The 143,301-nt window shown below is 35.8% G+C and overlaps 10 protein-coding genes across 18 annotated transcripts; 7 read left to right on the top strand and 3 right to left on the bottom strand.

The window, feature by feature from the left end:
* The first annotated feature begins 9,025 nt into the window (after positions 1-9,025).
* LOC107613064 (oligouridylate-binding protein 1) lies at positions 9,026-16,371 on the top strand. 2 transcript variants are annotated; one of them, XM_016314911.3, is made up of 13 exons: positions 9,026-9,223; positions 9,393-9,584; positions 10,379-10,443; positions 10,548-10,650; positions 11,222-11,298; positions 11,561-11,622; positions 11,757-11,844; positions 12,081-12,156; positions 13,457-13,487; positions 13,599-13,721; positions 14,298-14,383; positions 15,170-15,343; positions 15,742-16,371. In XM_016314911.3, exons 2-13 carry the CDS (start codon positions 9,471-9,473, stop codon positions 16,054-16,056), a joined length of 1,314 nt encoding a protein of 437 aa, XP_016170397.1. In that variant the 5' UTR covers positions 9,026-9,223; positions 9,393-9,470; the 3' UTR covers positions 16,057-16,371. The 2 variants fall into 2 exon arrangements, with proteins under 2 accessions (XP_016170397.1, XP_016170398.1); XM_016314912.3 differs by having other exon boundaries at positions 9,038-9,223; positions 10,382-10,443.
* Positions 16,372-23,012: 6,641 nt separating this feature from the next.
* LOC107613708 (SUN domain-containing protein 3) lies at positions 23,013-27,458 on the top strand. Its single transcript, XM_016315817.3, has 5 exons — positions 23,013-23,438; positions 23,554-23,789; positions 24,711-25,966; positions 26,070-26,155; positions 27,177-27,458. The coding sequence occupies exons 2-5, from the start codon at positions 23,603-23,605 to the stop codon at positions 27,421-27,423; spliced, it is 1,776 nt and encodes a 591-aa protein (XP_016171303.1). The 5' UTR covers positions 23,013-23,438; positions 23,554-23,602; the 3' UTR covers positions 27,424-27,458.
* Positions 27,459-30,782: 3,324 nt separating this feature from the next.
* On the bottom strand, positions 30,783-42,053 carry LOC107612766 (dynamin-2B). Its single transcript, XM_016314497.3, has 22 exons — positions 41,503-42,053; positions 41,334-41,384; positions 41,114-41,234; positions 40,881-40,973; positions 40,395-40,456; positions 40,184-40,301; positions 39,695-40,037; positions 38,938-39,085; positions 38,375-38,476; positions 38,165-38,284; positions 36,866-36,949; positions 36,583-36,710; positions 36,179-36,266; positions 35,917-36,070; positions 34,665-34,741; positions 33,843-33,899; positions 33,460-33,604; positions 33,217-33,368; positions 32,529-32,642; positions 32,368-32,435; positions 31,831-32,000; positions 30,783-31,477 (listed from the first exon to the last, which is right to left on the bottom strand). The coding sequence occupies exons 1-22, from the start codon at positions 41,641-41,643 to the stop codon at positions 31,248-31,250; spliced, it is 2,766 nt and encodes a 921-aa protein (XP_016169983.1). The 5' UTR covers positions 41,644-42,053; the 3' UTR covers positions 30,783-31,247.
* Positions 42,054-63,681: 21,628 nt separating this feature from the next.
* On the top strand, positions 63,682-76,847 carry LOC148549918 (uncharacterized). Its single transcript, XM_088495851.1, has 5 exons — positions 63,682-64,231; positions 64,317-65,312; positions 75,492-75,913; positions 76,065-76,442; positions 76,788-76,847. Exons 1-5 carry the CDS (start codon positions 63,682-63,684, stop codon positions 76,845-76,847), a joined length of 2,406 nt encoding a protein of 801 aa, XP_088351977.1.
* A 3,607-nt stretch (positions 76,848-80,454) lies between these two features.
* LOC148549917 (uncharacterized) lies at positions 80,455-82,207 on the bottom strand. Its single transcript, XM_088496426.1, has 3 exons — positions 81,451-82,207; positions 80,977-81,374; positions 80,455-80,904 (listed from the first exon to the last, which is right to left on the bottom strand). The coding sequence occupies exons 1-3, from the start codon at positions 82,205-82,207 to the stop codon at positions 80,455-80,457; spliced, it is 1,605 nt and encodes a 534-aa protein (XP_088352552.1).
* Positions 82,208-84,568: 2,361 nt separating this feature from the next.
* Positions 84,569-85,601, bottom strand: LOC107611915 (TOM1-like protein 4). The gene is made up of 3 exons (XM_016313785.3): positions 85,398-85,601; positions 84,874-84,952; positions 84,569-84,634 (listed from the first exon to the last, which is right to left on the bottom strand). The coding sequence occupies exons 1-3, from the start codon at positions 85,505-85,507 to the stop codon at positions 84,569-84,571; spliced, it is 255 nt and encodes an 84-aa protein (XP_016169271.1). The 5' UTR covers positions 85,508-85,601.
* An 877-nt stretch (positions 85,602-86,478) lies between these two features.
* On the top strand, positions 86,479-93,337 carry LOC107613079 (eukaryotic translation initiation factor SUI1 family protein). Of its 2 annotated transcripts, none has more exons than XM_016314928.3 (8): positions 86,479-86,823; positions 87,153-87,264; positions 88,671-88,861; positions 88,960-89,054; positions 89,175-89,597; positions 89,704-89,812; positions 90,631-91,276; positions 93,070-93,337. In XM_016314928.3, the coding sequence occupies exons 1-8, from the start codon at positions 86,689-86,691 to the stop codon at positions 93,189-93,191; spliced, it is 1,833 nt and encodes a 610-aa protein (XP_016170414.1). In that variant the 5' UTR covers positions 86,479-86,688; the 3' UTR covers positions 93,192-93,337. The 2 variants fall into 2 exon arrangements, with proteins under 2 accessions (XP_016170414.1, XP_088352190.1); XM_088496064.1 differs by having other exon boundaries at positions 86,541-86,823; positions 88,960-89,058; positions 89,179-89,597.
* A 4,084-nt stretch (positions 93,338-97,421) lies between these two features.
* Positions 97,422-103,074, top strand: LOC107613513 (NagB/RpiA/CoA transferase-like superfamily protein). The gene is made up of 9 exons (XM_016315551.3): positions 97,422-97,726; positions 98,827-98,882; positions 99,220-99,378; positions 99,656-99,755; positions 99,857-99,996; positions 101,082-101,187; positions 102,154-102,292; positions 102,399-102,667; positions 102,760-103,074. Exons 1-9 carry the CDS (start codon positions 97,637-97,639, stop codon positions 102,826-102,828), a joined length of 1,128 nt encoding a protein of 375 aa, XP_016171037.1. The 5' UTR covers positions 97,422-97,636; the 3' UTR covers positions 102,829-103,074.
* A 2,335-nt stretch (positions 103,075-105,409) lies between these two features.
* On the top strand, positions 105,410-112,989 carry ABCI10 (ABC transporter family protein). Of its 7 annotated transcripts, none has more exons than XM_016316120.3 (9): positions 105,466-105,828; positions 107,856-107,970; positions 109,590-109,699; positions 109,819-109,996; positions 110,065-110,151; positions 110,524-110,649; positions 110,738-110,860; positions 111,284-111,497; positions 112,680-112,989. In XM_016316120.3, the coding sequence occupies exons 3-8, from the start codon at positions 109,623-109,625 to the stop codon at positions 111,488-111,490; spliced, it is 798 nt and encodes a 265-aa protein (XP_016171606.1). In that variant the 5' UTR covers positions 105,466-105,828; positions 107,856-107,970; positions 109,590-109,622; the 3' UTR covers positions 111,491-111,497; positions 112,680-112,989. The 7 variants fall into 7 exon arrangements, with proteins under 7 accessions (XP_016171610.1, XP_016171604.1, XP_016171606.1 ...); XM_088496062.1 differs by having other exon boundaries at positions 105,490-105,828; positions 111,284-111,490; XM_088496063.1 differs by having other exon boundaries at positions 105,499-105,828; positions 107,853-107,970; positions 111,284-111,490.
* Positions 112,990-138,056: 25,067 nt separating this feature from the next.
* Positions 138,057-139,048, top strand: LOC107611478 (uncharacterized). The gene is made up of 2 exons (XM_016313397.2): positions 138,057-138,362; positions 138,608-139,048. Exons 1-2 carry the CDS (start codon positions 138,057-138,059, stop codon positions 139,046-139,048), a joined length of 747 nt encoding a protein of 248 aa, XP_016168883.2.
* Positions 139,049-143,301: the final 4,253 nt, after the last annotated feature.

Genomic DNA, 143,301 nt, shown 5'->3' with positions numbered 1-143,301 from the left:
TGGAATTAAACGATAATAAAACCAGATATTATATTTTGGATTTTAGATAATTATCTTTTGGATTTTAGTATATTATCTTTTAGACTTTAGATACTATTTTATTTGGGTTTCAGGGTTTAATGGGAGCCATGCTCAAATATAAATAGTGCCTTCAGGGTTTCGGTCCCCAATATACCAAAGCCGCCTAAGCAACTCTTTCCCCATTAGAGAAGTTGCAATTCAGCCGCCTAGGGATACAGAAGGTTTTGGTTGAGGAAGATCGAAAGAATCACAAGATTCAAACTCTTCCCATCATGATTCTTGTTTATGAATTCAGGTACACTTTCACATTCAAGTATTTTATTTCTTAATAATTTAACATGGATAATCTTCGGGCTAAGAAATTCTGAGAAAATTTTCAACAAGTGGTATCAGATTCGTCTATTATTAAATCATTACTCTCGTTACGGGTATCTATAGTTAATTCATGAAAAGTCCCAAGTATTGGATGTTTTCAAGTATTTCAAAGTTGAAGTTGAACTTCAACTTAGGAAGAAAATTAAAGCTGTCAAATCTGATCATGGTGGTAAATACTACGAAAGATATGACGGTTTAGGTGAGCAACGTCCCAGGCCTTTTGCTCTTTTTCTAGAGGAGTGTGGTATTGTTCCGCAATATATCATGTCAGGAAAACCTAACATGAATAGTGTTGCAGAGTGAAGGAATCAAACTCTTAAGGACATTGTGAGAAGTATGATTAGTCATTATTCCTTGCCTGAATTACTATAGGAGAAGTCTTAAAGACCGCAGTGTACATCCCTAATAGGGTGCCAAGCAAAGCAGTTAACAAAACCCCTTATGAAATTTGGACTGGAAAAAGGACCAATATAAAGCATTTGCACATTTGGGGATGTCCAACTGAGGCGCGACCTTATAGGCTACATGAAAGAAAATTTGACTCAAGAACAATTAGTTGCTACTTTGTTGGTTACGCTGAGTGTTCACGGGGGTACAAGTTTCACAATCTTGCATCAAGGTCTATTTTGAAATGGAAAATGTGAGATTTCTTGAGGATGTTAAGTTTGGAAGGGAAGGAAATATCAGGAATGTTGCTTTTGATGAGGATTCTATAACTGATAATGATCAGGTCTTTATACCTATTATTGTTCAAGACACAGTTATAGTACAAGAGCACAATGAGAATCCTACTGTAGATCCAGTTAAAGTACAAGAGAATAATGAGAATATCATTGTTACTCAAGATACTGCTACAGCACAGGAAAAATAATGAGAATCCTCCTCAATCCTAATCCATATAGCAAGCTCAATAATCTCAAGAAATGTCATTAAGGAGATCCAACAGAGAAAAGAGAAAATTTATCTATGATCTCAAACAAGTTTTTCGTCAATGCTATCACAAATTTAATCAAGTCATTACCTCATTTGGTTTTGAGATAAATATTATAGATGAATGTGTATACCGCAAGTTCAGTGGGAGGAAATACTTTTTTTTGTCTTATATGTTGATGACGTTCTACTTGCTAGTAACGATATAGGCTTGTTGCATGAAACTAAGAAATTTCTACCGAACAAATTCGAAATAAAAGATCTTGGTGATGCCTCTTTTATATTAGGAATCGAGATACTAAGAGATCGCTCGCAAGGTATTCTTGGATTATCACAAAAGAACTATATTGAAAAGATTTTAAGTAGATATGACATGGAAGGTTGTAGACCAATGGACACACCCGTAGCTAAAGGAGACAAGTTTAGTTTCAAGCAATGCCCTAAAAATGATCTTGAAAGAAAAACAATGCATGATTAAACCTTATGCATCAGCACTAGGAAGCTTAATGTATGCTCAAGTCTGCACACGTCCCGATATATCATTTATAGTGGGAGTGTTTGGTAGATACTTGAACAATCCGGGCATGGATCTTGGATAGCTGTTAAATGCGTAATGCATTATCTAAAAAAGAGAACAAAGGATTACATGCTTACTTGTCGGATATCAGAAAATTTGGAGATCATTGAGTACTCTGATTTCGATTTCTTGGCATACTGTTACGAAACTTTGTCACTTAACTTCGTATAGTAGATGACATTGAAAGGCCATTGAAAATATTTTGTGACAGTAAGTCAATAGTACTATACTCCAACAAATAATAAGAACTTGACAAAATCGAAGCATATAGACAATCAAGTTCTTAGTTGTCAAGGAGAAAGTTCAAGAAAAAAATAGATTTCCATAGAACATATAGAAACAGAGTATATGCTAGCAGACCTATTAACTAAGGAATTGATCCCTAAATCTTTCATGGGCACACGGCTCGGATGGGTGTCAATATTTATGATACTTTGGTTTAGTGGAAGTTTATTTTATGCTATATGTCCTATGAGAGATATTGAATTATTTTTCTGCAGAATTAAGTTGATGGTTTATTTCATGTTACATGAAATGTTCATTTTACAATATTTGTTTTGTATTTTATCTCAATAAAATTTTAAAATTGGACCAACTGGAAATAAACATGCATGAGATCACTTGGCATGTAATTTCCATATTACTCATCCAAATTTAATCTATGTCGTTAAATATATTAGTATAGTGATCATCATGATTTAGTCATGACACTAATGTGATAAAAGCTGCGGTAATTCCATATCTAATATATGAGACGGACAAGATTGTTAAAGTAACAAGAGAAATAGCATTCAGATGCACGTATAAAGTTTATAAGATGTGATTATGTCAAGAACGAATATATATATAGCTCAAGTGGGAGATTGTTATGAAATTATTTAATTTTCTAATTTGTTTGTGGGCAATACATATATTAATTATAATCACAAATTATGCTATTTCCAATTAAATGACTTATATAATGGTGATATCAATTATTGTTATAAATGCTAAATTGAATAAGTCATAATTACTTTTGATTTGGAACTAAATGAGAATAAAACTAGATATTATCTTTTGGACTTTAGATAATTATCTTTTAGATTTTAGATATATTATCTTTTGGACTTTAAATACTATTTTATTTGAGCTTTAATGTTTAATGGGTGGCATGCTCAAATATAAATAGTGCCTTCAGGGTTTCGGTCCCAATATACCAAAGCCCCCTCAACAACTCTTTCCTCATCAGAGAAGTTGCAATTCAACTGCCTGGAGATACAGAAGGATTTGGTTGAGGAAAATCGAAAGAACCACAAGATCCAAACTCTTCCCATCATGATTCATGTTTATGAATTCAGGTATGTTTCTGCATTTAAATATTTTATTTCTTAATGATTTAATATGGATAATCTTTGGGCTAAGAATTTCTGAGAAAATTTTCAACATCCAGCGTGTGAGCTTTCAAGTTATTTATAATTCTTTTTAGTCATATTAGTCCTTGACAGATAAAACATAAGTTAAATTAGTCCTTTCGTTAGTTAGATGATGACATATCACGTTAAGTGCCTCGTGGCATGACGACGTAGTAGGTTAATGCCACTTGTCACAAGATGATTGGTTGACATGTTAGGTCAGTGACACCTAACACGCCACGTGTCACTTGACATGCGAAAGAGTTATTTATAATCAAAATAGTTCCTAAAAGTCCAGACGTAAATTATTTTCATCCCTAAAATTTTAAAAATTAATCAAATTAGTCCTTATATAATTTTTTTATTTTTTCTTCATAATATTAAATTTGAAATATTTTTGGATAGTAGTAATTTTAATATTATTTTTTAGATAGTAATAAACTAAATTCTCTTTACATAAAATAATAAAAATAATTAAATTATTATAAAGTTATTTTGTCATTTGTATTTTAAAATTTTACATTTACAAATTGTAATTTTTTATAGTAAAATTTTTTTATTTAAACAAGTTTATCAAATTATTATTGATTATATATTTAAAAATTTAATATTTGAAATCTCATTAAATAATATAGTAGTTATTTTAAAATTTAAAACTTTTAAATTTTTTAAAATTATCATTTTTATTATTATTTAATTTATTTGGTAGAATTCAATAATTAAAAAATCGATTTGTGGGATCACTTGTTGAATCTTTATATTTTAATATAATTTTTTTAAATAACTACTATATTTATTTAGTGAGATCAAAAAGATTAAAATATTTAAAATAACTAATATATTTATTTAGTGAAATCCAAAACATTAAAATTTTTAGTATATAACTAGTTTTAATATTTTGAATTTTACTAAATGAATATAGTAGTTATTTTAAATATTTTAATATTTTAGATCTCACTAAATAAATATAGTAGTTATTTTAAAAAAACTATATTAAAATATTAAGATTCAACAAATGATCCCATAAATCAATTTTTCAATTTTTGAGTTCTATCGTATAAATTAAACAATAATAAAATTATCATTTAAAAATATTTAAATTTTAAAATAAATATTATATTATTTAGTGAGATTTAAAATATTAATTTTTAAATATATAATCAACAATAATTTAATAAATTCGTTTAAATAAAAAAATTATTATTAAAAAAATTATAATTTAAAATTATAAAATTTTAAAATACAAATGACAAAATTTTATAATAATTTAATTGTTTTTATTATTTTATGTAAAGAAAATTTTGTTTATTAAGGTCTGAAAAATAATATTAAAATTAGTACTATAAAAAAATTTTCAAAATTAATATTATGAAAAAAATAAAAAATATATATAAAGACTAATTTGATCATTTTTTAAAATTTTTGGGATGAAAATGACTTGCGTCTGAAATTTTATAGACTATTTTGATTATAAATAACTTTTTGACATGTCAAGTGACACGTGGCATGCTAGGCGTCACTGACCTGGCACGTCAACCAATGATCTTGTGACACGTGACATTAACCTATCACGTCATCATGTCACGTGGCACTTAACGTGACACTGTTGGGAATAAATAATATGATCCTAATCCAATCAATCATTTGTCAAATAATTTGTTATTGTTATTATATTAAAATATTAATATAATAAGGTCCTTGGTTAAATTTAGAGATTTATCATTGTGATAATAATTATAATATTGAGAGATAAATCTTTTATAATTTAATTTAAATTGTTCTTGGTCATAGGATTATTAAAAAGGACATTAATAATCTGGAAATATCAATATATATATAATGGTCTTCATTGGATGAAAATTAATAAATCTCATTTATTAAATTATATATATAGATGGTACACATAGAGACATGACCATTGAACTCATTCAATTTGAGAATTCTTAATGGTTATAATTTATGTATATTTGTCAATAGGATATTTTTCAAGATGAACATAGTAATAAAGCTTCCTTTGACTTGCGACTGTCATAGTAATTAACAATGTATTTATTATATTTTGATTCCATATACCTAATACTATCCTATGATGCTAGTTGAATAGATATTGGGTATGATTGAAATACTTATAGAATTAATGATTAGTAAAAAAGGAATCTGTCAACTATCGGTAAAGAGTTTGAGCTCTATGATTATAATGATTGAAATGAATAAAACATTGGCCAAGAAAATTGAATGAATGAAGAAATGAGTTTCTGAAGTCGTTCACAGTTCATTATAATAATAGTAATAAATTAGAGTTTGGCAATTAAACTATATTCTAAAGATTAACCAAGAGCTGAAAGATGGAAGGAATTATACTTTATTCTTCTCAAGTTCTTAGTAAAATTATATTCATACTATCATGTCGTTGAGGAGTGTTGTTAGACGCCAACATTGATTAGTAAATTTAGTATGCCTAATTTACTACCTACTTAGTATTGAACCGATGAGGTCACACATTAACGAGCGTTCTAATCTTTGCTGTAGAATTATTTAATTATTATTTTAATTTGATCAAATAAATAATTATATTAATTCAAATAAAATATTATTATATTTTTTGTTAGTACCAAGAATATAATAATAGTATGATAATTGAGAATACTAGATGAGATTTGAGAATAACATTCTATTTCTAAATTTGAATTCTAAATTTAGATGAGATCCTAATTGATTATGTTTCAAATAGAGTTATGATATGATTCATAAATTTGAAAGATTCAAATTTAAAATTAGTAACAAATCTCATACTATATATATCTATGCCAAGAGTAAAGAAAAAAGACGAAAACCAAAATAAGAGTTTTATTTCTTTATTTCTACACATATAAACGTATGTGTGTCTAATTCTTGGAGAAGAATTTTATGGTGTGCAAAGAGTTACAAAGAGATTTCTCAATTTAAATCAGATATCCATTGGTGAATGAGCTGATAGCGAAGGTTGGTCTCGGTATGGATACACATAGAATCTTCGTACAATCGAAAAATAAATTTTTTACTAAAGCGTCCAAAGTATTTAGATATGATCTATATATATTATTTGAATGAGGTAAATACCAAATCGGTACCCAAAAGATTCTGACGCTGACAAAATAGTACCTGACTTTTACTATTGACAAAATAGTCCCTAAAAAATTTTAAAATTTGACAAGCGTGTCCTCGAACTCGCCAAAGCAAATCTCCGGCAAGCACAATGCTAACGTAGCCGCCGTGACTTGGCAAACCACCCCAAACCCTAATCCCTCCTCCCCATCGCAGCCCCCTTTCCCTCTCCCTCCCCAATGCACACTCCCCCTTCCCTCTCCATCGCAACCCCCTACCCAATGCACACTCCCTCCCCATCGCAGCCCCTTTCCCTCTCCCTCCCCATTACAGCCCCTTCTCTAACGCACACTACCTCCTTCCCTCTCTCTTCCTAATTGCAGCAGCAGAAGCCTCAATAACAGCAAAAACAACACCATCAGAACTCAGAACATAACCAATAGAAGAACCTGCACATTCAAAACCTAACCTTGCTTGTTCCTCCTTCTCTCTTTTCCCTCATTCCTTCCTTCTCTTATCGGAGGACCATAATAATAACAATATCCATTCACACACACAGACATTTTACACAAACACATAACCTGCATATATAAATATAAAGAGAGAAAGAGAGAAAGGCTGAGGGACTGAGGAGATGCAGCAATTCCAGGCCTTGTTGTCGCTCCGATGGTGGTGGTAATGGTCCTTGATAGTGCTCTTGCTGTTGAAGTTGCTATTGCTGTTGAGATTGTTGCTGCGATAGGAAAGAGAGAAAAATGTGTATTGGGGTTGCTGCTGTTATTGTTGCTTGTTGTTGTTGTTGCTGTTGATGTTGAGGTGGTTGTTGCTGCGAGTGGTAGTGGAGGGAGGGAGGGGAGAATGTGCATTGGGGAGGGGGTGCGATGGGGGGGGGGAGAGGGAAGGGGGCTGCGATGGGGAGGGAGTGTGCATTGGGTAGGGGGAGGGTTGCGATGGAGAGGGAGAGGGAGGGGGGAGTGTGCGTTGGGCAGGGAGAGGGGAGGGGGTTGCGATGGGAGGGAGAGGGAGGGGGAGTATGCGCTGGGGAGGGAGGGATTAGGGTTTGGGGGTGGTTTGCCAGGTTACGGTGGTCACTTTAGCATTCTGCTTGACGGAGATTTGCTCCGGCGAGTTTGGGGACACGCTTGTCAAATTTTAAAATCTTTTAGGGACTATTTTGTCAATAACAAAAGTCAGGTACCATTTTGTCAGCGTCAGAATCTTTCGAGTACCGATTTGGTAGTTACCTCTTATTTGAATAAAGTTTAAGCATAAAATAAATCTTTTTAAAATTATTTTTTCTTCTGCTGCGTGTTATAAACACATGGTAATCTTTCAGACATGTCATCATCTAACTAATGGAAGGACCAATTTGACTTACGTTTTATCTTTCAAGGACTAATATGACTAAAAAAATCATTTGAGAACTAATTTAAAAAATGAATGTTCTTTTAGCTATGATGTATGGACACTGATACGGACACGGGACACGACACAATAGGGAACACATGAACACACGAATTTTAAAATCTTATAAGACACGAGAACACCGTATATATATAAAATATAAAGTATTTTTTAGATAAGTTACAATAAATTTTTCATATTTTATTAGTATTAAAATATAAAATAATTTTTTAACTGTTTTTAATATCTTCTTTTAACTAAATAAAAGTATTTAAAATATTTTTTGTTTTAATAAAAAATAATATATATTATTTTTAAACTCATTCATGAATGCATGTTAAGAATAAGGGTGAATATGCTGATACGTAATGATATTTAGGTGTGTCTAAGTGTGTCTAAAAAAGAATTTTTTATTTTTTATTAAGACACGGTTGGACACAGCATACATGTATGTTGGACGAATGTCCATAAATATCGTATCTAAAATGTGTCCAACATACAAATATACTATGCTTCATAGTCTTTTAAAAATGAATTTGACTATTAATCCTTATTATTCTATTGACCACAGCTAAGTGTCACCCGAGTTGAAGCCCATTTTGGTCTCTGAAATTTTCGACCGGCCTCAATTTCGACCCTCAAATTTATAGTTACCCAATTAACACTCTCAAATATTAGATTGTGATCCACATTTGCCCCTGTAGATATTTCCATTAACAGAGATATGATATGGCACGTTAAGTTGACATAATGTGTATCCACGTGGCACCCAACTTGCTAGAATGGATGTGTGATGAGTGAATGACGTGGCAAAATTTGAATGAACTCAATTTGCGATCCTCTTTTTCCAATATGTTCGAGACTTTACTGGAAAAATTGAGTTCATTCAACTTTTGCCACATCATTCACTCATCACACATCAATTCTAGCAAGTTGGGTGCCACGTAGATACACATTATGTCAACTTAACGTGTCATATCAGATCTCCGTTAACGAAAATAGCTATAGAGACAAGCGTGAGACACAATCTAATATTTGAGAGTGTTAATTGGATAACTATAAATTTGAGGGTCGAAATTGAGGCCGGTCCACAAAATGGTTTCAACTCCACCTATTTCATTTCTTTGTCCTAAGCCTTAACCCTCGGGTTTTGGCCCAGAAAAACAAAGAAAAGGAAAAAAAATAGGCGGATAGGGTAAAACTAAACGGGTTTAGGCCCGACCCTACCAAAGGTCCGAATCCCGTGGTTTGAGTTACAGTGGTAGTAAGTGGATGGAAGGAAGAGAGAGAGAGAGAGAAAGTAGAGAGAGAGAAAATGAGAAGAAACAAAGAGTGTGCAAATTCCAAAAAGAAAGAGTAGCCACACGCAATTGGGAACCATCTTTCGCAACCCTCACACCCACCCCCACCCACATCGCCCTCTTCCTCTCTCACATTCACGGTAAGCACTCAGAACCGAAAACTTCAAATTGAAAACAGAAAAACCCTTATTTTTCCCCCAATCACAGATTCCAATCACCGATTGGCGTTTCATCTCGTCACTATTTAGATTATCGACTTCGAATCTTGGTTTCTTAATCACACCATTTCGTTCTACCTCTTTTTCTCAGGAATCAATCGGGAGAAGAAATAACGAGAGAAGTTGCGATTGATTTCTCGGTGTGTGTTTTGGGGTTATTGTGTGGAATATGCAACATAGGCTGAAGTTGCAGCAACAACAACAACAAGCCCTAATGCAACAAGCCTTGCTTCAACAACAGCAGATGTACCACCCTGGCATGCTTGCTGCTGCAATGTCTCAGGTTCTTTCACTTTCTTTTTCGGGATTTTATGTTCTTATTTTAATTTTTTTTAAAAATATATATGTTTAATTTGTAAGTAATAGATATTTGTATGTTGTTCAACTAGTGTATTCAGTGCTGCGTTTTACTCTTTCTGCTATGGATTCAATTGCATATGCGTTGGTCTGAAGAATAAAATTAGGGTAAATGGATAAATAGTGAAGTTACTAATTTAGGGTCTTAATGTTACTACTACCTCTGTGACTTGCCTTTTCTTTTTCCAAAAAAAAAAAAAAAAAAAACAAAATAAATAAATAAATAAATAAATCTCCACTGCTTTAATTGACCATGGTTTCTATGGTTTTGTATTGAGCTTCTTCTTCCACTTTCACAGCGTTTTAAAATTTATACGAAGAGTCTACCTTTGGTTTTGTTTTTCCCCAATTTCATTTCATTAAGTATATATGATAAGTGCCTTTCAACTTCATTTAGTGGCTATTCAACTATTCGTAAGGTTTCATAGTAAGGCGGCACATGATAAAAATTGCTGGACAATTGACAATACTACTGCACGAATCTATAAAAATATTTATCAATTATGGATGCCTGAAGCATTCAGAGAATTGTCTACCCCAATGGGTTGAGTACTGAACAATATTTTTTTTTTACAATTGGTGAAATGGCCTGAATTGTTTCGTATAACTTATTGGTTGGTTTGTCTTCTTTTTCTCCCTTTGGTTCTATACGGGAGTCTTCATGTAGTTGCTTGGACATTTCCCTTTTCCTTGTTTATTCATTCTAGTTTTGAAATTTAGCAGATGGAGCCAGTTCCAGGTGGAAATCTACCCCCTGGGTTTGACACTTCTTCATGCCGTAGTGTGTAAGTGCTGGATTTCTTTCTGCCTTTACGTTTTCAATGTACCAGAAGTAGTATACAGCTTTTGTATGGTGCCACCTAAATAATCTGAGGCTCTGTCCTTTCAGTTATGTAGGAAATATTCATGTAAATGTCACGGATAAACTTCTTGCAGAAGTTTTTCAGAGTGCTGGTCCTCTGGCTGGGTGCAAGCTCATAAGAAAAGAAAAGGTTTGATTCCGTATTAAACTAGATGTTCTCAGTTGATGCTCTTCATTTATAGTTTTCGTCGTCTTCCTCTTTTAACAAGCATCGCCTTAAAAACAAAATAGAATTGTGTTATTTTCCTATGCTATATTACTAATATGAATTATGAAAAATGAATATGGATATGGTAAGTGGGGGCTTTAGCTAACTGAAAATGTTTGATGAGACCAACTTTCAATATCAAAAGAGTTTTCTTTCACTAACTTCATTCTTTATAATCCTCTCTTGATCTGATGAATGGGGGGTGTTAGTACCTTCTCATTGCCATAAAAAATTATGATCACTTGTCTATCATGATGTTTAGGCAGTGAAAATGGGCTTCTCTACTTGGAATAGCCTATGCTGAAAGCTTAGAGCTTGATAGAAAATGCTGCAGCTAAGGTCATAGACTGCGTTAAATCATGTTATGTTATATGCGAATTGCTGTCATCAGTCCTGCTGTGGGAAGCAGAATTAACTTATCCCTTGCATCTGTTCTCTAGTTTCTGGTTTCTGTTGATTAGTGTCACTTTTCTGATTCACATCGCTTTTTCAGTCCTCTTATGGTTTTGTGGACTATCATGATCGAGCATCTGCAGCCCTTGCAATAATGACATTGCATGGAAGGCAACTGTAAGCATCATGTTTTACACTTGGTTATTTTGAATCTCCCATATTTGCATTGGTATGTGAACTGTGTGGAGGCTTGCCGTGTATAGCGATTCTTACTGATACACCTATCGTATGGTTGCCAATATACATGTATTGTAATGTCTTAGTGGATGTCATTTTAATTATTCAATCTTGATAAGTTTGTTAGACTTTTCCTTAATGTGCTGCAACACTTGATTAATTAATTTGTTTATTTTTTAATTTTTTTAATTCCTACCTACAGATATGGTCAAGCACTTAAGGTGAATTGGGCATATGCCAATAGCAGTAGAGAGGATACTTCAGGTTACTCTTAAGCACACTCCATTTGTATTTCTTTGACTTATGATGATTTTCTTTTGTTCCTTTTTGGGGGTGTTATTTTTCTTTTTTATTTTTAGTTGTTTATTTTTTTTTTCATTTTATTTTAAAATCATCAGGGCACTACAATATATTTGTTGGTGATTTGAGTCCAGAGGTTACTGATGCGACTTTATTTGCATGCTTCTCAGTCTATCCTAGTTGTTCGTGAGTTCCTCATTGCTTTTTTTCCCCCTCTTCATTTCATTTTTTTCGTTCACTAGAGCAAGGTTTATTCTTTGAGATGGACTGATGGTGACTGTACTCTAGTCATTATTGTTAGTGACAGTTGAAGGCTGATAATTGGTGTGGACAGTTAACTCTTAAACAGGTTACTGTACTGCAAGTTTCAGTATACTCTGGCCTTGGAACTTACTTTTCATTCTCTATTGTATTTATTGCAGGGATGCAAGGGTTATGTGGGATCACAAAACTGGGCGCTCAAAAGGATATGGTTTTGTTTCTTTCCGTGATCATCAGGTAATGCTTATTTTGTGTACTGGAATGTGCTAGAGTGATGAACCGAAAAACCCTCCTAAAAGGTTGAAAATAGTTTTTAATTTTTTTAAGGTAAAACCAAGTATACTTTTTCTCCCCTAGCTTTTTGGTTTGGTTTCAAATTTACCTCATTTTTTCCCCTCAATTTGGTACCAACATTTCAAAACGTCTTCAGACCAACCCCCCATCCCAAGTCAACCACCCACCCCCAAACACACCAAAAAGGAGATCCAATTTTTTTTTTTGCAGACTTCTATTGCATAGGAGCATATTTTCTATGAAAAAGGCTCTTGATTATGGATAATCTATGTTAGTCAATGGGGGTACAAGCCTTAGGTGAAGATTGATAGCTTGATTTTTAAGCTAGTAGGAAATTCAAGAGTTGAAGAAATTAACAATGGAGAGAAGGTCCTAAGTGTATATTTCTAGGGTATTGAAATTCCCATATGGGTGCTTTTCTTTTCTCTTGGGGTCTCATCTGAGAGGGAGGTGATAATTCTCAATTGATTTTGACGATGGTGCTGCTAGGCTTGAAAATATTCTTTTTACATTCTTCTGTGATGCTGATGAGAAATATGGGGGCTTTCATAAAGATATTAATACAATCAATTACATGGAGAGGAATATAAAGGTATCCAGTTTCCACCCCTGAACCTGTTGATGATTGCTTGAAGAGAAAGGTACACTTGCATCTATGGCAAGGAGGGTGGTGGGAGAGAGAAGGTGGTGGCAGTGGTGGTGGAGGTGATAGTAGTTGGGTTGGAGGAGAGGAATGAAGGAAGATGATGGGAAAAGAAAGAGAAGAAAAAGGGGGGGGGGCATCAAATGAATGGAAGGGTGAAATTGAGGATGTTATACAACTTTAGATAGAAAATTGGAACAAAGAACATTCTAGGAAGATTTGATACCAGAACCCATCATTAAGGACAAAAGTATAATCTATCCTATAGTCTCTTTTAGCCCATGGTCTCTTTCCTCCCTTAAGTTGTATTATGATTATACTCACAATGATAGACATGGTGATGGCTATCATTCAAGATTTCAAGTGTTTTCCAAATTAGACTAGATCAGAATACTCAATGTCGCTTGGAGCACAAAACCACTTTACATAAGCTGTACTATATTACATTGTTTTCTGCTTTATTTATGTATGTATAAAGATCAATTTGAAGTTCTGAACTCTGAATGGCATTTTCCAAGTTAAACTCTGCAAAGTTAGTTTGGTTTAGTGTAGCTATGTTAGTTTTCTATTTAATTATGTCTCTATGCAATGTATATGCAGGATGCACAAAGTGCTATAAATGATATGACAGGTTAGTGATTTAATCATCTGTTCCTTTTTAGTTTTTTTAAAAATTATTTCTGATTTCTCATGCCATTTACTTTTGTTTCTACCAACTTGTGCTATTTCCTGCTTCTTATAGGTAAATGGCTGGGAAATAGGCAGATACGATGCAATTGGGCAACTAAGGGTGCCAGTACTAGCTCCAATGAAGAGAAGAGCACTGACAACCAAAATGCTGTTGTTCTTACAAATGGGTCTTCAGGTATTGTGTACCTTGCTAAAAATGAGTGATTGATTCTATTTGCATAACTGTGAAAATGTATAATAGACCACAGCTATTCTGGTAGCATGCATACTTTGGTAGTATACATTGCTTCATCCAAAGCTTGTCTTGTAGGGAGATGTTCCTAAAATTCTAATTGCTAGTTTTTTCTTAGATCGGATTTGATACATGCTTGGTTTATATATATGGGCTTTTGAGATTTTCTGCTTGCACTCTATCTATGTTTTTAGATGAAGTGGATAGAGATATCTAGCAGACACAAATAGTAAAGTTAATTTTGTTTAAGCTAGTGTTTCGTAAGCCTTTTTGTTTACTTTTTTAGTACATTAATATTATTTGGCAACATGTATTATCCTTACATATTCAGAATGCTGTTTCTGGATCAGTTTATGTATGGAAATTAAATGATTACAATAATTGATACTACTTTGGCGTTTGGATTTTGGACCATACTTGTGTTCTATTACTTTATTTGCTTGTGTTTCATTTGCACATTTGGGATCTTCAGCAGGATTGTTGACGTACTCTCTTTTTTTAACCCTGGGTATTCTACAGATGGAGGTCAAGATAACAGCAATGAGGATGCCCCTGAAAACAATCCTGCATACACCACTGTTTATGTTGGCAACCTTCCCCATGATGTATGTATAGTATTTGAAGAATGAAATGCTATCATTATGTTTCCACATACATTTGTGCACAACTTAAATTTCATTCCTTTGTTCAAAAAATATTGAAAAGCATGTAATTATATGGTTTGGTGTGTGAATCGTCTAAGTATAATATTCGATGAATTTTTACAGCATGCATATTTTTAAATGATATGTATGTAAAAACCCTTGTATTTTCTGTTTTCTGTATCACGATCCAGTAATCAGTTTGACATTTGATAAAACCAATATACCAAAAGAATTTGATAGTGTTTGCAATAGTATCTTGCTCCAATCTTTCCAACTGCACAAGTGCCTTGCTGCATGTGATTAGTGATATAGACATGCCTAGGCCTGCAAAATTATGACTGACTTGACCTTGAACTAGTGTAGTTAAAATTCAAGTTTGTTCTTGGTCTTGAACTTGACTGATAGCGTAGCCTAGTCTAATAACAGGTTTGGTTTTCCTGTTTGGAACCTTCCCAAACTCATTGCAATGTCTCTGCAATTTGAAGTCATGGTTGAGATTTAAGTTAATTGTAATATTTGCATCTACTTATTGATGAATACAATAACAATAAGAAAACCTTGTACTGTGTTCTAGATAAATCATATTTATAATTATCGATGAATATCTCTGTCAAGACTGGCAGTAATGGTCTAAATGTTGGTCTGTCTTGCAAAGTTGCAATTTCTTGAGCACTTTGAATTGTTCTGTCCACATATTTCTTGATAACTGATTCATCTTATCTCTACAAATGTGGTATTTTATTACAGGTAACACAAGCTGAACTCCACTGTCAATTTCATGCACTGGGGGCTGGAGTTATTGAGGAGGTTCGAGTTCAGAGGGATAAAGGTTTTGGATTTGTCAGATACAACACTCATGAGGAAGCAGCATTGGCCATTCAGATGGCTAATGGAAGAATAGTTCGTGGGAAGTCTATGAAGGTGAGAAATCTGCCACTTGCTTGCTGCTCATCTATCTATTTAAGTTCTCGAGTGAGTGAGGATGCAATCCTTCTTTCTTATTTGCCAGTAGATGATCATGTTTCTTACATGTTTAGACTTTAGACCCATACATGCACCCATCCGTGCCAATGACCTGACCTCATCCGTAAAAAAGACGTCACATGTAGGAGGGTTTGGGATTTTGATTCAGATGACAAGTCTATACATATAGCATTCATGTCAATATGTCATGGAATGATAGACTCATTTTATTATTTTGTTTGAATTGAAAATGAAAATGAATGAGTTTAATGAAATTCCATGGTTGCGAAGCACACCAAAATTCGGCATGTTTCCGCGTTTGTGTGAATAAAATGTAATTTCATTGGTTTGTGCAGTGTTCATGGGGCAGCAAGCCAACTCCTCCTGGAACAGCTTCAAATCCTCTGCCTCCTCCTGCTCAACCATATCAAATACTTCCTACTGCAGGGATGAACCAAGGCTATTCTCCTGCTGAGTTGTTGGCGTATCAGCGCCAGCTGGCCTTGAGTCAAGCTGCTGTATCCGGCCTTTCAGGTCAAGCTCTTCTGCAGATGTCTGGACAACATGGCCTAGCTCCTGCATCAATGGGTATAAACTCCGGGGGATCCCAAGCCATGTATGACGGATATGCTGGTAATTCATCAAGACAGCAGCTCATGTACTATCGCTAAACATGCCGGTGCACATTCAGAGTGTCCTTGTTGCATCTCATTTCTCTTGCTTCTCCACATCATGTCATTTTCCAAACTCGGCTTTTTCTTTTTAAATTGAGGTATTGTGGTTTGATATTTACTTTGAATTTTATCTCTTGTTGTAATTTGTATTGTTTGATCTTAAGTGGGTTTTATGACTAAGATAAAGGGAGATATCTATATGGGTTTTGCTAGAAAGGGTATTGAGTTTTTATGTTTGGGTAGTTTTCTTTAATGGTATTGTATATTATGACTATTAACTAAATTTTATGTTGATAAATTTTATGCTTCTTATTTTCCTTTCTTGTTGCCCGCAAAAGGCGGAATATGTGCTCCTTCATGGATCAAATAATGGTAATGCTGCGGTAGTACTTTGTATCAGCAAGAATACCCATTAGGAATTTAGGATACGTAAGCTTTCATTATTATGATGCATCACTTTAGATGTCTCTCATAACTGAACAATTTATGACAAGGATCACGGTTATGTTTTTTCTACTCACGATTTTAATTAGTATCGTGAACAAAATAGTTGTAGCTTTTGGATCTGGTTGGTTGTATATTTACTCAAATTAGCCTTTAGATTACTCGTTCTTTTAAGTTTGTCCTTGAAAATTTTTTTTAATCAAATTGCCTTTTCAAAGATTTACAAATTAATTATTTTCGTCTTTCAAAAATTTATAAATTAATCATTTTTGTCTTAGTTATTTGTTAACTCACATTATATATGACATTTAGTATATTTAATTAGACGCTGAACAAATATATTTATAAAGATTTATCAATTTAGTGTTATCAGCTTATATTAGGATTATAGTTTATATAATTTAGAAAATGGATTAGATTTTCATAAATATAGTCAATTAAACATGTTATGTATTATGTATGCTATCAATTAATATTTTATATCATCAATCATTGACGGGAAGTATTAATTGAGTGGCGGAACAACAAAAATGATTAATTTATAATCTTTAAAGGACTAATTTAATTGATAAAATTTTCAAAGACGATTTTAGAGAATAACTCCTCTTTTAAAACTAATTTGACCATTAATCCTATTTTTTATAGAAAAGTGTAGCACCATTGATATTTAACCATTTCGGATTATATGGGTTATTTTGTTTTTGTGGCACTATTTGAATTTATGGATATCTATTTCGTTCTTACTTGCTCGAGGTGCGGAGAGGGGTTTTGGACGGAATGGAATTTTGTGTAGGTCTCTTACCCCATATATATATATATATGAGGTAATGACTAAATCAGTATCCGAAAGATTTAAACGTTGACATTTTGGTACCTGATTATTGTTATTGACAAAATGGTACCTGAATGTTTTAAAAATTTGCCAAGCGTATCCTCGTGCTTGCCGGACCATGGCTCCGGCGAGTAAGATGCTTACGTGTTCACCGGTTTTTGCCGACAAGAGAAGTTTATTTTGAGTTGGAATTTGTAATTAAAAATATTATTTCAAACCCTAATTCCTCCCCCTCCCTCATCGTAGCCCCTTTTCCCTTTCCCTTTCTCTCCTCATCGCAGCCCCCTTCCTTCTCCCTCCCTCTCATATCATCTCATCTCATCTCATCTCATTTCTGCAATAAAAAAGAGCAACAATCTAATATCTCAAAATTCCATCCTTTCAAAGTAACTACAAATCAAAACTTTTGATTCTCTCTCTCAGATCAGAGAAGAACAGAACGAGAAGGAATAATGGATCTAGCACTAGAGGAGCTATAATTCCTGAACATCTTAGAAATCTATTACCTTTTCTTTCTCTTCACCTTCTCTCTCCTCTCCATCGCCGTCTTTACCGTCGCGTCCCTCTACACCAACAAAGCTGTCTCCTTTTCCTCTATCGTCTCTGCAATCCCCAAAATCTTCAAGCGTTTGTTCATCACTTACCTCTGGGTCACGCTTTTGGGTGTGTTGGTCATTGTGAATTTGGTGGGATTGTTGGTGCAGAACGTTTTTTACTGTTTGCAAGAGTTACCATCACCAAGGGATTGATAAGAGTGCTGTGCATGATCATCTTAGTAAGAAATTTGGGGGGTTTGTAGGTGAATTTTTTCGTTTTCTTCTTTTTTAATGTAATTGATGGAATAGTGTAATACATTTGGAAAGAAACACAAATGGTATTGGTTGATTGTAATTTAAATTGTGATATTATGTTTTGTTGTGCATGCTTCTATCTGTGCCTTTATATGATCTACGATGGGAGGGAGAGGGAAGGGGGCAGCGATGGAAAGGGAAAGGGAAAGGGAAGGGGGCTGCGATGGGGAGAGAAAGAGAAGGGGGGGAGTGTGTTGGGGGCTGCCACGGGAATGGAAGGGGGCTGCGTTGGGTAGGGGAGGGCTACGATGGGAAGGGAGATGGAGGGGAAATCTGCGTTGGGGAAGGAAGGCTTAGAGCACCTATAATGGTGAATTCCTCTTTTACTTTTTTGTGACACATAAGAACTCTAACCATTGGAGCAGAGAATGAATGAGTTCCCGCACAGGTCTCAAAGTGAGGGAGTTCCTCTAAATAGGGACTCAAGTTAACCAATAATAATTTGCCATTTGGCAAGTTATTTTAAAAAAATAATAATATAAAATCTGAAATAATTAAATAATTATATTAAATAATGAAATAATAATTAAATTAGTAATAATTATAATAAAAATTATATTAAATAATTATATTTTTATTTAATTAATAATTTATATTAATTATTTAAAAAATAATTAATTAAATTAAATAATTAAATTTTTATTTAATTAATGATTTATATTATTATATTAAATTATAATTAGTTAAATTTACTTACATTAAAAAATAAATTTAATTTTTACACCTTACAAAATAATTCTTAGTTGAGTTAGTTATTTTTATTTTTAAAATTTAAAATGCTAACGATATTATTAAAATTAGCAATTGTAAACACAAAACTATAAATTAGTGTAATCTCGAATTATATATTGTGTATTATTATTATATATGAATTTATTTAATATTAAAATCTTTTAATAGTGAATTATTTTTAAATTTATAAATTTAAATAACATTATTAAAAAAATTAATTACATTAATTTTAAGTATTTTAATTAATTAATTAAGTGGGACCACAACAGGGACTAAAGTTAGTTCCTCCTAATGGAGAAGAGAGAGATGCTTTGAGTTCCTATTTACCGTTTATAACGCAAGAGCTGATGTGGAGTTACTTTTTATGACAGGTGGGCCATAAATAGGGACTGTGATGAGTTTCCTACTAGAGATGGTCTTAGGGTTTGGGGGGTGATTTGCCATGTCACCAAAATACGGTGGCCATGTCAGCATTGTGTTTGCTGGAGATTTGCTCCGGCGAGTTCGAGGACACGCTTGGCAAATTTTTAAAACATTCAGATACCATTTTGTCAATAATAATAGTCAGATGCCAAAATATCAGCGTTTAAATCTTTCGGGTACTGATTTGGTCATTACCTCATATATATATATATATAGAATAATTAGAAAAATAATTAATAATATTATATTATTTTTATTTATATTTATACGGTGATAATTATATAAATTTTAAAATATAATTTTATTTGTTAAATTTTAATAATTAAAAAATATTTATTATAAAAAATATTAGAATTTTATATAATTATTGAATAATAATCGAATTAATCGATTCAACCAATAATCTAGTAATTAAATGTTTAAATTAGTAATCCAATAATTCAGTAAACAATTGGTTCAATTTTAATGACTATGATTGGGACTACAAGTATACTAGTTGACCACTAGATTAGTAAATGAATTATTCAATTATATGCACATCATGTAGTATATATACTAAGTTTTAAAATTTTTTGGGGGGTCATGGTGTACACTTGCCCGTTGCCCCCCTTAAAACCCCGCTCTGTTCATAGATGTAACACCCTTGCCTGACCTATAATTTTTTTTAGGGGTGTGCAAAAAAACTGGTTTTACTGAACTGAATTAAAACTGAACTGAAACTGTTTTAAATAAACCAATTTTTTTAAATAAAAAACTGAACTGAAACCATAGTTTGTATGAAAAACCAGTTTATTAAAAATCAGTTTTTATGATTCAGTTTAGTTTTAAACCAAATTAAAACTGGTTTTATTTAAACTCCAAAATTAATTTTACATACTCTTTTTTTCTTTCTCCCTTCACTCTTTCTCTCTCTCTCCTCTTTCTCTCTCTCCTCTCTCCCTTCTCTCTCTCTCTCTCTCTCCATCTCTCTTCCCATCACTCTCTCTCCTTTCTCCCTTTCCCTCTCCCTCTCCCTTCCTTCCCCTCTCTCTTCCTGTCTCTCTCCTCTCCCTCCTCTCTTTCTCCCCCTCCCCTCTTTCCTCTCTCTCTCCCCCTTCCTCTCTCTCCCTCTCCCTCCTTTTCCTCTCTCTCCCCCCTCTCCCTCTCCTTCCCCTTTCCTTCTTCTCTCTCCTCCCCTCTCTCTCCCTTTTTTTCTCTCTCTTCTCTCCCTCTCATTTTTCTTCCTCTCTCTCTTCTTCTCCTCTTTCTCCCCCTTCTATCTCCCTTCTCTCTCTCTTTTCCCTTTCTTCCTTCTCTACCTTCTCTCTCTCTCTCTCTCTCTCCCCCTCCTCTTTGCCTCCCTCCTCCTCTCCTTCTCTCTCTCCTCCTCTCCAAAAGATGCCTCATTGTTAGCCAAGGCCTTCCGAAACCACTCTTCAAGAGCAGTACCAGCCGTCGAGTCCAGGATACTAGGATCTAACATATGCCAAATTGCCTTTGATCGTTCACAGTCTCTAAGACAATGCTCCATAGTCTCGTGTGCCTTGTTACATCTCTTACACATATCTGAAGAAGCTAAATGCCGCTTGAATCGAAAGGTCTCAGTTGGTAGAGCATCATGTAAACCAAGCCATATAGTAAATTTGAACTTCTCCGAAATGTTTGTATTTCACAACCAGTTCTAACTACTATTGGCATTCCAATTTAATGTTTTCTCTAATAACCATCTATAACCCTCCCTTGCACTATACTTTTTTGTTACTGCAGGCCACCACTCCTACTGTGGCTCCAACTCAATCTAACTAGGATATCTCCCACCACAAATAAACTGCTTAATCTCATGCGGAATAGGCGTGGTAAGACTATCAACCTCCCAAGATACCCCTTTCCACAAGTCAACCACTATGAAATCTGATTCAGAAATATGCACATAAGGAACAAGGTTGCAGAGCTTACCAAAAGGAGTCCACTCATTGTACCAAACTGATTTGTGGACATCCCCAATATTCCAATAAAACCTTTCCTTGAGATGCTCATAGGCATTAACAATGTTCTTCCAGGTAGTCGATGAAGAATTTCTACTGTTTTCGTTCATACTAGATTGATTCCTGAGATATTTATGCTTCAGAACCTGCATCCACAACTTCTCACTATTATTTAGACAATCCCATACTAACTTTCCTAGAAGCGCCATGTTAGCACTGGAAGTATCCCTAATACCCAATCCTCCTGCCCTTTTAGGAGTTATGGCGACCTCCCACCTGACCAGAGGCAGCCCTTTGCTGGTCGCTTGGCCTTTCCACAAGAACTGTCTCATCAAGTAATCAATTTTATTACATGCATACTTCAGGAGAAGAGAAATTTTCATTTCATGAATCGAGATAGGGGCATAACCGATTTAACAAGACAAAGCCTCCCTGCCTTATTCAGCAGACATCCTTTCCAACTGGAGAGCTTCCTCGAAATTTTTTCAATAACCTCCTGAGCTGTCTTCCTGAAATTTCTGGCATGACCAATGTTAATTTCTAGGTATTTACCCAAATCATTACAAAATCGGATGTTAGAGATCCCTGAGAGAACCTCTTTTCTCCTCTCCGACACCCTCTTGAATCACTGGGCCTTTGACTTATAAAGATTTACCTTCAAACCTGACGCTCTAGAAAACAAGTCCAGGCAATGCATAACCTCTATTACTTGAGCTTTCGATACCTTACAGAAAGCAAAAGATCATCTGCAAACATCAAATGAGAGAGTCGTGGTCCATTTCTAGAAACCGCTACCGGGTTCCACAAACCTTGGAAAACTCTATGAGAGATAAAGCAGGCAAGCATTTTCATACACAGTACAAATAGATAAGGAGATATGGGATCTCCTTGCCTCACCCCTCTTTTTGGATTGAAATTTTGGAGTCTGTTCCCATTCCACAAAACTGCTAACGAAGAGGAAGTCACACAATTTAATATAAGATTAATGGTAGCCTTTGAAAATTCAAACCGGACCAAAATAGTTTTCAAAAAACGCTAGTCTACCATGTCATAAGCTTTTTTCAAATAATAATAATAAATAAATAAATAAATAAGTTCTTAATTTTTTAATTTAAGAATATATAAATTTTTAACTAATTAATAATATAAAAATATTTTTGATTTTTTAAAATATAAATATTTAAATGTGAGTATTTAAAATATATAAAAATAAATTAATTCTTAAAAAAATTTAAATATTTTATATTTTAAAAATTAAGAAATATTTTTATATTTATAAATTAATCAAAAGCTTTTTTTTTGGTTTCTCATCAAAAGCTTATTTAGTGCTTGTTTAGACGTTATTATTTTGATTAAAAAAAGATCTTTTTTTATTTTTTAGCGTGTTTGGCAAATTTCTAATAGTAAAAGTAAAAGCACTAAAAAAATAATTTTTTTTTGAAAAGCTGTAATTTACATCTTTTTTTAAAAGATATTTTTCTCTTAAAAAAAAGATGTTTTTTATGTAATAAATAAACAAAAAAAGTACTTTTATATTATTATATCTAAACATAATTGATAGATAAAAAAATCTTTTTACATGAGATATTCAAATATAAAATTACTTTTACTTTCCATAAAATTTTTTAACAAAGGATAACTCAGAAAAAAAAAAAACTTTTGTTAGAAGCTCCCAAACAAGCTCTATTATCCTCCAAATAAGAAGTCATCTATTTCTCGTTTACTCTAATAATAAGGTACTTAGAAGGTCATGTAAATTGTAAGGTAGAAGGCGAAGGAAGGGTGATGCTTACACGCGCGCTTGCTTTTGCGTGACTTAACTCGCAATCATTCTCCATCTGCTTCTCAAGCAACACACAGCAGAGCCAAAATCACAGATCCTCCAATCCTTCAACGCCAAAATCCTTCGTTTTTTTTATGAAACTTGAAACCAACCCTAACCCAATCCCATATACTCCTTCACTTAGGTCACAACACAATTGCATAATCCCCTTTCTCGATCCAATTTTCACATATCATATTATGTTATCCTTCTAATGTGATCGTTTCAGCTTCTTCTCTCTCAGATCCAACTTCTCCCTTTTCAGCTTCCTTCTCTTCTTAATCCGTTTCCTGTGGCAAACTAATTAACAGGTGTTTTATTTATTTATTTATTTTGTTGATTGATAAGTTAAATTAATTAGTTTGGTTCTGTATCTATTTATTTATTTATTTTTTGTTGTTGTTGTTGTTGTTGTTGTTGTTGCAGGGGTTTAATTTAGTTGTTTTATTGGGTACTGAGTTTGGATTGATGTACAATGCAGAGAACTCGTAAAGCTCTTCTGTTGGAAAGAGGAGCTTTTGATTTAGAAAAGCCTAATAAGAATAACACAGATGGGAGCAAACAACAACAGTTGTATAAGGTTTCAATCTCATTGGTATTTGTTCTCTGGGGCTTAATCTTACTCTTCAGCTTGTGGATTAGTGGCGGCCATGGTTACTCCGGTATCTATCTATCTATCTATCTATCTATCTATCTATCTATCTGTGTTTTGCTCTGTGCTTGCCCCATTTTGCATTTGATGTGAATCACTGTACATTGTATTGTAGGATGGAAATGTTGGTTTTGGTTTATATGGCAATGTGACATTTTTGGTATTCCTTGTGATTGAACTGAAAAGAAGTTGCTAGCAGGAGGGTGGGAATTATATAAGGGGATGGGGGATATCTTGGAATAGGAAGGAACCAGGTTTATGACTTAGGAGAGTGTTGAGTCTCTCGAATACTCAACAATAGGAGAAATTTGGCCTCTCGAATTGCGAACACATTCTACTGCTTCTTGCAATTTCAGTGTTACAATTTCATTTTTATAAATTCAGAGAGCATTTTCTTGTGCAATTATCCCCTATGAATACCAGGTTTGTTACAAAACATTCTCGTTGTTCTTTATTAACAAGCATGGGAAAATTACCTGTTGAGAGCCAACTTCTCCATTTTGGAGTGAAATACCTTTTCCTGGTATAATCCTGTGTCAACAAGCCTGTAAGTGACCCCAATCATAAAAGGTTCAATTTATAATAGTTACTCTTTACTGGCCACCAAAGCAGCTTCCAAGTTTTCTTCCTGCAATAAAAGCACTGTGATTCTGAGATACTGCCCCTCAACTGTTTTAAGTGTTTAGCCAATTTTTTCTGTTTCAGGATAAAGAATCTGATCAAATGCTGACTTTAGTTTATTAGTATATGTTATTAACTGCATTTTGGGTGTAAAAAAAATAAAATAATGTTTATATACCCTGTTCATCATTCATTCTCATGCATCCCTTTATTTTATTTTATTTTTTTTTCCTTCCCTTTCTCTTATAGGCTATGATAACTATGTTGACATGAAATTCTGATAAATTTATAAATGGTATTGATTTTGAAGAACATCCACTTGGTGTATCAAACTGGAATGAAGATAAGCATGGACAGTGTAAAATATCTCATTCTGCTTTTGATTTTTTTATCAAAGCAAATGATGCTTACATTTCTTCTGAGGCTATACATGGTGTTGAGTCACTCCCCAATGAAGAGAGCCGAGATTTTGCTGTAACTGATCCTATTAACAAGGAAACTTCTCATTCTCCTGCTAGAGAGGAACCTGTATTGGAGAGTCATCAATCTGCTGCCAAACTTGAAGAAAATTTAACTTGGGATGTGCCTCTTGGTCTCGATGAATTCAAAAGCAGAGCAATTAGTTCAAAAACTAAATCTGGCGGTAGTCCATCTGTAAGTGTAATACATAGAGTGGAGCCTGGTGGTGCTGAATACAATTATGCTTCAGCAGCTAAGGGTGCAAAAGTGTTAGCTTCTAACAAAGAAGCCAAAGGTGCCTCTAATATCTTAAGCCGAGACAAAGATAAATATCTTCGAAATCCATGTTCTGCTGAAGAGAAATTTGTCGTTATTGAACTCTCAGAAGAAACCTTAGTAGATACAATAGAGATAGCTAATTTTGAGCACCATTCTTCCAATTTAAAAGCTTTTGAACTTCATGGAAGTTTGGTCTATCCAACGGATGATTGGGTTTTCCTTGGGAATTTCACAGCCTTAAATGTGAAGCATGCTCAAACGTTTGTTCTTCAGGAACCAAAATGGGTGAGATATCTTAAATTGAATCTTCAAAGCCACTATGGTTCAGAATTTTACTGCACACTGAGTGTAGTTGAAGTTTATGGTGTGGATGCTGTTGAGAGGATGCTGGAGGATTTGATATATACTCAAGATAATTTATTTGCATCTGGAGAGGGTAATGGTGACAAGAGGACAGTATCACTTCATCCTAACCCTGCTGAGAGTGAAAATATACAACAGAATGCTTCCGAGGGGATCTACTCTGACCCTGCTTCAGATATCTCTTCTGCAAGTCATGGAACTGTAAATAGTAATGTTCCTGATCCGGTTGACGAAATCCGTCAGCAAGTTGGCAGGATGCCTGGGGATACTGTTCTCAAGATTTTAATGCAGAAAGTTCGTTCTCTAGACTTAAATTTATCGGTCCTGGAGCGGTATTTGAAAGATTTGAATTCTAGATATATCAATATTTTTAAAGATTACAGAAAAGAAATAGAAGAAAAAGATATACTTCTACAGAAGTTCAAAGAAGACGTTAGGGAACTCCTTGAACAGCAGGATATTTTGGTATGTTAATTTCTGTCTGGATTTTGTTGCCAACATCTTCATTTGGTTATGTAAGGTCATTGTTCAACGTAACTCATTGAAATTTAACTTCCTCCCCTTGCAGATCAAAGAGGCTAGTTATCTAAATACCTGGAAGTCCCATATTTCCATACAGATGGATCATCTTCTCAAGGACAATGCTGCTTTGAGGTAAGATCTTTTCTTTATATGCTTTTTCTTAGTTAGCCCACTATAAGATGCTAGCTCAGATTTCATAATTGGCGTACTTGAGAAATCTTCAAAAGTAGTTTCCGTGAATCTCCCTGCCTTGGTCTTTGTATTAGGGTTCTAGGAACCAGATCGGACTTGTCACTTTGGCCAGAAAATTAGTGAACAAGCCGCGGTCACCTAAACCTAAGCACAACCAGCCAGTTATGGCGCAAAAATGTGAAATTTTTAGTAATAACATGGCAGCTTCAGTCACATACTGCAATTTTATTACTAATCATTCAGTATTTCAGCCTTACAATAATTGAACAATCACAATGTTCAAACCTACCATTTGTACAAAGTAGATTGAACCAACTATTCCCTTCTTTTAATAAGCCTTTAAGGAGAGCAAATAGTTATTTTATCTATATTCTACAATAAATTAAAAGAAAGTTCTTCCAAAGTGCTAAAATAATTTGGGTGTGAAATTACAGTTTTTGATAAAAGTAAAAAATTTTAAGCATTTATTAAATGCACTACATTGTAGATAAAAAATTGAGAAAAAGAGAAATAGGTTCCTAACTTTATAATTCGAAGACACGTAAATCCCTAACTAATTAAAAATAAAAAAACATCCCTCACTTTTTAAAATGCGAGACATTTAGGTACCTCTATCCAAAATTATATAAGGACAAATAGGTTTTTCATAGGGACTTAGATGTCTCACATTTTAAAAAATGGGGGATGTTTTGGTATTTTCAATTAGTCGATAACTTATTTATCTTGTTATCTTCAAGATAAAAGGTCAGGACCTATTTGTCGTTTTCTCTTAAAAAATTTGAAATCATTTTTGTTCTATTTGTTTGTTCTTCTTAAATATTTTCAAAATAAATTATTTATCGTTATTATTATGTTTAAATTTTGAGTATTATGCAACATAGTTTTTAGGACATGTGTGTATTAAACTGTGATTCAGTTCTTTTAGATTTTTAATTTTTTGTTTATTTTTAACAATTTTCAGATCTGAGGTTGAAAAGGTCAGGGAGAAGCAGGCTTCTTTAGAGAACAAGGGTGTAGTGGTCTTTTTCATTTGTTGTATATTTGCAATGGTAGCTATATTACGGCTAGCTCTGGATATGACTGCAAGTGTCTATAGAGTTCTAAGTGTTAATAGAACACTTCATTCCATGAAATTTTGTGATGGTAGGTATCCCTGGTATCTCTTATTGTTTAGTTGTAGTGTTATTATTTTCATATTAACTTTGTGATATCTCATTTTTGAAAATATATTATTTTTGTGTTAGATGGTTAGCGAGAAGGCTGCTTCTATGTTATTAGACTATGGTTTGCTTTCAATTTGATTGGATGCAGTTATCATTAAGGTTATAAATAATTGGCTAATAGATTAAATAAGCATAAACCAATCTTTCAAGTTAAGATTGAGTTGCATAGGGGTCGGGGAATTAAACAATTGGATTATTTGAAATAATTAAATAGAGAATGTTTAATTTCAAACTTCCTACTACTCGCACCTGCTTTTTGCTGATGGCCTCCTTATTTTTGCGGAGGCCACTAAGAAACAAATGCGAAGTATAAAAGAAACTTCATTAACAAACACTAGTTTAGTTATTCGTTATTTTCATATCTTAGCAAGTTTGAAATGTAGTTAGTTGATAAAAGTTATACCAGGATTGAACACTAGTCTTGAATATACAATTTTTTGGTACGGTCATTACACATTCATGTAATTTTGTATCTAAATTCATCCAAAAATTCAATACCATTAAATGAAATATGAAATACATATGTCCAACACGTTCGAAATCGCTCTTGCCCAACGCTTCTTCTCACGTTTACGCACGGAGCGTCGTCTTCTTCTTCGCCTTCTTCGCATTCCTATTCCTCCTCCTTTTTCGCGTTCATTCTTCTTCACGTGTTTTCTTCTTATCGTCATTCTTTTGTTGTTGTTATTGTATTTTTTTTGTCTTTTCCTCATTCTCTCTGGTGAAAAAGCAGTAGAAGGTGAGGAGAAAGAGTTTTGAATTATGCAGAACAGAAATGAACCAAACATGTTATTATAGTGAAACAATTGTATAGTACTAAATAAATGGAACATTATCCATTATATAAATTCAAATTCGAACATCTTTTAACATAATGAACCGAATACGTACTCATAGTGAAACAATTGTATAGTAACGAGTGAACGAAACATTATCCATTATATAAAATCAAATTCGAAGAAACGTTCAAAAAGTAAAGAAAGCGTTGAAATTGAAAAATACAAATTTGATGTTGAAAGAATTTAAAAAAGGACAAGAACCGAGGGAAAAAAAGATATCTTCGAAAACCGATACTTCTTCTTATCTTTTTGCAAAGAAGGGTAAGAATTCAAAGAATATCAACGAAACCGAAGATAAAAAGATATTGGTATCGAAGAAATCCCTTGTAACAATTATTTTTATTTTAGACGATAGAAGCGGCCGTTACGATATATAAAAAACGCTCAGCTTTCTGCATAATTAACTGAAATACATACTCATGGTGAAACAATTGTATAGTACTGAGTGAACGAAACATAATCCATTATATAAAATCAAATTCGAACAGCTTTCTGCATAATGAACCGAACACGTACTCATAGTGAAACAATTGTATAGTACTGAGTGAACGAAACATAATCCATTATATAAAATCAAATTCAAACAGCCTTGCCTACAATTTACAGATTATCAATTCAATTCAATTCAATTCAAATTAGCAATTGCATTCCATTCAATTCGATTCAAAATTGAATAATCCAAACTTCGTCAGTTTGATTCATTTCAGAAGAATAATCCAAATCGCTCTCATTCAACTGATTTATTTGAAGTTGAGTCATTCATTGTTTCGATTTAGAAGTGCAGATCGAAGAAGAAAATGAAGAAGAATAGGAAGAAGATAAATGCAACGTAACCAGATTGAAAGAAGAAAACGAGAAGATGAACGCGACCAGAGGAGAACAACGAAGTCAATGCAGATCAATAAGGAAGAACGCAAGTAGACGCGAGCAAAGAAGAAGGTTTATTGAGCAAAACTTTAGGTTGCAGCACGTTATATATAGCGCGTGTTAGACAAACGAGTGGGTGAGAGAGGGGGGAGGGAGGGGAGCGCGTCTGGCCAATATTGCTTGGATAACTTGGATGCATTTTTTATATGGATGTAATATATCAACTCAAAATACATAAATAAAAAATTCTTCGACTACATATTTATTGATATTTAATTTTAATAAAGTCTGGCATAGATAATTTTCACTATATTCTATTGTAAATTAATAGTTAAATTGATAAAATATATATCTCCTATTAACATTTATATAGTCTGATTTTGTTTAAATTAATATCAATATTATTCAATCCTAACTCATACATAGGAGGAATCCACTTACACTAAATGTGACTTACACCATCCAATCACTTTTTCCTTTATTTTATTTATTTATTGGTCAGGAATAAATTGTTATAAGCAATCAGTTGCTTTCATTGTTGGTAGGGCATGGTTGTGAACCTTTTGAGCTTGCTTTTAACCATTACAATAAAAGATTAAGGAAAAAACGGTAAACATTGATCTCACTTTCCAAGTTTGGTAGTTGATATAGGAAAGGGATCTCCATAATCATTGGAGTTTGAACTTGGACCCTCTGTGATTAGGCAAAAGAAGCATCCTGGCAATGAGCACAAAGGGTATTGAAGAAACAGTCAATGACAAGGCCCAAACCCCTTCAAGCACAGGCAAGTAAGAATGGACATAAGTTTATATTTCCCTTCTCAAGATGAAAAAATGCTAAAAGGAGAGAAATAGTGTACGACTGTACCTAGACCAAGCACATACTGACAAAACGATACTTAGTGGAAACATTTGATTGGAATACCATATGATCATCATCTAATTATAAATAAGTACTTCAATTTTATCATTGACTTATCAATAATATGTCATCAATTGCCATCGTCCATCTGAATCATATATCATCCTGAACCAAAGAACAAGGCCTTTTAAACAAGATCCTTCGAAATCACTTCATCAAATGCACTATTTTAACCATCTATATGTTAACGTCCAAAAAAAAAAAAAAACATATACGTTGCAATTGAAGTAACGTCAGTACCATTTCATTCATGTGTCATTGGCAATGCAGCCCCTGATATCATGGTGCTGCATCTGATCAGATCACAAAATGAAAACGTGATCAAAATCGAAAAGAAAATAAACCCCCAGAAATCATCGGAAAGATTTCAACACAAAATAAAGCCTCAAAAGAAATCCATTAACCCCTAGAAGATTATAAATGTTTAATAAAAGGATAATGCTATGGTGAATATGAATATTGGGCGAAGAGTAAAGATTACACTTTTTGCAATAGATAAAAAAAATACAAAAATTAAAGACATCATGTACAATACACTACTTTCAAAATATAACTACAATCTTCACTCTTCATCAAACATAACTCTTCACCAAATAAATTCTCTTAATAAAATGACATTCGGCACTGCAGTCTTTTAAAAGTCCATTTGTCCAAACCAAATCTTTTGGGTGTTATTTTGGTGGTTTACTAGACAAACAAAAATACCAAAACGAATGATGAAGAACCGGGAAACAGATCATCCCCATTGTATTAGAATAATGCATACAGTGGTCGTTTAAACGAATCCGAGACGGGGTATCATTTTAGTAATTACAAGCATAATAATACAGTTTGTTCATCCAAAAAATAAGTGCATTCTCAACTAAATTTCTTTTAAAAAAACGGCTAATTAATAAAAGCAATGAAAGAGAAAAGAAAGAATTTTGAGTAGAGAAACATGACCGATGCATTCAAGTCCACCCTGATGCCAAGCTTCAAGAAATTGAGACAAGACCCAAAAACATACACTAAATAAGCTATAGTCTTCTATGTACACACATTTCTCGACCTAAATTATCCTGCAGAAACAAAGAATTGTGACCTTAACCCTCAAAGGTATGAATGGGGCGAGAGCAGTCTCACCCTCCAAAAATGTATCAAAACACGAATCGTATGGTCAAGTGGTGGCCAGTCAGCCATTTGTTAAACTCTGTAACCGGAAGAACCTGGAGGAGCAGGAGGTAGTCGATTAGGTGTCCGTCGACTGCCAGAGTTTGCACCAGAGTTTACATCACCATTTTGTACAGGATCAATATGACCATTGGATGCTGATCTCAGTGAACCACTTCGGCTAACAGGGCCATTGGCAGCTGCATCAAAGGCTGATCTCCAGTCATCACCTGGACCATTGCTTCTTGGACTAGGACTACTATCTGTAAACCAAAAACCAGAGCAAAAAATGAAAAAGTAGTGATTAGTCAAAATAGGGAGATTATAAAGCAGGACGGATTTGGTTTCACTAGAAAATAGGCCTAGGAGTTGGATTCTCTTAAGGTGCAAGATGCAATTTACAAAGCAACATAGGTAACCAGTCCACTAGCAAGACATTCAAGAAAGTGAATTCTATGTCAGAATCCATGATTCAGCAAGCAAATTCTTGATAGCATCCAATAAAAAAAGTGGCAATTTTGGGCACTTGAAAAAACCCCAAGGCTGTTGCACTTAAAAAGTTTACCAGTTGACCACAAATCAAACATGTAATCCGTTTAGAAGACAGCAGACACACCTGCACTACCATTTGACCAACTTGAGGCAGCAGCTGCTCGATTGTCATGAATACTCAGTTGCCTTGTCAATTTTGACAGAAGTGAAGATTGTTTCTGGTAGCGCTCTCGCCTGCTCTTGACATTTTGATCTTCTAGAAGCAACTGCTCAATCCTAGCAGTACTTTGAGCACTAATCATGAAAGATACTTAAAAAGTTTAGTGCAGGTGAAGTCAAAACAGCAATAATTATAAAATCATTGTTGAATTCTACAGAATTGTAACATCCACATGAGAGAGAGTGAAAGAGATGCAAGCAAAGAAAAACCAGAGATAAATCATTTTCAGGAATTGAAAAGAAATACTTAATGATATTTACATTATTTTCAAAGTTGAATTTAACTAAAACATAGAGGAACCGCAAAGGGGGGGATCTTCAGATTTTTTTTTTTTTTAAATGACATCCCTTCAAAGATTTGTAGGAACAAAACTGACAAACAGGGAATGAATTAATGTTAGGAAAGAAAAACAAATGTGAAAGCATTAAAATATTTCTGTACCTGACAGAACTATATAATTGATTCAGCATGTCTTCTTTGGCTTTCTCAACTTGGCAGAGGACAACAGCCTGCGAAACAATCATCCAGAATTTGCATCAAACATAAACATTGACAAATCTGAGAGGATCCACCAAATATAATATGGTAAGACAAAAGCTCACTTTTGGAACATTAGCAGCTAAACTGTTTAAAACTGCTTCAACATAGCCACGAACTTCTTGAGACATCCATCGTAGTTCTTCCTCTGGGTCAGCAGGTCTTCGGGCCATTGTTTCCTGAGATGGGACATAACAAACATAATAGTAGCCAGTCAATAATCACAGTTTGAGGATTGGCATTTATTCAGTAATTTAATTCCAAAATATCTGTATCCAAACCCTTGCCTCTGCCCATCCTTCTCTGAAGTTCTATACTGAAAAGTTTGTTGCAAATTTTAGTCAGAAATGAACAAATTTACAAATAAAATCGTTCTTGATTTGAAATAGATTAGATTCAGGAGCATGGAATGTTAGAGTTGGTCATGTCAGGTAGCATGGCATCTGGGAAGAAATAGTTTACCAAAACCCAAACACAGTGTGTCAAGTTAGTCAGTTTCTTTACTTAGCAAATTCTGCTCTCCACCCTTTCTCCAGAGTCCAGACCATGTTATCAGTTTTGGAAATGTAAACGATAGTGAGTTTGCTGCTGTCATCCAATCACTTCTCCACTCATCCATTTGCAGGCATGAATCCATATTTTTTTGTATCGGTTAGTTTCAATTCATCAACTTAATTCAACAGAACATGTTTTATGGCAAGGGGGCTTATCAAGCACTCAATCATTTTACAGCATATTCCAGAACTTACTCACCAAGGAACCATCAGAGTGGCTATGCCTCATAGATCCACCCTCGGATGGTAATCTTATTTGTCCTCCCTTAGCTTTTATAACTTGGCTTATCTTATTAATCCATTCAACCTTATCAGCAGCGCTTTCAGCCTTCAAAACAACAGTACTGTGGGCTGCAAGAGAACAAACATATCATAATTAAACTATTTCAATAAGATTCAGATATGAATATATTATTGACAGCTATAGGACAGGAGGAATTACTTTTCAGAACAGTTTTATATGGAACTCTACTAGTGATTTTAAATACAAGGGTGACTTTGCTAGAATCAGCTGCATTGGATTTCTTGTCCTTTGAACTTTTAGACGGCGGATCATCTTCATCTGATGCCTCTTCAATGTTACACTCCTGCAGGGGAATTTAAATTAAATGACATCATAAAAATAAAAAGCAATTGTAAGTTTATGAAAACTATTGGTTATGCCTAGCTCTCTACTTCCCACAGGCTAACATCACTGTATCCTTCCATAATTATGTAGATAAGGGTAAGAATATGCCCATAGTAAAATATACGCACCCTGACACAGTAGTAAGTTGTGGTGCTTAGAAATGATGAATGTGCAGAAGTAATAATAGCACTACATACCTCTAACGTAACAACACCACGAAAATGCCTTTCCTCTTGTTTTTTGGTGTACCCAAGCTGTAAAGTGAAAAGTTGAAGTATAATAAAATAAAAAATAACCAGATGTAACACATTGAAAAACATGATAAATGTTTGAAAATATTAAGAATCAAAATACATGAATAATAAATAAATAATTAAATAGGAGGCAGAGCTTGGCACTATATCCCTCAAGTCATAATCCTATCGCATTTTTCAAAGATTTCCATAATCTTTTTCTTTTCTATCTAAACACCAATAGCAATCATGGTATCCAGATCTAAATATACTTAAGGATCAAATCCCATTACATTTAGGGTGGTGCACTCCAATGTAATGGTTTGATGGTACTTCTCAATTTTACTAACTTGATATTCTACTTTTTCACATGTACCGAGTTAGTACACAAATTCCGTTTAAGATTTATATAAATAAGAATTTCATTAAGATTTAAGGAATAAGAGTGGGAAAACTTAGAATATAATTAGCAATATTTTTAGAAGCCTCAAGATGCTCCTATACTTCTTGGGGAAGGTATTAGCTATTGTGAACTCAATGCCATATTAAGTCAAGAATGAGTCATCCTAGATGTGTATATTAGAACATCTAGGAAAACCTTTTGTGTTTTCAACGAAAGGCTTATCTGGTTAGAAACAAATTTCAAGAAGAAATAGGCAGAATTTTGTGAAGATGCAGAAAATTATTACTACGTATAGTCAGGTTCAAGTGGGAAATATTCAAACAACCTGCATATCAACAAGACAACACAGAATAATTCAATCAACGGAGCCAGCATGTACAAACCTTTCCTGTCTTCTCATTTAGAACAAACCATCGCCTGCTCCAACCATTAGTTTTGGCACTTTTCTTTAACAAATACCCTGAAAACAATGTATAAGATTCAACATTTCAACACACTCTGGATTTGTTTTAAAAAAAAAAAAAAGAAATATCAGAAAGTGAGAAACTTTAATAACAAAGCCAGAATGCATGCAAGGGGGGATCATTGAAAAAAGATTATTCTAACTACAATTAACAAGACATTTTTAAGGGGAAAAGTATCTTGGATAACTTGCCAATTGCCACAAATACACTGTATTTTATGATATCAACATTGGTTCACGGGATTCAAAATTATACACATCAGATCAAAATCTTCTAAACCTATAAATCAACCAGATAAATTGAATCGCATTTATATTGAACCAAACAAATTCAGGTAGAATAATCATATGGACATCTTTTTCTTTTTTATTGCTCATCCAGAGATGAAACTATTAACTATAAGCAGCCACATTTTAAAAATAAATATATTGCTAAGTGCCCTAAGGCACTCTTTAAGGAACAATAAATTGAAGATACTTTATAGAAAAATAAAATTTTTAAGCGAATGTATCAACATTTACAAGACACTTAGCACTTTTAAATCCTTTAGAGTGCCCTAGATAGCAAAACCTATGAAAGAATACAGACATTAAAGCTCCTACATTATAAACTCCATTAAAACATGTTTACAAAAAAATCATCACTTAAATATACAGCATATGACTTTTACATAATTGGTAGATCTACTAAACAGGGAAGATGTCATTCTATCAAATTTGAGGAAGTTTCCTACACACAACAACTTAGAGCATGTTTCTTTCAACAACCTAGGGAAGTACTTTACGAATTAAGTTGGAAGGCTTTGAGAAAGTTGAAATAATTTATTTGTGTTTGGTTAGGTTACGTCAAGAGAATGCTTCTTGTTCAAAAAGCGATAGAACAAAATTACTTTTATTTGTTAATATGGAAATAATAGTTGAGATCCTATCTTGAAAGTACCTCCTAGAAATGAATAGTAAATCCAAGAGCACCTAAAAGTACCTTTAGTTGCTGGAAGAGTAGAGTCAGTTGCAGGAAAAACAAACACACACGTTGAACACTATACAAACTCATTTTCATTTTTCAGAACTTGCTTTTGGGATTTACAAAATGCAAACAACACAGGCACTTATAAAATGTTTCAGAGTTTGGACAGGAGGATGTTTCTAGTAGCATAAAGCATGAAACAAACCTGCAGTTATTTCTCCTTCAGGACCTGCAGTCTTCAAACCAGAGCCTTCTTGCCCTTCTTTCTCTCCCTGTCCTGATTTGTCCTTTTCCTTCTCTTTGTCCTTCTTTTCATCCTTCATTGATTTCATGCTTCCACCAGTTTGAGGACTACTGGCCTAAAATAAGTTAACAAGTAACAGAATTAATCCAACAAAGCACAATCAAAATTGCAAAATAACAATCCATCCTATACCATTATCAAGATTGATTTAGAGACCACTAACCCGGTTAAGAATAGATTGTTCTACATCTTGCCCCTTTTTTGAGGATCGACCCCCCTTAAGTTCTTCCTCACGGCGTTGTCTTTCCATCCTAAGGTAAATGAGAACAATTACTAGATATAAATTACGAAGATACCAAGAATATTTTATATGCAAGGGGCGAAAAAAATATGATGGTTAAATTTTTGTTTCTTGAAATACAGACATGTAAAATTTACAGTGTTAGACAGGAAGCTGATATATTCAGAATCCTGTCCTTTCCCATGTTATCATGGTGTGGCGAAAAATGCAAATAACAGAGAAAGATAGCACACGGAGCAGATACTCCTTGAAGGAGGAGAGAATCGGTATCCACACGCGCGCGCGCACACACACACAAAAAAAAAGGGCCATTGTATCCAATTTACCTCCGTTGTACCAAACGAATGAAATGCTGGGGTGGCACAAATGCACGCTCCATATCAACAAGTGCAACCACCATTTTCTTTGCTTCATTTTTAAACCCTTCTAGTGCAGCCGTAGCAATTGCCACAACCTTTGAAAAGAGGTATTACAGGGTTATTTAAAAATGAAAGGGGAAGTCCACTCCATATGACAGGACAGAGTTCAGAAGGGAAGAAAAGAATAGAGGAACCAAAAAGTATGACATGTAAAACAAAAATATAAAGTAGGAATGAAACAATGCCATACCTCCCTCTTGAAAGGTGGGTATCTTCCTAAACCAGGTGTAGCATTGGCAGAAGCGGAAACAATATCTAGTAAGACACGATGCACCTAGAGCATAAGGCCATGGAATCTTCGTTAGTAGGTAGAAAACAGAGGTGAAGAATTTCATCCAGTGCTATGTATAACATGGATAAAATATACTTTTTGTTCCAAACCCTGACGTTTAACTTGATTTAATTTTGTCCCAAACATCTAAAATAAATTTCAATATACGACTATTGATAATATTTTGGTAGTCAACAAGTGGTCAAATATTCTTTTTCCAATTTTACCCCTCCATATACACATCATTATCATCAATTCTCGTTCTACACCCTCATCCCACCACTCCATACCCCCCCTCCAGCCCCACCACCACCCAAAACCCAACACCCCCCCCCCCCCCAAAAAAAAAAATCTCACCCTCACCACTGCCATGGGCAGTGGAAAATAGGATTGGCATTTGGAAGAACAGTCTCGCATTGGACTTGGGAAATGACACCCACCCACCCACCCCCCCCCCTTTTTTTTTCTCTGAAGACAACGACCCTCACCTTCAAGGCTTTACCAACATCAACACCATCAACTCCTATACTACTCTAACACCACCAACGGAGTGAGATGGTAGCCCTCCTCCAATGCTTACAACCCGAATGCCATCAAAGTCATCAACACCCGCTCCCTCCAGGTTGGCCACATCAATTGCACCGTTATCGCAATCAAGACCATCATGCCCCCACCAACCTACCCTGCCAAATTCACATTTTTGTCCCTATCCCTTCTTTACCCACACTCATTGAACACATCTCCCAAACCATCCCACACCTCATAACCAAAATTGACCACTTGCTTACCATGTCAGACTCCATTGATATTGAAGAAACATGTGCCGATATGGGGTTGAAGAGTGTAGACGAGATTTTCAGGCTTGTTGATGGGAGGTGGATGCAAGTGGCAATGGAGAGGTGAGGGTGGGGGGGGGGGGGGGGGGGGGAAGAAGGGTGTTTGATTAATGAATGATGATGATGTGTACATTTGTTTTGGTTTTTTTTTTTTTTTTTTTGGGGAGGGGGGGGGGGTTGGAAGAAAAGAAGAATTGACCACTACTATCAAAAAATTAAAGGTAGGAAGTATAATTGAAACTAATTCTAAACATTGGGAGTATTTTTGAAACTTCTCGAAAAAAGAAACAAAAAGTATACTTTATCCTTATAGGAAAATACCTCAAATTAGTCGCAACTCAAATTCATTGTACATATTCTACACATAATTAAACAAATATACCTCCTCCACGCAAAGACGTGATGGTTCTTTTGCAAGCTCCAAGACCCCTTTAATTAGAGATCTCAATCCCTTTTCAGGTGAAATAAGATATGGCTGATAACCATCTGCTTCTAACACAATCTGATACCAGACAAATTGTTGCAGTGAGCAACAAACCCAAAAAAATAGAAGAATAGAACACACGGATTAAAAAACAGTTTTCAATCTTACCCTCTTTACATTGTTGATATCGAAATGTCTATCTAGAGGTAATTGCTTCATTCTATCAGGAAATCTTCCCTCAAAACAAGCAACTACTTTCCAACCAGCTCCCTGGCAGATAAAATTATATTAATTTTGGGGAATAATGCCTCAGTTTCTAAAGAAACAAAATAATAAAGAAAGATTCATTAATACAAATTGAGAAGCAATTTGTCATTAAATGCTTATTAATTACAATATATTCTACTTGCAATAACAAATATAGCATCAATGGATGCTACACAATACTATCTTTTCCAACTAGAATAGTAGAACAATGATAATGAAATTCTTGAATGCATTTTAATGAAATATCCCCTTCCTCATATCCCGAATCTCTCAATGTTAACCTTCATAAAACAGGATTGAGCCCACAGAAATGCTTTTCAATGGACAGCAGATATGCTGTGGCATACAAAAAATAGATGAAGGTATACAATATTTGGCAATACAGAAACAGCAATACAAATACTATACAACATAAAAAAAAAAAACTTCAAATTCAAACAAAATATATAATCGTGACAACATACCTCACCAGTGGTAATGTGCTGTAGAAACCTATCCTCAAATTCACGGCAAAGTTCCAAGGCTATAGCACGTGTGCCCTCTGAAGTGGAGACCAATGACTCACCAAGCCTTGCCAATTCATCCTGAACTATCTGAGACTTCCCTTGTAACCTTTTAACATTATATCATACAAAACATATTAATGGAGTTCACTTTCTAATAACTGGCATTTGCAAATGTGAAATTTATTTGTAGAAAGCAATTATGCGGTAAATGTTTTCCCTAATAACAAGAACACCAATCACATAATCGCCAAGGTAGTTATGTGAGTGGATTTTAATACTATTTTAGAGTTTGGACATTGTCTAGTGAACATCTCACAAGTAGGAGGGAGATTGCTCAAAAGGTTACAAAAATTTCCACCATATATCAGAAGCAATAAGTACAAATTAGAGAATTCAAATCATGTCTATAAAAAGGCAAAGATACACAGTGGCTATTGCAACTACAACAAAAAGAATAATTTAAGTTTCGTTTTTAAGCAATCCAATCCTCATCAATAACTTCTAAAAATCACAAATCATTTAGCTTTAGACAGTTATACACATTGTAAACAAAATAAAGAAGTTACTAAAAAAAGATTATGGCTTTACATAAATGACAATAAACAACAAGCATCAATTTTATTGTAAAAGTCAAGCTTAGGTTCCAGTAACATCAAGAACCAATAAAATATGATATTCAATAAGAAAATTTCATGTTGCACCACATGGAAATTACCCGGAAAGAAGGTTAGGGAGCCGAAGCCGCATACGATTCTGAATCTGCTGTGCTAGAGCATCCACTAAAGCTATCCTTCCAAGCTTATTTTGCGGAGCTCCAGTCAGTATGGACTTGAGGCTTTCACTCTCCGCTCTCCAAGCAGTTTCTAAAGAGTTTTCAGCACCAGCAGATCCAGACTGTGCTGTAGCTATTGAAACTGATTGACCAATCAAAGCAACCCATGGAATATCTGATGCTTTTGCAGGACCCTGATTCAATAGGAGTGCTTGAACTGCAGCCAGTGACTTCTGATCATTTGCAGCTTGATCTATTTTACTAATAACACCAATGGTTCTGGTACCTATGTAAAATTAATTTACTTATTTAGTGTACTATTGGTATCAACAGCAAACCAAAAATTGTAAAAAGAAGGAAAAGGTTTTAAGGAGCATAATTCCACAAATTGCTATGTAGCAATATTCTTAAGGGAAAGTGAAAATAGTACACCTTCTCCATCATATTCCTTTGCAACTCTCAGGGCTCGAGAAGATGCGACTTCAGGTGCTTGAGATGCAGGTATAATAACAAGCAAAATGGCATCATTGTGCTCCGCATATTCACTAATCTATACATTGAACAAAGTAAGCAACATAAGAATATCAACACTGCCAGATGAAATAAATTACAGAAGCAATTAGCAAATGAGGCCATCCATTACCATTGAATCATCCATGATGCGCTGATCCAACCCAGGTAAATCAAGCAACTTCAGAGGTGGTGCTGGGATGGAAAGGCATTACAAAGAGTGTTAAGATGCAGAACAAACTAAAAGGGAAGAAGGAGGATAACGGCACACTAGAAACACTCCCCCCCCCCCCCCCCCCAACCTCCCCAACCACCACGAAAAAAAAAAAAAGAAGGAAAACCGATGCAGCAGGTTCAAAATCTCATACAAGCCAACTACCAGTAGTTATCTGATACCACAATTAAGTACGCAGACATTGCATGCAACACCAAGAAACTTTGAATTTTCAGAAAGCTACATCAATCTCAAAACAAATCACACTGAACCAAATTTCCAATGTTAGCACAGAGCTATGCATATTACCATCACACTTGCCAAACCAATGAACTTTGATTTCACTAGTTCTAAAATAACAGCACATAGCAACCAACAATAATCACAAATGCCAGATCACCAAACCTGTACTCGTCCGCAGCTTCAAATGTATCTGATCTCGGCTCTTGCCAGAAGAGCCCTTACTCAGTCTATCCTGCAAAGAATGCCTCAAAGCACCTGCAGCAGTGAAAACAAGTAAAACCCCAAATCTGTACAGATCAGAAGCTTGTGTTCATATGACTAGTAAGAGCAGAAACGGTGACGTTCAAAAATCAAGCAACGAAAACACAAAACGAGAGAAGAGAAGAGCAACTAACTTGCGGAGACTTGCTGGGACTTATTGTCGATCTGCAATATAATGGATTTGCTACTCAAAGCAGTGTCTCGCTGAAGATCAATGCATATAGGAGCACGCGTAGCTCCATTTTCACCAGTAGGCTGAAAAAAATTAAATAAAAGTAAGAACCAGCTCCAACTTCAGTTCAATTTTACAATCATAGGTAAGGGATCGAAGAGAGCGTGAGAATTCGAGCTTACCAATACGGGATGCCCAATCAAACTGTTCAATACAGCGGATTTACCAGCACCCTACAAAATTGGAACATGAGCGCACACACGCTGAGAGAAGATAAAACAACGTCGTATTCAGAAGAAAGAAAAAACATAGCTGCTAGAGGAATATGAAGTTCTCTTTTTTGGTACTCACAACATTGCCGAGTGCTACGACGTTGAGGAAAGTGGAGGGCCTTCTAGAAGATGAAGCGTCGTCGACGTCTTCGTCGGCGAGTAGCGCCGCCGCTTGGCGCATCGAATCGGCCAGCTCCGACAAGTCCTCGATCGCAGCCATCGATCACTCGAAAGCACCCAAGGTTAAAACAAAGTAAAGACCCTTTGAAATCAGAATCGAACACTTGACGGTTATATATTTAGGGATCGATCGAGATCGAGATCGAGATCGAACCCTAGTTTGCGATCTGCGAAGACGTTTTCCGCTCAGATCTCTGAGTCTTCTCCCTCTCTGTAAGATTTCAAGGAACTTGGGGTTTGCTTCTTCTAACTAAATAAATTGAAGGTAGATTCTCTGAAAATTCAAAAAAGTACGCAGTCGCTCTCTCTCTCTCTCTCTCTCTCTCTCTCTCTCTCTCTCTCTAAGCGTCCGCGTTTTGAAATGGTTGTCTCGGTGTCGGACTTCTCAGTCGTCTTTGTGACGTCGTTTTATTTTGAATTGTGTTCTGTTTTTAACTTTTAACTCTAGACATGAACTTCAGTCCGTGAAGAAAAAAAATAAAAACTACACTACATACCAAGCAGTTTTCATTATTTTTATTAGAATTTATTAGTTTTGGCTATTAATTAATTATTAATATTTAAAAATATAAAATAAAATATATTATTAGATTATTAAATTAATAATCTATTTAAAAACTTTTAATTATATAAAATTAAATTAAATTTTATTAAAAATTAAATTTCAATCAGAATTAAATTAAATTTTAATATTTAAATTAAATGATTAAAAATATAAATTTAATTAAATTTTAATATTTAGAATATTTATCAAATGAATACAATTTCAGTCAGAATTAAATTAAATTTTAATATTTAAAATAAATGATTAAAACTATAAATTTAATTAAATTTTAATATTTAAAATATTTATCAAATGAATAAAATTTTATAATGAACAATTTTATTTTTTATTAATATAAAATTATATTTAAATAATAAATATATTTATTTATTAAATTATATAAAATAATTAAAAAATTATATTTTTTAACTAAAATTTTCTTTAACTAAAATTTGTTTACTTTAGAAAAAACAAAAATTAAATTAATTTAAAATATTAAATTTAAAAAATATTGTTATTAATTAAAAAATTAAATAATTTTTTCATGGTTTATTTCAACAACAAACCAACAACAAAAAATAAACATGAACTATAAAAAATTAACTTGTTAACATAACAAATTGAAAAAAAAGCAAGTTATTAACAATAAATTATGCTATTTTTTTGTTAGTGTTATGATTAACACAACTTCACTTTAAATGTTCAGATGTACTGACAAATACTTAGTGTTATTAATCTAAGTTAAACATACAAAAATCATATGTGTGGATTTTTTTTAGATCTATATAGTAGACCTTTCAAAAAAATATGTATATATTATATTGAGTGAGTTAAATGAAAAAAAAAGAGAAGAAAATGGAGGTGGTAATCAAGGTTGTCAAACTTGCGAGTCTAAGTAAACTCGTGGAGCTGACCTAGACTCAACTCGCAAATTAACTCGTAGACTCGTACGAGTTCACCTGTTATGAAGTTTATATATATATATATATATATATATATATATATATAATGTATATTTACTCGATTCTAACCCTTCAAAATTAATAATATCAATCTTAAAGTATATAATAAATTAAAATAGTAGCACACATTATAACAAATACTTTAAAATACACATTCAAATCCTCTACAATTATTTTTATACAAATACAACATAGAACAGACAAAATTAAAAATTCTAAATCTATAATACTAAATCTTTAATTGAACATTGAAAAATATCAAATAATCAAATTAGAAACCCAAAAATTAATCAAATTATAAATTATACTAACACTGTAATTTATCAAAGCTGCAATATTGAAAGTAAAAAAAATTATAAACATTTAACTCTACACAACTTAAATAATAAATATTTGACAATTCAACATTCAATATAACTTCAACAATATGTTTATGACATATAATTAACTCTAATCAAAATAATTAATTACTAACAGCCATAAATGGATGAACCATCTGGCCATTTATCATAAACGATAAGCAATAGGTTAAAATTAGAAGCAATAAAATTTAAAAAGTAAAAAAAAAAAAAACTAAATCAAGAAGCAAAAGATAAAGAATGGGCAAAGGCATACAAAAAACAGAGGATGCAGAAGCAAAAAAGGGGCAAAGTCCCAGCAACAGTGGTGGTGAGGGTGCAGCAGTAACGATGTTGACAAAGAGTCATGGACTTCACGACGGCGCGAACCAGAGCAGAGATAGAACTGTAGGAGAAGTAGTCGAACTCGTGAACGGTGATAGCACGATGAAGTTGCGAATAGTGGAGATGTGAAGAAATACAGAGCAGAGTGCAACAGAGGTAAAATTCACAAAGACAATGGCACAAATTAGAGTAGAGGTAGCAGACGCAGGCAAACAGCGGCAGCTCGACGGAGAACGGCGACTGCGGCAGAACATGAAAAAAGTGAGACTTGAGAGAAACGACGCAGATGAGTAAGTTTTCTTTTATTCTTTGGGAGAGTTATCGTAATCCTAATAGAAAAAGTATTTTTTTGGTTTCAAAATGACACTTTATTTGAACAAAAATGAAGAAAAACACAAACTCGTTAACTCGGTCCTAGACTCGCGAGTTTGACCGAGTCTAGCCGAGTTTACTCAAGATCGAGTCTATGCTCGAGTTAACTCGCGAGTTTAACAACAATGGTGGTAAGAAAAGATAGAGTATGTGTTAAAAAGTATGAGGTGTTGTGAGAAAGTGAATAAGAAAAATTTAGAAGAAGTAATTAGATTATAAGAACATTATAGACTTTTTAAGTTTTAAGTGAAATTCCAATGGTGGAATTCCGAATCAGATCTATTTAGGTTAGAATTGATTTTAACAAAAAATAATTGAATTGAATTCAATTCAATTCATATAGAAATTGAATTCTAAGGAGTTTTGAAACACCCTGTAAAAAAACTAGACTAAGAACTTGTTTGAAAATTTATGAATTAAAATTTATTTAAAAATTAGATTTTTTTTCTTGGTTTGGAACAAATAAAAAATGACTTGAATTTCTTTGAGAATTCTAATTCTCACTTTTCTCTCATTTACAAATAAGATAAAAAAATCTGATTTTTAAATTAATTTTCATACCAAACAAGCTTAATAGGTCAAATGTCAAAAATATTTCTATTTGTATATTTTAATAGTAAGCAGATGTTTAATCAAATAATTTTATCAAAACAAAATTATAAAAGAATAAAATTTAACCTATATAAGAGTTATTCCAAACTAAACACTTGAATTCCATTATATTAATATAATAAAGTCATTCCAAACCATGAAATTGAGTCTCAAATAAAAATGAATTCTATTCTTAAAGGAAATAGAATTCTTTTCTCATATCCAAATAGTTTTCAAACAAGCTCTAAAGAAATTGAGTTGATAGTTAAGTAATAGTCAAAAACAATAAATTCTAATAGCACATTTTTCTTTTTAAATTATAGATTGTTAGGATGTTAATTTCAAATATGACATCGTTTGATTTGGGGGACAAAAATCGGATTTTCTGATTTTCGGGAGATACGAACCATCCAATTTCTAGGATACATAAATTAGATTCTCTGATTTCTGAAATTTGACCCTCTGATTTTTTTTTTTAAAAATTTAAAAATTTAAAATAGAGAAATCGGATTCTCCAATTTTAGTTTCTCCCACAATTTTAAAAAATACTAAAAATTATAATGTTAGGATATATCACTCATTTTACTTCCATAAAAAAAAAAATTAGCCACATACCAAAAAGTGGTACACTAAAACTAAGAAAAGAAATCGAAAAACATAACATGCAATTTTTTGTTCGAGATGGGTGATTTCTTTAGAGTTGGCTTGAGTTATTACTTAGCTTTGTTTGGTAGAGGAAAGAAATAGAAAAGAATGAAATTGAGTAAAAATAAATGGAAAGGAAAGAAATTAAAGTGAAATTTAATTTCTACTTATATATTTGGATGGAAGAAAAATACGATGAAAAGATATTGAAGATGATTAATTTATGGTGTTTATTTAAAAGAAAAAGTGGAAGAGATGAACAGTCCGACTTGTCTCAAAGAAATCCAACAACTAAATTGAAGGTTGGCAGCATTATCCAGGTTCTTAGCAGGATCAGCATTGAAGTCTCTACCATTGTATTTAATACTAAAAAAGGGGGAGCCAATTTGAATGGTCCCAAGAATGCGAGCAAGCCTTCTAGAATTTTAAAGCGTTTATGGGCCGACCCACATTAACTCAACCTAGTCCAGGTGAAGAGCTCGTCCTCTACCAAGCAGTGGCAAGTCGAGCTGTAGCCTCAGCTCTGGTCCGAAAAGATGAGAATGGACAACAGCCCATCTACTTCGTGAGCAAAGTCCTACAAAGAGCAGAGCTAAACTATCAAAGATAGAAAAGTTCACATATGCTCTTATCATCACCTCCTGAAAGCTCAGACCTTACTTCTAGACTCACACTATAAAGGTTTGAACTAATCAACCCATGAAGAACATCCTACAAAAATGGACATAAGCAGGAAGGATCCTACAATGAGATGTGAAATTGTCTGAGTTCGATTTTTAATATAAAACTCGGACAGCAATCAAGTCCCAGCATCTCGCCAACTTCATGGCTGAATACACTAAAAGTTAGGGAAGTCTGACAATTTGGAGCTTATATGTAGATGGGTCATCCAATAAAATCGGAAGCAGAGTAGGTGTCATCATGGAAAATGAGCAAGGAACTCAGATAGAGCTTTCACTAAGGTTTGAGTTTCCTGCTTCCAATAAACAAGCAAAATATGAAGCCTTACTTGCTAGTTTGAAGCTGGCTAGTGAAGTTGGGGCAGAAAAGTTGATAGTGTTTAGTGATTCCCAAGTAGTAACTTCACAAATTAATGGCACTTTTCAAGGCAAAGATCGCAACACGAAAAAGTACCTAGAGGAAGTACGGGAACAATTAGCACAGTTTTCGGAAAGAGAGGACCGACACATAGTTTGGAATCAAACGCCCGACCAGATGCCCCTCCAAGTTAGCCAACACAAAGTCAGGGGGCAACAATAAAATCCTTATCCAAGAAACTCTCCATACACTATCAGTGTTGAAAGGAGATGACAACTTGTACATAATGACCATATTCAATCAAAATTTAGGATGGATGACTCGCATAGTCAACTATCTTAAATTTGATATCATTCTTGCACGAAGACTCATGATGGAAGCACAAAATTACACTTGATCCACAACATTTTATACAAAAGAGAGATATCAACACCTCTGTTAAAGTGCGTCCCGACCTCTAACACCAAAGAGGTCCTAGAGAAAATACACAATGGCATATGTAGGAAGCACCTAAGAGCCTGATCAATAGTCAAGAAGGTGATCCGAGTCGGCTTCTTTTAGCCGACCTTTCAAAAGGAAGCAGTTGAGTTCGTCAAAAAATGTCCATCTTGCTAGAAGCATGCTAACTTTCATGTCGCACCTCTCAAAGAGCTCATCAGCGTCACCTCACCATGGTCATTCACAAAATGGGGTCTCGATCTTCTCAGACCATTCCCTCAAGCTCAAAGATAAGTAAAATACCTCATAATAGAAATTGACTATTTTACTAAATGGATTGAGACAAAAGCATTAGCGACCATCACAGCCCAACGAAATCAGAGGTTTCTCTACAAGAACATTGTTACAAGGTTTAGAGTCTTCCACTCCATCACCACAGACAATAAAACTCAGTTTACCGACTCGACCTTCAGAAACTTGGTGGCCAGTCTCAAGATAAAGCACCAATTCACATCGGTAGAACACCCTCAGACCAATGGATAGGTTGAAGCTGCAAATAAAGTTATACTGGCCGGATTGAAGCGCCGACTATAAGATGCAAAGGAAACATAGGCAGATGAACTTCCTCAGGTCTTATGGGCATATCGGACAACTCCTTATTCTACAACAGGGGAGTCACCTTTCCGACTTGCTTATGGCGTGGAAGCCATGATTCCCGTAGAGATCGTTGAAGAAACTCCAAGAGTTATATTATACAATGAAGGGGTCAATATCCAAGCACAAAAGGAAAAACTCGACCTCCTCCCCGAAGTCCGAGAACAAACTCGGATCAAAGAAGAAGAGCTAAAGCAAATGATGGCTCTAAAGTACAATCATAAGGTAATCAAAAGAAGCTTTACCATGAACGATCTTATACTGATCTAAAATGACATCAGGATTCAGAAGTCAGGTGATGAAAAGCTGGCTACAAACTAGAAAGGACCTTACAAGATTGTTGAAGTCTTACGGAAAGATTACTACAAAGTATCCGACTTACAAGGGAAGGAACTCCCGAGGTCGTGACACGCATATAATTTGAAGAAGTACTATAGCTAGGAAGCGCACCTTGTTTCATGGTGTACTCTTTTTCTCGACTTCATGATTTTTTTCGAAAAGAGTTTTTTCTAAAGAGGGTTTTAACGAGACACTATAACAAGGGCTAAGCGTAGACAAAAATCCTTAGTAGCAAACTTATGAAAGACATTTTTCATTTATCAATAATAAATCCACTTGCTCTTTTGAAGTTTCCCATATAAACGCATTAATTTAAGCTCGAAAAACTACAAAAATCATTGTTCGATCTAGAGTGGTCGGCAAGATGAAGCGACGAGATATAAATTAATGTAAGAAATTATATAAGCAATTCATGAGACTGACCTCAAAATTAAGTCGGAACAAAACGAAATATAAAAGTAACTTGGCAAAGTCCGATTACATGAAGTCGGAACTTAGAAAGGAAAAACGAAATATTTTGTACCGATCTATTTCGCCGACCTCACTTTTAAACTTAACGAAAAAACAACATTAAAAATTATCGAAGCACATTCTCCAACTAAACGGCTGTATAGGCTAAAAGATTAAGACCTAAAATCATTATCAAAACGGCTGTATAGGAATTAGAGTGCAATTGGGTAAGAGCGACATTATAAGTTTAGAGAACATCAGTCTTGAAATCGGAAAAAAGGAGGCGGACATCTAGCTTAGTAAAGAAACAATCATATGCATAGAAAAAGTGGTGTTCCGACCTATCAAGTCAGGAAAAACATACACTCTCCTCGGGATCAGCAACAATTATCTCATAATTCCTCTCATCCTCCCGATTTACACACAGTCTATGATGTCATGAAATTGTTTAGCATACTCTCTATCAATTACAGGTACGGGAGTAAAGACAGTTATATTTACCCAGGTCAGGTCAGATGGAACTTTGGTTGACATGTTGTAAATTACAGATCAAGACATAAAAGCTATACCTACAAATACAACAAACAAAGAAACCATCACAAAAGAACTCGAATACTAACCAAAGAAAATCGGGTTATCATCAACAGAAAAGCAAATACAAAGTTGAAATGTTTCTCACAAACAAACTCAAGATATGAAAATGGCATCGTTTCTAAACAGGTAGAAGCGACACCATTTTGAGATAACACAAATATATCAAAGTTCGTAGCAACAATCTCATGTAACAATAATTTTAAGGGTTTCAAGTGGCGACAATTTTAAAGAAAATATAAAATTCTTCATCACCAACAATATTTCAAATCATCATTCGAAGCAAATACAGGTACCTAGAACAATTGAAATAAAATAGAAAACGAGAAAAGGGTAGAAAAGAGTACCAATCTTAAAGAAACGTGAAGATAGAAGGGCATGCCGACACTGCAAAAACAGGAACGATCCTCTCCAAAATGCAAACGAAATTCTCAAAAGATTCAAGATGGAAAAATTTGGAGTGATGGAGCAAAAGTGAAAGAAGGAGAGAAAACAAACGTTTCAGAAACGAAAAAAGAAGGAAGAAAAAAGGAAGCATTTATAAGATACAAAGGGCAAAAAATACATTTCGTAGCCCTCTTTAAGGTAGTGTTTATTTTGAGGTACTGAGACAGAGACTAAGAGACTGAGACTCAGTATCGTGTTTGTTAGTTCAGAGATTGGTACTAAAATTTCTGTCTCTGTCTCTAAAATTTCAGTATTTCAGTACCTCCAAAAAGTAAGGACACAAGAGACTGAAATTTTTAGAGATGGAGACTGAAACTTTAATAACATTTTATACCTAAAATACTTTCATTTCAATTAATTAATTCCAATTTTACCTTTTGTTCAAATTAAATTAGAGTTTCATTCTTGTTTCAATTCCTGTATCCCATTTTGCACCAAACAGAATACTGAGATTTATTTCAATCCCTGTCTCTTAATCTTTGTCTCTCAGTCTCAGTCTTTTCATCTCTGTCTCTCCACTAAACGCTACCTAAATATCATGCACAAATCCCAAGAAAAACTACCGCATAACATACACCACGTCATTAAGAGCGCAACGTGTCAAAAATTTTAAAACACGTTAAGTATCCGACCTCTTGAAAGCGGCATACCTTTAATTAGTTTAGGTTAGTGAGAGTGTATATCATTTAAGTGTGGGAAAGTTTGAGAACATTGGTAGAGATAAACGTGTGTTTTGAGTTTTCATTAAAGATTTTGGGAATTGGATACATACTCATTCATTAAATGTTTAAACCATATGCATTGATATTTTTGTATATATTTTATTTTGAAAAAAAAGAAAAGAAAAGAAAAATAAAAAGAAAGAAAAAAAAAGAAAAAGAAAAAGAAAAAAGAAAGCAATAAAAAGGGGGACAAAATACCGCAAAGAAAAGTAATAAGAATAATACATATATGATGTAAATTGAAAGGAATGCATGAGTGTGTGAAACAGTAAAGAATGGGTAGTTAGGTTTGCATTTGAATTATATAGGTTGTTATATGTGTTAGGTGAGAGTTTAAGTTAATCAAAGATTCAAATTTCAAGTTCACTTGACCATATGCTTCCTTACCCTTACCCTAGCCCCATTACAACCTTTAGATAAGTCCTCATGATACTTGTATGCATACATTGAATAATTGTTGATTGTTAGATGAAAAACAAATCTTGAAAAGTATGATTAGAGGAGAATTGAGCGAATCAACCCTAAACACTTGAGTGACTAGAGTGCATATGCACATTCGGTGAGGGTTCGATTGCTCAATTTTATGCTTCTACCTATTATTATTTCTTATCTTGCAAGTTGTAAATTCTTTTCTAGGACTCAATTCAATTGTGAATTTGACTTGGTTGTTAATACCTTTAGCCCATATGTTCATATATGTATTCTTGGAAATTGATTTATTTTGACCATGTAGTTGCATGCATTTAGATAGTTCGCATTAAATAAATGTTCATACTCCCTTTCTTGAGTTTAGTATGAGTACATGCTATTGTTTAAATATGGAGATGTGATGAATCCATATTTCATGGTATTTATTTGCTCTAATTTGATGAATTTTACAAACTTCTCTTGCATTTATTCACTAAAATAGCATGGTTTCATGAATTCTTCCTAAATTGCACTTAAGATGGAAAACATGCTTTTTAATCCCTTAAATTACTAATTTTAATTTCACTTCTATTCCATTCGATACCTTGATGTATTTGTTTAAGTGATTGAAGTTTTAGAAGGCAAGGATTGCTTGGAAGGATGAAGGAAAAACATTCAAAAGTGGAGGATTCATGAAGAAGTGAAAGATTTGTTAAGTTGTCAATCCTGGCCTCTTTGCACTAAAGTGATCATAACTTGAGCTATAGAGCTCCAAATGAGGCGGTTCCAGTGGCATTAGAAAGCTAACACCTATGGCTTTAAAATGATATATAATTTGCTATGATGGACGTGTGTTAAGTTGTCCGCATATACAGCCAAAATGCCGGATACACCTAATTTGCTTACGCAGCCTGAATTCAGCGTCTCTACATACGCAAGCATATAGTATGCGTACGCATACTGAGAAAAATGTGCCTCATTAATGAGAACACGTGACCAGCATTTTCTGAAGTATTTTGGGCTCAATCTAACCCATTTCTGATACTATTGAACCAGAGATTGAAGAGGAATGAACCAAGTAGTGTTAGTTTAGGTTTTTACCATGTTTTAAGATAGAATTCTAGAGAGAGAAGCTCTCTCTTTTCTTTAGAATTTAGGTTTTCGTAACTTAATTTCTTCTTAGATTTATGTTTAAATACTTGTTTTGATTTAGTTTTCTTTACTTTTCCTTGTTCTATTGCTTTAATTTTCTTAGTTTTTCTTGTTAATTTCTTATTTTGGTCATTCTTATGTTCATGCACTATTATTGGATTTGGGTTTTCTATTAATGCAATTTGATATTTCTTTATTTATTGATATTTAATTGAGTTGTTATTATTGTTTTCTTGCATTTGGTAGTTTAGATTTTATTATTTCTTGCTAATTTACTATGCTTTTCTTTTATACCTTTCAAATATTTGATAAAATGTTTGGTTGGGTTTTAGAGTAGAATTTTGTATTCTTGGCTTGGGTTGAGTAATTGGAAACTCTTGAGTTGTCAAATTCTTTTGTTGATTGGTGATTGAGGATTGCTACTTGGCTTGAATTCCACTAAAGCTAGTCTTTGATTAGGACTTGTGGACTAGAGTTGACTTTGCTCAGTTGACTTTCCTTCAGTTGTTAGAGGATAACTAAGTGAGAGCAAAAGATAATTATCATCAGAATTGACGATGATAATGAGGATGAGAATCCCAATTCTCACCTCTTAGCAAGGTCTTTCTTAGTTGTTAGCTTATTTTATTGCTATTTACATTTCTTGCTCATCATTCTAAAAACCCCAAAATACCTCATAACCAATAATATGCACACTTCCCTGCAGTTCCTTGAGAAACGATCCGAGATTTAAATACTCTCAGTTTTTATTGGTTTGCATTGTGACAAACAAATTAAACTTTGATTGAGGGTTGTTTGTCAGTTTAGATCTATACTTCAACGGAATTATTTTGTGAAAATTCTAACCAACGATTCCCCTCCATCAAGTTTTTGGCGCCGTTGTCGGGGAATTGCAAATGTGCGCTTGTTATTGGTTATTGTATATATGTTGATATTGTGAATAACTTGATTTTTGGTTTGTTTTCTAGTTTTTGCTAGTTTTAGGAGTTTGTTTCCATTATTTCTTATTACTGTTTGTTTTTATTTTCTATTCTTACTATGAATTCTCACCATTTTGACTATGAATGTGGTTACAACTATGTTATAAAAAATGAGGACTACAATGAGAGCATGCATCAAGGATAGGATAATCAAAGGTGGGAGGAACCATATGCTTATGATCAATCCTCTTGGCAACAACCTCCTCCAACATACTATGAGCATGAACCATCCCATGATGCATATCAATCCAACGGTTATGGTGGACCTCCTTATGGTTATCAACCACAACCACTATATGCCTATGAACCTCTTCCTCAACATAGTTTTGAACCACCATACTCGCAAGCCCCCTACCACCAAACACCTCTATATGACCCTAGTCCATATCCATCATACCAACCACCATATGAACTTCATACTTAGAGCCACCACAATTCTAACATCAATACTCCCAAGAACTACCACCTCAATATACACCACCTTCATATCCTTATCAAGATGCACCACCTTCCTATTGTGAACTATTTCTCCTACATAATGAACTCTCCTATCTACCCCAAACCTCAATAGATGATTCTCTCATTTCATTACTTCATGAGCAACGTGAATCTCAAAGGAGGCAACTATGATTCATGGCTACCTTAACCGAGGCAGTAACCAACTTTGCTTCCCAACGCTTGGATACTCAAAGTACTCCCATTGTCGAATGTGGAGAATCTAATGAAGAGCGGAGCATGAAGGAGAGATTAGAAACTCCGGTGGAAAATGAGAAATGGGACTTTGTTTTGGAACAATTTGAGAAAATCGTAATCGTTGAAGAGGAAGAAGTGGTTGAAGATTTAGGAGATGCTGAACCTCCATGGGAATTTAGAGTTGTAGAACATTCCTCCAAGAAGCTTGAAATTGATGTTGAGGAGGATAGTGCACAACCTCCAAGATATGTTCCCAATGAAGAATTGGAAGGAATGGAGCAAGAAGCAAGTTCCCTTGGTGATGATAATCATGTATCAAGTCCTCTTAGTGATGAGTTTGCATCTGCGAATGATTCTTTTGAATGGGAAGAACCTTCTCCGAGTGAATTTGAAAGTGATGTTGAGGTAGACTTTTCTCAACCTCTGGTTTATGATTTGGGCTATGAAGAAGAGTTGGAGGAATTTGGTGAGGAAAGGATTGAAACTGAAAAATCTTGTCAAGAGGTGGAAATCCTTCGAAAAGGATGAACGAGAGTGGAATATGCTTTGTCAAGATCATTGGAGACTTCTCTACTTAGGTCACCATCTATTCCTTCATTTGAGTGGATAAAACTTATTTCTCTTAGCTTTATTATCCCACTTGAATTTGGTTTGCTTAAAACGGATGGCCAACTTAGGGCGCTTTGTGGAATAAAGTGTAAGAGAAAGATGATTAGTGGTTGGTGTTGTAAATCTAGGCTCATTATGGTTGAGACTTCAAGGATTAGATGCAAGGGTTGGACTAGTGCTCAATTGGATGGGTTTAAGAGAATAGTGTGTTATTTAATTGAGAATTCGGCTTGTTTACCACCCGAACAGAACCATAAGGACCAACTTGAAGGCAGGTGTGAAAATAAGATATGGGATCCCGGATTACAACATGAATGTCAACTTTGGGAGCTCATATCATGTGAAGAACTTCATCGGAGCTTGGTGAAATCGGTTGGAAATTCTGACAACCACTTGAAGACCAAACATTCTTGAAAATTTAAGGATGAGTATAAGCACAAGCCACCATGACAAAGAGCTTCCCAATTGTCCAACTTAAGGACTTTAAATAAAAGTGCTAGGTGTGAGATACCTTACCATGATAGCCTCTTTCCATTCTCTTATGTATATACTTGATGAATGAATTGAGTTGCCATTGTTAGGTAATTTCTTGTTTTGATATCACTTTTGTATATATTGCCTTAGGTGTTAGTTGTTTGGTTAGATTTATGCCTTAAGTTGTAGTTTACTTGTTTTGCATTTTTTAGTTTGAATTGCTTAGTTGCATGTTTGAATAGTTTATAGAAGTTAGAAATTTTGTTAATTTTGAATTTTGGTTGGTATTAGACATGTAAATAGTAGGTAGGAGAAAATTGTTTCTATTTTATGCTTCTTTAAAAAAAAAGAGTAACTATGCGTACGCATGGCACTAAAATTGGCCCAAGACGCGTGCGCGGTCCGTGTTTGTATACGCATTGGCCCCAAGCAGAGAGCACCCTCCGCGTACCAACTACTTGCGTATGCAACTTTACTCTCGGCGCTTCAACCCTCGCATACGCGGATCTCTTTATGCGTAAGCAAACCCTTAATAAAAAAAATGTCATGCGTACGCATGACCCTATGTCTCACATATTTTTCTTTTCTTCTCTTCTCTCCATTTTTCTTCTTCTTTTCTCTTCTCTTCTCCTCTTTCCTTCTTTCAACCATCATCCACCACTTTCAATCACCATCCACCATTATCTTCTTTACTTAGCTAGATAGTTAGTTAGTTAGTTAGTTAGTTAGTTAGTTAGTTAGTTCGTTAGTTGGTTTAATTCTCTGTTTTAGTGAATAAGTGTTGGATTATTGATTTAATTTGCTGTTTTTGATACTGAAAATTTTTATTATTGGATTTCTTTATTGAGGTTGTAATTTGTTGCTTAGTATTGAATTCTTCATGCTTAATTTTGTGCATACCAAGTACTTAAGACATTGCCTTCAAAGCATTTTAAATATTTTGAATTGCATGATTTGGCCACCATGTGATTTAAATACTTTAATCATGACTAGGCAGTTTTTGATGTTGGATGATGTGCATTTATCTTAATACATTGTGTTGCTTGATCATATGCATCCATATGTTATGCTTATGACTTCATGATATGTTGACTCTTAATTGTTTAGCTATGTACTTTCCACATACTTGAAACTAGTCATTTTGGCATAATGCTTCATTTGTGAAATTGGATTGTAAGCTCATCTAGGGATATCTTTTTGAAATTCTCAAGTTATATGGACCATGCTTGCTATGTGATTGATTTTAACTTCTATCTCTCTTTTCCTAAGATGCATAGCAACCATGTATCCCACTTCAGGTCAAATAGGTGATGTAAACAAACTTCAATATGTGTCATTGTTCGATGTGTGAGTTCTATATTTTATTTAGTTCATTAAATTCTCTTGCACATCAACCAATGCCCATTCATTATCCATTTCACAATTGTTTAATTATTGCTTGAATGCTTTCATGCTTCTTTATTACTTGTTTGTTTATCTTAACATACAAGTCCTTTAAAGCATCTCAAGCACACTAGAATGAGTGAAGGGCTTACTTCTTTTGTGTAATTGTGATATAGCTTTCTATGCTAGTGTGTGTGTCCTAAACTGCATGCAACTTAGAACTCACACACTATTTTTTCTTAATGTCACATACTTATTCACTCACTTCATTTTAGTGATTCTTACCTCCTTCCAACAATATATGCTTCCTTACTTTTGTATTTACTTGTCTTCTTATCTTATTTTCTATTTCCAGGATAAGTAACCATAAGCGAAAAAAGAAGCGGAAGAAAGAATATACAACAGCCGGTTGATCCACCAGCTGAAGGTGGCAATCTGAAAAGTCGCCGTACCCCTTTGCTCATCTTTGAATGCACCGAAGACGGTGCAAACTTTTAAGTATGGAGAGGTCGTCCGACCAATCGACCGATTTTTGGGTGACAAATTTCTGATCCTAACACTTTCACATTTTATTTTATTTTATTATTAGGTCTTTTAGAATTTTTAGTTGTATTTTCATGGTTTGCATATATATAATAAGTTTAGTCAAAATAATGAAATTTTTCAAGACCATTCCGATATAGGGCATTGACATCCTAATTGATTTGAGTTAAAATATCTTTTTCATTGAAACTTGCTTGGATTATATATTGTGGAATATGGTTTTTGAGTTAAGAAAACATAAGTTTGTGAGTTTTGAGTTTAATTGTGTGGTTACATCATATTAACCACTATTTTTATTCTTGTGTGTGTTATTCTCTTTCTATGATTGTAATCTTTGATTTGTTTGATTCTTTATGTCCATTATTTTGTGTGTGAATACATTTATATGATTAAGGCCTTTATTTTATTAGCTCACTTACACAAATGGCCTTACCCTTTTATCCACTATTGTTAGCCAATTTTGAGCCTATTTAACCTATTTGATTAGTTTAGGCTAGTGAGAGTGTGTATCATTTAAGTGTGGAGAAGTTTGGGAACACTGGTAGAGATAAAAGTGTGTTTTGAGTTTTCATTGAAAATCTTGAGAATTTGGTACATACTCATGTATTAAATGTTTAAACCATATGCATTGATATTTTTGTATATATTTTATTTTGAAAAAAAAAAGAAAAGAAAAGAAAAATAAAAAGAAAGAAAAAAAAAGAAAAAAAAGAAAGCAATAAAAAGGGAATAAAATTCCCCAGAGAAAAGTAATAAGAATAATGTATATGGGATGGGAATTGAAAGGAATGCATGAGTGTGTAAAAAATTTAAAAATGGGTAGTTAGATATGCATTTGAATTATATAGGTTATTGTATGTGTTAGGTGAGAGTTTAAGTTAATCAAAGATTCACATTTCAAGCTCATTTGACCATATGCTTCCTTACCCTTACCTTAACCCCATTACAACCTTTGGATAAGTCTTCATGATACTTGTATGCATACATTGAATAATTGTTAATTGTTAGATTAAAAACAAATCTTGTAAAGTATGATTAGAGGAGAATTGACCGAATCAACCCTAAACACTTGAGTGACTAGAGTGCATCTAGACATCCGGTGATGGTTTGATTGCTCAATTCTATGCTTCCACCTATTATTATTTCTTATATTGCAAGTTATAAATCCTTTTCTAGGACTCAATTAAATTGTGGATTTAACTTGGTTGTTAATACCTTTAGTCCTTATGTTCATATATGTATTCTTGGAAATTGATTTATTTTGACCAAGTAGTTGCATGCACTTAGATAGTTTGCATTAAATAAATGTTCATACTCCCTTTCTTGTCTTTCTTGAGTTTAGCATGAGGACATGCTATCGTTTAAGTATGGGGATGTGATGAATCCACATTTCATGGTATTTTTTGCTCTAATTTGGTGGATTTTATTAACTTCTCTTGCATTTATTCACTAAAATAGTATGGTTTCATGAATTCTTCCTAATTTGCACTTAATATTGAAAACATGCTTTTTAGGCCCTTAAATTGCTAATTTTAATTTCACTTTTATTCCATTCGATACCTTGATGTATTTATTTAAATGATTGAAATTTTAGAAGGAAATGATGGTTTGGAAGAATGAAGGAAAAGCATGCAAAAGTGGAGGATTCATGAATAAGTGAAAGATTTGTTAAGTTGTAGATCCTGACCTCTTTGCATGCACTAAAGCGATCATAACTTGAGTTACAGAGCTCCAAATGAGGCAGTTCCAGTGGCATTAGAAAGTAACATCTGGAGTTTCAAAATGATATACAATTTGCTATGGTGGACGTGTGTTAAGTTGTCCGCGTATGCAGCCAAAATGCCAGATACACCTGATCTGCGTACGCAGCCTGAATTCAGCGTCTATGCGTACGCATTCTGAGAAAAATGTGTCTCATTAATGAGAACATGTGACCAGCAATTTCTGAAGTATTTTGGACACAATCTAACCCATTTTTGATGCTATTGAACCAGGGATTGAAGGGGAATGAACCAAGTAGTGTTAGTTTAGGTTTTTACCATATTTTAGAATAAAATTCTAAAGAGATAAGCTATCTCTTCTCTCTAGAATTTAGAGTTTTTTAACTTAATTTCTTCTTAGATTTAGGTTTAAATATTTATTTTGATTTAGTTTCCTTTACTTTTCCTTGTTCTATTACTTTAATTTTTCTTTTCGGAAAAATTACCAAAAGTACCCATGAAGTTTACGAACGCTGATAAAAGTACCCATAAACTAAGGAAATTAACGCTGTACCCATGAAAGATGGGTTCTGTATGACAAAAGTATCCAAATCCTAATTTTTTATTGATTTTTTAATAAAATTCCTAAACTATCCCACGCTAACCCCATTCTACCGTCACTCCCTCTCTTCTCTTCTTCCTCTCTCCTCACTTATCCCTCAAAAATCCTTCCAGAGTCACAGAAACTCTCCTCCTACCTCCTCATTGGCGTCCGCCACCCACCTACTCCATTACCGCCAATGTCTTCCCCTCTCACTATTAAGGTGACTACTAGGGGTGGCAACGGGGCGGGCAGGGGCGGGTTTTTGCTCTACCCGATCCCGCCCCGCCGTACAACAACCCGCATAGAACCCGCCCCACTTCTACCCGCGGGTAGTAAAATATTGAACCCATACCCGCCCCGCCCATACCCGCCCCTATAATTATTAAAATCCAATAAATAAAATTAAATTTTAAAATTTATATAACTATCATCACATACATAACATAAATTAAAGTAAAAATTTAAATATGATACAATATTATTAATCATTTACTAATTATTTTACATATATTATACATATTATATATTAAAATCATATATATTATATATATAGCGGGGCGGGTATTATCTAAACCCGACCCCACCCCGCCACTCTCAAGAACCCGCTCTGCTAAAAATCCGCTCCGGTGCGGGGTGGGTACCCGCGGTTTGGGGTGGCATTGCCATCCCTAGTGACTACAACACCTTCATTGCACACCTGTGATCCAACCTGAGGAGAATGCTGCCGTGGCGTGCCTGTTGCAGCCGAGAAGAACGTCGTCGTGGCGCGTCTGACCCAGCCGAGGAGAACACCGTCGTCGCACACCTGAGAAGAGAGAGGGATCGTGGTACTCTTGCATGCATAAAGCGGGTTCGGTAAAGAGAAATCAGAGAAGAAAGGGAGGCGGCACTATGGATGGAGGTTTTGCCATTGACGATGTTGTAGTCGGCCGGCGAAGAAAAAGGTATTTCTTTTCTTTTAAATATTTTTATTTTATTTTTCTTCTTTTCAGAAATTGATTTAGTTACTACTAAAATGATACTGTTCTAATTTTTTTTTAAATCTTCTTTTATTTTTTATGAAGGTTGAGATTGATTTACAGAAGATCCAGTTGATGGCTACTTCTACTTCTGATTTTTGCTGAAATAAATTTCAAATTGGATGAATAAATTTGTTGATTTTTTATGGTTGATGGCTTTTTCTATTTCTAGTTTTGCTAAAGTGAATTGAAATTGGATGAATGAATTTAAAAATTTTTATGTTTTAAATATTTTTTGGTGTTTGATTAATTTGGTTTTGGTATGGATTATAAACTTATGAGTAAATCGGTTGACGTTCGATCCTCTACCACCACCACTACCATTGATTTCGGTCTGGTTTGTTATAGGAGTAGTTTTGGACTCCATGGCAAGAGTTGGTGCAAATTGAGTTATAAAATGTTGAAAAAGTGAGTTGAGGTTGAGTGTATGGTAGTTTAGGAATTTTATTAAAAAATCAACAAAATATTAAGATTTGGATACTTTTGTCATACGGAACCCATCTTTCATGGGTACAACGTTAATTTTCTTAGTTTATGAATACTTTTGTCAGCGTTCGTAAACTTCATGGGTACTTTTGGTATATTTTCCTTTTCTTAGTTCTTCTTGTTAATTTCTTATTTTGATCATTCTTATGTTCATGCACTATTGTTGGATTTGGGTTTTCTATTAATGCAATTTGATGTTTCTTTGTTTATTGATGTTTAATTGGGTTGTTATTATTGTTTTCTTACATTTGGTAATTTAGATTTTATTATTTCTTGCTAATTTACTATACTTTCTTTTTATGCCTTCTAAGTATTTGATAAAATGCTTGGTTGGGTTTTAAAGTAGAATTTTGTATTCTTAGCTTGGGTTAAGTAATTTGAAACTCTTGAGCTGTCAAATTCTTTTGTTAATTGATAATTGAGGATTGCTAGTTGGCTTGAATTCCACTAAAGTTAGTCTTTGATTAGGACTTGTGGACTAGAGTTGACTTTGCTCACTTGACTTTCCTTCAATTGTTAAAGGATAACTAAGTGAGAGCAAAAGACAATTACCATTACAATTGAGGATGATAATCAGGATAGAAATCTCAATTCTCACCTCTTGCCAAGGCCTTTCTTAGTTGTTAACTTATTTTATTGCTATTTACATTTCTTGTTCATCATTCTAAGAACCCCAAAATACCTCATAACCAATAATATGTACACTTCCCTGCAGTTCCTTGAGAGACGACTCTAGGTTTAAATACTCTCGGTTTTTATTGGTTTGCATTGTGACAAACAAATTAAACTTTGATTGAGGGTTGTTTGTCGATTTAGATCTATACTTCAATGGAATTATTTTGTGAAAATTCTAACCGACGATTCCCCTCCATCAAGTTTTTGGCGCCATTGCCGGAGAATCGCAAATGTGCGCTTGTTATTGGTTATTGTACATATGTTAATATTGTGAATAACTTAATTTTTGGTTTGTTTGCTAGTTTTAGGAGTTTGTTTCCATTATTTCTTATTAGTGTTTGTTTTTATTTTCTATTCTTACTATGAATTCTCACCCTTTTAACTATGAGTGTGGTTACAACTATGTTGTAGGAAATAAGGAATACAATGAGAGTATTGAGCATACATCAAGGATGGGAGAATCAAAGGTGAGATGAACCATATACTTATGATCAACCCTCTTGGCAACAACCTCTTCCAACATACTATGAGCATGAATCATCCCATGATGCATACCAATCCAACAGTTATAGTAGACTTTCTTGTAGTTATCAACTACAACCACCATATACCTATAAATTTTCTTCTCAACATAATTTTGAACCATCTTACCAACAAACTCCCTATAACTAAACACCTCTATAACACCGTAGTCCATATCCATGATTAATTAAGGGTATTTGCCCAAATTGCTTGGTAAGGCGAATTTGTGTGTTGCTGGACAGACTCCCTTTCTTGTCCTTTCATTATACCTTCCTTTGTCACAGTTTTGGCCTTTTGGGACTTAGCCTATGGACCGATGTGAGAACAAAATTAATAATATAAATAGGAGAATTATAACAAATTACACATTAAAAATATCATGAAATAAAATGAGTAATAATTTTTAAATGATTAGTCACTTTCGTGAGTATTTTAAATTAATTTTAAGAATAATTTGACATGATAAAAAGTGCACGAAAAAAATAGTTAAATCATATATAGTTTTTTTTAACCTGAAATGAGAATTAAAATGCTTTTCATAAGTCTTTAGATTTGTATGCAGTTAACATATGTTAGCAGGTTCAAATAGCAAGTTTGCTTTATGTTTTTTTAAAACACATATTGAGATATTAAACTTTAGAAAAGCACATTACGAGATTTTAATAAACTTTAGATAAGTTTTTTTAAACAGTTTTTTAGGTATTTCAAGTGTAATTCAGATTGCTTCGTCTAAACTAACAAAAATTAAAAGGACAATAAATGAAAGTAATAAAATTCAGAAGAAGTACATAGATGATATATACTGGTTTGACCTAAAATATTTAGGTCTAATTTGAAAGTAACTTGAGACTTTTTCTTATATAATTAGTGTACAAAGATATTATTTATGTAAAATCTTCTAATGTTACATTTTTGCTAACTAGATTGAACTGCAGTCCGATTTAAAAAATTTTAATATTCTGTTGACCTTTTTAACTAAAATTCGATTGGATACTCCATTAACCAAAGACATTAGATATCTTAATGACCTTCTTAGGTAAGAATCAAATTGGATAATATCTCACTAATTTAAGAATATTACTGTTACGATGGGTAACCGGAAATTGTTGGACTGGACTCACTGGGTTGGCCCAAACGTATGAATGAGGAGGATTCCCGATGGATCCGCAACTCGGTGCACTCCGACTTGTGCGTGCGTGGAAGAATGGGGGGTGGTACCTGCAAAGACACTCCGATGCCTAAGTTAGCAAGGGCGTGAGCAGGTTTAGAGTGTATTGGAACTTAGAGATACCTGAGGAGTGTCAGTGTATTTATAGTGGTGAACCAATAACCACCGTTGGAGTAGTGCCACTTTTCTAGGGTGTTAACCGTCCCTTTATCTTAGGAAAGTTAAGATATGGCTCGTGGAAGTGGTTAGAGAGATTCTAGGGGCAGTTACCCATTCAAATGAGTGCTTATCTGCCAGCTAACCCTCGTTCCCAACTTCCTTAGTGCAAACCGACTTTGTAGTGGTTGATTTGGTGCAGGGTGAGGCTCAACCCTTTGGGTTGGGCCTTCTTACTTGGATCCTGGGCCCTAGCGTTGGGCCAGGGTATGAATAGTGCCCCTACTCGAGCCCAATTTCTCTTTAAGATTTGGGTTCGAGTATTCTACTCGGGATTGTGGTCGACTTGTCTGGAGGACCGACGTGATGGTTTAAAACCGACGTGACTTTTCGTGACCTTTTGGTTCTGACAGTTACGTCTAATCAAGCGTCGCGTCCGTTAGGGATGTGCGTAGGGATTGATGGCCTTGGTAACGGTGCATTCTCATTAATGACTGCTCCGCTTTTACCATCGTGCCCCTAACGTACTTATAAATACTTTCCCTCTCTTTCATTGTTTCGTTTTTGCGATTTTTCAAATTTTCCCCTTCATTCGTTCGTGCTGTGTTCTTGTATCTTCGAAGGCTTTTCGTTTCCTTCAACCCTCATTTTCGGATAAAGGTTAGTTCTTTTTGTAACATGCTTTTCTATTTGTATGCCTTCATTTTGTAGATAGGTTAGTTTGTAGACTTCAGTTCCGTACTTCCTCCTTTAGAGACCGTGTTTTTTATTTTCCTTTTCTTTTTCCCTTGTAGATTTTTCCTTTTAAGAAAAAGAAATGGCTTCCGTAGATATCCTTTCTCAATGGGTTGATGTCACGGTCCTAGGGGAGGAACCCTCGGTCGATACTGAGTTTATCACCAACCTTCGCACTCACCACAGAATTTGTACTTCTGAGGATGACGAGCCGAAGTATGAATTGGTAGTCCCGGGTCCTGAAGACCGGGTTTGCTTTGGGAGGGTCAATGAGGCGGTCCCTCATTTTTTCTTTATGTATGAGTGCATGATCACCCATTTGGGTGTTTTCCTTCCTTTTTCAAACTTTGAGATATCTGTTTTGCATCACTGCCGAGTTGCCCCTACCCAGCTTCACCCCAACTCTTGGGGTTTTTTGAAAATTTATCAATTTATTAGCCAGGCTTTGGAGTTCCCGACTTCTTTGAAGATTTTTTTCTATCTCTTCCATATGACCAAACCCTTCAGTGGGCTAAACAATAAGCAACAATGGGTGTCTTTCCGAGCCATACAGGGTCGGAGAGTTTTTACCCGTTTTGACGAATCCTTCCATGACTTTAAAAATTATTTTTTCAAAGTTCAAGCCGTAGAGGGTCACCATCCCTTTTTTCTGGATGATAATTCTTCTCCCCGATTTCCTTTATACTGGCTGGAGGCCTCCCCCTGCGAGAAATATGGTCTGGATGACTTGGATGAGGTAGAAGCAGCCATTGTGGGGTTCCTCCGAGAAGTGTGGGGGAGGGCCCCATATTTGGACACAAAAAAGTTTCTCCAGGGGTCTCCGACCTTTGTCCAGGCACAGCTAGGTAGCTTTTATTTGTTTGTTAGATTTCCGACTTGTCTGACTGACTTTTTCCGACTTGTCTGATCTATCTGTTATTGTCCTTTCAGAGATGGCAAAGGCAAACGCTCAGGAGTCTTACCAAAGGGTCCAGGAGGCTAAAGCAAGGTCTCGTGCCAGGACTGGTGGCGCCAGGGCGGTCATCTCTCCTCCTCCTCCTCCTCGGAACGTTGGGACTCCCTCTCAGCCCATTGTGATTTCTTCTTCAACTTTCTCTCAGCCGCCCCCCTCTGCTCGACCTTATCCTGAGCCAGAAAATAAGAAGCGCAAGACCTTAGAGTCTGGCTCTTCTGGTGAGGTGAAGGCGGATGCTCTTGCATTCGTCCGAAAGAACATCTATCCCAATGCTCGTATAAGCATGGATGATGCTTCTGTTCGGCGCCACCTTACCACTCTGGTTGAGGAGAGCCTCAAGGCGGCGGGGGTTTGTGGCAAACTCTTGGATATTTTTGAGAAGGCTCCTCTCAGCTCTTTAGGGATGACCTCGAGGGTCGAAGAGCTGGAAGGAAGGCTTCTCATATATCAAGAGCATGAGGGGAAGTTGAAGGAGGAAGTCGCTAAGCTGAGGGAGGAGAGAGATAACCTCCGGGAGAAAGAGAGGAAGTTGCAAGCCCAATGCAACATGGAGGTTGGTTTGAGGAAGACAGCACAGGATAGCTATCAAAGTTTGTTTAATGATCTTGTGTCTGTGAAAAATGATCTGCTGAATTCTCGGAAGGCATACGCCGAGTTGGAGGACTCTATTGCTGATGGTGCTGAGGAGGCTTGGAGGATCTTTAAGGAGCAGGTCGGAGTTATTGCTCCTGACTTGGACCTCTCTCCTTTGGATCCCGATAAGGTTGTCATCGATGGTGCCATTGTGGATCCCCCTGTCCCCGAGATTATTTCTGAGTCAGATTTGAAGACTCGGGGGCAAAGGATTATAGAGTCTCCTCCTCGCTCTAAGGACGCCCCGAGTTCCTCCACAGTTCCTCCGACTTCCTCTTCATCTCCTATGGATGCCTCTCTTCCCGGTCCTGGTGGTGCTCCTCCTGGCTCTGGTGATGGTGATCCGTCTACTCTCCTTCCTAAAAAATAATTTTGTTGGCTATATTGGGCCCGGCCTGTGGGTTCCCTCTTTTTAAACTCTTTTATTTAATTTTGGTAGTACGTGAACAATTTTTTGGCCTTTTAAGGCCGTAACAAAACACTTTTTAATACCCTTTTTTAATATGGGTTTAAGTTAAAAAATAAATACCCTTTTTTGGATAAGGGTTTAGGTTACCTTATGCGTGCATGTTTCTCTGATTTCGAACTTCCCTTTGATCTTTTCTGGAAAAACCTTTTCTTTGGCTTTGTCTGCCTTTCTGAACCTTTTATCTTAAGGATCTTTAGGACAGCCTTTTAATCTTTTCTTAGGTTTTTTCCTATCTCTCTTTGGTTATTCCTAGTACTCAATTTCGTTTCATTGAGTTTTTATGACTTTAGGCTATTTTCGCGATTCATTTTTGTTTTACTCGGTTTCCCTCTCCGACTTATGAGTCAGGATGTTTCCGAGTTTATCATGATCAACTTCTATAGCCTCTTTACACCGACTTGTACCTCGTCGTTTTATCCTGACGACCATCTAGGTCGGTTCATGGGATTTTCACGTTTTGTCGAGCTTAAGTCGACGCGTTTCGTCGAAAGAAAAAACAAAAAAAGGAATTTGCAAGAGATGTATATGAAAAAGATCTTTTATTAATTGGGGAGGTACCTTATTGCTACTAAGGTTTTTTGACAATCTATTTCCCTTAGTCTCTACTATGATGCCTCGTTAAAAACCCTTCTCCAGAAAAAACCCTTTGGTTTTGGGAAAAAATCATGAAGATGGGAAAAGAGTACATCAGGGAGTAGAATTCGCTTTTAGCTATAGTACCTTTTCATATTACAAGCATGCCACGACCTTGGTAACTCGGTGTCGTCCAAGTCGGTCACTTTATAATAGCTTTTCCCTAAGACCTCTTTGATTTTGTATGGTCCTTTCCAGTTTGCAGCGAGCTTTCCTTCTCCTGATTTGTTGACTCCAATGTCGTTTCTGATCAAGACCAAGTCACTTGGGGTGAATGCTCTTCGAATGACTTTCTTGTTGTATCTTGTAGTCATCCTTTGTTTCAACGCTGCTTCTCTTATCTGGGCTTCTTCTCGGACCTCGGGGAGCAAGTCGAGCTCCTCTTTATGCCCCTGTATGTTTCCGATCTCGTCATGGAGAATCACTCTTGGGCTTTGTTCGTTGACTTCTATTGGGATCATGGCTTCTACGCCATAGACTAGTCGGAAGTGTGTTTCTCCAGTGGCGGATTGGGGGGTTGTCCTGTAAGCCCATAGCACTTGTGGGAGCTCTTCAGCCCAGGCTCCTTTTGCATCTTGTAATCTTTTCTTTAGCCCTGCCAGTATGACTTTGTTGGCTGCCTCGGCTTGCCCATTGGCTTGCGGGTGCTCCACCGAGGTGAACTGGTGTTTGATTTTCATACTGGCTACTAGGCTTCTAAAGGTAGAGTCGGTGAACTGAGTTCCATTATCTGTAGTGATGGAATAAGGTATCCCGTACCTTGTGATGATATTTTTGTAGAGGAACCTCCGACTTCTTTATGCGGTGATGGTGGCCAATGGTTCTGCTTCTATCCACTTTGTGAAATAATCTATTCCCACAATCAGGTATCTGACTTGTCCTGGCACTTGGGGAAAAGGACCTAACAAATCCATTCCCCATTTTGCAAAAGGCCATGGAGAAGTGATACTAATGAGCTCCTCCGGGGGAGCCACATGGAAATTTGCATGCATCTGGCATGGTTGGCACTTTTTCACAAATTCCGTGGTATCTTTCTGCAAGGTCGGCCAGTAGAATCCAGCTCGAATTACTTTCTTGGCTAGTGACTTTGCTCCGAGATGATTTCCGCAGATCCCACTGTGGACTTCTTCCAACACTTCGGTGGTTTTTGAAGTCGGTACACACTTTAATAATGGTGTTGATATCCCTCTTCTGTAGAGGATATTTCTCACCAAGGTGTAATGTTGCGCTTCCCTTCGGATCTTCTTAGCTTCTTTCTCCTCCTTGGGGAGGATGTCGAATTTCATGTATTCGACCAAGGGGCTCATCCAACCGATGTTTAATCCGACTACCTCAAGGACCTCCTCTTGTTTGTCTTTTTCTTTTACTACGGAGGGTTTCTGGAGAGTTTCCTGGATCAGGCTTCTGTTATTCCCTCCTGGCTTGGTACTTGCCAACTTGGATAGGGCGTCTGCTCTGCTATTTAGATCCCGAGTTATGTGTTTGACCTCGGTTTCTGCAAAGCGCCCAAGATATTCCAGAGTTTTTTCCAAGTACCTTTTCATATTTGGGTCCTTTGCCTGATACTCTCCACTTATCTGGGAGGTTACTACTTGCGAATCGCTGTATATCATCACTTTTGTAGCACCGACTTCTTCCGCCAGCTTCAATCCGGCAATCAAGGCTTCATACTCTGCCTGATTATTTGAAGCTGAGAATTCAAATTTGAGGGAAACCTCTATTTGGGTCCCTCTTTTGTCCACCAATATTATGCCTGCACCGCTTCCTGTTTTGTTTGAGGATCCATCTACATAAAGTTCCCATGTAGTTGGTTTTTCCTCTTGGTCTCCCGCGTATTCCGCAATGAAGTCGGTGAGGCACTGGGCTTTGATCGCCGTCCGAGTTTCATACTTCAAGTCAAATTCGGAGAGCTCTATTGCCCATTGAACCATTCTCCCTGCAACATCCGTCTTTTGGAGGATTTACTTCATGGGTTGGTTCGTGCGGACTCTTATTGTGTGAGCTTGAAAGTAAGGTCGTAGTCTTCGTGAGGCTACTACTAAGGAGTAGGCAAACTTCTCTAGTTTGTGGTACCTTAGCTCAGGGCTTTGTAGAACTTTACTGATGAAATATACTGGGTGCTGTCCGACCTCGTCTTCTCTGATCAGGGCCGATGAGACGGCTTTGTCTGCTACAGATAAGTATAGGACGAGGTCTTCCCCAGCTATAGGTCGGGTCAAAATAGGAGGTTGGCTTAAGAATCTTTTGAACTCCTGGAACGCCTCCTCGCATTCAGGAGTCCATTCAAATTGACATCTCTTTCTCAATAAGGAGAACAGTGGGAGGGATTTTAGTGCCGATCCTGCCAAAAATCTGGAAAGGGCTGCAAGTCGGCCATTCAGCTGCTGGACCTCTCTTAAACAAGTCGGGCTTTTCATCTCCAGGATAGCTCTACACTTGTCGGGATTAGCTTCAATCCCTCTTTGTGTTAGCATAAACCCTAGGAATTTTCCTGCCTCTACTGCGAAGGCACACTTTGAGGGATTTAGTCTCATCCCGTGTAGCCTTATGGTGTTGAAGACTTGTGAGAGGTCTGCCAAGAGATTGACTTCTTTCTTGGTCTTTACCAGCATGTCGTCGACGTACACTTCCATTAAGCTTCCAAGGTGAGAGGAAAACACCCTATTCATCAACCTCTGGTATGTGGCCCCTGCATTTTTCAGTCCGAATGGCATGACCACGTAGCAAAAATTGGCTCTGGGCGTGATGAATGATGTTTTCTCCTGGTTTGGCTCATACATCGGGATTTGGTTATACCCCGAGTAGGCGTCCATGAACGACAAGTATTGATACCCCGAACTGGAGTCCACTAGGGTGTCAATACTTGGCAGTGGATAAGGGTCCTTAGGACATGCCTTATTTAAGTCGGTGTAGTCGACACACATTCTCCATTTGCCATTTTGTTTTTTGACTAGCACTACATTGGCTAGCCATGTTGGGTACTTGACTTCTCTAATGAAGCCGGCTTCTAGGAGCGCATATACTTGCTCCTCCACTATTAGGGCTCGCTCGGGGCCGAGCTTGCGTCTTCTTTGTTGTACAGGTCGGGACCCCGGATAAACCGAGAGCTTATGGGACATGAGCTCGGGGTCTATCCCAGGCATGTCGGAGGCCTTCCAGGCGAAGAGATCGGAGTTATCTCTTAGGAGCTTAGTCAACCCTTGTTTTAGGGTTTCCCCTAGGTTGGCCCCTATGTGAGTATTTTTTCCCTCCTCTTCGCCGACCTGTATCTCCTCGGTTTTTCCTCCCGGTTGTGGACGCAGCTCCTTTCTAGCCCTTGCGCCTCCGAGCTCTACTGTGTGAACTTCTCGACTTTTTCCTCTCAGGTTTAGGCTTTCATTGTAGCATTTCCTTGCCAGTCTCTGATCTCCCCTTACCGTTGCTATTCCCGCTGAAGTCGGGAATTTCATACAAAGGTGAGGAGTGGATACCACCGCTCCGAGTCGATTAAGGGTAGCTCTGCCGATTAAAGCATTATATGCTGACCCTACATCGATGACTATGAAGTCTATGCTCAGAGTTTTTGATTTTTCCCCTTTTCCAAAAGTGGTGTGGAGGGGCAAAAATCTTAGTGGCTTTATTGGCGTGTCGCCTAGTCCATATAAGGTGTCGGGGTAGGCTCTTAATTCTTTCTCGTCCAACCCTAGTTTGTCGAAAGCGGGCTTAAAAAGGATGTCCGCTGAGCTTCCTTGGTCTACTAGGGTTCTGTGGAGATGAGCATTTGCTAGGATCATAGTTATTACCACTGGATCATCATGTCCAGGGATTATTCCTTGCCCATCTTCTTTTGTGAATGAAATAGTAGGGAGGTCGGATGAATCTCCTCCAACCTGGTAGATTCTCTTGAGATGCCTTTTGCGAGAGGATTTGGTGAGTCCCCCTCCCGCGAACCCTCCCGAGATCATATGGATATGTCTCTCCGGAGTCTGCGGTGGCGGGTCTCTTCTATCCATATCATCTCGCTTTCTCTTCCCATGACTGTCCGACCTTTCTATGAGATATCGGTCGAGCCGACCTTCCCTAGCCAGCTTTTCTATCACATTTTTAAGGTCGTAGCAGTCGTTTGTGGAGTGACCATATATTTTATGGTACTCACAGTAGTCGCTGCGGCTCCCCCCTTTTTTATTTTTAATGGGTCTAGGGGTGGCAGCCTTTCAGTATTACAAATCTCTCTGTATACATCCACTATGGAGACCTTTAGAGGAGTATAAGAGTGATATTTCCTTGGTCGATCGAGACCGAGTTCTTCCTTTTTCTTGGTTTCCCTCTCCCTCTCTTTTGTTGAGGGAGGGTGTCCAGGTCGCCAACTCAAGTCTCTTAGCTTAGCATTTTCCTCCATGTTGATGTACTTTTCAGCTCTCTGCTGTACATCACTTAAGGAGGTGGGGTGTCTTTTGGATATGGATTGTGAGAAGGGACCTTCTCTAAGCCCATTGACTAACCCCATTATGACTGCTTCTGTGGGCAAGTCTTGGATCTCTAAACATGCTTTGTTGAACCTTTCCATATAGGCTCTTAAGTATTCTCCGGCCTCCTGTTTTATTCCCAGGAGGCTTGGTGCATGTTTTACTTTGTCTTTCTGGATAGAGAACCTCATCAAGAACTTCCTTGAGATGTCTTCAAAACTGGTAACAGACCTTGGGGGGAGGCTGTCGAACCACTTCATCGCTGCTTTCGACAGAGTTGTCGGAAAAGTTTTGCATCGCGTAGCATCAGAAGCATCAGCCAGATACATCCGACTTTTAAAATTGCTCAGATGATGCTTCGGATCAGTGGTTCCGTCGTAGAGGTCCATATCGGGGCTTCTAAAGTTTCTCGGAACTTTTGCCCTCATTATGTCCTCGCTAAAAGGATCTTCCCCCCCTAGGGGCGAATCTTCTCTACCGTCACGGGAGTTCCGACCTTTGAGGGAGGATTCTAACTTAAAGAGTTTTTCCTCTAACTCTTTTCGTCGATCCATCTCCTCTCTTAGGTGTTTTTCTATCTTCCTTTGTCGCTCCCATTCCTGTTCTAGTTGTTCCAAACGACTTTGGTGGACATGGACTAATCCCATAAGCTTAGTTGCGTGGGACTGGCCGTCTTTCTCTGACTCACGGCCTTCAGAGGAATTCACCTTCGGGGTTTTGACTCCGGAGGTTCCTTCTTTGTGTTGATCATTGGTTTCCTGATGGAGGGTTAGGTCTGCGTCATTATTTTCGGTATCCAGATTCTCTTGTTCAGAATCTGTTTCCACATGACCCTCCTCAGGGGATCTGTCCGCCATCACTGGTTGATCTCTCGGGTCCCCAGCAACGGCGCCAATGTTACGATGGGTAACCGGAGATTGTTGGGCTGGACTCGCTGGGTTGGCCCAAACGTATGAATGGGGAGGATTCCCGATGGATCCGCAACTCGGTGCACTCCGACTTGTGCGTGCGTGGAAGAATGGGGGGTGGTACCTGCAAAGACACTCTGATGCCTAAGTTAGCAAGGGCGTGAGCAGGTTTAGAGTGTATTGGAACTTAGAGATACCTGAGGAGTGTCAGTGTATTTATAGCGGTGAACCAATAACCATCGTTGGAGTAGTGCCACTTTTCTAGGGTGTTAACCGTCCCTTTATCTTAGGGAAGTTAAGATATGGCTCGTGGAAGTGGTTAGAGAGATTTTAGGGGCAGTTACCCATTCAAATGAGTGCTTATCTGCCAGCTAACCCTCGTTCCCGACTTCCTTAGAGCAAGTCGTGGTGCAAACCGACTTTGTAGTGGTTGATTTGGTGCAGGGTGAGGCTCAACCCTTTAGGTTGGGCCTTCTTACTTGGATCCTGGGCCCTAGCGTTGGGTCAGGATATGAACAATTACAAATTATTTTCTCAAACTTTTTTAAAACTATGAAGTGATTCACATTGACTCATCAATAAGACAACAACTTAAAAATCTTAAATATTTTTACCTTAAATTTTCTCAATAACTTTAGATATTCAGCATTTTAAAATAAGATTCTGATTAGATCACAACCTAATCTAAAAATGTTATATATTCTCTTTTTAAATCCTCTCAAGACTAAAAATCACTAATAAATCAGGTTACAATAATAAATGATAGAATTAAAAAGTTATAATATGAATCGGTAAAAAAAACCATTATTAACTTTTACATTAGAATTGATGAATTTTTTGAATTTTCTAAAATTGTTCGACAAATGATATAAGTGAACATATACTAGTCTTAGATTTATAAAACCGTAATCTGATTTAAGATATAAAACTAAAATAAGCCTAGATTATAACTTAAAGAAATGAAATTTCATCTAGGATAGAAGAAAGAAAAAAAAAAAGAGAAAATTCCACTTCCCTCCTTCGCGAGATGCTAAAATGACACTCTCATCTCTTCTATTTATAAAATGTGCATTCTCCTTCCTTATAATTTTTAGAAAACCTCCTTTTTAATCCATTTTAAATTTTTTGTGTTAACTAAGATTAACTTTATCTATTTTTCAAGAAAAATAAATTATTTTTTACAAAAATATCCTTTAACAAAAATTTTATTTTTTTATCATTAAATTTTGCTTACCAAAATACCCTTTAATAAATTATTTTTTATTGATTAAATTATATTTTTACCAAAATAATTTTTAAATTATTAAATTATGATTTTACCAAAATATTGTTAACATTTTTTTATATTTTACTATTAATTTTTTTATATCAATATATATTATTTTAACGTTAACTAAAAATTTTTTATCATTGTTAATATGTATAACAATTAATATATATTGATATTAAAATTAAAAAATAATCTAACTAAAATTTTTTTAATATAAAAATAATATATATTGATATCAAAAAATTAATAGTAAAATATAAAAAAAGTTAACAAAAATTTTGGTAAAATCATAATTTAATAATTAAAAAATTATTGAAGGGTATCTTAGAAAAAAATAATTTAATTATTAAAATTTTTAAAAAAAATATTTTGATAAAAATACAATTTAATCAATAAAAAAATAATTTATTAAAGAGTATTTTGGTAAAGAAAATTTAATGACAAAAAAAAAATTTGCTAAAGGATATTTTTGTAAAAAAATAAATTTTTTTTTGAAAAATGGATAAAATTAACTTTAGTTAACACAAAAAAATTTAAAATGGATTAAAGAGAAGGTTTTTTAAAAGTTATAAAGAAAAAAATGTATATTTTATAAATAGAAAGAAGGAGAATGTTATTTTAGTATCTGGCAGGAGAGGAGAGTGAAATTTTCTAAAAAAAAAAACATAAAAATAAAAAATATAAAAATATGATTCTTAGTTCGCTCTAGCATTGGTTTTCTTTTTCTTCAAGAGTTCAGATTTCATAGATAGATAGATAGATATAGAGAGAGAGAATAAAAGATCTGCTGAAAATCTCACTTCTGGCTATGTCTATATTTTTTACAAAATGATAAAAGTCAAATCACTTTTGGAAAAGTATAGGTACCAATATATTATCTGCCAACTTATTGTCAACAATAATTAATTATTATATTTTAAATATATATATATAAAGAGACACATCCAGAAAATATATTTATAAAGATATTTCTATTAAACACAATCATAAAAAAGACATTTTTATTAGACACATTCAACGAAACACTTCTATAAAACACAGTTATAAATAAGAGTTGGCAGAAGTTGACAGATATACTGTTGGTAACGTAGCGGGACTGATCACTTTTAGTTCGTGTTAGCGTCTTTTACAAAAGAAGTAACTTCATATTTTTTTTTTATTGTAGATGAGATGAAAAATCTCTCGAACAATTTAACTTATTAAACACATTTATTTTTAAATTTTAAAATTCAGGATTTTTTTTTTTTGAAATAGACTTTTTCACTTTTATGATTTTATAAGGAGAAGTGAGACATCAAAATTTTGAGGTGTGCAATTTTATTTTTAAGATAACTACATAGCTCCTAAGATAATCAATTAACTCAACTTAAATTTTGAAATTATATACATTGATAATTCGATTTTTTTAGGTTTAGAAGTTGTCTAATTTATTTTTATTATTTAAAAGAATTTTTTGGATATATATTACACTTAACAAAGTTAGATAACACTTTAATGAAATTATTAAATTATATTTAAGTTTATTAGATACAAAAAGCATTATATGTTATCTATATCATATTCTTATTCTTATCTATATTCTAAAATAACATTTATGATCATTTAAAGAGTTATTTAAGAACACAATAAAAATGAATTCAATGTTGATACCAAAAATAATAATTATAAATTATAATAAAATATTTTTTTAGTTATATTAATATGCACCATCACAATTATTAAATTTTAACTTTAAATATTTTTATTAAAATACATAATATTTTACTTATCTTTAATGGAAGATATTTTTAAATGTAGCATTTGTCCAATTTTAAAATATTTTTTTAATTATTAGATATTGATATGTACTCTATACCTCAGTTTAACAATCAAATAATAAACCACTCTCATAACTGAGAATGTAACCGAATGGTTGGTTACTGGATTTAAAATAGTCAAAGAATTATCAGCAAAACCACCTCCTCAAGGAACGGCACTCACCTTTCACTAAGAATCTCGGAATATTCTTGCAGATCAGTAAATTATTCATCTATATAACCAAATACTTAACTTCGAAAAAAGACAGGTTCTATTTTAGCTTACTAAAAATATTTAATTAACACTTTTGAGCCTTTCACTAACTTGAGTATCGGAGTATCTTCTGCAAGTATTCCCGCCACGGTGTTCAGGCCAAGTCGACCTATAGCTCTCCGGATCAACTAACACATCGATCGGAAGGAATCACTATAGCTCGGCAGCTTCCCACAGGACGGAACATTTGGCGTCCACCGTGGAACCCAATATAGAAACCCCACTGAATTTAACTCTCTTTTAGCTTTACACTCTCTTTTTGCAGGATTACTAATCCTCAGGGATGACTAATAACGGGGTCCAACAACCCACGCAAGCCGAGCTCCTAGTTCAGATTGTCGAACTTCAGGCAGAAATTCAAAGGATAGCCAAACTATCATCCAAAGACCAAAATGTAAAACATGGCGAGGGAGACCCCAAAAGCTCAAACCTGAGCAATACGTAATCACGAGAGGCAGAATCCCAAGAGATCACCCCGCCAAAGGAGAAGCTGATAATAGACAATCTTTTCTCGGAGAATATTGTCAAATTTTAAATACCGAAAAACTTTGTGCTGCCAACTGCTCTCAAATCATATGAGGGATTCGGTGACCCTCGTGTCCACATTAAGAAATTTCAATCTATGATGTTCTTTAATGGTGCCTCTAAACCTATACTTTGTCGAGTTTTTCCTACTTTTCTAGATGGTGCTGCATTACTTTGGTTTTCTAAGTTGCTTGCAGGTTCAATCTCTTCTTTCGAGGAACTAGCGAGATCTTTCATTGATTATTTTGCTGCGTCAAGAATATATGTGCATGGGTCAGACTACCTAAGCACCATCAAGCAGGGGCAACATGAGAGCTTAAAGGACTACATGACGCAGTTTGCCAAGGCGACCATGAAAATTTCCGATTTAAGCCCAGAGCTCCACTTGCATGCCCTCAAAAGTGGCCTCCGACCTGGCAAGTTACAAGAGATGATCGCAATAACAAAACCGAAGATATTGGCCGAATTCCGAAAAAAAGTTGCAGGAAAGATAGAGATCGAAGAGCTCCGTGAAGCCCGGAGGATGGATAAGCAACAACCCAGAAGGCAGGAAGAAAAGGCCTTTAGATCACCAAACAACAAAAAACTAAAGAAACCATTCAAGCTCACCTACCCCAAAGTTCGACACTTACATAAGATTCAATACCAAGAGAGAGAACATCATAAAGGATATTCTCCATGCAAAAATAATAAAACCTCCTAACCGAGCAGGAAGCTACCAAGACCAGAGATTTGTTGACAAATCCAAGCATTGTGCTTTCTACCAAAAGTTTGTCCACACAATAGATGAATGTGTGATAGCCAAAGACTTGCTTGAAAGGCTAGCACGACAAGGTCTCTTGGACAAGTACATTGAAGGAAGGAAGAGCAGGGAGAGCAATCCAGACAGAGAGGAACCCTCACAAACTTCAGGGGAAAAACACAAAAGCAAGTGGGCTAACCCCAATCCCCCAAGGGGAATTATAAATTTTATATCTGGAGGATTTGCAGGAGGAGGTGGAACGAACACAGCCCGCAAGTGGTGTTATTGGTCGATGTTGGCAATCGAGGGCATGAGACTTCCAGATAAGGGGGACATAACAAACACGGCGATAACTTTCACTCAGTCAGACCTCGCCTCGACAAACCCAAATCTCGATGACCCTGTGGTAATTTCTATCCAAGCAGGAGAATTGTTGGTAAGAAAAGTCTTATTAGACCCAGCTAGTAGTTTCAACTTGTTATTTTATTCAACTTTTCAAAAAATGAAGCTATCTAAAAAAGCCATACAACCTTCATCTGGAGAGTTGGTTGGGTTCTCCGGAGAAAGAGTCCCAATACTGGGCTACATATGGTTACAAACGATGACGGGCAAAAGTCCATTATAAAAAACTATTGATATTCAGTACATTATAGTTGACTGCCCTAGTCCTTATAATATCATCCTCGGAAGACCTGCTTTGAATGCTTTTAGAGCAGTAGTATGTACCTTACATTTATGTGTTAAGTTTCAGGTAAAGGGAACCAAGTCGTACATGCCGACCACCAAGAAGCCTGACAATGGTATAACATAAGTCTCAAACAAAGTTTGACAAAGACAAGACCCCTACCACAAGTGTAAGCAATTCACAATACAAAAGAAATGCTTTCACTATCCGAACTCGACCCCAGAGAGGATTTCAAGGAAAGACCTCAGCCTATGGACAACCTTCAAAAGATAGCACTGACTAATAAAGAGAACCAGCTCACGTATATCGGAGAAGCACTTACAAGTGAAGAACGGTTAAAGCTGATATCAGTACTTTGGGACAATCCTGATTTGTTTGCATGGACGCCCGCCGACATGCCCGGGATAGACCCGGATGTCATCTGCCATAACCTCGGAATAGAAAAAAGGCAAGCTTCTCTTGAGGAGACCCAAAAGCTACTCATCGCAGGATTTATCAAAGGGGTCAGATTCACAACATGGCTATCCAACGTGGTAATGGTAAGGAAAAGCTCAGGTAAATGGCGCATGTGTGTCGACTTTACAAATCTCAATAAGGCAGGCCCTAAAGATGCTTATCCATTACTTTGCATTGACAAATTAGTTGATAATGCTTTAGGGTTTAACAACTTAAGCTTCATGGATGCATACTCTGGCTATAACTAAATTCTTATGCACCTTGAAGATAAAAACAAAACAGCCTTTATAATAGAACACAATAATTTTTGCTACAAGGTAATTCCATTTGGCCTAAAGAATGCAGGTGCCACATATCAGAGGCTAATGGACAAGGTGTTTCAACAGCAAATAGGTCGGAACATGAAAATTTATGCAGATGACATGGTCGCAAAAACTTTAGCACAAGGCTCCCATTGCAACGACCTAATAGAAAATTTTAAACAAGTCTGACTCTATAACATGAGACTGAATCCAAAGAAATGCGCCTTTGGAGTACAAGGAGGAAAGTTCTTAAGATTTATGCTAACCTCGCGAGAAATTAAAGCAAATCCCAAAAAGTGTGACGTTATAATAAACATGACAAGTCCAAAAATGATAAAAGAGGTTCAACAACTGGCAGGAAGAGTGGCAGCGCTATCACGCTTTCTACCCACAGTAGCAAACTGATCTTATCATTTCTTTCACACCATGACTAAGAGCAAACAGTTCGAATGGAATGAAGACTGTGAAAAATCCTTTGCTGAGCTTAAAATCATCTTGTTATCACCACCAATACTCCAGAAACCTGAAGTCGGTAAACCGTTATATTTATATTTATCAATTTCTAACCTTACTATAAGTTTAGTGCTTGTGGTTGAAATAGGAAAAGTCCAGAGACCTATATACTTCGTCAACAAAGTCCTACAACCGGCCGAAACCAAATACCCGAAGATAGAAAAACTGGCCCTAGCTTTGGTCACCACAGCAAGGAGGTTAAGACACTATTTCCAAAGCCACACAATAATAGTCAGAACGGATCAACCCTTGTGACAAATCTTGACCAAACCAGAATGGGCTGGACGGATGATCAAATGGTCCATCGAACTCTCCGAGTTTGATCTTCAATACCAATGAAGGCCGACCTTAAAATCACAAATACTGGCGGACTTCGTATCTAAATTCACTACTGAGATCAAACCTGAAGAGCCAACATGGAAGCTACACGTAGATGGAGCATCAAACCGTGTAGGAAGCGGCACAGGTATACTACTAAAAGAAGGAGAGAAGGTGATAGTAGAACAATCACTACAGTTCTCTTTCACAGCAAGTAACAACCTGGCAGAATACGAAACTCTGCTAGTAGGATTAAAGCTCGCATAAAGTCTCTAAATACCTCAGCTCACAATCTATTGTGATTCTCTACTTGTCGTACAACAGGTTAAGAGGGACTTCCAGGTAAGAGATCCTTTACTAGAGCAATATTGGCTCATAGCAAAGGATCTCATTTCCAAATTCGATAAGTTTGAAATTATCCATGTGCATAGGGAGCAAAACACTAGAGTAGATATAGTATCTAAGCTAGCGACCACTAGGCCAACTACACACACCAACAATATCACAAACCGACACTTGAAAAGCCAAGCTTTGAACTAACTTCCATATTGAGCATTATGCAGGTAAAAGACTAGAGAACACCATTTCTCGAATATATCAATAAAGGAACTATTTCAAAGGGCGAGCCAAGCCCCCAGCTCTTTCGATGAAGAGCAAGTTTCTATACAGGTATTGCAAACGACTTATACCGGTGTGGCTTCTCACAACCACTCCTCAAATGTCTCGGCAAATATGAAGCCGAGGAGGTCATGGGTGAAACACATCATGGTGTTTGCAGAAACCACATCGAAGGACGAGCATTAGCAGCTAAAATTCTCCGAATAGGATATTATTGGCCGACAATAAAAAGGGAATGCGTAGCTAAGGTGAAAACATGTGACAACTATCAAAAACACACTCCCATTACAACAAAACCAGCCGAATTATAGCACAGCATAGAGGTAAGCTAGCCATTCCACAGATGGGGACTAGATATCCTCGGTCCATTCTCGAAAGCACCTGGCCAAGTAAAATTTCTTTTGGTTTCAATAGAATACTTTTCAAAATGGATAGAAGCACAACTGTTAGCACGCATAACAGCCGAAAAGGTAAGGTCTTTTTTATGGAAAAATATTATATGTAGGTACGACATATCTAGAGAAACAGTATCTAATAATGGTAGACAATTCACCGACCATAAGCTTGCTTCATTTTTGAAAAACTTTAACATTCAACATCGTTTTAGCTCGGTCGAGCACCCACAAACAAACGGGCAAGTAGAGGCAGCTAACCGAGTTATATTGCAGGCAATAAAAAAGAAGCTCAACGACGCAAAAGGGAAATGGGATGATTTCATCCCAGAAATCCTCTGGAGCTATAATATAACTACACAATCAGCCACGGGCGAAACCCTTTTCAAGTTGGTTTACGGAGCTGAGGCATTAATACCTGTTGAAATCGGCATCCCGACTCTAAGAGTCGAGCTATATGATCACAATCGTAATATCAACGCAAGAGCAACTAACCTAGACCTAGTAGACGAAGAAAGAGAAATAGCAGCTATAAAGCAGCGGGCAATAAAGCAACTTATAGAAAAAAGACACAACAAGAAAGTCATTCCTTGAGTCTTTCACAAAGGAGACCTCATCCTTTGGCGAACAGAAGAAGCACGAAGACCTCCAGCACATGGAAATCCTGTGGCAAACTGGGAGGGCCCATTTCAAGTCACAAAAGTCCTCGGATTATGGGCTTATGAATTACAAAACACTTAGGGGGATCCAGTTTCGGGGACTTGGAATGTTTCTTCTTTAAAGATGTATCAATCGTGAGATATTATAACAAGAGCGGATGAGAGTACTCTTTTTTCCACTTTGAAGTTTTTTCCAACATTTGGGTTTTACTCAAAGAGGATTTTAACAAGGTCGGACGCTACAAACCCATTTGTAAAGCACAATCTATTGCAATACATTATGCGAAAGTGTCTATTTCTATCAACTAATATTCTCATAAAACTGATCAAACATAACACAGTCAAAACCACAAATACTAGTAAGTACTTTTAAACAAAAGACCGAGCTTCATACTCGGAAATTGTCCAACAAACAAAACCGATATCATCGGCAAAAACACCAAACATCCAAAGGTTAAAACACAAACAAACACAATTATTCTACTTTGTCACCCATACTAGAGCTCTCATTCTCTTTCTCAACCATGGCATTATCATTAACCAGCTCGTCATTCACAACAATCTCAGTAGCATCAAGTTTCAATACATCCGCCTCTGGAAACAAGACTTTGACCTGAGAAACAGCTCGGTCAAAACCTTGAGCGAACGCCTCATAAACTTCGGTTTCAAGTTCCTTCACCCTTGCTACCAGTTGCTCATTCTCATCTTTAACAGTCTTTTTCTCTTCAGCAGGAGAAAGCTGAAGGCGCCTTTCCTCGATAAGCTCGGTTTCTTTTTGTTTCAGCAAAGAAGATAACTCAACAATAACTTTCTCCTTTTCTGCCACAGTGCTCGACAGTTCAGCAATGCTGGCAACCTCCTTCTCCTCCTTTTCAAGAGCAAGCTCTTGAGTTCTACCAATAGCCACCATGCTGACACCAATTACCTATGAAGAAAACAAACATCACAATACAATCCACCATAAAGCAAAAGAAGACATACAAGTCACTATTTGTACCTGCAGGAATCGGCTCGTCCCAGCACGGCCAACCTCATTTATCATTTTCGAATCATCGGGGAAGTGGCAAACTTCGTCAGCCAAAGTCATAAATGGGAAAAGCTTAGCCCGCAATGACCTTGCATGCTCATCGTCAACATGTAACCTTTTTTGAGATTCGTAAGCAGACTCAATCATTTGTAAAGTAGCTGGGTACTCACCCTTAACTTCAACAACTTCAAAAGGCTTGACCTTCGATGGACCTCTCTTCCGTTTACCTTTTGGATTCATCTCATATTGCACTACAGCGGCACCAGTATCTTTTTCAACGTTGGTGGTCGAGCCATCTTTTTCATTTTTTCTCCTTTGGCTAAAGAAGGACTTCAACCCAACTGTTGTGATGGTCGGAGCCTTGTCAACTACATATAAAACACAAAGAAACACAGGCAGTCTCACACAAGCAAACGTTTAGCAAAATTCAGCATTCTAAATTACCTATATAATCCAAAACAGCCTCCCTATCAGTATCCGACTTCAATAATTTGGCAATAGACAACAAATCTCTCAAATCCAACATCTCAAAAAGAAACTCCATAACAATGTCGTCATCACGAAACCTATCATCAACATGCAAAACCTGAGCCGGCTCTGGACACCATGACAAAGGGAACCTCTCCTCCAGATACTCATTCACATAAAAAGGAAAATCTTCCTCCACACTCCTAAATTTAACAAACATAGTTTTGAAGTCCTTAAAAGATGTTTTGTACAAAGCAAAAATAGAGCGACTAGGATGACTACTCAGGTTAACCCACAATCCACGACCAACTCCTTTAGCTTGAAATAAAGAAAAAAATAGTCTAAGGGAAGGAGGATGTTCTAGCACGTCCATCAAAACCTGGAAAGCCCTAACAAACCCCAAGGAATTCGGAAGCAATTGGGTTGGAGCACAGTTTAGCCAATATAATACACCACGCTCAAAATCAGTAAAAGGAAGCCTAACGCCTAACTCTGTAAATAAACAACTATACATGTAAAAGTAAAACCAGTCACATAAACGCTCACAAACACGATCATCCCTCCTACAAGGTAAGATTTCTATCCTAACTTGACTCCCCTCCCTGACCCATATATTCGAACCCAGCATTTTCACAGATTCTTCATCATCAAACTGAGAAACATAACTCCTAACTTTGGGATCAACCCAGTTACAAGGGTCATTCTCATCAACCACAACTTTCCCTTTCTCCATAGTCAGAAGCACAAGAGAATTAAACAGAAAAGGCACGAAGAGAAGATTAACACTCATTTTTTACTCATTCTGTGACAAGCCAAGGAGGTTATACGGGAAATCTACAATGTGTAAAAATTAAGGCAAGATTTACAACATAGTTAACACAGCAGTGGATAAATGGTTACCAACAAAACGTTTTTTAATCTTAGCCCTTTAAAAACCAGTTGTAGTTCACGTCATAATCTAATGGTCAGGGGTGCCTAGAAATGTATACCACGTTTCATATCAATTAGTCCAATGGGCGCGAGAAGCAATACACACATTAAATGCAAGTCGTTTCAAATTCCGTACGAAACTAAGCTGAGCTTGGGGGTTGAGGCATACTAGCACGACACAAAATCTATCGCCAAGGTATATGCGAAATTTAAACTCATCTTCATTCCCTCTAAGCAAGGCAAGTTTGGGGGCAATGATACGTACCCTATACCTCGGCCTAACAACCAAATAATAAACCACTTTTATAACTCGGAACGTAACAAAATAGTCGGTTACTGAATTCAAAACAGTCAAAGAATTATCAGCAAAACCACCTTCTCAAGTAGGGGTGGCAAGCGAGGAAGCCCGCCCCACCCCGCCAGAAGCCCACCTTTTGGTGGGTTGGCCTGCCCCGCCCCGCCTAGTGAGGCGGTCCTAGAATCCCACCTACCCCGCCTAATTGCGGGCTAGTGGGCTAAGTTGGCCAAAGCTCTTTTTTTTTTTAACTATTAACTACTAAATAATATATATAATTTCACAACCATATTAATAAATTTATAATTTCTAAAGACGTAAAAAAATTATATTTTTTATTTTCACAAACATTAAAATCTTTGTAATTATAAATATTGTCTCTAAAACATAATAAATATAATCGAAAACATAATTATAAATATTGTCTCCAAAGTAACATAAACATAATCCAAAACACTCAATTTTCATCTTCATACTCTTGTAAGTTGGGTTGGAGGAAGTTGGATTTTGGCAAAAAATTACAAAAATACCCTCTTGCCAAAAAAAAACTAAGCGGGAAAGCCCGTCCCACCCCGACAAAGCCCGCAGTTTAAGCGGTGCGGGTTAGGCGAGCTTTTGCTCTTTGGCGGTCCCAATTTTCCACCCCGTCCTGCCTTTTTTGCGAGTTACGCGGGCCAGTCCGACGGATTTAGACCCGTTTGCCACCCCTATCCTCAAGGAACGACACTCACCTCTTCACCAAGAATCTCGGAATATTCTTGCATATCAGTAAATTATTCATCTATATAACTAAGTACAGGCTCTATTTTAGCTTACTAAAAATATTTAATTAACACTTTCTGAGCCTTTCACTAACTTGAGCATTGACGTATCTTCTGCAGGTATTTTTGCTACGGTGTTCAGGCCAGACCGACTTATAGCTCTTCGGATCAAGTAACACATTATTCGCCTATTCGAAAAGAATCATTATAGCTCGACAGCTTTTCACCGGACGAAACAGAAATAAAATTTATTTTTAATTATATAAATAAATATTAATAAATTAATTAATCTTAAAAATTGCCTATTCTAAAATATATAACAATAACAATCCTTATTATAAACTAATCAAATATATGACAGATATTACTAATATCGTTGTTGTGAAAACAAATAAATAATACTACATGTCCAATACATATTATTTCTTTTGAACAATATTTAATCAATAATAATTTACATTTATATTTATAAAAATTTTACAATATATAAATATATAATTTATACTTATATTTATCATAATTTTATATATATAAATTAATAAAATTTATTTATTAAATATAATTTAATATTTCTACTAATCCAATAATAATAAAAAGAGAAAAGGACAATTTAGTCCTTGACCTTTTAAGCCTCAGACATTTTCGTCCCTGAGCATTGGAAAATACATTTAAATCCCTGACGTTCCTGAAAATAAGACCGATCAGTCCCTCCATCCATGAGCCACCCTCAGAGTGGACGGAAAATGCTGAGCTGGCTCCCCCTATGCTTACCTGGCTCAACGGCGTTCCCACGTGGCATGTTAGTGGGATAGAGGTTTTGAAAACGGGACACATAAGTCCCTCTCACTCAAGTAAAATGACTACATTGCCCTTAACCATAATTCTATCCTCACCGCCTCTCTCCTCTTCACCTGCGCAGCCCCCAACCCTCCTCTCCTCACTCTTTCTGCCTTTTCAACTATACACACACAAAACAAATGCATTCACACACATGGAAGAGAGATCCGAGAAGGGAGATGCGTCGCCGGTAGGGTGTGGGCCGCCGTCACGCCATCGTCAAGCTGGAGGGAGGAGCCGTCGCCGCCACGCCTCACCGTCGATCTCCTCTTCACCTGCGCTCAACAATCTGCTGAAACACGCTTTCACCACAATTTTTACTAAGGGTCTCCAGTGCCTACATCAAATACATACCATGCATGTGAGTTAGAGTTATTCACTATGTGCACATAACTGAAACTATGAATAAAAATTTTGGCAGTACTCTACGCCTCATATCTTATACCAGCAAAAGAATTTAAAAAATATGAATACATTTACAAAAGTTACTTTAACCTATAAAATAATCTGTCACATGACATCAAATTGCATTAAAACATTCAATAACTATCAAAAAAGTAGAAGAGAAATACTAACAAAAAGTGCCAGAAGTTGTATCTTGGGACTTTTATTGCCCAAACGCTTCTTAAGTATCTTTAACGCATCCTTTGCTTGCCTGCAAATTTAATCAGTTCAGCAGAGAAGATCAAGAACAACATAATCAAAGAAAACCCACAGTGTCCAGAATAAGTTATAAAGAATCAATCAACATACTTAAGATCCAAAACCAAAAAGTAAAAGCTGAATATCAAGTTAACAAGAAAAAAAGGACACACTTTCACTTTTGCCTACTTGACACCTAGCTCACTAAGCCACAGTGTATGAATTACCAACAGTTCTCTGGCAAACACTAACAGAAGGTTAGGAACCTAGTGAACAGTGATAATTGAAATTACATAAAATTACTCACAAACCAAAAACATACATAATATCTAAATCACAGGTGTAGTATCGATTTGAAGACAGAGACTTCACTTTAGCAATCCATTAATGAGAATATGAGAAACAAAAAGAAAAGTTAAACAGAAAAGGAGCAAAAGTATGAGCTATAAGGTTTTTACTTAGGGTCCAAATTGATGATATCACACAACTCAATGTTAATTGCCCAATCAGGACCAATAAGCATGTCACTTGTTGCCCTCTCAGCACACGTAGCAGCATTGTTAGCCATCTCTCTGCAAAATCCCAAAACCACGCAACGACAAAATCCATATCAATAAGCAAACCCAAATTATATACCCAATCCAAAAAAAATCTAAACTTGTTATTACACCTTACTAAAATTGTCATTTATTACAGGCATGACCACTAATTAATCCACAATTTTCAAAATTATCAAACCTCACAGTACCAATTCAATCGGTCAAAAATAGCAGAGAGAGAGAGAGAGGGAGAGAGGGAGAAATGACCTTAACCTTTAGCTGTGGAAGGAAAACAATCGGAGAGTAGAAGAATTGAATTGATGGAATGGAATGGAATCGTAGAATCAGAATAGAGAAGCGAATCGGAATGTATGAGGAAGCAGATGAGAGATTGGAAGAAAGAAGATCGGTCTCCAATTGGGAATTGAAAGCAGGTGAAGAGGAGATCGACGGTGAGGCGTGGCGGCGACGGCTCCTCCCTCCAGCTTGACGATGGCGTGACGGCGGCCCACACCCTACCGGCGACGCATCTCCCTTCTCGGATCTCTCTTCCATGTGTGTGAATGCATTTGTTTTGTGTGTGTATAGTTGAGAAGGCAGAAAGAGTGAGGAGAGGAGGGTTGGGGGCTGCGCAGGTGAAGAGGAGAGAGGCGGTGAGGATAGAATTATGGTTAAGGGCAATGTAGTCATTTTACTTGAGTGAGAGGGACTTATGTGTTCCGTTTTCAAAACCTCTATCCCACTAATGTGTCACGTGGAAACGCCGTTGAGCCAGGTAAGCATAGGGAGAGCCAGCTCAGCATTTTCCGTCCACTCTGAGGGTGGCTCATGGACGGAGGGACTGATCGGTCTTATTTTCAGGAACGTCAGGGATTTAAATGTATTTTCCAATGCTCAGGAACAAAAATGTCTGAGACTTAAAAGGTCAGGGACTAAATTGTCCTTTTCTCTAATAAAAAATACTAAAAATGGCCGACTAAAAGTTTCTCACAACAAAAAATCATTCTTTCCGTATTTGCGCAGCATAAGAATTACACACTGCTCGCGTACAAATTTATGGGCTGATTGGCGATGCATATATAATGAATATGAAATAGGGTGCTCCAGAACTTTCCCAGCTTCACTCACCATCTCGCTCCCACGTTTGATTCTTCTCATTCTTCAGCTGTTCCCACTCTTTCACAGCAAACGCTTGAGAACACAAGACACTATGTTCAAGAAGGCGGTGGAAGCGAAATCTCACCAGAGGTTATCCGGCGCCGACAGAAAGAAGCTCAGGCGAACCGTTAAGGATAAATTCCCAAGAGTTTCTGATTCCGACTTAGATGCCTTACTTCCTCCCAAGGTACAATATTATCCTCCTATTTTCCCTTTCTTTTTCCTATTTCCTTCTACTGGTTAATACAAAGGTATGCACAAATTGTATAAATTGCTAACTGCATTCATAAAATTGAAAAAAATGAGCATGAGGTCTGTCACTCTATAGTTGATGATAAATATGAATATTAGCTGTGCTAATTCTTTAATGGAAAATGTTTCCTTATCGTGTTTAACTTAACTAGGTTTTGAGAGAAATATGTAGAAGTGTATTTTGTTTTTATCTTTTTGTGATAATAGGAAAATGGGAAGTTATGAATTAATCTGTATTTTTTTTGTTGCCTTTGAATGTTCCAGGCTGAGATAACAGTGGCAAAGTTTCCGAATCGAGTACTTGTATATGGTGTGGAGGGAGGATTTCCAATGTTTTTCGATGTTGATGGGCGTGGCTCGGAAATTTTCCCAACTGGTATGTGTATAGTTTAATTGTTTGCATTGAGATTATTTGTAGTGTGACATAAAGGTTGTTTGGATGCTATTAAATTATTTTGAAAAGATCTTTTTTTTTTTTCATTTTTTGGAGTTTGACAAATTTTTAATAATGAAAGTAAAAACACTAGAAAAATTAAAAAAAAAAATATTTTTTTAGAAGTTACAATTTACATTATTTTTAAAAAGATTTTTTTTTACTTAAATTTTTTTTCACATAATAAATAAACAAAAAAATATTTTTATATAGTTGTACCCAAATACAATTGATAGATAAAAAGATCTTTTTATATAAGATATGCAAACATAAAATTACTTTTACTTTTCTAAAAGATCTTTTGAAAAAAAAACCTTGAAAAAAAGATTTTTTTGTTAGAAGCTCACCCAAAAAAATCTATATCAATTTGCTGTAATAGGAGAAGTTTTTGAGAAAGTGAACTCAAAGAATGATAAAATCCAAGGCTTTCCATTTTTAAAATCCCCGGCCGGGTCTCTCTATTCTTCGTATAGGCGCTGACAAAATCTTTTAGCTAGGGATCAAAGTGGGTAGGTGTGGTAAGATGTTTAATGATTGGTGTGGGTTTCTATTCAGTGAACTTCAGAAAAAGACATAGGTAATTAGGTATCATTGTCTTTTATTATTATATGGCATGCATGGAAGATGATAAATAGGTAGATATTTGAGATAAGAATGACCAGATCTTAATATGGAGATGGTCATTTGAAACTAGCTATGAGGTTTTGGACCAAAGCGTGACTAAGGAATTTCCCGTTCTCCCCTCAACTAGTATTGAGTGATGTGAACTTGTGAATGAGGTTTGCCCATTCCACCTAATGGCAATGCTGAAGGTGGGTGGGGCAACCAAGACACGGGGGAGAGAGATTCTTGAGAGTGCGGAAGATCAAAAGAGTGGCTCTGAAAGCTTGAAGCAAATAAAAGATTCAGAAAGGTTGCTAGCTGGGAGTATGTTGAAAGATTATGTGCTACAGAGGAGGGTAATATTGCATTGGGCGTAATTAGCTGGAAACACATTTTCTAATTACCAAAAAAAAAAAAAAAAAACCCCGTGGTATGGTAAGATAAAGCAAATCCCCAACATGATAAAGTTCCATCCTCTTGTTTTGTCAGCTTGTAGCTTGGTTATTATTGCTGATGGTTATTATTGCTGCTAGTGCTATAAATCTATAATATACAAGAAAAGTTTTCTTCTTCAATATTATTCATGTCTGCTTGCTGAGGCCTAAGAGTGAGCCTTAAGTAGATGTATAAAATATTTGTCATAGCACTCTTTGATCTCTGACTTATAAAGAACATTAGTTTGGGTGCATGTCTATAACTATAAGTTAGCATATTTTTCACCCTATTTTGCTATTTTTTGGCTGCAGTTTATGCTCTATGGACAGTCCCTGAGCTTCTGCCTGCTTTCATGCTGAAGGGTGGCGAAGTTTCTCGGTTTGTTATAGGTGGAGCAGACTTGATGTTCCCAGGCATAAGTGTGCCTCCTGAAGGTCTTCCATCATTTGCGGCAGGGGAACCATGGGCAGTGAAAGTACCAGGAAATCCTGCTCCAATAGCTGTAAGTTCTTTACATTTCTTGCGCCACCGCTATAAGATCCTGTCATAATATTTTTTAATTCGGCAGTCATTCTTAAAATTTCATTCATTCTTATGAAGGTTGGGAGTACCACAATGAGCAGCACTGAAGCATTAAAAGCTGGATTACGTGGAAAGGCGTTAAGAATAACTCATTATTATCGTGATTTGCTATGGCAAGTACAGCAAGACTCTCTTTCTCTCTTTGTCTATATGTATAAGCAGCATTCCACTCATAATTGAAGGTTTCTTATTTTTTATTTTTATTTTCCTGTTTGGTTGGATTTTATTTTCAGGGAGTCAGTTGAGGGCTGTTATGTGCCCAATGCAGGTTTTTTTGAAGATGCTGTATTTGAGGATCCTGCGTCATTATCACCCCCTCAGAATTCTGATTCTACTGAGGATGCTTGTGAGACGTCAAATGATCAAGAGAACAACATCAAGAATATTGAAGAGCAGTCTGTCGATGCAAATGAGTTGCAAGCTGATTCCAGCGCTGCATTGACGACACCCAATGCTGATGAGAATGAAACTGCAACTGAAATAACTGCGGGCATGTCTGAGCTGAAGCTACCGGATTCTGGTTCTGCTAATGACCTAAATGAGCAACATAATCTATCAACTGAAGAGATAGATTTGCTGTTAGATAAATGCCTTCTACAAGCATTGCATACCACTGTGAAGGACAAAGACCTTCCCATTCCTGGAAGCACTTTATGGTGGGATTAACACTCTTTCTCTACATTTGTCATTTGAATCCCCCCCCCCCTCTCTCTTTCCTTTAACAATTCATAAATAATAAATGTTTGTCTTTCTTTGCTGTAGGTCGAACCACGTGTTGCCATGTAGGCCTTCAGGAGTGACTTTAGACATCAAGAAATCGTCCTACAAAAAGTTATCAAAGTGGTTACAAGCAAAATCCTCCTCTGGCTTGGTATGTTATCTGCTGTTTTCTTTTGATTGAAGAAATGGAATATTCATTTGCCAGTAGAAGCTTACTGAGATTGACTGAGGAGTTTCTTATTGTTTATATAATGTAAAATTAAAATTAAAATCTAGAATGTGCTAAGTAGGATTTGGCACCTTTTGCAATTTTGGAGTTGCTTCTTAGAATTTTGATAATTTGAAATATGAATAGGAAGTTGGACTGGAGCAGTTCTAATTCCATGTGTATAGTACCATTTGAAGTCGTTAAAACGAGAGCTGACTAAAGTCTGAATATTAAACTGTGGATTCAGCATTCTAAATTATATGATGCAAGTTACGAACTTGCAACCTATATTGCCTTTGTGAAGGGATATAGCTCCTCTAAATTGAGGATGATTGTACAGTCAGAAGTGAGGGATTACCACCCTTGGATCAATATTTTCCATTATATGTGGAACACCAGAACCCAAGAAATGATCCAAATGGTAGTTACCCTCACTTTCTTACTATCAACATGCTCATGATACAAGAGCCAAATCTGGGCTTTTCTTATCATGTTGCCTTTTTATTATATTTGCGTTGAGATATTGATTTGGGGCTAATTAATGGTGGTTGCTTTATTTTGATTTTTCATGTATTTGAGTAAACTTAATTTTGCATTATAAGACAAATAAAGTATATTAGATTATCTGTGTGATATACACTGTGTTAGTGTTACTTTCCGATAACTTTTCCTCTGCTCGTAATTCATTTGCACGTTTATTTATTTTGCCATGCTATATCTGGATAACTGGATTCTTCCTTCATGCTTTACATTTTGTGCAGATATCAGTGAAAGAAGATAAATACAAAAAAGAAGTCATGTTACTTTCTGTAAATCGAAACCATGCTGATTATTCATCCTTTAAGCCAGAGAAAAGGCCTGTGGAGAAAAGCGACCAGCCCAACGTTCAATCTGCCAAGGAAACTCGTTCATCTAAAACTCTTGAAGTGGCTGAAATCTACAAGCCAAGTGTACATGTCAATCCCATATTTTCATCTGTAGGAGCTGATACAGGAAAGCTTTTTAGTGCTTCTGAAGCTTCTGAAATTGTCTTCAAATACATTGAAAAGGAAAATCTCGTAAAGCCTACAGATAAATCAATGGTTGTTCTAGATGTGGTATTGTGCGATGCATTGTTCAAGGGGGCTATTAAAAAGGGTTCAACGTATCCTACAGAAGTTCACAAGAAAGATATAGGGCCAACATTTGTGAGCCGTATGCAGCCTCACCATGTTGTGACGAGGGGAAATGAATCTGTAGTACGTAAAGGCGCCCTTAAAACAATTCAGCTAGTGACGGAACGGCGGCAAGGTAACAAGAAGGTAACCAAACTCTCTGGTATGGAAACTTTTCTTATAGATGCTGAAGCATTAGCATCAGAGCTACAGAAGAAGTTTGCTTGCAGTACCACTGTCGGAGAACTACCAGGTATATTTCTTGGTCTCATTAATTTGTGTTATACGAGTGCACTATGTAGTATTGACCTCAAGGTACATGGGATCTATAACCAGAAGAGTTCATATATGTAGAGTCCCCGTCATTGTCTCAATATATATACAAACTTACTGCCATCTTTTTAAAAGAAATAAAAATAACTACATAACCTTATAAACAAGTACCGTAATTCTTCATAATACTAATTTTTTTTATATTTTTAACTAAAGAATTATTGTTATTATTCTTTTAAAAGATTTAAAAAGCAAACTAAGGCTGAGAAGAGGGGTTTGGTAACAGAAAAGAGGCAAAATTTTGTGGCAATGTACAGTTTTAACCATTGTTTTTACTATTTGGCTGGAACGCAATGCACCCACTGACAAACTTGTTTTATGGGATAGAATTAGACGCCTAGAGTCTAGTTCGTGTAAAGCTCATGATTTTTATATGGGACTTTTCCTCTCGGACATGTTGAGAGATTGGAAAGTTATACTTTATAGATAATCTTTTTTCCTTTTTTTAGCTTTTGCTTTTGTGAAACCCTTATTCCCCAATTTGTATTATCCTTCTCCTCATCTTAATCAAATTCTTTACTTTATCAAAGAAAAACAGGCCCAGAAGTGGGTGTTATGCTGGTTCTTCCAAATGCATATTAGGTAATAGGTACTGCTTGCAGCATTTTTTCATGCATAATATTGCATATAATGCTGATGCTTGATGAGATTATCAAAATCTCATTTTGGCCTCAATTTCTCTATATTCCCCAGCAGCTATACCTACCTTTATCCTTTTTGTTGGGCATGGTATTCTGGTAGTTGATCTCTCTCTACAAGTAATATTTTGCACTCTGGTGCTTTAGAGGATCAGGGCTGTATAAGAAACTCAATTTATTTTATATAATTGTGACTTCTAGAACTGTTTTCCAGCCAAAGAACTGGGCACTGTCATGTCATAAAATTTACTAACACTTATGGTTAAATATGTTGCAAAGGTTTGATCCTTTTATCAATTGCCATGCTCTGGACCTGAAATATCTTAAGTGCAATGTTTCAGGAATGTTAAAACAAATGCACTGATTTAAGTCTCAAATCTGGGGTTTTGGGGTTTATCTATAGTGACCGGATTTGGGTTTTATTAGTGCATCTGTGTTGAGATTATTGGAATGATATGTTTCAACAACTTCAAGGTTAGGTATAACATGGTAAAACCAAATCATCATCTCAGAGTTAAGAATTAATGAATGAGAGTTAAAACAAGGACTAATATCTTGTAGTGCATTTTATTTTAGTGATGAAATTGTTATCAAAGTTTCTTTGAGGGATTAATATGCATAAACTTGAAAATGTAATATTCTCTTTTGACACATTTCTATGTCATCTATCCTTCTTTTTGCTGTTGTGACTGAGTAGGGAGTAAATAGTTTCATGGTAGACATGATATATGATAGAAGTCAATGACGACGTTCGATTCTATGACCGGCACTATGAAGATTGATCGACAGTAAAAAAAAACGTAGAAAGTAAACTGAATTTGGATAGATGAAGATGTTACTTTGGATATTTGGCCTCATTATATAAGGTAGGATTAGGAGTTAGTGCATTAAAGATATAGTTGGGGTAACATTTATTGTTGAAAAGGTGATAGTATACCAGAGGTGGGGGTAGAATTAGAGAAACCATAAGTGAAACTCTTAAAAGGGATCAATAATAGTTTGAATGTAAATATAAGCTTTACTGAATATTATGACATATTCTGGTTTAAAGTTTGATAAAATTCTGTTCTTGCAGGTAAGAAAGGGCAAGAAGTTTTGGTTCAAGGTGGAGTAATTGATGATTTGGCAAAGCATTTGATTGAACAATATGGAGTTCCAAAAAGATACATAGAAGTTCTTGATAAAACAAAGAAATGAACTTGACATAAAGTGGCTGTTTGTAACACCCCATTTAGTGTTTTTGCGTAGATGTTGAGAGTTCTATGAACTTTTGTACTATTTGGTACCCCGTAATTAATAGAAATAGAAATGTGATAATGGTTCTATGTTTCATTCCAGAAAAAGTTTGTCATTTTAAAAAGTTTTCTTAAATTCTGAATGGGAATGATGATCATTCAGATCAATAAGGTCAACACTTTTTCATATGATATTTTATGTAATCTGATTAATTTTTTTTTCGGTGACAATCAGATTAATTTATTTTGGTTGAAGTTATTGTAGGGATCTCCATGCATGTTCATATATGTTCTTCGATACTAATCTTGTAATTGAGTTAAAGCTTTGAGTAAACACCCAACCCGGTCCCTATCCATATCAAATTAGAACAACGCGATCCTTCACCAAAAAAGTAACCCACGCCGATCTCTGTCTATATATAAAATAATTTATCGCGCCCTCTCCCATGTATCTCCGTCCATAGACAGAGATCGGCGTGGGTTATTTTTTTGTGAGGGATCGCGTTGTCCTAATTTAAAATGGACAGGGATCGGATTGGGTGTTTACTAAAAAAAATATTTAAATTAGTAGTGTCAAAAAATATTACAAATTTAATATTATAAAAAAATTATATAAAGATTAGTTGACTAATTTTTAAAATTTTACTACAATTGATATTTTAGAAATTATTTTTAGTAAGTATAGAAATAAAAGTGGTGTTTTGTCTAATATTGATATTTGACAATTGAATACGCAAGGAATGTTACTACAGCGTCGTCAAAGATTCGTCCAAGCATGGCACACATATAGTGTTCAACACGTATTTTGTGTTTTAGTTATGACTTATGATCCATCTTATATATTAGACCTGTTCCACCTATAGCAATATCCAAATTTTTTCAATAAAAGGTCAATTCTCAACAAAAATATCCAAAATTTTTTTTATAGAAAAAATTAAGCCATGATATTCTTTCATTTTTAAATTAATTCTTATTCAATTTATTAAAATTAATATATTAAAAAAAATTCACCTAAATATATTAATTTTTCAATAAATTCAAAAAGTTAAAAGATTTTAATAATGTAGATATAGAACTTATTTTATACAATTATATTATCTTAACACAAAAAATTAATCACCATATAAAAATAAGTTTAATATTCATTAAAAAATACTTTTTTTGTTATGAAAAAATTAATTTTTTTATTAATGACAAATTTATTATTCTCTTATATCATATTTTGTTTTCTTTGGAAAGTATAGAACCTAACTTTGCTTCGTGGTTGTTCGCCAGTGAAAAAATAAAGAAGTTAATAGGAAATTTCGAATATAACTAGTTCATTACTAAGGGTATAATAGATATTTTACCAATTTTTTTTACTAAAATCTTTTCACATAGCCAACGTGAAACATCTTATGACCAAGGTAATATTCACTAATTTTATTGTGTATTATCAATTTTTTTACTTTTGTGTAATTCTTTTCCATCAATCTTCTCTTATCTTTTATATCTTTAACACTTATGTTGCATTATTTGTATTTATTACACAATGTGTCAATATAACAAATGATTCAATATTTTAGTACATATTTTTTCATGTTATATCAATTATGAAGTCCGAACACTTTTACTGATTTACTGTATCGGATGAATATCGAGAAGTATCATATTTAAAATATATTCAACATATAAAAGTGTCATATTTTTAACTAATTATATTTTAATAAAAAATAAAAAATTTGTAATATTTTTTGACACTATTAATTTTAATATTTTTTTTAGTAGACACCCAACCCGGTCCCTGTCCATTTTAAATTAGGACAACGCGGTTCCTCACCAAAAAAGTAACACACGCCGGTCCCTATCTATAGGGCTGCACATGGATTGGATAATATCCGCATATCCGCAGTAATTATCCGCATCCGATCCGAATTTTGCGGATATTATCCGATCCGCAGAGCCATCGGATCGGATCGGATCCGCACTATGGTCGGATCGGATTGCGGATTTGGCAGTGATATCCGCGGATCCGATCCGCAAATCCGCATATCCGCACATCACATATAAATAACATAGTTTAAGAAAATAAACCCTAATGTGATATGAATTTTAGTGTGTTATTTATGAATTTTATGATATTTTGTTATGTTGTACTTCAACTTAGAATAATTAAACTTAAATCTTGTGTTATTATTTTGTTTTTGTTATTCAAAAGAACTATTATTTTAGGAGTAAATAGGTTTAAACAGATAAAAAAATGAATTTTTTGGATTTTTTTTGTAAAAATAGCCAAATAGAATCTTAAAATAGTTTTTTTTTTTAATTATGCAGATATACCCGATATCGGATCGGATCGGATCCGGCCTAAAAAAATGCGGATATCGTATCCGATCTGATCCGATGAGTGCAGTGCGGATCGGATAGAATTTTAGGTTATATCTGATCCGATTCGATCCATGTGCAGCCTTACCTGTCTATGGACGGGGATACATGGGAGGGGGCGCGATGAGTTATTTTATGCATAGACAGGACTGACGTGGGTTACTTTTTTGATGAGAGATAGCGTTGTTCTAATTTGATATGGATAGGGACCGAGTTGAGTGTTTACTCTAAAGCTTTCGATATTTGCTTTTCTTGCTTTTAATTACTCTTCAACCAAATGCTATAAATAAAGAGAAAGTATGAGGAGCTAATATTATTAGTGTACAATGTCTACAATTCATCCATACAATACAAGTTGATTATGTGAGAATTGGTTTTATTTCAATACCTCAACTAAAAAAATACTTTTATGCGTAAAATTAAAATTTTTCTAATTAACAAATTCATCATTCTAAAAACATATCGGTCATAATAATTATTTTCTATAGTAAGCTTTGGGAAATTAACATGCACAATTCTTTAGTTTAATAATTCTGTTTCCATTTTGGTATCCAAACCAAAAATTTTGATAGAATATTAATCTCCCTAAAAATGGTAAAAAAGATTCTTATATTTCTCAAATTACTCAAATGTAGGACAATATAATTTATACTTTGTTCTTGCATATAAACCATACATTTGTTTACCAGTAATAACTTGGCAAAACATCAATCATTGTTAGACGAGTATTTAGCATTTATTTTTTTTGGTGTCTAAGTATTTTGTATTTATAATTGATTGTTCAATATATTTTCGCTCCTCATACTTTCTCGGATGAATGATATAGAATTATAGTTGAAAGTTTACATCCTAAATTGTTAGGGCCACATTTTTTATTCATAAAAGTACACCTCCAAAAATAAAGGTGGTAAAACGGGTCGATCTGTTAAAAACGGCGAATCCGACTAAGATTTAAAATATCAAATTTATGTATTTTATTAAATAAAAAAGTGATTAGTATTATAAAATTAACGATTATATAATTTTTAAATATTTTTTTTCATTTTTTTATTCTTATTTTTCTTTTAGTTATTAACTTTATTTATTTTATTTTATATTTTTGTATATATATATATATATTTAAATTATTTGACTTATTTTTTAAAATAAAAAAATTGACAAAAATTATTTTTAATAATTTTATTAAAATTAAAAATAAAAGAAAATAATGAATTTAAATATCGAAAACAACTCAATTTTTTTGTTATGGAACCCATGAATGTGATATACGTGGATATGGAAATAGAGCGTGCTAAACTAAATTATGGGACAGTTTTATGTGAGTGGCAGGAGTTAGAATTCAGACCCTACAAATTTTGTGTTGGCAAAAATTGCTTAACAAATCGGAGAGTCCGATTGGCAGGAGCTAAAATTTGAATTTCACAGCATACAAATTGGACGGTACGTTTTGTATATATATATAAATTTTTGTATGAATTCGTATTCTTAACTACAACTCAAACCATCCGACAAGTTATGAAGAACTCATATGGTCCGATTTGTGGTGTTCTGACACCACACACAGATCAAACACCTCTTTTCTCCATAACTACGTTTAACCCAATTTTTACTTCCATATTAAAATTAAAAAACGTATCGAAAGCTATATATTAAATTTTTAATAATTTTATTGTATATTTAATTAAATCAGTTCAATTACGATTCAATTTTGTTAAATCATTTAACCATAAATCGATTCGGTTATTTGATAAAATATCCGGTACCTTTGGGGAAAAAAAGAAGCTAATGAAGGCATAAAGGCATCAGCTGGCGGCGAATCTTCTTTATTAATTGTACAGTAATAGAATAATAAACACATGATATTCATCACTGGTCCCTGGTCAGGTTCATTGCACGCATCTTTCCATGCCACTCTTTTACACTGCAAACTGATACTTCAAAATTTAAACTTAAAAAGGAAGAAAACAAAGCAGGGCTTTGGGTCTCAATTCTTCCAATTTCCTCATTTCCGGGAACTCAACCACCGAACCCTAAAACTCAACCATGGCGTCTTGTGGTTCCAACGGAGTTGAATCCCCAAACACGCTCCAATCCATATGTTACAACCGCGGTTCCCTTCAGCTTCTCGATCAGGTTCAACTCATTCCCCTAATTTTCTGTGGAATTCTAAATTTCATTAGTTTTCACGTGCCTTTTTTACTTTAACTGGAAAAAGGTACTCCCCTTTCACAATTTTTTGTTATATTAGTTGTCTTAACTCAAAGCTAATGATTAATTATGGAATAACTTTATCAAATTGTCCTTGTTTAATGGGTTTATTGCACTGGTTAAAAATCAAGAGAGGAAAAGTATGCATTGAGAAGATAAAACTTCACGTTTTTAATACAATAGCTGCAAAACTTTTTAGTTCTTGATTTCTTAACGAATGTTTATAATAAGCGCACATGTTCTTTTTTAATCTGTGATAATCTTGCTTTGATTGTAACATAAAGGTAAAATTAAGTTTTACATCGCAATGTGGAAAACAACAAATACTCTGAAATAGACTGAGTATACTAATTACAAACTAGCATTATGTTTGTCACAACATTTGAACTTCACGTTTCATGAAATTTGGTAAAATAGTCAAATTATATGGATTTATCTAACCAGGGCCCCTAGAGCATTGGTTAAGAAATACAATGTAAATTTTTTGGTAAAACATCTTTTTTGAGAAGCTAAAATTTACATTTTAGTTATCTTTTTTTTTAAAAGATCTTTTAGAGAAGTAAAAGTAATTTTATATTTGGATATCTCATGTAAGTATTTTTTTTATCTATTAATTATGTTTGGATATAACAATAAAAAAGTATTTTTTTGTTTATTTATTATATAAAAATATTTTTTTAAAGGAAGAGAAGATCTTTTTAAAAAAGATGCAAATTTTAGCTTCTAAAAAAAATGATTTTTTTTAGTGTTTTTATTTTTATTATTACAAATTTGCCAAACATGTTAAAAAAAAAAATTTCTATCAACTTAATAGCACTCAAGCAAGCACTAAATGTAGTAAGCATGCTAAAAGTTGAAAAACTTTTCTAATTGTATTATCCATTTATCCTTAGGTAGTGCCTAGAAAAACCCATATGATATACATTTCATTAGTTTTACAATTTTAATTTTCTAGCCTGTATGTGTGCTTGGTCAATGTTTTCTTCAATATTTACATACTGCTGCTACCCATCCTTCTAATGCAGAGGAAGCTACCTCTGGAAACAATTTTTTTGGACATAAAGGATTCTACTGATGGCTGGTAAGATACTATTGTAGTTGATTTTTATAAGAGAGAAACTTTGTCTCCACCATATCTTGTGTGCGGATTTCGGTATTCCGATCTGCATTTATGTATGGTACAACAAGAAGTCAGAATGTGATTGTTGCAGATGTAGTTTTAGTTATTTTTTTAATCTGACTTGATTTTCTGGCTTGTTTTAATTGCATCAACTATCAAGCACCTCTGTGCTGTATTTCAGTAGAGTTGTAACAGTTTCATTCAGAAATGAAGGAAAAAGAGCTTGTAGAAACTAGAATCTTTGTTATGGTCGTCTTTAGGTCTTCTCAATCTATCCAACTGTTCTTGACACTCTTAGGAATGCCATACGGGATATGGTGGTCCGGGGAGCACCTGCTATTGCCATTGCAGCCGCACTCTCTCTGGCTGTTGAGGTGTCTAATCTAGGTTCTTTTAATGGGTCGCCTGGTGATGCTGCTTCCTTGTTGCAAAGCAAGTTAGAATATCTTGTCTCAAGGTACTTCTGAATTTCAATTCTTTTGTATTACTAAGAGAACAACATAATTATTGTTGTTATTCAAATTTCAAAGTATGCTTGGTAAATAGCAGTTGCCATATTGATTTTGACACTCGTCTTAAGAAGTTGAGGTGCTTCCTATGAAGTGCGTTCATGAGTAGTTGTTGTTGTTGTTGTTGTTGTTGTTTTTTTTTTTTTTTTTTTTTTTTTTTTTTTTTTTTTGGGACTCTTTCTCAAGTATGAGCTCTATTAACTTGCTCCTCTCTTCATGGTTCAGTCGGCCAACTGCAGTAAACTTATCAGATGCTGCAACAAAGCTAAAAGAAGTCATATCTAAGGCTGCTGCTACCAGTTCAGAGGCCAGGAGTGTTTTCCAGGTATTGCCAAGATTTATAATGAAGGAATACTTGTAGATAAAGGAAGTTAGATTTCTTACCATTTGAACCATTTGAATCTAAATCTTCTGTATTGATTTTAGGCATATATAGAAGCAGCGGAAATTATGCTTGAGGATGATGTTGCCTCGAACAAAGCAATTGGTTCATATGGAGCAAAGTTCATGCAACAGCAAATGGAGAAACAGAAACTTTCTGTCTTGACCCATTGCAACACTGGAAGGTGCATATTATATGACTTTCCCTTATGGCCCTATTGTTATGTGTGTGTGTGTATTAATATATATTGAAATGGAATGTTTATGTGAGAAAGTGAGAATGCATTAGCAGCCCTTGGATTGTTTTATGCGTCTTCATTAAATCCTGTTTTAAAAACACACAGCGACCCATTCTTTCAATTTGAATGTACACTTCTTACATCTCATCCCATGTCACCTGAATTCGGCTTCTGCTTGTCCTCTTCTTTAATTTGTCACCGACTCCTCCCTAAGTTCCTCATGCTAACCTCCTAGAGTTGTCAGCCCCTTTATATGGTGAACAAATAAAAATATCAAAGAAGTGTATTATTGAAGACTGAAAAATTAAATCTTGGTGACCTCAACTTTGTTCCACTTGTTTTATAAATATTGTTTCACATTTTCCTTTAATTTCTGAGAAATTGGATTAGGAATTGCAAGTTTGCTCTTAGTGGTTGCCATTGATTGGCAATTTGGTATAAATTGATTAGTTATACATTCTGTTCTGTCCAAGTGGTTGAATTAAATCCGTCTTGTGTAATCATATGAACTCTATCAATACTTTCAATATTATTATGTTGGTTACTAAGGTGGAGCTTGTAGGTAAGAGAGTTTTGTTGAATGAATCTGTGTTTTAAGTCCCAAAAAAAGTGGTCAGACAAAAGTGAGAAGCATAAACCAATCTTCTGTATAACGAGTGCTACGAGTTTTGGAAGTGCCAAACATCATACGAGATGGTAAAATAAAATAAGAAGTAATAAAGAAAAAAGAAAAGAGAGAGAAAGAGCCATTGGCATTAAGCAGAACAATCACTATGCAGGGAAGTTTCCCTGCAAAGGAATGGGGCTGGTGCTGCAGTGTGAGCAGATTAGAGGATGAGAAACTACAGAGAAAAAGGAGTGACACTTTAAGGATTGGATCACGTGTCTTTTAAGTATGTTTTATTCTCACTTTCTCACATGAAAATCTCATTCTCATATGATATATGCCCGCTATATATATAGATTTATTTGATTGAAGTGAGGTGTTTAAACTCTCTTTCTGCTTTTTTTTTTTTTTTAACTGTACTTAGTCTAGCCACAGCTGGATATGGTACTGCTCTGGGTGTAATTCGCGCACTTCACAGTGGAGGAGTTTTAGAAAGGGCTTATTGCACTGAAACCCGGCCATTTAATCAAGTAAGCTTTTCTTTTCTTTTCGTTTCTTTTTTGTTTTTTGTTTTTTTCTTTTTTCTTTCTTCAAGTACATTTAGAGCTTTACTGAGACAAGATGCATAAAATTCTGTCACTTGCATTAATGACGTGACTTGAAAACAGAAGTGAACCGCTGTGATTTACGTGCTTTTGGTTAGATATAAACACCCATTTAAGTTCTCCTTTGATCATGTGACATCAATCTAGTCTCATACAAAATTTCATCAGATTTGTCTTTTTGTCCAGAGACAGTTATAATATGTTGAGAAAATGTCTTAGGGACTTGTGTATTACGCGGTTCCCAAAGTTCTACATCGAGTATTATGGGATGCTTGATGTTGTATTAAGGTGTGGTTTTCAACTTTCCATACGTACTTAACACAGCTTTTGATTTAAATGACTAATTTGATGTCACTTTTTATGATTGCCAGGCGTAGTTGATCTTAACTTCGTTTAGAAAACCAAATACATATAATTTTTATAATTGAGAGCTCAGATTGATGTCAACTTTGATTGAAGTATCGAATTAATGACACTTGTATCTTTAGTGTACTGAAATATAGTAGGTGTTTACTCTTTTTGGTTTATGGCCCGTTTTCAAAATTTACGGTATATCCAAAGCACCTGAACATAGTACTGATTGCAAACCCATAAATTTCTCGCAAGGAAAAGGACAGGAAAAATTCCTAGAAGTAGAACTCCTCAAATTTTTATCATCAGAATCAATGAATATCTGTTGGCAATTGTAATGCTGATTATATAGTGCTAGAGTTCGTTGCCATGACCTTTTATCCATTTTAGCATTGAAGAGTAAAGACTCTTGTGGGATTGATCAGCTGAATTAATGTTGAGAACACATTTCTATGCTTTAGTGATGTAGGGCATTTCCTTTATCTATGGTGAGAATCACATAAGATGATATGATTTAAGAGTTATCTTGGTTACTTGCAGGGTGCTAGACTTACTGCCTATGAGTTAGTGCATGATAAAATACCAGCTACTCTTATAGCAGATTCTGCTGCTGCTGCCTTAATGAGAGCCGGACGCGTGGATGCTGTTGTTGTTGGGGCCGATCGTGTTGCATCAAATGGTACACTGAGTCAAATCGAAAATACCCTATCATTTGTTTAATTGTTTTCTAAAGCAAGAAAGACATCATCAGGTTTATCGTTATCTTCTTTCAAATGTCATTGCAGGTGACACAGCCAACAAAATTGGGACCTATAGCGTTGCCTTGTGTGCCAAGTTTCACAATGTACCTTTTTATGTGGCTGCACCGCTGACTTCGATTGATCTGTCACTTTCTTCCGGAGAAGAAATTGTCATCGAGGAGAGATCTCCGAAGGAGTTGTTGAACACACGAGGAGGACTTGGAGAGCAAGTTGCTGCCTCAGGAATTTCGGTATGGAATCCGGCTTTCGATGTTACACCTGCTGGTCTAATACATGGAATCATAACTGAGAAGGTTTCTCTGACCTACCCCCTCTCTTGACTTGCATTCATTTGTATGTTGGATTCATTTGCATTTTGTTTTGACAATTCATGTTCTCTGAGCAGGGTGTCATTACAAAGATGTCTTCGGCTGATGCTTTTGACATAAAAGCATTCATACAGAAAACAGGTTAGGTGGCTGAAGTGCTTTGTACCAATGATGATCCATGCTGGTGGAGTAAGAAATTTCTCAGACATGTAACATTTATCGTGGATTTTAAGTGTGTTTAATGTCATTTGGGGGCATTGTTAATAAACATCTCAATAAAAATTGAGTGAGGATGATGTGAACTCGGATGCATATATGCTACAATGACCCCGTGAGGTTACGTCGTTGAAGATGAGGAGCACCAATGAAACACAGCACATTAACTTACATAATTGTTAGTAGTCGGGGTTTCTCCGATATGTATTTATTAATATGCATCGGTACGGAAAAAAATGTGGATGAATATGAAAAAGAAACACGAATTTCATCATTTTTTTTAAACATGTTATATAATAATATAATAATTGATATTAAAATGTCGTTGTCCTTAATTATAAAATGACAAATACTCTTTTGACTAATTTTCACAAAAGGTTATTTAATTTATTTTCAAAATTACAAAAATTTTTAGTTAATTCTTTTAAAAATTAAAATACTCTTTAGTTAATTATGAGACTCAAATATCATTTTTAAATATTAATTTTTAAAAGAGTAGTATGTCCTTTTAAAGATTAATCTTGCTTTTTTGTATAATAAATAAATTTGAATTTATTCTTAAAAGGGTTAACATCCTTTTTAATTAATTTTAAAATTAATAAATTATTGCTTTTAGTATCAAGGTTCTTCACTTGTTTTAGAAATTATAATTAGATTATGAGACTTTTTTGTTGATTTTAGAAAGATAAAAATAACCTTTTATGATTAATTATAAAAGGACTAACATATTATTTTAGAATTAAAGTTGTTTAATTTGTATTAGACATTAGAAATTTGAATTTAATTTTAAAAAATGTAGATTTAGTTTAGTTAAAAATAAAAAGACAAAAACATCTTTTTAGGATTAGGGTTGTGTAATTATACTAGATATTAGAAATTTGATTTTCATTGTTAAAAATTTTAAAATACAAGCTTTAAAAAGATTAAAATATTTCTTTTAAGAAAAAATTATAAATTGAATAAAATATTCTTTTAGAATTGATGTTGTATAAATAAATTAGAATTTAGAAAACTTTGAATTTCATTTTAAAAGATGAAAATACTTTTATAGTAAATTTTAAAAGACTAAAATACATTATTCAGGATTACTTGGCTTTTTAGGATTAGATTGTTTAAGTGAAGTAGAAAGCAAAAAAAAAATTGAATTTCATTCTAAAATACTAAAATACCCCTTTTTAAGATTAAGGTTGATTAATTTTTCTTACAAATTTGACATTTGATTTGAAAAATGACTAAAATACATTATTTATGTTTAATTTGAAGAAGAGTACAACACCTTTTAAGGATTAAAGTTGTTTAAAAGAATTAAAAAGTAAAAATATAATTTTTTATGTTAAATGACTAAAGTGCCTTTTTAGTTAATTTTATAAGACCAAAATATTCTTTTAATAAATAAATATTCTTTTAATGAATAAAGTCATTTATTTGTCTTAAAAATTAGAATTTCATTTAAAACAAACAAAATAGTTAACCAAATTAACCAAGCACACAAATCAAACAGAATTTTCTTTCTTTTGAAGACTCTTTTATATTCAATCATTCTTTTCTTTTTAGGTAGTTCTAGGAGTGATAAAATGGGCCAAATCTATTAGACTGAAACCTGTCCGTCGATCTAAAATTAGCAATTCATCCAAATAAAAAAACAATTCTATGCTAAAAGATTTTATTCTTTTTTTAGTTATTAATTTCATTTATTTTATTTTACGCTTTTGTATATATGTTCAAATGATGTGATTTATTTTTTAAAATAAAAATGATTCTATTGACAAATATTATTTTAAACAATTTTATTAAAATTAAAAATTTAAAAAAGAATAATAAAAAAATTATATTGTAATTTAACTATTTTTAATTATTATTTTTTATTAATTTTAATGAATTTTATTTTTCAAAAATAAAAAAATAGTCAAGCAGATTAATTCATCGGTTTCCCAATCTGCCATAAAATAAGACGGATTTGTATTTTGAATCCATCTTAATTGGTGGGACACACTGTTTAATGAGTGGGCCTAAGCGGCTGGGTTGGAGCGGAGCGGCTCACTTTAGCACCCTTTTCCAAAGATAAGAATAAAATGTGTGTTTCTAATAATTTTGAATGTGCTCACCAAAGTTATGAAAATCAGTTGGAATTATCTGGTCGAACTGTAAATTGACGAGATTTGCGGTTCGATTAAAAATTATAATTGCCAAATTTAAAAACCGCTGGTAAATTGTCGATTCGATCGGGAGTCAGTCAGTCGAACCAAATTGAGACTCGATCGGTTTTTAAAAGTTTTTCAAATGTCGCTGTTTTTTTTTCATATTTTAAAAAAACCTTTAGACTATGTTTAGTTGAAAGAAAAGAAATAAAAAAATATAAAAAAATTGAATAAATTTTTATTTTTCTTAAATGTATTTAAATAAAAAAATAATATTAAAAATATAAAAAAATAATTTTTTTTTAAATATTAAAAAAAATTTCTATCTTTTTTTTCTTCTCTAATTTTCCAACTCCACCACACAATAAAAAATAATCATTTTCTTTTCGATTTCTTTTTCTCCCTTTTCTTTCTTTTCATTCTCGCTCCAAACAAACATAGCCTAACTAAACTGCAGGACCCTCACTGCCTCACGACCTCACTCACTCACTCCTCCTTCCTCTCATCTTGAGCTCCTTCCTCACTCCCTCACTTCTGTCCAGCCACCGCCCTGTTACCACCGCCGTCGCAACTTCTGGAAGCGGCCTTCCCCACTGCCGTCGTCTCCGCCACCAATTGAACTTCGAAGCCACTATCCCGCCGCGCCTCGTGCCTCCATCGCACAGTCACTGTCCCGCCGCGCCTCGTGTCTCCATCGCGCAGCCACTGTCCCGCCGCGCCAGCTCTGTTCCACCGCGCTCCAGTCCTTCAGCGGCTTCAGCTCTGTTCCATCGCGCAGCTCTTCCCTCGAAGGTATTTTTTATTTTTGTAACTGTAATTGTGGTTTTAGTTTGTTAGTTAATTAGTTAATCTGTGATTTGATTCTGATATTCTTAATTCCAACCTTGCTGCTGTTGATTTTGTTTATTGTGTATTACTGTGTCTAATTATCTATGTTGAGATTAATGGGTTGCTGTGGGTTGCTGTAAGCCTGTAATATTGTGAGAACATTTGAAAATTTTTCTGAACTTTATACCATTTGGATTGTAATTCAAACAGTTTAGAGTGCTACCTTAGGTAAAATATCTTATGGTTCTTAAAAGCTTATTGCTATTGGTGGTTTTGGAATGCAGGGAAGAGTAAAGAACTAGAAGCTAAAACTTATAATAATAACTGTATTTATTATTATTATTATTATTATTATTATTATTATTATTATTATTATTATTATTATTAATAGATGGAAGGATGATGGGGTCTCTCTACATGGCAAATCATAACTCATAATAGTTTGAAGCACTGGTAAATGGTTGAAATGTCACTTTCAATAAACCCAGTTTTTTCTCTATTGATAGTTGTTCATGTGTTTGGCAATAACCAGCACTTGAAAAGGACATTGTTGTTCAGAACAATTATCAGTTGCGAAGGTCATAATAATTTGCCAGAAGATTTGAAACTCAAACCCAAAATCAATGGTTGCCACTTGCCACCCAAAACTAAAATTATTCTGTACACTTATTTTTGTTTAAAATTAAAATATTTGCAATTATTAAAAAATAAAAATGAATGATTAGGCATCCTTCCTTCTTCCCTTTTTCTTTTAATATGTATATTTGATAGAAGTACTAAAGAATTGAACTTAAGGAATAAGGAGCTAAGGACTAAAGTAAAAGTTGAACTGAGTTTGAACATAATTCAGCATCAATGTTTATTTATTCGAGATAAAATACTATTGTAGAACCCAAATAGTTGCACACTGCTTGCCATTCAAGTCTCAATCTATTTACAATCATGTCAGAAAACATGCACAAACATATATGAATGGTGGAGGAGTGTGATTGCAGCCATGTATCTATACACATATTTTATGCTTTCATTTTCTTAATTTGATAACTAATAGCATGGTTATGGGATTGTACGTTGTGGATGAATGGTGGAGGTTGTTCGGTGGTTCTGCTCCATGTTTACAAAATATGGCAGTTAATGTTTGGTTGTTGACAAATTTAGATGGTGACATTTTATGTTTGGTTGTTTGTTTTGTTATTTGATTTTTGGGTTTGTATTTGAATGAGATTATGATATTGTGGTTTATGTAATACTTTTAATTTGGATGATATTTTAAAATTATGTTAAACTATAATTATATTTTAGTGTGTTTATTTATTATTTATTATTTATTATTTTATTATAAAACGATTTTTTCGATTGAATCACAGTCAAACCGGTTAAAGTAATAAACTAATGAACCAGTAACTAAAGCGGTTCGATGATCGATTCGGTTCTCAGAACCTTGGTGCTCACAAGTCGTAACATTGCTTCATTAAAAATATAAAATTATTATGCGTGTATTAAAAAGGATTTAATTTTAATATATTAATAGTATAAATATTTATATTTATTTTTATATAATTATTTAATTATATTTATTTTTTTATGATTATTTATTCAATTAATGTAAAAAATCATATTTGATGCTTCCTTATGTGATTTTGAATAAGTATATAAAACTGTTTTACATACAGTATATTATATAATTTTTTTAATTTGTATTTTATAATGGAAATACGAAGAAAGTTAGTATTCAATTTTTTTATAAAATATTTTTTGTTATATATGAGTTTAATTTGCGGTTAATAAAAATAGTAGTTATTTTTAATAATGTAGTATTACGAGTGATTAGACGCATGTTTAAAAACTGTTTTATACTAACATTGCATCAAAATTAAATTCTATATATAATTTATAAAAATATATCTTTTTTAAAATTTGTACCTTTAGATAAATTATAAATTATCTGGATCTCAACTGATAGTGCTGTCTATTGCTGCTCGAGGAAGAAGCTGTCTGCCGTCGACAGCATCGCCGCCGCATCCGCCGGTCGTCCCTCCTCTTCCTCCACTTCAAATTGGATACTCTCTGTTTCTGTTCCTGTTCGATACTTTCTTTTTTCCCCGGGTTCGTTCCTCTCTTCCGTCTCGTCCCCTCTCTACTTTGAATTTCTCTTATTCTCTCACTCATTTCAGTCACTATGTCTATTTCAAGAGAACTAGTCAAGTGAGATAGTTCATTTCTTAGTTAAAAATATTTCTATAGTATTTGATCATCCCATAGTTGGCATTTAAACCCTTATATGTTACGTTATTTCGTGTCTAGTGACTTAATGTTGTGTTTATTTGTTGAATTTTATGTTGAGTTTGCTGAATTAGTTACATATTTATAGGTACAAGGTTGCTTATATTGATTAGATTTTGTAATCTATTGCATTTGCTGTTTTTCTGCATATTCTTTTATGCATAGATTATTTTCTGCATGTATTTTCAATCTATCGGCCATTTCCCTGCAACGCCATACCGCATAACCCCATGGCAGATTTTTGCTCTCCGCCATGAGCCGCTATCCGCAATCAAAAACTATGTTTGCTAGCTAGCACGCTAAAACTATATTGATTAGATTTCTGTAGTTTGCTTTTCTGAAAATGTGTCAAGGTTGGGAAGTTCTTCTGGGTAGCTAAAGTGGTTTTTGAATTTGTTTTGTATTACCATTATACGCGACTTGGAAATTTGGCTCCGCTGTCCCTTGACCAGTGACTTTGAGACCATGATTTGTATGCTTGATCCCTGTTAGTTATATTACGACAAAATGAATCAAAGAGTATCTTAGATTAAAATATAAAATGTAGCATATGTATCAAGTTTCACATGGTCTAAAATTGAAAGCCTGGTAGTCCTTATAAGTGAGAGACAATCCTTACCTCTTGAGTTGGTTTTTGGGGTAAGTTAGACCCACTTAATTTCTTTCATGGTATTAGAGCTAAATTAAAAATTGTTATTGGGTCACCCTCACACAGTCACACCACAAAGAAATTCAAGTCGTCCTCAAGCTTCACGCTCCACTCCAAGTCCTTGTCTAGTCTTGAGCATTAGGGGATGTATCAAGTCTCACATTGTCTAAGTGTGAGGCAATCCTTATCTCTTGAGCTAGCTTTTGGGGCAAGTTAGATCCACTTAATTTCTTATAATATGGAAGCAAAACCATTTGGTCTCATCTTTCATACCATCTCATATAGAAGTGTTTTTTAGATGGCCTGTCTGATAGTTGGGCTTTGCTTTTGGATAAAATTATTTTATTGAGAAAACTAAATGAAGCTGAAAGAGAAGAATGAAGGCAAGAGGGGACCAACCCCACTTGAATGAAGCTAGAACCTTGCCCTCTTGCGTCCTTTGAATGAAGCCAGAACCTTGCTCTCTCCCTTCCTTGCAAAGAAACCTAGCAATGAGCAAAAAACACATTGAATTAGAAAAACTGAAAGAGTGAGAGTAATAACTAATATGAGCTCCAACTCCCAACTTGACATATATATAGAACAAAGGTAGAGGAGGGAAAAAATTTAAATTCCCATGAATAGTAAATTTCTTTGTGTTTCAAACTTGAAAAGTAGATTTTAAGAAGGTTGATTCTTATTTTGATGTTTGATTTTTTGGTTGTTTCGAAATATGATTATTTCTGCTCAATTCACATGTATATGATTTACTTCATCCATGACTATAACTCAGCTACTTATTATGAATGTGCAGTTGAAAAAAAAAAAAAACTAAGAGCAGAATGCTATGAATCTCCCTTCTCTCACTTACTTCCCTCAGAAACTTGTTCCTCCTCTCTGCTCTGCTCTTACCAACTCCACCAGGTTCAACTAGAATCCATTTTTTTTCAGCTGAGACTTTTCTCAAATAGTTAGATGACAATATTTTATATTATTTATTTTAAAGTTGCATTTTGATAATGTTTTGCATTTGGAATTTTCAGAAGCAGTGGTACTGCTGATAATATTGCTATTGAAGGTTGCAATTTGAAGTTCTCGTTCACAGCAATGAGGCAAGCGAAGGTTGTGCCTGTGCTTAGGGATTGTTCGTTTCGCATTCCTTCTGGGCAGTTTTGGATGCTTCTTGGACCAAATGGGTGTGGAAAATCTACCCTCTTGAAGGTACTGACTGTTAATTTTATGATAATAGTTTGCAACTTTTGATGTAATGCCTTAAGCCGATGTTGCAGATTTTGGCTGGTCTATTGAATCCAACTTCAGGAATAGTGCATGTGAATGAACCCAAGAGTTTTGTTTTTCAAAATCCTGACCATCAGGTTTTTTCTCTTTCTCAGATGTTATACTCTCTCTCTCTCTCTCTCTCTCTCTCTCTCTCTCTATTTTGATTATGTGCTACTTAGTTCTTGAGCTCTTATCAATGGTAGTGTTCTCTCTATTGGCAATAGTGCTTTCTTATGAATTTGAATAATTGAACTACATTTGAATGTTATTTTGATGTTCAGATTTTAGTTACAGATGGTATAATAAAAAACTGTTTCATTCACAAAATAAAAGGGAAAAATGTCACTTTTTTGTTGTTATCAACTTGTGTACACTTAGAAGATTACCTGAAATTTCAATACTTGAATGTATATATATATGATGCATATAAGAAATACGTCAAGCAAGAAGCATTACGCATGTTGCAGGTGGTGATGCCAACTGTAGACGCTGATGTTGCATTTGGTCTTGGTAAGTTCAGCTTGACTAATGATGAAGTAAGGTCTAGGGTGTCGAGAGCCTTGCATGCTGTAGGCCTCTCTGACTACGAGAAGGTATTTGAGTTGAAATAGTTGAACTTTAACCTTAAAACAAATATCCGAGTTAATAATGAAGGAGCTTTCCCTTTGTTGCAATGGGAAGAGATCTGTCCAAACTCTGAGTGGTGGTCAGAAGCAGAGGGTTGCAATTGCCGGTGCTTTAGCAGAAGCTTGTAAAGTTCTGTTGTTGGATGAGCTCACAACATTCTTAGATGAAACTGACCAGGTGATTTATGAATTGTTATATATTACCAATTGGGTAGAGGCTGTGTTACAATATGTTTTTTTTTGTGCTTCCAATTGAATCTTCTATTCATAGTAGTAACTGCGCCAGCAGGAGATAAGATAGATTGATGCAAGAGCAATATATTCCACTAGATAGTATACGGTTTATTTTGGCTGTTTTACTTTATATGCGTCAATGAAAATTTGGTACATCCATAGATCAATGTATCCAAGAATTAATTTAGGTAGATTGATCCAATAATGTACCAAATTTTCCCAGTGAGTGGCATCTAATTATTCAAGTCTGCTCCGGTAACCTGGAATCGTGCATGGATTTGAATCTATTCATAATGCCAAGTATATATGGATAGTTTTGGTGTAAGACCTACACTTTCTAATAGATTGTTTGCGTTTTTGTTTTAAGGTCGGGGTTATCAAGGCTGTTAGAAACTCTTTGGATACATCTGCAGAAGTTACAGCATTATGGGTGACCCATCGTTTGGAAGAACTAGAATATGCAGATGGTGCCATATACATGGAGGATGGGAAAGTTGTCAAATATGGAGATGCAGCTAGCATTAGGAGTTTCATTGAAGCCAAGCAATCTGAATATCTTTCAAATGCATATTAGGTAACAGGTATTACTGTTTTTCCTTGTCTAAATTCAACTTCATATGTGTGGTTTTGTTGGAATTTGTGTAAGACCCCCCCCCCCTTCTTCTTTTCCTCTCTGTTTTTTCCCCCTCATGCATATTACATTGCACATAACTCCGATACTTGCCGGTAGAAGATGTTATTTGTCGGGATCACTAGTTGGAGTCATATGGTAGACTGGTAGTCGATCTCTCTTTACAAGTAATATTTTGTACTCTGGTGCTTTAGAGGGTCAGGGGATGTAAAAGAAACTAAATTTATATGATTGAGACTTCTAGACTATTTTTCACTCTCACTTAATAAAATTTACTAACACTTTCAGTTAAATACATTGCAAAACTTTGATCCTTTTATTGAAGTTTGTCATTCAATTCTTAATGGAGATGATGAATGCTCTGGACCTGAAAATTTTTAAGTGCATTGTTTCAGGAATGTCAAAACAAATGCAGTGATTTTAAGTCTCAAATCTGGGGTTTTGGGTTTTATCTATAATGACCAAATTTGGGGTTTTATTAGTGCATGTGTGTTGAGATTATTAGAATATGTTTCAACAACTTTGAGGTTAGATATAACATGGTAATTGACAACCAAATCATCATTTCAGTTAAGAATTAATGAATGAGACTTAAACCAATAATTTGTTGTAGTGTATTTCATTTCAGTGATGAAAGTGTCATCAAAGTTTCTTTGAGGGATTCATATGTATAAACTTGAAAATTTGATATTCTCTTTTGACACATTTCGATGTCTAACCTTTGTGGCGATGTGATCGAGTATGTAGGGAAGAGGTGAACCAAGAACTAATTATTTTTCAGTTTTTATTTCATCAATGTTGTGTGGGATAGCCGGGGAACTGTGACCGACACTATGAAGATTGGTTAACAGTAAAAAAGTACAAAATAAGCTTAATTTTGCAGAGATGAAGATGTTACTTTGGATAATTGACCTTATTGTTCTAGAATGCATTAAAGATAATAGTTGGGGTAGCGTTTACTGTGGAGAAGATGATAGTATACCAGGGATGGAGGTAGACTTAGCAACACAGTGAAACTCTTATAAGAGATCAACAATAGTTTGAATGCAAATATAAGCTAGTAATCTACACTGAATATTACGACATCGTTTGATGCATTTATCTGAAGTTTGATAAAATTATGTTCTTGCAGGTAAGAAAGGGCAAGAAATTTCGGTTCAAGGTGGAGTAATTGATGATTTGGCAAAGCATTTGATTGAACAATATGGAGTTACAAAAAGATACATTGAAGTTCTTGATAAAACCAAGAAATGAACAAAACATAAAAGTGGTTGTTTGTAACACCCATTTAATGCTCTGCTTGGATGTGAGAGTTGTATGAACTAAAACATGAAGTAACTTAAATGATCAATTTTAAATACTCTTCCAAGTTACAACATTGGTTGATGTTTTACTAAGTGATTAATGATATACAAATTTATGGTTTATATACAAGAAGAAAATATATATTATATTATATTATAGGAAGCAGTTCACGTATACTACCGGACTTTATCCGAATATTTTTGTTCTCATCATTTCAACCATTAAGATTTATAATAAAATATATAGAAGGATAAGATGTAAGTGAATATTTTATACGTGGAATATTTTGTTCGGAGAGCATGGTGAAGCTGTAACTTGTCTTTTCCTTCACCATAAAGTGAGAGAAAATTATAGTCTAATCCTATAATTTGCAGCTTCAACCAGCTTATATTGGAAAGAGCTTAAGGTTGTGATGGACTAGCATGTCCCTTTTCAACAAGCATTAATTTTACTATAAAATAATTATTATTCCAGTAATATTAATTAATGAAAGATCTTTATTCAAAAAAATGTTATATATATATGCTTTAATATTTAAACTTTATTAATATTTACTCAACTTATTTTTATATATTACTCAATTATTATACAATTTATTCACAATAAATACATATCTAATAATTTAGTAATTTGTTATATCTTTTTATTTTAAAGTATTTTTTTATAAGTTTATTTTATAATATTATTTTAACTCCGGCGATTTCCAAAAATACACGTAAATAATTGGAGATTATCACGATTTACTAACAAAGATTTTAATCTAAACCACAAGAGGATAATAAGATTTACATGCAATATAAAACAACACATAAATATTGAGATATGTAATTTCTAAAATGCATAAATCTTGGGAAGATATAGTGGATTACATGTAAAAAAAAGTAATTCCTAAACCATGAGTTGGTACAAAGGTTTATGAACAATAATATTGAGGGAAGAGAAATCTGTGCCATTAATATATCGTAACGTATATAAGGCTTATTTTTTTATATATGAAAAAAATATTAGTATTACACAATAAGATAGATGTTTATGATGTATTTATACTATTATAATAGTACAAATCGTAAATTACGTTCTATTTTTATCTTTTTTTTTTTTTTTTTTTTGAATAACACAAAACGAAAACGGAAGTTGTGTTTTATTTTAAAAATTTTGAAATAAAACCTGTGTTTTGTATTTTAGAAAAGCTCTGCATACAAGTTATTAGGGCTTGTATGCTTTACAAGTTAATTAATGAATAAACCCCCCAAAACACGATGCAAGGTACGTTCTTCTTCTTCTTCCTCTTCCTCTTCTTCTTCTTCTTTTCTTTCGTTTCTTGCCTTCTCTTTCTCCTTCTTCTTCTTCTTCTTCTTGCTGCACGTTCTTCTTCCTCTTTCTGTTCTTCTTCTTCATTTACGTGCTTTTCTCTCTGTTTTCTTTCTTCGTTATTCTTGATTTCCATTGTTTTTTGACATCAAACTTTGAAATCATTTTTGAAGAAGAAGAAGCAGCAGAAGATGAGGAGGAGAAAAAGAAAGAGTTCTGAAATATGCATAAGGTGTACTTCAACGAATTTTTGGTGTATTTCTTAAATCCTTTGGGTGTATTTTTGTAATCCTTTGGGTATATTTCTGTAATCCTTTGGGTGTATTTCTATAATCGTTTGGGTGAATTCCTGTAACCGTTTAGGTGTATTTCTGTAATTCTTTGGGTGTATTTCTGAAGTTCCATTATCTTCAAATTTGGCAAGAAAATTGTTTTCATGGAGGAAGAAGAAGAAGAGTCGTTCATAATGCATGGTGAGTAGCGCGCTTTGAAAACAGGAAGTTGTTGAATAACGTGCGTTTTATTTACTCTTGAATGTGGAAGTGTGTAATGCGTTAATTAAGTGTAATGCGTGTGTTTTATTTGACTTGTAAGCCAAAAAGACTTGTATGTGTAGCAGGCCTCTTTGTATTTTGCTATTTTTTAATAATAACCAAAACGCATGTTACGTTTTAGTAATAATAATTATTAGAGAATCATTAGAATCAATTTAGATCAATTAGTATCGTCTATATTTATATAGTATATCTGTACATTAATTGTAGGATTCTATGTCTTTATTACTTTGATTCATTTAGCACCTATAAATACCCCTTGTATATTGTACCTTTGATCACAACTCAATAATACACTTTTCAGATTACTCTCTCAGTCTCTTGTTTCTAACATGGTATCAAGAGCTTAGGTTATTTTTTTTTTTCAGAAACAATTGGTTTCTAGCTCTTTTAGTTTGTCTCCTCTGACAGTACTTTGTCCTCACTTTTTGAGTCTCTCCCGACGCTTTGGTTCGTCACCGCCGCCATCCTCGCATTCTCCTTGTTGCAAGCTTTCCAACGCCACCAGATTCATCGCCGGAAACCGTCTCACGCGCCGCCGGAAGTCCCTGTCGTCATCAGCTTCTTCTCCTTTCCAGATTAATTCCACGCCGTTGGATTGGGCCCTTGATCAACGGCCCAGACGCTCCCACGTGTCGCACCCACGCTTCTCCTCGCTCAACCCGCGACCGCTTCTGCACCGACCCACCAGACCCGCGCACAGACCCGACCCGGACAGTTGGTTGATCCGCGCACCTTGTCAGCGCTGACGTGTCCTTCGCCTCCAATCACGCCGCGCCACGTGTCACCGTTTCGCTGACGTCCCTGCTGACGTGGCGCTGACGTGGCAGACAAGTGGGACACTCCCTAAGGTTTTTTGGTGAGCTCTTTCCGATTCTGCACTCGAATTTCTCATTTTCTGCTCCGAAATTGTCGTTTTCTCTCCTCTCTTTGATCTTTGTGACTGCTATCATGGAAAAGCCAGATGTTTTTGCTGCCACCGATAGAATGGGTAAATTCTGTCGAAACTGTAACCGTTCTGGGCACCTCTTCCCCGACTGTCCTTCTGTTGAATGTCGCACATGCCACCAGAAAGGTCATCTTAGCTACCATTGTTCACAGCTGTTCTGCCGTTACTGTAAGCTCTCGGGACATTTAATTACTGCCTGTCTTACTCGCCCACCACGTCCTAGTCCACTCAACTCGTCTCCTGTCTCTCTTTCTGATATTGCATCTCTTCTTCAGCGTCTTCTCTCTGTTTCTGGTAATACCCGTGCTGCTTTTTCCACCTCTCCAGGTAATTCTGAATGGTACTTTGACTCGGGTTGCTTTAATCACATGTCTCCGTTGCGTAATATTTTCTCGTCCATGTCTACCACTACAAATGGACCTTCTGTCAATACTGCAAATGGCTCCCTCTTGCACGCAACACACAAGGGTTCTATATCCCAGTCAACTCTTAATCTTCCTGATACTTATTATATTCCCAAATTAAACTTCAATCTTATTTCAGTTGGTCAACTTGTTGATCTGGGTTTTGAAGTCACTTTTTCTGTTTCTGGTTGTCGTGTACAGGATCCTCGGATGGGACAAATCATCGGGACTGGACGTAAGGTCGGAAGGTTGTTTGAACTCGAGAATCTTCATATTCCTCCTGTACCAAATCTCTGTGCTGCTTCTTCTCCTTCTACCCTCCACTTATGGCATCAGCGTCTTGCCCACACCTCCTTAGGAAAACTGCGTCCTCTTGTCTCTTAGGGTGTTTTAGGTCAGATTCCAAATGAATCTTTTGATTGCATTTCTTGTCAAACTGCCAAACAACCTGCTTTATCTTTTCACAATAATTCATCTCTTGCTTGCTCTCCTTTTGATCTCATTCACTCTGATGTTTGAGGCCCCGCTCCCACTGCCTCTATGGGCGGAGCTCGATACTTTGTCATTTTCATTGATGATTATTCCCGTTTTACTTGGGTTTATTTGATGACTAATCGCCATGAGTTACCTCAGATCTATATCAACTTTGCTACTATGATTAAAACTCAGTTTTCCAAGGTCATTAAGGTTTTCCGACATGATAATGCTATGGAATACCGTGATTCCAAACTCTTACCCTTTCTTGCAGAACAGGGTACATTGTCTGAGTTTTCTTGTCCTGGTACATCTCAACAAAATGGTAGAGCTGAACGCAAATACCGTCACATTCTTGACTCCGTCCGTGCAATGCTCCTTTCTTCTTCGTGTCCTGAGCGTACTTGGGGTGAAGCTGTTCTTACTGCTGTTCATGTTATCAATAGACTCCCTTCTTCTGTTCTTGGTAATGTTACTCCCTTTGAGCGTTTTTATCATACCTCCCCAGATTATAGTTCTCTTCGAGTTTTTGGTTGTGTATGTTTTGTTCTTCTTCAGCCTCATGAACATAGTAAACTTGAACCTCGGGCTCGTATGTGTTGTTTTCTTGGTTATGGCACTGAACACAAGGGTTATCGTTGTTGGGATCCTCTCTCTAAACGTATTCGTATATCTCATCATGTTGTCTTCTGGGAGCACCACATGTTTTCTCGATTCTCATCCTTTGAGTCGATTCCTACTACTCAGTCACCTTTGTTTACTAACCCCAATGTTGATCTTTTTCCTAGTGATGATTCTACAGATTCTATCTCGAGTGACCCTCCACAGCCTCCTGTTCTTCTGCCTTCTCCATCTCCCGACGATTCCAGACTGGACGATGATCCTGCTCCTACCGTCATGCCTCCTCCTCCTGCTCGTTCTTCTAGGGTACGGAATCCACCTCCTCATCTTCTTGATTACCATTGCTTTTCTACTATTCTTCATCAACATGAATTTAAGACATTCAGAGAAGCCTCCTCAAACCCAAATTGGCAACAAGCAATGCAAGAAGAATTACAGGCACTTGAAAAAGCACACACTTGGGATCTGGTTGATCCTCCTTCTGATCAGGAAGTTGTGGGCAGTAGATGGGTATACAAGATCAAGACTCGCTCTGATGGCTCTATTGACCGTTATAAGGCCCGCTTGGTTGCTCAAGGTTGTACGCAAGAGTATGGTATTGATTATGAAGAGACTTTTGCCCCTGTCGCTCGTCTTACATCTGTTAGAGCTCTTCTTGCTATTGCCGCGGTTAAAAAATGGTCTCTCAGTCAGATGGATGTGAAGAATGCATTTCTTAATGGGGATTTGAAAAAGAAAGTCTATATGAAACCACCTCCGGGATATCCTTATCCTTCTAATAAGGTTTGTCTCCTTCGCAAGGCACTTTATGGACTTAAGTAAGCTCCTCGTGAATGGTTTGACAAGTTCAGCACTACCATATGCAGTCTTGGTTCTACTTCTAGCCCTCATGAGAATGCGCTCTTCATTCGTAAAAGTGAACGTGGAGTTGTTCTTCTACTTTTGTATGTTGATGACATGATCATTACTGGGGATGATGTTGATAGTATCTCTGATCTCAAGGCCTCACTTCACCGTACCTTTGAGATGAAGGATCTTGGTTCTCTCAGCTATTTTCTTGGTCTCGAGATCATCTCCACCGATGATGGCATCTATCTCTCTCAGGCTAAGTATGCTTCAGATCTTCTTGCTCGCACTGGGATTACAGATAGTGCACTGAGTCTACTCCTCTTGAGCCTAATGTTCGATTTACCCCTATGGATGGCATTGTTTTGGATAATTCGACTCTCTATCGACAGTTAGTTGGCGGTCTCGTCTACTTGACTGTCACCCGACCAGACATCGCCTATCCGGTTCATGTACTTAGCCAGTTCTTATCAGCTCCTCGTACTACTCACTATGCGGCAGTTCTACGCATTCTTCGCTACATCAAAGGCACTCTATTTCATGGCCTTTATTTTTCTGCCCATTCCTCTTTGTCTCTTCAGGCTTACTCTGATGCTGATTAGGCTGGTGATCCCACTGATCGTCGTTCTACTACTGGTTACTATTTGTTTCTTGGCGACGCTCTCATTTCTTGGCGTGCTAAGAAGCAAACGTTCACTGCTCGCTCAAGCACAGAAGCTGAGTACCGTGCTCTCGCTGATACCACTGCTGAAGTTATCTCGGTTCGTTGGCTTCTCGAAGATTTGGGTGCTCCTCAGTCGTCCCCTACTGATGTTTTTTGCGATAACCGCAGTGCTATTCAGATCGCCCATAATGATGTGTTTCATGAACGCACCAAACACATTGAGATTGATTGTCACTTCGTTCGGCAACGTATCCTTATTGATGTTGTTCGTCTCATTGCTGTTGGAACACTAGATCAGACTGCTGATATCTTCACGAAAGTTCATCACCCGACTCGTTTCCGGACTTTGTTATCCAAACTCAAGTTGGTATCCTTAGCTCCCACTTGAGTTTGAGGGGGGATGTTAGAGAATCATTAGAATCAATTTAGATCAATTAGTATCGTCTATATTTATATAGTATATCTGTACATTAATTGTAGGATTCTATGTCTTTATTACTTTGATTCATTTAGCACCTATAAATACCCATTGTATATTGTATCTTTGATCACAACTCAATAATACACTTTTCATATTACTCTCTCAGTCTCTTGTTTCTAACAATAATAATAATAACAAAAGTGCTAATACTAATAATCTAATAATAATATAATAATATTAATCGTAATAGTATTCTTAATATTAACTAACAGTAACAATAATATAACCAAAACGGTGAATAGTCATAACAATAATAAATATACAGTTCGGTGTAATAATAATAATAATAATAATAATAATAATAATAATAATAATAATAATAATAATAATAATAATAATAATAACCTGTTGTGCTAATAACAATAAGGGTCCATCTAGTGTACAGATGCATTTTGGTACAGATTTACAGATTTTTGTTTTTATTTGGTTTAAAAGCGTATCACTAAAAGTGTTGCTTAAAGAGAAAGTGTTACCCTTAATCGTTAACTTGGCTCTGATACCAATTTTTACTCTTCATATTTTACTTCGAATAAGTTTATAATTTGTATTATTTACAAATTCATAAAAAATGTTGACCATTTCTACTAGTATTTATAATTCTGATTTCATTTGTATAGTTTTTCAATCTTGTTTTAGTTTATAATATTCTTTTTTGCAAGGATTATTGTATATAAAATCTTTTATCTGTTTGTCTTTTTCTTTAATATAATTTCTCAAATCTTCAAAAACTTCTTTTATTTCTACACTTTCTATTGTTTCTAAATATCTTTTTAATTTTTCAATCTCATTCTCCATTTTTTCTTTCAACAGCTTTAATTCTTTTAAGTCATAATATGGTTTTTCAGGCATTTATAAATTTTTTAAGTTTAACTCCAACTTGTTTATATTTATTCTTATTTCTATCCTTTTTATTATAAGGTCATCAATTTCGATCTGAAGATTATTTAATTCCCTTTTATACTCCTTTATTTTACTTTTTAATTTTTTCGCTCTTTTTTTTTTATTTTATTTTCTGGTCTTTCAATCTTTGTATGCTTCATTATTTATTTTAGAATTTCTGCAAATTCTATCATCGCTTCATCACTATTTTCTAGAGATTCTATTAATTTTTCTAGCTCTTCAACTTCTCTTTTTAACTTGTCATAGATTATTTTTAGAGCTTCAAATGCTCTTTGATTTATTTCAGAAAACTGTAAATAATTCAAACGATTTTCTCTTTCAAAGAGCTCTTGTTTCTTATCTTGATAAGTTACATATATTTCTTCTTTATTTATTGTCATAATTTAGTATTTAGGGTTTCATTTAATTTTTCGACCTTTTTTGTTAATTCTTTTATTTCAGAATTTTCTTCTTTAATCTTTAACTTAGATAAACTTAAAGGGCTATTAATTTTAGATTCTCTTATTTGAAAATTTGATGAAACCAATTTTTCTGATGGTTCTTTTAATAATAGAACTGAGTTTTCAATAGCTTTATATTTTGGTATTTCTGTTTTTACAATTTTCTGAAATAGTTCATCGACATAAATTCTTTCTCTGTTTTTAAATATTATACTATGATGGCTATTTGTTAAAGCATAATTTATTGCATATGTTATTGAAAATGGTTCATCATCTTGTTCCATTAGATTCTTTCTATGAAATTTATAAGCCAAACTTATAGATCTTCCAAGATTTTCAGTTGATAAAGGTATAGCATATCCAAGATGGGCATTAAATTTAACATTTACGTTTGCCAAATTTCCATGAACAATTCTAATTATTTGATCTATCGGGTCATCAGTAATTCTTTTGTCATAGATTGCTAAACTTATTGGTGAATTAATTCCTTTCATATATGTAGATTTGATTAAGACTTGTATAGTACTAATATGAATCCATCCAATTTTAGATCTTTTTTGTTGATCCTTAATTTTCTCAATCTGTTTACTTAATTCTTCATTATTTATCAAAGCTATTTCCAGTTCTCCATTGGCAGATTTTATCTTTATAGGAGCTTCAAGTTGAATTTTTCCATAGTATATTATATTTTTTCTATTAAAAACTTCTTTTAAAAGATTTTGTTTATTAAAGTTTTCATTTGATTTGAGATTTAATTCTGTTTTTAGAACAGCCTGTTTTTCATTATCTAATAAAGCAGTTAATCTATAATAATCAGATTCTTCTGTTAATTCTAAACTTTCTAAATAATTCATAATTAAAAGACTAGGATGAAGATGTACCTTTCTGGAGAAAAACTTCCTTTATTTAGTATATTTTACATAAGGTGTTTTTATCTCCAGAGGGGAGATTGTAGATACTAACTCCAGAGGGGAGTTTAGAACTATTTTTCCCTAAGGGAATTCTTCTTCAGACTATAGAATCGCCTTGGCAGCTTCCTCCTTGCTCTCCTAGCATATGAGTACTCTTAGCCTCCTGCTTTCTATTGTCTGATGCCTTTACAATTGCCTAAGCAGCCTATTTATAATAGTTGGGTTTGATGGACAATTCCCATCCTTACCCTTCTTATGACGTCATTGCTTACGTCATTGTTTGTTCTCTTTCACCAGCTACATTGTTGGTGCTCTATGACCTAAGTGCTTACGTCACTATGCAATAATGTTGAGAGATGCTTCAGATGTGCTGTCCTCTTCTTTTATCATGTGACCGACAGATGTATTGTCTTCTTCCTTCATCATGTGAGTTGATTCCGTTTCATTATTGCTTTCTTCAGATAACTCTGAGGCACATAGCTGGCACTTGTGGTCTTCTCTGTCTTTTATCAAATAGCAGAGATTCCTCTTTATCCCTTCAGGGAGCTTTTCTAAAAGTCCAGATAAGTTGTAGAATGCTGATTCAAATTCTACCAAGAGTCTCATCTCTCTTTCTTCAATTTCATTTCTTTTACTGGATACAAGCAGAGTATTTCTACTTTTATAATTAATCCTTGTGTGAGATTCCTTCATTATTTTTTGAGTTCTTTCAAAGACCCTTGCTAATGTGCTGGCTAGCCTTCCTTCATGACTGTAAATTGTTAAATCTTGAATTTGATCAATTGGTTGAAAATTTCCTGGGAAGACGGACATGAATATTACTTGGTGTGCTGGAACCAAGCATTCTTCTTCTTCATTAAAAATAGGTTGACTGTTTGTAAATTTTAGGGATATATCCCTTGGATTTACATTGTCAATCATATTTTTAAATCTCTTTACTGCATCAACGAATCCTGCAGGAAACTCACTAATAATTTTTAGATCATTAAAAATTAAGATTGTATCAATTAATCCATACTGGAAAAACTGATAGGTGTCAGATGGGGAAGCATCTGGAAATATAACCAGCTTTGTTAGCTGTTCTTTGGCAACAGGATAATATCCCAAAATTGCCCTTTTTTCTTCAGTCCAATTCAGGACTATGTTAAGGGTTTCTCTGAGATTAGATCTACAGACCCTTTTCTTTTCCTTGATTTCAGCTCTTGTAGGAATGTTTCTTATTATCCCTGTTCTCTGGGTTTGAATTGGAGCTTTATCTGCTCTTTTTAAGGTTTGCTCTGGATGGAGAGCTTCATATTCCTTGAAGGATTTCTTTGCCTCTTCCAGTGTTAGGAACCCTCCTTTATGAATTATCTTTGACTGGTGTGTGAATGGTGCTGCTTTTTTCCAGGCATCATATACTCCTTTCATGGGGCCATTATAAATTACATAATATTTTTTATCTTGGGTGGATTTTTTAATGATTTCAGCAATTGTTTTATTTTCTGAAATTTTTTCTTCACCTGATTTGTCCACCATGCTTAGCTGGCTGAACTCTGATGTTTCTGCTTGTTGTGTTGATTTCATTGCTTCGATGGCCTTCTTGAGGGATTGGATCTGTGTCCTTATTTGCTGACAATGCTTGCATTTTTCGAGCTCTTGCTCATATTTTTGAATTTCTTGATCTAATGCGTTGTAGACGAACTCCATTCTCTTGTTAATGTATCTGCAATAACATTTTTGTCACCCTTAATATATTCAATTTTTATTGGATATTGTAACAAAAATAATTGCCATCTTACCAATCGTCCATGATTATAATCAACTTTTAAATTATATCGTATGAAACCTGTTAGGTAGCTTGAATCTGTCCTTAATGTAAATTCTCTTGGTAGTAAATCAATTTTCCATTTCTTAAGAGATTTAATTGCTGCTAGAGTTTCCTTTTCATGAGTGGTATATCTCTATTCTGTTGGAGTAAAAGTCCCTGAAATATACCTGCAAAGTAATTCCTTTAGGGAATCTTTAGAATCTAGTGATTCTTTTCCTTGTTCCAAACTTTTTATAGCTTTCTTAGCTTTTAGACATTCTGACCAGGTTATGTCTGAAGCATCTGTTTCTACTATTAAGTAGTCATTTTCTTCTGGAATATAAAGTTCTGGAAGTTTTTCACATAATTCTTTAATCCTTTGAATTTGTATACTATCTTTTTCATCCCATTTCCATTCTTTTTTAGTACTTATTTTTGGAAATAAGCTTTTAGTGTATTCTGTTATATTCTTTAAAAATCCTTGATCAGAAATATAATTTATACATCCTAAAAATCTTTGTAATTGTTTTCTATCTTCTATTTTATTAGGAAATAAATTTACCTTTTCTAGGACATTTGGTTGAAGTTTTAGCTTTCCTTAAGTAGATAGAATTAATCCAAGAAACTCTATTTCTTGTTTTGCTATTCTTGCTTTCTTTTTGCTAAGAACTAATCCTTTTTCTTTACATCTTTCTAAAACTATTAATAATTTTTGAAGATGATCTTCTCTATCCTGTTTTGTAAAAATTAGTATATCATCAATATACACTAAAACAAATTCATTTAACTCTTTTAGATTTTCTTCCATAAATCTTTGGTAAATACCTGGGGCTTGTTTTAATCCGAATGGTAATACATTCCATTCATAGAGTAACACACTTGTTGATTCTTTTGTTGGGCAAGTAAAAGCAGTTAATTTCTTTGTTTCTTCGTCTGAACGAAGCTGCCAATATCCTGATTTTGCATCAAGAGATGAAAACCAAGTTGCTCCTTTGATTTTTTCTAAAATAGAATCTTTTCTTGGAAGTTTATGAGCATCACCAATAGTTGCTTCATTCATCTTCTTATAGTTAATAACCATTCTTCGTTTTCCCCTTTTAATTTCATTATTGTTTTCGACATAAAAGGCTGGAGCCGCATGAGGACTTTTACTTAATCTTATAATTCCTTTTTCCAGATGATCTCTACATTCTAATGAAAACTCTTCTCTATCTCTTGCGGAATAAGGAATTTTATTTGGAACATTTATCTCTTTTGTAGGATCTTTTAATTTAATACTTACTAATTCGTTATTTGTATTTTTAGCATCTAAAGGATTTTCAGCACAAATTTCATCCAAAAGTTCTTCTATCTTTATTTCAAGACTATTTTTTGGGATATTTATCTGAAAGTATAAATTTAAATAACATGTCTCTAATATAGAAAATATTTTAAATTTTAAGATCTTATCTATAGTGGTAGTTGGTATTTTTATACGTTTTGATTTTTGATTTATTGAAGAATCGTGTGGTGCTTTTAAAACTATATATGTTAATTCTTGAATGAATGGATGATATAGCTTTAAAAAATTATTTCCTATGATAAAATCCATTCCAGAGTCTAACATATATATAGATGGAACAATGAACCTATAATTTTGAATAAAAATTTCAACCATCTCTGCTTTTTGGTTAATTTTATGTATTGATTTGTCAGCTATTCTAACTCTTAATGGTTTCTTTAATTTTTTCCAGTCAAGTTTTATGTTTGAACTAGCAAAGCATTGCGTTGCTCCAGAATCTATGAAAGCATTTATAAACTTTTCTGTTATTTTTATAGTAATAAATGTAGCATTATTACTCAGTCTCTGAGTCTGTTTCCGAGACATATTCAAAAATATAGTCTAAGTTATCATCAGATTCTTCTAATGGTTCCATGAAACAGGACTTAGCAATTTCTATTTGTTTAGTAAGATCCTTTTTATCCTTCTTTTTCGGACATTCATTTGCATAGTGTCCTTCTTCTTGGCAATACCAGCACTTACAATTTTCTTTTTTATTCGGGCAATAATCACTTTTTTGTCTTTTGTTTTTATTGTTATTTCTTTTTCTAAAATACCTCTTTTTTCTCCAGTTTGGATAGTATTTTCTTTTTCTATGAAAATTTTTATTAAGACCATATTTTTGAGGTATCTCTTCATTATCCTGACAGCAAATTCTAATTATATTTGCAAATCTTTTTTGAGTTGCTTCTTGCATACAACGTTCTTTTATTTCCTCTCTTATTGCAGAGGTTGCTCCACCAAAATTATTTTCAATTGTTCCTCTATTTATTTCTCTTATAAATCTTCCCATAATAAATTCATTAGCAGGATATGGAAGTTTTGTTATATACATACTAAGATAATGATTTTTATCTTCTTCTTTTAATTTGTAATAATGTATTCTATATTCACATATATAAGACTCCACATTACATAGATCATATATCTGAATGTTAGCTAAATGATTTTTTGCTTCTTGATATTCTTTATTATAGACTTCTTGTTTATGATCTATAATATTTTTTCCAAAAAATTCTTTATATAGAATCATCATTATATATAATATCTTATCATAAGCTGTTGTTTTTGTTGCTAATTCTTCTATTATTTGGTTTTCTATTGATGTCATATAATCTCTTATAGCTCCTTTAGTATGAAACCCTATGTAATTCCAAATATCTCTTCCAGATAATTCATTAAATTTTGGATTAGTAAAGGCTTCTAATAAGAAGGAATTCAACCAGTTTTCGAAAATTTCTTTTTCATTCTTTTTACAGTCTAAATCGAGCATTCTTTCTCCTTCCATTTCCTAGATTTTAGGAACGTATTTTGATGGTGTTTTTGTATATTTTGAATCTTTATTTATAAATTCTTTTTTAAAAGCATAATTATCAAAATCTGTTTTCCATTTAAATTGAGATTGATTATCCCTAGATGTTCCAGCTTCATTTTTTACTTGTATTGGAATTGCTGGTTCTTCGTCACTTGAATAATCTAGGATGTGTTCTTCATTTTCTATATTTTCAGAATTTACTAATTCTTTTTCTATCTGAAATCCCTGTTCCATAATATTATTTTCTTGAGCCATTTTTAATTGTTTAAAAAGCATTGTAACTTCTTCTAATTTTTCTTCAATATTCATAATTTTAGTGGTGGTTTTACTTTTAAATCTGTTATGTTGATTATATTTTGAAATTCTTCTTTGGGATTTTCTTTTTCCTTATTTCTTTGAAATTTTATAGATACTAATATTTCTTCAAGCATATCTACTATAGAATTTAATTGTGGGTTAAAAGTATGATAAATATGTGGGGAATCATTTCCATGGTAACATTTTTTAGAAATTCCGTGTGAAAAATAAGTTTTTTCAGGTTTTTGAAGTCCTTCAATAAAACTTATAGTAAAATAAAGATTTTGAGAAAAATCATTTTGTATTGATTTTAAGAATTTGGTGTCATTACAGTTAACATTAATTAAAATCATTAATTTTTGATCTATTAATTTTGATAACTTAATTATTTCTTCTCTTAAATCTTCTAATTTACTTTTTTCCATTAGGTGACGTTTTTCTTTGTGAAGAACTACGGTTTTAAGTGAAAAGTGTGGCTTTAGAAAGTGTAGTTTAAGTAAACAAATCTTTAAATCTGTACAGATTTAGATCTGTACCATATAATTTTCTTAACAATAATAATAATAGTAATATAATAATATTAATAATATTAGTATGCCTTAGCCAACTCTTTGCAGGGGATTTTTTTTTAATGCTAAAACGCAAGTTGCATTTTGTTTTCTTATTTTTTTGTTTCTAATAAAATGTATGTTGCATTTTGTAGAACAGGTTCATAATTTTGCATAACACATCATAATATAATATGTGTAAATATCACTTTTATTTTTCATTCTTAAATTATTTTCTGCGTATATAAACTAATTTACTCTAGCAATGAACAATGTATCTATCATTTTATATTAGATTAAAACAATATTAAATAATGTATGCATTAGTTTTTAACATATGTTATTTATCACCGTTTCCTCTGAGAAATAAAAGTAAACACTTGATAGAAATTATGATCAATATATTTAAAAAATTGTTCTATAAATATCAAAAAGTAATTATTAAATTAGTATTATAATTACTTTTTGATATATAATTATAATAATGAATTATTAAATTAGTTATTATATAGTCACCAAAAAAATTAGTTATTATATATTTTATATATTTTAACAAGTATAATGATTGAAAGTCCCAATTATTCTCCTAATACTTAAAAAAAATGATAAATTCAAATATATGTGTTTTTTCAAAGAATACAAAAGATAAGCAATTCAAAACTTTCTTTATTTAGAAGTTAGGAAGATAACCTATGATGCACGGACACTGACACGGATACGGGACACGATACGACACGGGACACGCCGACACGCGAATTTTAAAATCTTATATGACACGAGAATACGCATATATATAAAATATAAAGTATTTTTTAGATAAACCGTAATGATATTTTAATATTTTATTGATATTAAAATATAAATTAATTTTTTAAATTATTTTTAATGTCTTATTTTAATTATATCAAGTATTTAAAATATTTTTTGTGTTAATAAATAATAATATATACTATATCTAAATTTATTTTAAGAATATATATTAAGAATAAGATCGGACACGCTGACACGTGATGGTATTTAGGTGTGTCCAAGTGTGTCCGGAGAAAAAATTTTTATTTTTTATTGAGACACGGTTTGGACACAGCAGACACGCGTGTCGAACGAGTGTCGGTGAGTGTCGTGTCCGAAATGTGTCCGATACGCAGACACGGTAACTCATCAAAGTGTCCGTGCTTCATAGAAGATAACTAAAAAGATGAGTTAGAATTCTTAATTTTTTTTAACAAAGTAAAAATCACTAGAATTATTAACATTTTATTAGAATAATTAAATTAATAATTAATTTTTAACAAAGTAATATTTATTTAGTATTTTTAACAATTAATTTTTTAGTAATTAATTTTGCCTTAATTAATTATTTATGTTGAGTTAGTGCTTACCTGCTTATTAGCAATTTCATGTTAATTAAAAAAAGTAGAAAAGTGAGTTATACTTATTGAATTTTTTACATTATTAAATTACATGCAAACTATTATACCCTGATAAAGTTTATGTGTTTTAAGAAATAGGAATTACATGTAAACCACTATGTCCTCCTAATAAGATTTGTCTTATAAAAATTACTTTTTTTTTTTTATATTTACCATTACGCCTCAAGATTTATGTGTTATTTTTATTGTATGTAAATCTTACTACCCTCTCTAGGTTAAAATCTCTTTACTAGTAAATCTTGCTAATTTTTTACATTTTATGTGTATTGTTTGAAATCACTGGAGTCTCCCACAATTTATATAAAATTAGTTTAAAACCGAAATGTAGCCATTTTCGAAAAGTTATAATTAGATAATTTTAAGATAAATTATTTTATATATGTAAATTGTCCTCAACAATATATATACCTCCTTATGAATTATTGTTTCTAAGTAATTTTTAAACATGTATTAATAATCATGAATAAAATATACAATTATACTATATGCATATTAAAAATTAGTCACTAAATTGACTCTATACAAAATATATATATAATGACTAATTTTTTATATACATATAATATTTTTTGTAATATATATTAATAATGTGTTATGCACTTATATTAAATATCAGTAATATTACAAATTAGTAAATATATTATCTACATTAAGAGAAATACATAAAAAAAAAATTAGAGAGCTTTCTTGCAAATGTTACTATAGCATTGTTTTTGTTACGGTCTGGCCCAAATTGCTAGCGGGCTGGCCCGACCCGAGTACCATCCGACTCGGATGGTCGGGTAGGAGACGCTTTGTCGCCGACCTGGACACGCGTCCCTGACAGCTACACTACAGCTGTGAGGAGAGAGCATCAGGGAAGGTGGGCCTGTCCTTGATGGGCCCACCTCTGACATGGTATATATAGGGAAGGTCATGCCCTTCCCCCAAGGTACGTCACATACCACTCAATTTCTACTCGCCTGTACACTTCACTGACTTGAGCGTCGGAGTGTCTTTGCAGGTGACACCCCCTACTACATTCGAAGAACTCGGGACCTCGCCTACCCTCAGTCCGAAGACGTGCGACCAGACGCCTTCTCCTTCCTCGATCAGGATATGAACCCAACCCGTTCGGTATCCGACCTACCGAACATTGGCGCCGTCTGTGGGAATTAGTCGCCTGGATGGACGTTGTATTGGGCCCTGGAGACAAAGGCCGCGAGACCGAGCGCAGAGGGGATCTTTCCACGATTTCTCCCCGACCGCGCACGAGGTCCCCTCCGAGACGTACCACCCGATCTCTCGAAAGACGCCCTTTCGGGGGAACTGGCGACAACCACGCCATAATAATGCAGGAACTACGCCACAGGATGCAAGACTTGGAACGTCGACTAGCAGAACGGGAACACGACCAGCACACCCCAGAGCAAAGCCACCCTCGCTCCCACTCAAGGAGCCACTCCAGACGCACAGCCAGCCCTCAGGCTGAATCCGAGAGCGCCGGGGAAAGAGGACGCGCGAGAAGACGCCACGACCCCCTCATCTACGCCAGGCACGAGAGGCGGCGCACCACGGATCGCAACCACGAGGAGACTCGTCAGGAGGACGACGAAGGGAGAACAGCGAGAACGCGGGGACCCGTGATAATGGGAGCGGTCCCATTTCATCGTTCCATCCTCGAGGTCCGGCTGCCAAAATATTTTGACAAGCCAATGGACATGAGGTATAACGGAACGCAAGACCCACTGGAACACCTCACGGCCTTTGAGGCCAGGATGAACCTAGAGGGAGTGGGAGACGAGGTAAGGTGCCGCGCTTTCCCGGTCACCCTGGCGGGACCTGCAATACGGTGGTTCAACAACCTCCCGCAGGGCTCAGTGACCAGCTTTGCGGACATCAACCACACCTTCCTAGCCCAATTCATGACTAGAATTGCAAAGACAAAACACCCAATCAACCTGCTTGGAGTGGCCCAACGGCCCGGAGAGCCGACCAGGAAATACCTAAACTGATTCAACGACGAATGCCTAGAAATAGACGGGCTGACGGACTCAGTTGCAAGCTTGTGCCTAACAAACGGGCTCCTGAATGAGGATTTCAAAAAGCACCTCACCACCAAGCCGGTGTGGACCATGCAGGAGATCCAATGTGTAGCCAAGGAGTACATCAACGACGAAGAAGTTAGCCAAGTCATGGCCGCCAACAAACGGCAGCCCTCTTACAACCAAGACTGGCACCGTGGGAGCAGAGAAGGACAAAAGGAACACGCCAGGGACGGCGGTCCGAGAAAGGCACCCAGACCATTTTCTCGTGTCGGGAAGTTCACCAATTACACTCCCTTCACCGCAGCAATCATGGAAGTTTATCAACAAATCGCCGAAAAAGGGATCTTGTCGAAGCCCCAACCACTAAAGGAACGAACAGGGGAAACCGAAGCCTCTACTGTGACTATCACAAGGGCTACGGGCACAAGACACAGGATTGCTTCGACCTGAAAGACGCATTAGAACAAGCGATCAGGGATGGAAAGCTAACTGAATTCTCCCATCTCATTAGAGAGCCGAGACGACGGAATCGCGACCAGGACGGCGAAGGCAGAACACGGGAAGCAAAGCGATGCCAAGAACCGGAGGACGACGACCGAGGCCTCACGATAGTGAACGTGGTAACAGCTAGGAATGCGGCACCTAGGTCAAGGTCGGCACACAGGAAAGACGCCAAAGTTCTGGCGGTCTCCTCGTCCTCTGCGCGAAGCACGAGGAAGCACCCGTCCATTTCATTAGGCCCGGAAGATCAATGGTTCGACGAAGTCGGAGAAAGCCCTCCCATGGTCATAACGGCCAGAGTAGGAACCGGTCTCGTCAAGCGAATCCTTGTAGATACGGGGGCAGACTCGAACATCATGTTCCGCAATGTGTTCGACGCTTTAGGCCTAAGGGACGCCGACTTACAGACTCACCAGCACGGCGTCGTAGGGCTCGGTGACCATTTCATCAAGCCGGATGGCCTAATCACCCTGCCGATCTCATTGGGACAGCGCCAGGGCCAGGGGAGAAGAACGATAATGGCGGAGTTCGTGATCCTATGAGACTCCACCGCCTACAACATCATCTTGGGGAGAAAGACCATCAACAACCTAGGAGGAGTCATCAGCACAAGGATGTTGGTAATGAAGTTCATAACTGAAGAGGGGTCAGTAGGATCTGTGAAGGGAGACCTGGAAATGGCAGTCGCTTGCGACAACGCCAGTCTCTCGTTAAGAAAGAAATCCAGGGAAGCGTCGGGGGTATTTCTCGCCAACTTGGATGCCAGAATTGACGACAAACCCAGGCCCGAACCAGAGGGGGACCTGGAAAAGTTTAGGGTCGGGAACACGGAGGACAAGTTTACGTTCGTGAATAGGAACCTCCCCCATGAATTAAAAGAGCCCTTGATGGAAATGATTAGAGCCAATGGTGATTTGTTTGCCTGGACACCTGCCGATATACCGGGGATAGACCCTGGACTCATGTCACACCGCCTAGCCATCGGGCCGAAAGCCAAACCAGTGGCTCAAAGGAGAAGAAAAATGTCCCAAGAAAGGACAGAGGAAGTGGCCAGACAAACGGCCAGCCTCCTCGAAGCAGGGTTTATCCGGGAACTGGACTACTCTACCTGGCTGCCAAATGTGGTCCTGGTAGAAAAGCACAATGGGAGGTGGAGGATGTGTGTAGACTACTCTGATCTCAACAAGGCATGTCCCAAGGACTGGTATCCCCTCCCCAACATTGATGCACTCGTTGACGCGGCCGCGGGGTACCGGTATCTGAGCTTCATGGACGCCTACTCTGGCTACAACCAGATACCGATGCACCGGCCAGATGAGGATAAAACGGTGTTCATAACGCCAGGAGGGACCTACTACTACAAAGTGATGCCTTCGGCCTGAAAAACGCGGGGGCGACATACCAGAGGCTGATGAACAAAATATTCAGTGGTTTTATCGGCAAAACGGTGGAAGTCTACGTGGACGATATCCTTGCAAAAACCACCCGACCTGATGACCTCTTAAGCGACCTGAAAAATGTGTTCACATCCCTCCGACAACACGGCATGAGGCTTAACCCGCTTAAGTGTGCCTTTGCCATGGAGGCCGGAAAGTTCCTGGGGTTCATGATAACCCAAAGGGGAGTGGAAGCCAACCCCGAAAAGTGCCAAGCGATACTCCAGATGAGAAGTCCGGGTTGCATCAAAGACGTTCAGCGGCTGGCGGGAAGGCTCACCGTGTTGTCCCGATTCCTCGGTGCATCGGCATCAAAGGCCCTACCCTTCTTCAACCTGATGAAGAAGGGAATAGCGTTTGAATGGACTCCTACGTGCGAAGAGGCATTCAACCACTTCAAAGAAATCCTAGCAGTACCCCCTGTACTCGGGAAGCCCAGAGCCGGAGAACCACTCTACCTATACCTAGCCATAACAGAAGCCGCGCTTGCAGCGGTGTTGGTGCGAGAAGAAGGAAAGGCCCAGCAACCGATCTACTTCTTGAGTAGAGCACTGCAAGGGGCAGAACTTAGGTACAGCAAACTGGAGAAACTGGCACTAGCGCTCTTGACCTCTTCCTGCAGGCTACGACAATACTTCCAAGGTCATCAGGTGGTCGTGAGAACGGATAAGGGGATCCTTCAGGTGCTCCAAAAACCTGATTTTGCAGGAAGGATGATGACTTGGGCCATCGAGCTATCCCAATACGATCTGAGCTACGAACCCCGACACGCGATTAAGGCTCAAGCAATGGCGGACTTCCTAGTGGAAGTAACCGGAACTGAGGACACGGGCACACGGTGGAAGCTCCATGTGGACGGAGCTTCCAACCAGACGTCCGGAGGCGCCGGGATCATCCTAGAAAGCCCGGCCGGAGTTATTTACGAACAATCGGTTAAGTTCGACTTTCCCGTATTGAACAACCAAGCAGAATACGAAGCCCTTCTGGGGGGCTTGGTTCTAGCTCGGGAAGTCGGGGCCACAAGGTTGGAAGTATGTAGCGACTTGCAGGTCGTCACCGCGCAAGTAAATGGAAGCTACCAAGCCAGAGACTCGCTGCTGCAAAAATACTTGGAAAGTAGGGGTGTTCAAAACCGATCCAGACCGAACTAAACCGACCAACCGAACTAAAAAACCGAAAACCGAACAAACCGAAAACAAAAAAAACCGAAAAAACATATTTTGCTGTTTTTGTTGCGGTTCGGTTCGGTTTTTGGTTCTGATATTGAAAACCTCAACCGAACCGAACCGAACTGAAAAGATAAAAAACCCTAAAAAAAACCAAGCCCATCCCCCACCCCACCCCCAAATGCACGTAACCTAGCCTACCCCAGCAATCCCCAAGCCCCACCCCCAAAAAAGAACGTAACCTAGCCGCTCTCTCCCTAGGTCTCAGCACAACCTCGCTCTCTGCACCTCTCAGCACCGGCGAGGGTCTGTTCCTCCCACCACCTCGCCGCGCCGCCGACCTTCCTCGCAGCGTCGCCCTTCCACTCCACCCTTACCCCCTTACCCCCACACCCCACCCCCAAACGAACGTGACCTAACCTAACCTCCTTACCCCCACACCCTACCCCCAAACGAAATCTAGCCAGTAGCCACTCTCTTCTCACACTCTCGCTCTCTGCACTCTCGAGGCCTGCGGCGAACCCACCTAGCGCCGGCGAGACCGTTCCACCCACCACCTTGCAGCGCTTCCGAACTTTCCTCCCACTGCTCCCAGGACCTCCTCGTGGATAGAGCACAATGAAGTCCCAACCCCAGCCAGCAGTGAGCAGCCCAGCACCACCCTCGCACCCAGCAGTAGCACAGCACCACCCACTCCCTAGCACAGCACCACGCCACCACCCAGCAGTGTTTCTGGCCACCCACAACTTAGCACCTCCCACCCAGCCACCGATTCAAGTCAGATATGGAGCCGGAGCCACCAAGTCAGGTATGTAATTTGACTAATTTCTATTTTGAATTACTGAAAGTGCTTCTGTTTGTATTGTTGGTAGCTTGGTATTGTTGGAAAAATAATATAAACTGCTTTTGGTTATTATTAGTTTTTTGGGAGAATAATATAAAATAAAAAGAAACTTTTGAAGTGATTTAGTATGAAATCAGATTTAAAATTAGCAATGTTCTGAAAACCAGACCGGACCGGCCGATCGAACCGGTCCAACCGTGAACCGGTAGCTCAAACGGTTCGGGTTACTAACAGAAACCGCTATTTTAAAAACCGGATATGAACCGCTGAACCGGCCGAGAATTGGCCGGTCAGACCAAACCAGAACCCGGCCGGTTTATAAGAAACGACCCCGTTTTCTTCCTTCGTTGAAAGAAAAGGAATTGCACGCGTTTGTCCCCCCACCCCTTCCTTTCTCCAACTCTTTCCTTCAGCAAATGCCCTAGCTCCACCAAAGAAAGCAAACCCTAGCCTCCACCAATCTTGTTGCCGTCTGTCGGAGTGAGAAACTGCTGCTGCCGCCTCTGTTGCACTCAAGAACATCCATCTTCGTGCTATCGGCGTTCGCTACTTCGATCTCACCAACCCCTGTTCGCTCTCCATCCCCTGTTCGCTCTCACGAATCGCTTGGTCGCCGTCGTCCGCGCGCTCAACAGCTCTCCGTCGTCCGTCGAAGGTCAATACTCACTGCTAGTGGCTTGTTCTTCGTGTTTTTTTTATTGTCTGTTCAGAAATCAAACCCTCTTCGTGCTTGTTCATCGATGGTCAGTGATAGTCGTTTTTAGTGTTTTTGTTTTCATTTCTTGATGATTATTAAGTGATGCGTTGCTGTTTTCTTTTTTTACTTTGTGCTTGAGATTGAATGCTTTGTTAGTGCTTAGTGCTTGTTCTTAGTTGATTGGCTTTGCTCACTACTCTGGCTTGTTCTGGCCTGCTCTTGATTGATTAACTCTGTTACTGGCTTATTGATTAATGATAAATTGCTACTGATAAGCTGTTACTGTTTTGTTAGGGATAAATTGTTACTGTTACTGCTTTTGTTATGTTTGTTGCTTAATGGTAAAATGGAAATCAAATCAAATGTTGTTTGTTGCTGAATGATAATTTTTATTGCTGAATGCTGTTGGTAGTATTAATTTTGTGCTGCTATTAATTTTCTGGTTTTCAGAACCTTGATACAGAAACATGAAGACGATGAAGAGGGCTACTGGTGTTTTAGTGTTTTGCGCTTTTGCTGCTTTGTAATTGTTGACTGGCTGAATGCTGTAGCAAATTGTTAACTGGCTGAATGCTGTTTTGCACTTTTCACTTTTACACTTGTGTTCCATCATTTTCAATTTTATAATTTGTGATTATTGATGTTGGGTACTGGGGTATACCTTAGGGTGATGAACTATTCTTCTAAGTTTTGTTTCATTGGTATTTCTTGATATCAATGATTGAGTTATTCAAGTTGCTTCCTCTAATTCTTATAGGGTTTACTTGTATAACCCCTAACAAATGGGACAGTGGTAAATTAATTATGAAAACAAGGATGTATTCTCATCAATTAGAAAAGTTCTTCTTGGTCAAACTTTGCCTCCCTATGTATCCTTTTGGATGGTAACATGTGTCATCTTCAATGCTTTTTAATTCTTCGTAACCTGTTCTAAATCTTTGTTTCTTTTGAAGGTGTTCTCCAAACTGAAAGAAGGAAGGTTTCCCGGAGAAATAGAGTTGAAAAATCTGATTACCAAAAAGATGGCTAATTCTAGACTTGCAGATGGTGTGCCAGAATTGTGGCCATAGGTCATCTACATTTTGTTAAAGTTAGAATACAGAGCACAAATGATGGAACTGAACCTGCCTCTGCTTTGTAAAGTAGAGGTTGGTGTATAGATATCATAGGAATATTATGTTACAATGTCTTTAGTTGTTTAAAAATTAGAATGTGAACTCTATACTGAAATGACTAAGTAATGCTTTTATTACTATTTAGTCTTTAGTTGTTTAATATTTAGATATGCTTTTAATTTATTACTATTTAACTTTTGAGTTTGGATTTTGATAAGATCATATGGTATTTGGTTGATGATATTTTATGTAGTGTCTTAAATTTTGAAGATATTTTAAAACTTATATTAGACTATAATTATATTTTAGAATGTGTATTTATAATTTATTTATTATTTCTATTCTAAAACGGTTTTTCCGGTTGAACCATCAGTTGGACCGGTTAGACCAGTGAACCAGTAAACCAGTGACTAGAGCGGTTTGATGACCGGTCCGGTTTTCTGAACCTTGGAAATTAGATTTGAAGCAGATTTGAAGAATTAAATTTGGAGCAGATTTGAAATCAGTGTATTGTTGCTGATTGCTGGTTGAATTACTTTTGATGAATTACTTTATTGTTGGTATTATTGCTGGTTGCTGGTTTTGTTGCTTATTGTTGCTGCCTTGCTGGTTTTTAATTTATTTGTTGTTGTGTTTTTGCTGGTTTTTAATTTATTTGTTGTTGTTGACAAGTATGTAGCTTTCAGGATCTTTATCTCCTTTAGTATGAAATCAGATTTGAAATCAGATAAACTGGTTTTGGATCTTGATAGGAAGATATTGAAATTAGATTTGAAATCAGTGTATTGTTGCCGATTGCTGGTTGAATTACTTTTGATGAATTACTTTGTTGTTGGTATTATTGCTGGTTGCTGGTTTTGTTGCTGATTGTTGCTGGTTTTTAATTTATTTGTTGTTGTGTTTTTGCTGGTTTTTAATTTATTTGTTGTTGTTGACAAGTATGGAGCTTTCAGGATCTTTATCTCCTTTTGTTGCCAATATGACAGCTCTGACTAATATGTAAGTGCTTAACTCTAAATCTCAGTTCATTGACTCTGATATTTACAAGTTCTAATTGGAAAACCATTGCTTTTTTGTAGCTGGCTAGGGAATAACAGTTTGTCAGAGCACATTTCTGACCTAGGTTCACTAACACTGTTAGAAATATTGTAAGTAACTCATTTTGTATGCAATTCCATGATCTAAATGTTTGAAATCAAAGAACTTTGATCTATTCATGCCATGAAGCTCACTATTTGGATATTATTATTGTATATAAAGGCACTTGGAAGACAATCAATTCGACGGAGAGATTCCTTCATCCCTAGGGAACATAAGCACTTTGCATAAAGTGTAAACTCTGTCCTCTTTATACAAGAGAATTAAACTGGTTTTTTGTGGTGTTTCTTGAATCCTGAGTAGATATTTAAGTCAGCCCTGTACAACTACGTTGTTTACATGAGTGTGGCCCAAAAATAGTACAATTTATTTGAATTCCTTTTGCCGATAAATTAATTGGATCAAGACTTTGTTACCTAATGTGTATTTGTGTTTGTCGATTTCAATTTTATGACTTTGTGACATAGCTTGGCAGTATTTTTTTTGAATTGATTGAAAAACCGAACAAACCGAACCAAACCAAACCGATTTTAATTGGTTTGGTTTGGTTCAGATGGTCTTGAGAAAAAAACCGAACAAAACTGAACCGCAGTTTAATTAAACGATTGGATCGGATGGCTTTTCTCTCAAAAACCAAACCAAACCGCACCGCGAACACCCCTATTGGAAAGGGTCAAAGAGCTGAGCAAACAATTTGAGGAGGTCACGGTCCAACACGTCCCAAGAGAAAGGAACACACGGGCAGACCTCCTATCCAAGCTGGCAAGCACGAAACCTGGAACCGGCAACCGCTCCCTCATTCAAGGCATCACGAAAGAGCCCGCAGTCGCTCTACACCTGACCAAGATGAGCCCCTCTTGGATGGACCTCATCACTGATTTCTTAAAAAATGGAAAACTCTCTGGGGATGGAAAGGAAGCCAAAGCGTTGAGAAGGGAGGCTGCCAAGTACACAGTCATACAGGACCAACTATTCAAAAAGGGACTCAGCCAACCTTTGCTGAAGTGCCTACACCCCGACCAGACGGACTACGTGCTCAGAGAAGTCCATGAGGGATGCTGCGGCCACCATATCGGGGGCAAAGCCCTAGCAAGGAAGATCATCCGAGCTGGATATTACTGGCCGTCAATGATGAATGACTCCAGAGAATTCGTGAAAAAATGCGCCAAGTGTCAACAGAACGCCAACTTCCACAGGGCGCCAGCTTCCGAGCTGAGCCTACTGACGTCCTCCCGACCTTTCGCACAATGGGGAGTCGACCTCTTGGGCCCTTCCCGGTTGGCCCAGGGCAAGTCAAGTACCTCATAGTTGCCATCGACTACTACACCAAATGGATAGAGGCTGAACCGTTGGCCAGCATATCCTCATCCAATTGTAGAAAGTTCATGTGGAGGCAGGTGATAACCCGGTTCGGCATCCCGAAAATCATCATTTCAGATAACGGGACACAGTTCACTGACAAGAAGTTTGTAGAGTTTCTCACCGGCTTGGGGATAAAACAGAAGTTCTCCTCGGTTGAACATCCTCAGACAAATGGACAAGTGGAGTCCGCAAATAAAGTCATCCTGCTAGGCCTCAAGAAGCGTTTAGATAGCAAAAAAGGCGCATGGGCTGACGAGCTCGCCTCGGTCCTCTGGTCCTACCGAACAACCGAGCAAAGCTCCACAGGGAAAACCTCCTTTCGCCTAACATACGGGGTCGACGCGGTAATACCTGTGGAGATTGGCGAACCGAGCCCGCGACTACTTCTGACGGGAGTAGAAGAAGCGGTGGAGAAAGACCTGGTGGACGAGGCCAAAGAGATGGCCCACTTGTCGGAGGTAGCACTGAAACAATGAATAGCCCTACATTACAATACCAAGGTCCTCAGAAGGAAGTTTGAGGAAAGAGACCTCGTCCTGCGACGAAACGACGTCGGGCTACCAACCCCAGGAGAAGGAAAGCTGGCGGCAAACTGGGAAGGTCCCTACAGAATCAGAGAAGTGCTTGGCAAAGGCGCCTACAAATTGGAGAGACTCGACGGCAAAAAAAATCCCGAGAACATGGAATGCAGGTAACCTGAGGAGATTCTATTCTTAGCTTGGGTACACCGGTTAAGCGGTCTGACGAGCTAGATAACCTTTTAATTTCCAGTGATTTACTTTTATTAAGCACCTACTATGTTCATAAACCTGTTTAGCTAACAATTAATGTTTACTTGTCTAAATTCTCCCATCTACCATTCCCCAATATGTATCCCACGCCATCGCGTTCTTCAACGGCAACCCGGGACTGATCACCTCGGGAGCCAATTGAATCATAGCCATAACAAACGGCCGCGATAATAAGACCAAAACGGTTTTAACCAAGTTACCAACACAAACGGCAAAACGGACACAAGCAATAAGTTCACACCGAAAAAACGGTAACAAAACAAAAGTACTACTAAACAGGATAAAGGCGATAATTATAAGCCGACCAGGCGACCACTTAAGTATAACGAAAGAAAACGGTCTCAACAAGTGTTCTACAAATCCACATAAAAGCAAGTTACAAGAGTTCACTTTCGGGGCATGTCAACAATCTTGCCGTCCTGAATTGTTTTGAAGACCCCAATAGCCTACGTGTCGAAGTCTGGGACCACGATCTTCACCTGGGCCTTGAGAGCCTCTTCGGTCATAAAGATCGCGTTCTTTCCCTGCTCCCTGACCGCCCTATGTTTCCTTTTCAACTCTTCGACCTCAGCTCGCGCAGCCTCAGTCAACGAGACGACCGTGTCACGCTCCTTCTCCATAGCGACCACCCGATCTTGCGCGGCGTTAAGCTGGCTCTCTAGAGTCATCTCCCGCTCGGTTAAATGGGAGACGGTGGCATCGGAGACTTTCATTTTTTTCTTCAAAGGACGCAGCCTTCTCCTCGGCATCCTTGCGCCCCTTCTCGGCGGCGGACAGTTGTTCCTGAAGCGTTTCGACCTGGGCCTTGAATTCGTTGTTGGCCTGGGCAGCAGTATCGAGCTTCCTTCGCAATGCCTGCATGCCCAACAACTCAAACTCGGCCTTCCAAGCTATCACCGCTCCGCGGAGAAGAGTGCTTTACATCCACCTCGCCTGCCTCGCGAGTTCAGTACTGAGAAAGTGATCCTCCGTACCGGGAATCAGCTGATTGTTAATAAAGGCCCCAGCGTCGAAATTCCTCTCCATCACAGTGAGAGTTCCTTCCGGGTTGGAGGATGCCATTTGCCTCTTAGGGGTAGGGACAAGCTTCAGATCATCATACTCCCGATGGGTAGAGGACGACTGCCCAATACCGGCCGTCTCCTCGTGAATAGGGGAAGACTGCATCCCGGCAGAATTCTTGTCGGACATCTTAGTGTCCCGAGGCGAAGGTACAGCTTGATCCTTCTTTCCCTCGGTAGGGTTTTCCAGCTTCCCGAGAACCTTCTCGTCAGCCTTCTCCTCGTCGCTATCCTCCAAGAAGGTCCTGACCAAACTTTCGAGCCCGGTTACCAAAGCAGACATCTCCACTGCAACAGACAAACAAATACGTCAGTCGTGAAGTTGGCGATAACAAATTAAAAGATAAACAACACAAAAGTAAGACAAAATAGCTCACAAATATAATTTTTGGTGACCTCCCGTTCACCCATAAGGAGGTGGGGGTTCACGGGGTTCTTTCCAAAGACCGCCCACAACACGTCGGCAATTCTCTTATTTATGGCGGACATCCTCTTATAGGTCACCTTAATGAAGGTGTTGGACCCCGCCCCGAAGCTCCAATACGTCGGGATGAGGCGTTCCCCCTCCAACGACAACCAAAAGGGATGACGACCTTTGACGGGATGAACCTTGAAATACTTGTCCTTGAACCCATGATAAGAGTCCTCGAACAAGCCAAATATCCTCCGACCCTGAGCAGATCGGAAAGATAAGAACCCTTTCCTCACTTTCCCCTCCTTGGAAGGGTTGGTAAGGTTGAAGAAAAAGAGAAAGACGTCCACAGACACCGGCAGCTCGAGATATTCACACACCATCTCGAAACAGTGGATAGAAGCCCAACTGTTCGGATGAAGTTGCGACGGTGACACGGATATCCGATTAAGAAGCGCCATCTGGAAGTCGGAGAACGGTATGCGAACGCCCACCTGGGTGAACATGGCTTTGTAAAACTAAATCCAGTCGGCAACCCGGGGGGAGTGAAAATTAATCTCATACAGCCGTTTGTTGGGGGGCAGGAACGAAGACGTCATAATTGGCCTCCTCGTCTGTCCCCCCCCCCCCCCCCACATAGATACTCGGCTTGCCGGAACTCCGTCAACTCCTCCTCGTCCATCTGATTTGGCGAGTCCTTCACATCCTTAGTCACCCAGGCATAGGGATCGTAATTCGCAGCAGAAGGAGAAGCCCGGGAAACGATGTGAGGCATACCTACAGTAGGGGTACCACTCCATTAGTCTATGAGGTCGGGAGTCCAGAAAAAGCCCAGAAACTATGTTCATCCTATTCAGCAGTTAAGGTCAAGCATGGCTAAAAGTCATCCATCATGCAAGCTACCTAAAAACCTACCCTGGAATGGTACCCCTCCCCTAACGCATCTACTTGACACTAATGAGCCATCTACCAACAAGAATCAAGCAACAAACATACAACAATGAAGCAGAAAAGAGAAAGGATCAAGGATTACCTGAATTGGTTGCGAAAATCGAGAAGGAAGAAGGAAAGATGCACGAGAATGCCAGAACGACGCTCTGAGATTTTTTGAGTAAAAAAGAGGGAGATAGCAGGGAGATAGTAGGAGCAAGAGTGAAAAGGGAAAAATCAGAGTAAAACTGTTTAAAACTGCCACCCAGGAAGCGCGAAAGACCTGGGGGCAAAATAGTCTTTGCACACAGGGTTTTCTAGCCCATTATGAGCATTAAATACCCCGCGCGAAGAACGAGGCGACAAGCGGTCGTTCCAACAATGAACAGACACGCGCGCAAGAGGCACGTTCCCCCCACGGACGGCCGACCTGGCAACAACGTACAAAAGGAGAGATGACATGCCATCAACGATCCTCACGGTCGTTACCGGCGCGTCGGGGGCACTGTTACGGCCTGGCCCAAACTGCTAGCGGGCCGGCCCGACCCGGATGGTCGGGTAGGAGACGCTCTGTCGCCGACCCGGACACGCGTCCCTGACAGCTACACTACAGCTGTGAGGAGAGAGCATCAGGGAAGGTGGGCCTGTCCTTGATGGGCCCACCTCTGACATGGTATATATAGGGAAGGTCATGTCCTTTCCCCAAGGTACGTCACATACCACTCAATTTCTACTCGCCTGCACACTTCACTGACTTGAGCGTCGGAGTGTCTTTGCAGGTGACACCCCCTACTACATTCGAAGAACTCGGGACCTCGCCTACCCTCAGCCTGAAGACGTGCGACCAGACGCTTTCCCCTTCCTCGATCAGGATATCAACCCAACCCGTCCGGTATCCGACCTACCGAACAATTTTAAAAGTGATTCTTTTTTTATCGGTCATCTTAATCGGTTCATCTTTTATAATAAATTAATTGATATGTTTATCAAATTATAAATTAATAGTTGACTTAAAACATTGAAAATTAATATTTAAATCATTGTATATGTTTTTACTTTTTACCTTTTTATAATGTATCCTCGAATAAAAATATTCTAACGAATAAGACGTATTTTTTTTGTGAGATTTTTTAAATAATATGATATATAATTAAAAAGAATTAATTATTATTGAATTTCATAAAATATATATTTCACTATTTTAATTTAAAAATAATTAATTCTTCACTTTGTTACTTTACCAACTTTTCCCTTTAGAAAATTTTGATTCTAAAAAATATTTTTACACCTAATCCATTCACTAAAAAAATTGACCCATTAATATCTTATAAAGCATGATAGTTGCTAACATTTTTATTATAAAAGAATTAGCTAAAATTAATTTATCTTTTTTTTTATTAGAGGGTTATATTCGTCATTTTATGGGGAGTTACAAGACAAAAAAATTTATTGATAACTTAATCGCGCAAAAAAACATTAAAGTTCCAAAAAAGGCTAATTTTTTTGGTTATGGAGGAGGGGCATGTATTGTGTCG

This window comes from Arachis ipaensis, chromosome B8 (assembly GCF_059453495.1).
Source record: "Arachis ipaensis isolate K30076 ecotype BB chromosome B8, ASM5945349v1, whole genome shotgun sequence".
Taxonomy (NCBI): domain Eukaryota; kingdom Viridiplantae; phylum Streptophyta; class Magnoliopsida; order Fabales; family Fabaceae; genus Arachis; species Arachis ipaensis.
Note: the sequence above shows the minus strand (reverse complement) of the source record. Positions and strands in the feature narration are given on the sequence as shown.

What these genes read in the sequence shown, in the direction of transcription:
- LOC107613064 (XM_016314911.3), top strand. Translation starts at nt 9,471, where the DNA reads ATGCAACATAGGCTGAAGTTGCAGCAACAACAACAACAAGCCCTAATG. An exon ending in TTGCTGCTGCAATGTCTCAG is followed by an intron (nt 9,585 to 10,378) that starts GTTCTTTCACTT and finishes TTTGAAATTTAG; the next exon opens with CAGATGGAGCCAGTTCCAGG. An exon ending in CAGTAGAGAGGATACTTCAG is followed by an intron (nt 11,623 to 11,756) that starts GTTACTCTTAAG and finishes TAAAATCATCAG; the next exon opens with GGCACTACAATATATTTGTT.
- LOC107613708 (XM_016315817.3), top strand. Translation starts at nt 23,603, where the DNA reads ATGCAGAGAACTCGTAAAGCTCTTCTGTTGGAAAGAGGAGCTTTTGAT. An exon ending in TGGCGGCCATGGTTACTCCG is followed by an intron (nt 23,790 to 24,710) that starts GTATCTATCTAT and finishes TTGATTTTGAAG; the next exon opens with AACATCCACTTGGTGTATCA. An exon ending in AAGGACAATGCTGCTTTGAG is followed by an intron (nt 26,156 to 27,176) that starts GTAAGATCTTTT and finishes AACAATTTTCAG; the next exon opens with ATCTGAGGTTGAAAAGGTCA.
- LOC107612766 (XM_016314497.3), bottom strand. Translation starts at nt 41,643, where the DNA reads ATGGCTGCGATCGAGGACTTGTCGGAGCTGGCCGATTCGATGCGCCAA. An exon ending in TCGTAGCACTCGGCAATGTT is followed by an intron (nt 41,385 to 41,502) that starts GTGAGTACCAAA and finishes CCAATTTTGTAG; the next exon opens with GGTGCTGGTAAATCCGCTGT. An exon ending in AGCACATTACCACTGGTGAG is followed by an intron (nt 38,477 to 38,937) that starts GTATGTTGTCAC and finishes TTTATCTGCCAG; the next exon opens with GGAGCTGGTTGGAAAGTAGT.
- LOC148549918 (XM_088495851.1), top strand. Translation starts at nt 63,682, where the DNA reads ATGTATGAGTGCATGATCACCCATTTGGGTGTTTTCCTTCCTTTTTCA. An exon ending in CTTTGTCCAGGCACAGCTAG is followed by an intron (nt 64,232 to 64,316) that starts GTAGCTTTTATT and finishes TTGTCCTTTCAG; the next exon opens with AGATGGCAAAGGCAAACGCT. An exon ending in TCAAGCTCACCTACCCCAAA is followed by an intron (nt 75,914 to 76,064) that starts GTTCGACACTTA and finishes TTCTACCAAAAG; the next exon opens with TTTGTCCACACAATAGATGA.
- LOC148549917 (XM_088496426.1), bottom strand. Translation starts at nt 82,207, where the DNA reads ATGGAGAAAGGGAAAGTTGTGGTTGATGAGAATGACCCTTGTAACTGG. An exon ending in GGCTGTTTTGGATTATATAG is followed by an intron (nt 81,375 to 81,450) that starts GTAATTTAGAAT and finishes TTTTATATGTAG; the next exon opens with TTGACAAGGCTCCGACCATC. An exon ending in GGACGAGCCGATTCCTGCAG is followed by an intron (nt 80,905 to 80,976) that starts GTACAAATAGTG and finishes TTTTCTTCATAG; the next exon opens with GTAATTGGTGTCAGCATGGT.
- LOC107611915 (XM_016313785.3), bottom strand. Translation starts at nt 85,507, where the DNA reads ATGGCTAACAATGCTGCTACGTGTGCTGAGAGGGCAACAAGTGACATG. An exon ending in ATCATCAATTTGGACCCTAA is followed by an intron (nt 84,953 to 85,397) that starts GTAAAAACCTTA and finishes TTAAATTTGCAG; the next exon opens with GCAAGCAAAGGATGCGTTAA. An exon ending in TACAACTTCTGGCACTTTTT is followed by an intron (nt 84,635 to 84,873) that starts GTTAGTATTTCT and finishes TATTTGATGTAG; the next exon opens with GCACTGGAGACCCTTAGTAA.
- LOC107613079 (XM_016314928.3), top strand. Translation starts at nt 86,689, where the DNA reads ATGTTCAAGAAGGCGGTGGAAGCGAAATCTCACCAGAGGTTATCCGGC. An exon ending in ATGCCTTACTTCCTCCCAAG is followed by an intron (nt 86,824 to 87,152) that starts GTACAATATTAT and finishes TGAATGTTCCAG; the next exon opens with GCTGAGATAACAGTGGCAAA. An exon ending in CACTGTCGGAGAACTACCAG is followed by an intron (nt 91,277 to 93,069) that starts GTATATTTCTTG and finishes CTGTTCTTGCAG; the next exon opens with GTAAGAAAGGGCAAGAAGTT.
- LOC107613513 (XM_016315551.3), top strand. Translation starts at nt 97,637, where the DNA reads ATGGCGTCTTGTGGTTCCAACGGAGTTGAATCCCCAAACACGCTCCAA. An exon ending in AAGGATTCTACTGATGGCTG is followed by an intron (nt 98,883 to 99,219) that starts GTAAGATACTAT and finishes TGACACTCTTAG; the next exon opens with GAATGCCATACGGGATATGG. An exon ending in AGGCCAGGAGTGTTTTCCAG is followed by an intron (nt 99,756 to 99,856) that starts GTATTGCCAAGA and finishes TATTGATTTTAG; the next exon opens with GCATATATAGAAGCAGCGGA.
- ABCI10 (XM_016316124.3), top strand. Translation starts at nt 109,623, where the DNA reads ATGAATCTCCCTTCTCTCACTTACTTCCCTCAGAAACTTGTTCCTCCT. An exon ending in GCTCTTACCAACTCCACCAG is followed by an intron (nt 109,700 to 109,818) that starts GTTCAACTAGAA and finishes TGGAATTTTCAG; the next exon opens with AAGCAGTGGTACTGCTGATA. An exon ending in TTCAAAATCCTGACCATCAG is followed by an intron (nt 110,152 to 110,523) that starts GTTTTTTCTCTT and finishes CGCATGTTGCAG; the next exon opens with GTGGTGATGCCAACTGTAGA.
- LOC107611478 (XM_016313397.2), top strand. Translation starts at nt 138,057, where the DNA reads ATGAGCCCCTCTTGGATGGACCTCATCACTGATTTCTTAAAAAATGGA. An exon ending in TGAATGACTCCAGAGAATTC is followed by an intron (nt 138,363 to 138,607) that starts GTGAAAAAATGC and finishes ATGTGGAGGCAG; the next exon opens with GTGATAACCCGGTTCGGCAT.